General features: G+C 51.0%; 3 protein-coding genes across 3 annotated transcripts; 1 reads left to right on the top strand and 2 right to left on the bottom strand.

Moving 5' to 3' along the window:
* Positions 1–17320: 17320 nt before the first annotated feature.
* Positions 17321–28956, bottom strand: LOC119956279 (ATP-sensitive inward rectifier potassium channel 11-like). The gene is given in 5 exon segments (XM_038783356.1): positions 17321–18648; positions 18651–18800; positions 18803–18985; positions 18988–19451; positions 28424–28956. Coding segments are annotated over 4 exon segments (1236 nt in total). The 5' UTR covers positions 19427–19451; positions 28424–28956; the 3' UTR covers positions 17321–18184.
* A 5951-nt stretch (positions 28957–34907) lies between these two features.
* Positions 34908–72833, top strand: scaf1 (SR-related CTD-associated factor 1). Its single transcript, XM_038783352.1, is given in 13 exon segments — positions 34908–35030; positions 45111–45225; positions 50817–50941; positions 52744–52819; positions 54376–54503; positions 54918–55054; positions 57272–57405; positions 58810–60800; positions 60802–62911; positions 64849–64922; positions 68851–69114; positions 69745–69873; positions 72419–72833. Coding segments are annotated over 12 exon segments (5445 nt in total). The 5' UTR covers positions 34908–35030; positions 45111–45131; the 3' UTR covers positions 72602–72833.
* Positions 72834–80172: 7339 nt separating this feature from the next.
* On the bottom strand, positions 80173–96876 carry LOC119956274 (interferon regulatory factor 3-like). The gene is given in 10 exon segments (XM_038783347.1): positions 80173–80606; positions 81662–81783; positions 83202–83570; positions 84850–85086; positions 86126–86177; positions 87334–87425; positions 89353–89524; positions 92884–93002; positions 93005–93271; positions 96518–96876. Coding segments are annotated over 9 exon segments (1359 nt in total). The 5' UTR covers positions 93048–93271; positions 96518–96876; the 3' UTR covers positions 80173–80453.
* Between the last annotated feature and the right edge of the window lie 18932 nt (positions 96877–115808).

Below are 115808 nucleotides of genomic sequence, written 5' to 3' on the forward strand. Positions count from 1 at the left end.
TCGATTCCGGCTTGGGTCACTGTCTGTGCGGAGTCTGCACATCCTCCCCGTGTGTGCGTGGGTTTCCTCCGGGTGCTCCGGTTTCCTCCCACAGTCCAAAGATGTGCAGGTTAGGTGGATTGGCCGTGCTAAAATTGCCCTTAGTGTCCAAAATTGCCCTTAGTGTTGGGTGGGGTTACTGAGTTATGGGGAAAGGGTGGAGGTGTGGGCCTGGGTAGGGGGTAGGGTGCTCTTTCCAAGTGCAGACTCGATGGGCCGAATGGCCTCCTTCTGCACTGTAAATTCTATGATGATCTATGGTGAAGAGGTTTCTCCCTCGCTTTCCTCCATTTATACTCAACCCTGATTCTCAATTAATTTATTGCCGGTGTTTTTCCTCCTGTCCTCGCCGTGTTTGCAGAGAGAGCTAAGACCCTGAGGACAGCGACACACACTTGGGGAGTTGCTGCATTGTTGGCATTCCTGCGGTATGTGGATGAGGAAATGATTCACTGCCTTTCTGCCAATCAAACCCATGTTTAACAGAGTGGCTGGGACACTATCCACCTGGGGGGGGCGGTGGGGGAGGCGGTGGGGGGGTGATGAGTGAGTGGTGGGGGGGGTGATGAGTGAGCGGTGGGGGTGGGGGGGGGTGATGAGTGAGCGGTAGTGGTGGGGGTTGATAGTGAGCGGTGGGGGGGGATGATGAGTGAGCGGTGGGGGGGGTTGATGAGTGAGCGGTGGGGGGGATGATGAGTGAGCGGTGGGGGGGGTGATGAGTGAGCGGTTGGGGGGGTAATGAGTGAGCGGCGGGTAGAAGAGGGTGATGGGCAGGGCGGGGGGGGGGAGGGAGGCAGGTATGTTCCAGACACATGTCCTGCAGGAATGGGGCACCAGTTAAGAGCCTGTCTGTAAACGGACTCCAGGTTTAGGAGTTCATCGACTCTCTTAAAAAGACAACAGACCTTCACCGGCAGCTCAGGGTCCCCAGGCTGTCGAGTTAGCCAGCCATGACTCAGCGGGCTGCACTCTCTTTATTGAGTCACTCACTAAATCGGAAGGTCACGACTTGATAAAAGCCCCCACTCCAGCAACGTGGCCACAAGGTGCGGGCTGTTAGTTGCGCCAGTACAGAGCTGAGAGAGTGCCAACCCTGACAAGATCCAAGAGGAAGACCCAATTGATCTCTCCGTGGGGGGGGGGGGGGGTGGTGTTGTAGAAAACGAGCTCCCACATAAATGGACGGAGGCCCAACAGCTGGTGCTCGTGAACAAGGTACTTAAAAGCCGGCCTGGATTGGGACCGGCACGATCGGTAATAAATAATTTAGAGTACCCAATTTTTTTTTTTTCCAATTCGGGGACAATTTAGTGTGGCCAGTCCACCTAACCCACACATCTTTGGGTTGTGGGGGTGAGAATGTGCAAACTCCACACGGACAGTGACCCGGGGCCGGGATTCGAACATGGGTCCTCAGCACTGTAGTCCCAGTGCTAACCACTGTGCCACATGCCACCCCAGAGGCCTTTAAACCTCCCTGCCCAATTAAACCTCCCTTGCTTAACCTCGGGACTCCAGAAGACATTATCAGATGTTAAACAGTTGTTCCTCTTGATTTTACATAATAAGGTTCCAACGATACATTCCTGGAGGGGAGCTTTGCGAGTTTGAGGGGCTTGGAGGAGAAATTTGGTCTGGTAAGGGGAAACGATTTCAGGTACCTACAGTTGTGGGACTTTGTCCGTAGACAGGTCCCATCCTTCCCTCGCCTCCCGCCAATCGGGATCCTAGACAGAATAGTCACTAGAGGGGAAGAAGGGGAGGGTAAAGTTTCTGATATTTATAAGGTGCTCATGAAGGGGGAAGGGTCCCAGACGGAGGAACTGAAACTCAAATGGGAGGAGGAGCTAGGCGGGGAAAGGGAGGACGGGCTGTGGGCAGAGGCCCTGAGTAGGGTAAACTCGACCGCAACATGTGCCAGGCTCGGCCTGATTCAATTTAAGGTCGTTCACCGGGCCCACATGACGGTGGCTCGGATGAGCAAATTCTTTGGGATAGAGGACAAGTGCGCTAGGTGCGCAGGAGGACCAGCGAACCACGTACACATGTTTTGGACATGTCCAATGCCTAGTGGGTACTGGGAGGGATTTGTGGGGATCATGTCCCGGGTGCTAAAAACAAGGGTGGCGATGGGTCCAGGGGTGGCGATTTTTGGGGTTTCGGAAGACCCGGGAGTCCAGGGGGAGAAAGAGGCCGATGTTTTGGCCTTTGCTTCCCTGATAGCCCGGCGACGAATACTATTGGCGTGGAGGGACTCAAAGCCCCCGGAGACTGAGTTGTGGCTTTCGGACATGTCGAGTTTTCTGGGTATGGAAAAAATTAAGTTCGCCTTGAGGGGATCTGTACAGGGGTTCGCCCGGAGGTGGCAACCATTTATTGACTTCTTTGCGGGAGAGTGAGCGTCAGCAGAGGGTGGGGGGGGGGGGGGGGGGGGGGGAGAGTAGAGTAGGAGGGATAAATTGGCGGGTAGTGTCGATGGGAGAGGAGCGGGCTTATGCAGTATGGTACGATTGAAGTATTGATTCTACGTGGACGTTTGCACATTTTTGCCTTTTTTGCTTTCTTTTTGTTGATGTCTGTAACTGTTTACAATGCCGAAAAATTACCTCAATTAAATTGTTTATGAAAAAAATAATAAGATTCCAAGACATCAGTGAAAGAAGAGCAATGGCTGGGGGGGTTCTCCAAGGGGCCCCGGTCAATATTTATTCCTCACCCAACAACAATCACGAAAATAAGTTGTGGTTATGTGAACCCCCGTCGCTGGTGGGATCCTGCTGTGCACACGGCTCCCGTCGAAGGGTCGCCCGATCACACCTCTCAGGAAAATCCCCAAAAGCACTTCACGCGTATGAAATCCGACTTCTGGAATGAAAAGCGCCGTCGGGCAAAAGCAGCGGCTTTTTAATTAACCTGCACGCACACAGCAAGATCCCGCAGACAGCAAAACGAGATGGACGGCTGGTTAAGTCTATCTTTGGTGGTGCTGCCCAAGGGGAGACGCTTCGGCTGAGGTATTCCAAGAACTCCTAGTCCTTGTTTGAAAACTGGCATGTTCTCTCCCCCCCCCCCCCGCATCCACCCATTCCAATTGGAAACTTTTCTGATGAATCATGAAGAGTTGACACATCATGGCGCTGAATCATACAGGAAAATCCTGGCTTCAGTCACTGGCCAGTGTTGATATTACCAATTGCCTGCCAAGTTGCTGCAGCAGCCTTACAGTGTCCAGGGTTAGAGAGAGAGGAAGAGGAAAAAAATCTGACTCACCCACATTGCCCCAGTGAATCTCCAGGCCTATTTAAACAACGATATCTCAAATCAGCCATGATCTCACTGAATAGACTTGAGGGCCTCCTCCTATTCCAAGGAGGAAGGAAAAGATTCTGCTCCCATTTTCTTGTCCGTTCCTGCGGTATCGTTCCACCCGTCGCAGTTTTCTTTGATGGGGTGTCACATCAAACCTGGGCTCTGCGACCACACGTTTCGTTCCCTGCCCTAATCCTCTCCTTGCCTGGCCCAGTGTCAAACGTTGTTTAATTACTGTCCTGTCAAGCCACTTGGGACATTGTACTGTGTCACGGGCGCTATGTAAATCCAGGTTGTTGTTGTTGTTGTCATCTACCCTTGCTGGAATACCTTACCCCGCCCACCCAGCCACCAGACCTCCGCAACCTTCTGCAAAAATACGCTCACCTTTGCAAACCCGTGACCAGCCTCGCCTCGATGGACGAGGGCAGCAGGCGCAGTGGGGAACGGCGCCTCCTGCAGGTTCCTCCCCAAGCCGCGCACCGTCCCGACTGGGAAATATATCGGCCGTTCCTTCACTGCCGCTGGTCAAAAATCTCCCTCTCTAACAGCACCGTGGGTGTACCTGCACCACGCGGACTGCAGCGGTTCAAGCTGGGGTAGCACACCAGCGCCTTCTCGAGGGGCAATTAGGGAGGGGCCAGGCAGGCCGACCTGGCCAGCAACGCCCACATCCATGACTGAATTTTTGTAAAAGCCACGAGTGTCAGGAAACATGCTGACCTCTCAAACGGGGTTCAAAGTTTACGATCCTCAGACCAGACAACACGACAGAGTTTCAGAAAACGGGGGAAATGCGACAAAAGTGTCGATGTAATCTGGGCGACACAGAGGTTAGCACTGTTGCTTCACAGCGCCAGGTCCAGGGTTCGATTCCCGGCTTGGGTCACTGTCTGTGCGGAGTCTGCACGTTCTCCCCGTGACTGCGTGGGTTTCCTCCGGGTGCTCCGGTTTCCTCCCACAAGTCTCGAAAGACATGCTGTTGGGTGAATCGGACATTCTGAAATCTGAAAATGAAATGAAAATCGCTTATTGTCACGAGTAGGCTTCAATGAAGTTACTGTGAAAAGCCCCTAGTCGCCACATTCCGGCGCCTGTCCGGGGAGGCTGGTACGGGAATCGAACCGTGCTGCAGGCCTGCCTTGGTCTGCTTTAAAAGCCAGCGATTTAGCCCAGTGTGCTAAACCAGCCCCAAATCTCCCTCGGTGTACCCGAATAGGGGCTTTTCACAGTAACTTCATTGCAATGTTAATGTAAGCCTACTTGTGACAATAAAGATTATTATTATACTATTAATAGGTGGTGTGATGCAACCTTGGCTGCCATGTACCTTAATTATTATTAAAAAAAAATTTAGAGAACCCAATTATGTTTTTCCAATTAAGGGGCAATTTAGCCTGACCAATCCACCTACGCTGCACATCTTTGGGTTGTGGGGGTGAGACCCACGCAGACATGCGGAGAATGTGCAAACTCCATGATGTACCATCAATTGAATGCGAGACGAGTTGCTGTACAAAAGTATGGCTTTAATCAGCTAGATGTTAGCCCTGCGGTCGATTACAGTATAAGGACGACCGCTGGGAGTACTGGGTATTTATACCCCGCCCTGGAGGCGGGGTTAACTCAGCCTCTCGACCAATCGGGGAGCCGTCATATGACTGGCCTCAACCAATCGGTCGAGAGGCACATGGCCGACCAGGGCCAATGGTAAGCTGGTGTTCTACGCCAATGGCAGGCAGCTATGCTAATCATACCACCACACTCCACATGGACCCAGGGCCGGGATTCAAACCCGGGTCCTCAGCGCCATAGACAGGGCACTAAGCCACCACGCTGCCCCAACATATACCGTAATTAACCAATGTATTTTTACTGCTGCACGTGAATCCGATTGAAATTTAGGAATGATGGAAATTTTGGCAAAAAAAAAGTGAATGGCAAGTGAGGAGGTCAGAGCTGCACTTTGCACTGGCCACACACATCGCATTCAAGCGGCTATCGTGAGGAAGGAACTCAGAGGGGATCTCTCATCCCGCCCTCCCCTCGCCTGAGAGCTGTGGGTCGTCACTTTGGTCGCAGAGGCTGGGCTCGTAGCTCAGATCTTCTGATCTGTGCAATCCTGTTAAACACTGGCCTCGGTGACTAACGCGGAATGAACTTTGCAGCAGCAACGATCATCCCCCGGGGCTGTAAGTCATTCTTTGTTGCCTTATCTACACCGGAAGAGCTCCAGTCTCTGCCCGGGAGCAAGCAGTTTGGTCTCGGCAGTAGTGAAGCAGATGAGAGGATAACATTAATCAGTGTCGAGAATGGCTGCTGCAGATGTGACAATCGCCGCAGACAGAGATGCACAGGGCCGGCATCTCCTTGTACAAATCTGTACGACCTGTTACCCAACCCCCTCGGAGCTCCGACACCCACACTGGATGCCCCGCTGTATCTTAACCTTGACAAGCCGATCCATGTGTCCTTCTCTGGTTAAGATAACAAAAACACTGCGGGTGCCGGAATAGAAAAGAGAAAGTGCTGCGAATACTCAGCACGCCTGGCAGCGTCTGTGGAGACAGGAACAGAGTTACATCTCGGGTCCAATATGATTCTTCTTCGGAACGGTACGGCACGGTAGCAGCACAGTGGTTGGGACACCTCCAGGGTCCCAGGTTCGATTCCCCATTGCGGCGCTGTCTGTGCAGAGTCTGCACGTTCTCCCCGTGTCTGCGTGGGTTTCCTCGCGGGTGCTCCGGTTTCCCTCCCCACAGTCCCGAAAGACGTGCAGGTTAGGTGAATTGGACATTCTGAATTCTCCCTCATGTACCCAACAGGCGCGGAATGTGGCGACGAGGGCTTTTCACAGTAGTGTTAATGTAAGACGACGTGTGACAATAAAGACATTAAACTAGTTTAGGTTTCATTCACCAATCCTACTCTACATTAGGTAAATCGCAGCGGCAGAATGTTTCAGACTAACCACCTCACTGGGCTGTCCTCAGTGCAGCACGGCGGCGCAGTGGTTAGCACTGCTGCCTCATGGCGCCGAGGTCCCAGGTTCGATCCCGGTCTGGGTCACTGTCCGTGTGGAGTTTGCACATTCTCCCTGTGTCTGCGTGAGTTTCGCCCCCACAACCCAAAAGATGTGCAGAGTCGGTGGATTGGCCATGCTAAATTGCCCCTTAATTGAAAAAAAGATTTGCGTGGTTAGATGCTCAGACATGCGGTTGATCGCGGAGGGGGGGCCTCTAATTCTTGTGTCTGGCTTGTGTTCGCCATGGAGCTCGGCGCGGCCGCTGCAGGCCGCCACCATGCGCGTGCGCGGACTCCGAACCGGATGTGCAGGGGCCCGTATCCACAGCTAAAGCTGTGTGATTCACTCCAGGTCTCTGCTAGCCCCCTGCAGGGCATTGAATTCGCTGATCTTTTCTCCAGGAATCTCTGGAGTAAAACTCCAGCATTCTAACTCCGGCGTGGGGGCATAGTTCCATTTTGGGAGAATCCAGTCCTTCGTTTCAGAGACCGGATTCTCCGCTATCCGGTGGGGCGGGCTGTACCGGCACAAAGAGTGGCGTCAGCCACTCCGGCGTCGGGCCGCCCGGATGGTGCGGAATCCTCCACACCTTCAGGAGCTAGGCCGGAGGCAGAGGTGTTGGCGCTGTGCCAACCGGTGCCGAAGGGCCTCAGCCAGCCAGCGCGAGTTGGTGCATGCGCGGGAGCGCCAGTGTGTACCGGCATGATCACAACGCATGCGCGGGGGGGGGTTCTGCTCCGTGCCGGACATGGCGGACCGTTACAGCGGCCGGCGCGGAGGGAAAGAGTGCCCCCATGGCACAGGCCCGCCCGCAGCTCGGTGGGCCCTGATCACGGACCAGGCCACTGCAGGGCCCCACCCCCAGGACCAGATCTCCCCCGCGCCCCCCCCACGCCCGCACCCCGCACCCCCCCACCCCCGCACCCCACGCCCGCCCGCCCCACCCCCGCGCCAACCCACGCCCGCACCCCGCACCCCCCACCCCCGCCCCCCCGCCCCCCCCACCCCCGCGCCCCCGCGCCCCACGCCGCCCGTCCCCGCGCCCCCCACCCCCGCACCCCACGCCCGCACCCCCCCACCCCCGCACCCCACCGCCGCGCCTGCCCCTCCGCGCCCCCCACCTCCGCGCCCCACGCCCGCCCCCCCGCGCCCCCTCCCCCCCCCCCCCCCGCGCCCCCTCCCACCCCCGCCCCCCACGCCCGCCCCCCGCGCCCCCTCCACCCCCGCACCCCCCCACCCCCGCACCCCACCCCCGCCCCCCGTGCCCCCCCTCCCCCCCCGCCCCCCGCGCCCCCCACGCCCGCACCCCACCCCCGCACCCCCGCCCGCCCCTCCCCCCCCCCCACCCACGCACCCCACGCCCGCCCCCCCGCCCCTCCCCCCCCCCAACACCCCTCGAAGGACTCCGCAGGCCTGCAGAGCCAGGTCCCACTGGTAAGGACCTTGTTTGATTTACGCCGACGGGACTGGCCGAAAACTCAGCCCATCGCGGAGTGGAGAATCGCCGGGGGAGGCACTGGCAACGACCCCTGACCGGCACGACGCGATTCCCGCCCCCGCCAAAAACTGCCACCACAGTATCCGGCAGCCAGTGTTGGGGCGGCAGGGGGGGGGATTCACGCCGCGCACCCCCCCCCCCCCAGCCAGCGGCACAACAGTCAGCAAACGATGGCGATGTTGGCCACTTTCCGTACCCCTCCTCTCCCTCACCAGCCACGCGCCCTTTTCCCGGATTCCTCCTGATGGATGCAGAGCCAGTGGGAACAGAGAATCCCGAAGGCTGGAGAATAACGAGAACATTGGGGAAAAACCCTCCCTTCCCAGGATCGCTGGTAACCTTGGCCATTTGTGCGTAAGTGTTATGGGCGGGTTTCTCCCAGCCCTGGGCCGGGTCGGAGAATCCCCGCGACCGGGCCTCGCCACCCCGATGCCGGCACGCAATTCTCCGCGTCGCAGGCCGCTCTACGCGGCTGGCCCGCCGATTCTCCGGCCCGAATGGGCCAAGTGGCCGTGAGAAAAAACCGAGTCCCACCTGCGGTGTTCTAAACTATCCTGGGCCAACAGGACTCGGCATTGAAGGGTCGGGTGGCAGCCTGTGGGGGGGGGGGGGGGGGGGGGGAGGTTCCGACCCCGGGGGGGGGCCCTCCGATATGGCCTGGCCCGCGATCGGGGCCACCGATCAGCGGGCCGGCCTCTCCGGCTGGGGGCCTCCTTTCCTACGCGTCGGTCGCTGCCGGTGCATTGAAGGAGGTCATTGCACATGTGCGCGTTTGCGGCGGCGCATGCGCAGATCCCACGGCGCACAGTTAGCACCGGGATCGGCAGCTGGAGTGGCGTGAACTCTGCTGGCCCCCTGCAGGCAGCGCCGGCCCTAGGGTTGCTGGCGCCCCGGGCAAGCTGAACTTCGGCGCCCTTCGGGGGGGGTCGGGTCGGGTCGGAGGGAGGGGGGGGTCGGGTCGGGTCGGGGGGGGTCGGGTCGGGTCGGGTCGGGGGGGTTCGGGTCGGGGGGGGTCGGGTCGGGGGAGGTCGGGTCGGGAGGAGGGGGTCAGGTCGGGGGGGGGTCGGGTCGGGGGGGGTCGGGTCGGGGGGGTCGGGTCGGGGGGGGTCGGGTCAGGGGCGGGGGGGTCGGGTTGGGGGCGGGGGGTCGGGTCGGGCGGGGGGGTCGGGTCGGGGGCGGGGGGGGTCGGTTGGGGGCGGGGGGGGCGGGTCGGGGGTGGGGGGGGTAGGGTCGGGGGGGGGGGGTCGGGTCGGGGGCGGGGGGGTCGGGTCGGGGCAGGGGGGTCGGGTCGGGGGCGGGGGGTCGGGTTGGGGGCGGGGGGGTCGGGTCGGGGGCGGGGGGTCGGTCGGGGGCGGGGGGGTCGGGTTGGGGGCGGGGGGTCGGGTCGGGGGTGGGGGGGGTAGGGTCGGGGCGGGGGGTCGGGTCGGGGGCGGGGGGGGTCGGTCGGGGGCGGGGGGGTCGGGGGCGGGGGGTCGGGTCGGGGGGGGGTCGGGTCGGGGGGGGGGGGGGGTGGGCGGGGGGGTCGGGGGGGGGGGTGGGGGGGTGGGGGGGGGGGGGGGGGGGGGGGGGGGGGTCGGTCGGGGGGGGGGGTCGGGTCGGGGGGGGTCGGTCGGGGGGGGTCGGGTCGGGGGGGGCGGGTCGGGGCGGGGGGGGGGGGGGGGGGGGGGTCGGGTCGGGGGGGGGGGGGGGGGGGGGGTCGGGTGGGGGGGGGGGGGGGGGGGGGGCGGAGTGACCTGGTATATGATCGGGACTCACCGATCGGCGGGCCGGTCTCTCTGTCGGCAGGTCTCTGACGCGGTCACGCAATCGTGATGGAGCCCCTAGCACATGGCACCCGGGCGACTGCCCGAGTTGCCGGTACCTTGAGCGACGGCTGCCTGCAGGGGCCAGAATTAGTCCTGGCAGCGGCCCGTTCACGGCGGCATTACGATGGCGTGGACACTCTGCCGCGGGATGGGAGAATCCCGCCCTATATGATTCCCTTGCTGGTGGCAATTCGGAGGGGAATGAGTTAATTCAATCTCATAGCTGGACAACTATCACGGGTTCGAATTTGGTTTCACCCAGGCACGGTAACAGTTAATATTCAATCACCTTGAGATTAAGGGGTTACATTTGTCCGTAAAAGCGAGGAGAAAACGATTACACTCAATCGGAGAGTTGCTTTGTCTTACAGGCTTAAGCCTTGTGCCCGGAAATCTGACACACAGCTTGTGCATGTCTTTTGTAACTAAATGTAATTGACAGCCTTATTCGATTGTGAAAATTTGCCTCACTTTGACATAAAGAAGGCGTTGCCCCTTTAGCAGGTTCGCACTCCACCTGTTAGCTATTAATGGAACACTTTTGACATCTGAACTCACATATACCAATTACTTCCGAGACCCAAGTAAATGTTTAACAGAACAGAAGACAGTACAAACAACACAAGGGTTATTGTCCTGAAACACGGAATGCACATTGGAGCAAGGTTCAGTTCAAAGCTGTTGCATTGCTCTGCTTCTGCTTAATTTTATATCTGTATAAACCCAACTCATAATTGTAGCCTGAGAATTGCAACATGTCGGCGTAGCGTGTCAGGAAAGGTTGGAGTTGCTGCTGCCGACGAACATATCAGTGGTAGATGGGTTTATTATTAACCCAGATTACTTTGTGCATCAGTTGTGTTTTGGTTCATAGCAATGGCCCACCTGTGCTGATGGTTTACAAAAGGCATGGTAGATAGAGGCCGGTGTTCTGGCCTTGCGTCCCTAGTAGCCCGGCGGAGGATCTTGCTTCAACGGAAGATGCAGAGGCCCCAAGCGTGGAGGCCTGGATCAATGATATGGCGGGGTTCATTAAATTGGAGAGGGTGAAATTTTGAGGAGGATCAGTACAAGGGTTCTTTAGGCGGTGGCAGCCTTTCCTGGACTTCCTGGCGGAACGGTAGGGAAATAGGCCGGCAGCAGCAGCAACCCGGGGGGGGGGGAGGGAGGGGGGGTTTGGATGGTGGGAGGGAGAACCGTGTACATGGGTCTGTGGGATGTGGCGGGTGCTATTCTTTCCCTTTTGTTGTTTGGGTGCTCTTTGTTTTTTTTTCTTTTCCTTTGTTTGAAGTTGCTCTGAAGTTGGGGGGGGTATTGCTCTTGGGGTGTTACCGCGGTTGTTTGTTAATAGAGTTAAGATGTTTATATTTTGTAAAAATTTCAATAAAAAATATTTTTGAAAAAAAAAAGTCATAGTAAAATGTAATTGTAGCACATTAAATTGCAACACTTAACACGGACAAAACATATTGCAGTGTGCCCGTTCCAACAATAGTGGTCAACAGGGTTTGACAGAGTATAAAACCAAAAAATGGAAGCTAAAGAAATTCGGCCTGTCTGCATCAACTCTCACAGACTTCTACAGTGCCATAGAACATCCTATCCGGCTGCATCACAGCCTGGTATGGCAACTGCTCGGTCCAAGATCGCAAGAAACTGCAGAATGTGGTGAACTCAGCCCAAACATCACACAAGCTTGCCACCCTCCCATTGATTCTGTCTATACCTCCCACTGCCTCAGGAAGGCAGACACAGTGTCGGGACCCCTCCCACCCAGGCTTTGCCTTCTTCCAGACCCTTCCATCAGGCAGCAGGTACAAAAGTCTGAAGACCCGCACATCCAGACATAGGAACAGCTTCTTCACCACAGCTACCAAAACTCCTCGACGACTCCCCTCGGACTGATCTGTTCCCTGTAAGAACACTATTCACGACGCCCTATGCTGCTCTTGCTCATGTATTTGCTTTGTTTGGCCCCTTGTTCCGCACTGCAACCAATCACTGTTTGTCGATGTACCATTTGTCAATGTTCTTTGTCGATTATTCTTTTGTCTACTGTGTACGTACTGTGTGTTGGAACCAACAATTCTACGGACACGTGCTTGTAGGATTAGAATAGTGGTTTTAATATACTTACAACAGAGCCAGCCTGTTAACCGTTGAACTTTCGGTGAACTGGCTGGCTGACTCTGTGGCACGGATCTTTATACAGCAGCTCCAGGGGGAGGAGTTCTGGGCGGAGCCAAGGGAGGAGCCCAGTACAAACTCTCGAGTCCCAGAGCTACTCCCCCTGGTGGTCAGGTAGTGCATCTGCACCTACAATATTGATATATGTATCTACTTGGAACAGAGTGACATTGGTAACTATAATGCCGTGTGAATCCCATTCACCACACTGTGTACATTCCCTCGGCCGCAGAAAATGCTTTTCACTGTACTTCGGTACATGTGACAATAAATCAATCAATGAAGTCCTGTATGTGCTTCGTAGCCTATCACAGCTCTTTCCACACACAGGGTGAATTACGCAATGACAGTTACGTTGGTGAAAAACAGCAGTTACATTTACAGTTCAAGACACATCAAGAAAGGCGGAAGCATTGAGCACTCTGGAATGTCAGCTTCATCACACCTTCATGGCCCGGAATAAGACTTGAACCCAGAATTCCTCGGCTCAAAGCGAGGCGATTGGTACCCACCCAGAGACCCATAAGACCATAAGACATAGGAGCAGAATTAGGCCACTCGGCCCATCGAGTCTGCTCCGCCATTCAATCATGGCTGATATTTTTCTCATGCCCATTCCCTGCCTTCTCCCATAACCCCTGATCCCCTTAATAGTCAAGAACCTATCTATCTCTGCCCTAAAGACACTCAGTGATTTAGCCTCCACAGCCTTCTGCGGCAAAGAGTTCCACAGATTCACCACCCTCTGGCTGAAGAAATTCTCCTCATCTGTTTTAAAGTATTGTCCCTTTAGTCTGAGATGGGTCTTTTTCCAATGAAGGGGCAATTTAGCGTGGCCAGTCCACCTATCTTGCACATCTTTGTGTTAGAATCTGTAACCTGGAATCAAAGTTAACAGAACAATCATTGAACATAGAACAGAACAGCACAGAACAGGCCCTTCGGCCCTCGATGTTGTGCTGAGCCTTGTCCGAAACCAAGGTCAAGCTATCCCACTCCCTGTCATTCTGGTGTGCTCCATGTGCCTATCCAATAACCGCTGGAAGTTCCTAAAGTGTTCGACTCCACTATCACAGCAGGCAGTCCATTCCACACCCTAACCACTCTCTGAGTAAAGAACCTACCTCGGACATCCTCCTATATCTCCACCCTGAATCTTATAGTTATGCCCCTTGTAACAGACATCCACCCGGGGACATAGCCTCTGACGTCCACTCTATCTATCCCCCTCATCATCCTATAAACCTCTATTAAGTCTTCCTTCCTCCGCTCCAAGAAAAATAGCTCCCTCAACCTTTCCTCATAAGACCTATCCTGCAAACCAGGCAGCATCCTGGTAAATCTCCTTTGCACCCTTTCCAATGCTTCCACATCCTTCCTATAATGAGGTGACCAGAACTGCACAATACTCCAAATGTGGTCTCACCAGGGTCCTGTACAGTTGCAGCATAGCCCCGCAGCTCTTAAACTCAAGCCCCTGTTAATAAACACTAACACACTATAGGGCCTTCTTCACAGCTCTATCTACTTGAGTGGCAACCTTCAGAGATCTGTGGACATGAACCCCAAGATCTCTCTGTTCCTCCACATTCCTCAGAACCCTGGCCGTTGACCTGTAATCCGGGTTCAAATTTTTCCTACCAAAATGAATCACCTCGCACTTATTAGGGTTAAACTCCATCTGTTTTTCGGCCCAGCTCTGCATCCTATCAATGTCTCTTTGAAGCCTACAACAGCCCTCACCTCATCCACTATCCACCAATCTTGGTGTCATCAGCAAATTTACTGACCCACCCTTCAGCCCCCTCCTCCAAGTCATTGATAAAAATCAAATAGCAGAGGACCCAGCACTGACTGTGGTACACCGCTGGTAACTGGTCTCCAGTCTGAAAATTTTCCACCACCACCACTCTGTCTTCTATGTCAGGCATTGTCAAACCCGGGGGCGCGACCCACGGGTGGGTCGCGGCGGGGTGTCGGGAGGGTCGCGGAGCCACGATCGCGGCGCTCCCTATCGCGCAAATCTGCCGCAGCAGCCGGCTTTAACAATGCCGGCTGCAAGTGGCCTTCAAAATGGCCAGGAACAGATAAAAATATTTGCCCGCACTGCGTATGGGTGCCTGATCATTGGTGCGCATGCGCAGTACGGCCACATTTTTTTTTTTATATGGTCGCAGCCTTTTTTGTTCAAGTTCAGGAGGCCAGAGGGCCAAAGGGACCCAAACCATTTCCTCCATTTTGTCAGCAACAAACAAGGTAAGAAAAAATGGTGGGAGGCGAAGATCGGCCGGCGCGGGTCACGAAGGTTGGCCAGTTGGTAAAAATGGGACCCCGAAAAAAAGTTTGAAGAACACTGTTCTATGCGATAGCCAGTTACTTATCCAATTGGCCAAATGTCCCTCTATCCCAACCTCCTTACTTTCTTCATGAGCCGACCATGGGGAACCTTATCAAACACCTTCCTAAAACCCATGTATACGTCATCAACTGCTCTACCTCATCAACACACTTAGTTACCTCCTCAAAGAATTCAATCAAATTTGTAAGGCAAGACTTACCCTTCACAAATCCGTGTTGACTATCCCGGATTAAGCTGCATCTTTCCAAATGGTCATAAATCCTATCCTTCAGGACCTTTTCCATTAACTTACCGACCACCAAAGTAAGACTAACCGGCCTATACTTACCAGGGTCATTCCTATTCCCTTTCTTGAACACAGTAATAACATTTGCCACTCTCCAGTCCTCTGGCACTATCCCCGTGGACAGTGAGGACCCAAAGGTCAAAGCCAAAGGCTCTGCAATCTCATCCCTTGCCTCCCAAAGAATCCTAGGATATATCTCATCTGGCCCAGGGGACTTGTCAATCCGAAGGTTTTTCAAAATTGCTAATACATCCCTCCTCAGAACATCTACCTCCTCTAGCCTACCCGCCTGTATCACACTCTCATCCTCAAAAACATGGCCCCTCTCCTTGGTGAACACTGAAGAAAAGTATTGATTCAACGCCTCTCCTATCTCTTCTGACTCCATGCACAAATTCCCACTACTGTACTGTCCTTGACCGGCCCTAACCTCACCCTGGCCATTCTTTTATTTCTCACATCATAAATTGTGAAGAGTTCAGTCTGGAGACATAGGAGAAGAAATCAATTAAAGAATATTCCAGCACAACAAAAAGGCCATTCGGCCCCCTCCAGTCTACTCCTATCAAAATTGTATTGAAGCATCCCTGAGTGCAACATGATGTGAGTTGAAAATGTTAATATCATTGTACTTTCTGTGACGGCAATTTGTTTTTAAATAAATTTAGAGTGCCCAATTCCTCTGTTTCCACTTGAGGGGCAATTTAGCGTGGCCAATGTATCTATGCCACACACCTTTGGGTTGTGGGGGTACAGACACGGGGAGAATGTGCAAACTCCACGCGGACATGATGGCCAATGTTAAATGTTCGCAATGCTCTTGCAAAAGTATACTTTTGCAAGAAATCTAGCCTGTCTGTGGTCCGTGGTTCCTTCCATATGGATCGTCTCATCCAAATCTACCTCATATTTTTTTCAAATAACTATTTTCTCCCCTATTGAAAAAAATAATGGATTCGCCCACAAGAGTTTGCGTGAGAAAATATTTTTATCGGCCTTTGGATTCCTTTCCTGAACTTCTCCGTTTAGGGTTCTTATAATCATCTTAAATTTGCGTCCACTTGTTAAGGTCTTGCTACACCGCGGAAGCAACATATTGGGGGGGGAGGGAGGAACGGCGAGAGGGGTGGGGAGAATCCTGCGGGAGTCTCAAAAAGGCTTTTACGCCAGCGGGATTTCAAGAATTATGGAATCATAGAATCTGTACAGTGCAGAAGCAATTGAGCCCATCAAGTCTACGTCAACCCTCTGAATGAACACCCCACCCAGGCGCACCCCCCCCCCCCTCCCCGCACTATCACCATTACCCAAACTAAACTAACCTTTGGACTAAGGGGCAATTTTAGCGCAGCCAATCCGCTTAACCTGCACATCTTTAGACTTGTGGGAGGAAACCGGAGCACCCGGAGGAAACCCACACAGACACGGGGAGACACGGGCAGACTCCGCACAGTCACCCGAGGCCGGAATCGAGGTAGTGCCAGGGAACCATACCTGGGAAGTGCCAGAGGGCAGTGCCCAGGCTGTTCCAGAGGACATTACCAAGGGGCAGTGCCAAGGGGCAGATCTTGGGAAGTGCCAGGGGGCAGTGCCATAGGGGCATTCCTTGTGGGGCAGTGTTGCTTGGGCCGTGGGCAGGGGGAGGGGGGGGCTTCTATTTTTATTCTCTTCCATTGGGCGCCGTATCTTTTAAAAACTGAACTTGCTGGCGGGCTGTGCTCAATCAGTGCCCGCTGCGCCAGCGTTACGTCGTGGGGCCCACCCCTTACATTTTTATAGCTCATCAGTTTAAAAAATACAGTGAGAAGACCCACCCGCAAGCTACCCTCCACTGTTCCTGCCCGACATCACACTTTGCCAAAAAGGCTGTGAATTACGTTGGTGCCCAAAAATCTATCGATATCTGTCTTGAATAGACTCAGTGACTGAGAGTCGCTGCTCCCTCCTGTGGTGATATGCATCACTGTAAATACACAAGGGGTTAATGTGCAGACACTACAACTGAGTAAACACTAGAGGGAGCACCAGAGACATCATGACATGCAGACATACAGCTAATGAAAACATAGAATAGGACACGACCAATGGGCAGTCAAGAAACCAGAGGTGACACTACCTCAAGGGGGCATTACACAACCCATATAAAAGGACAGGGCACATGCTGTGTCTCTTTCCACAGGCGACACTTAGAGAGAAGGACAGGGGCAGATCAGAAGCATCACCCCCCACGTGGCTTAGAGCAGACTGGTTAGTTAGATTGAGTTACTATAGTAAGATTAGCAGGAGAGTCAAACTCAAATAGGAGAATTGTTAACTGTTCAATAAATGTGTTAAAGCTATCTCCAAGTCTGAACCTTCTTTGTCACAGCATACATCAAGGGAGCAGCTTATGCTACATGAAGAAGCAGAACACAAACTCCGGTGGAGAAGGGGGTGGGGTGCAGTTTCCAAAGATCCACAACTTTCTCAGTGAAGAATTTCCCCCGCATCTCAGCCCTAAATGGTTGTCTCTCATCTGGGGCTATGACCCCTTGTTCTAGACTTCCATCCAGGGGGGAAATAGTCTCTCAGCGTGTACCCTGACAAGCTCTCCCTCAGCACCACATATGTCTCAATGGGATCATCTTTCAAGGAATCATCCTATCTTCTATGAGCTGTGACTCCCCATCTCCTCCTCCTCCAGCTCGTCCTGTCTTCCACCCCTTCCCCAGGTTTACTGCAAGGAGTTAGACCATCCTCTGTTGGGTAAAGGGTGATATTAATGAGTCTCGCCCCTGCCCCCCACATCCCCCCCCCCCCCCCCCCGCAAACAAACACAGTGATTAGTTACACAGGCAAGAGTTGGCCAAGGTCACATTGGAACATTCCACTTGACATTTGTTGCTATGTGCTTTGAAACCTGGAGCCGTGCTTCATTTTGTAAAGTCAAAACGCATTGGGGTTTTGTTCCCGCACTGTCTTTTTGAACCATGTGCTTTGAGTGGTGAAGGTAGTGTTGGGGAATGGAAGGTCGCAACAACTCATACACATCTTGGCTCGGTGCGGAGAAATCTCCTACGCTGCCCCAACAACGTGCCTCAGCTCGGCCCAATCGCGCCATTTTCCACTCCCCCACCCGTTTTTTTTTTTGATCGTCCGACGTGAGATTTTCCATCCCCCGTGACCGTTGAGAGGTGGGCTGAGGCCACCTCATTTCGCGGAGAGCTCTCGCCCGACAGGACGCGGGAGTGGGACATTTTAACCAGCGCCCGCGGTGCTCCATCATCTGCTTCCTCCGCCATTTTGAAAAAGGCAAGGTGGAAGGTCAAGGCCTCTGGCAGATGTTGCCCAGAGTGGCAGCAAAAGATTGGGAAGTAATGGCTGCAATAGATAATATTTTTTTTAAAAAGGAAAGAGTGAGGGTAGTGAGCATTTTCACAGTTTTAAAAGGCCTGAGGAGGGATAGGAAATGGGAGCAGAACTAGGCCGCAAAGCCCTTGCGAACATCATCCACCATTCATCAAAGATCACGGTTGTTTCTTTTAGCTGAACTCTGTTAAGCCCACATCCCTTGATCCCTTTAATGTCCATGTGAGTTTGAGCCGACGAAGGGGCTGAGATTCATGGTTTAAACACAATGAGAAGATAAGTAGAGGAACAGCAGATTTTCAGCCAAGGCCATCCAGGGGAAGAAGATTCAGAGAAGCAATGCCCGTGACTCGATCACTTCTTGTGACTCCCAATCTGATAAACAATCTACGGACTGAAAACGTATGGATGATTTCATGCGCCCTCCAGGGGTATTGACGGTCTTGGAGAATTTCCTTTCACGTAGGTCGTTCATTTGCAGATTTGGGCCATTGTTTGTTAGGTTTTGGATTCTCTCCTGCGCCTCAAGTTCTCTGGCGCTGCAAAGCGGGGTTTTGGACCTAACCGTGTTGCCAAACTTGGAATAGTCAACGGAGTACCTCCCCTCCTCCTCGGTCACAATGGGCACAAACCTGTGGCCCCAAAAGATCTCATCCGGCAAATAAGATGTCCTCGCCTGGGTGGTGATGCCGGTGGTCTCCACCACGCCTTCAAGGATGACCACCACCTCGAGGTCCTCCTGTTGCAGCCCAGCGGCTGACACGTTGTAGAGCGGGCTCTTTTTATTGATGGGTGGCTAACGATCAGGGGAGAAACCAGGAAGATCGCATTGACCCCGACTGGGTTCTCCACCTGGATGTCAATCTGTGAATGGGGACTACCCCCTTCCTGGGTGGTGGTCTTCTTGACCAGTTGCATTTGGATGGTGGCGCTAATTATCATGCTTTTCTCAGGTCCCCTATCCGGAACATGAAGCACAACTTCCCATTCCTCTGAGCAATGACGGCATGCTTGCTGAAAATGATGGTCTCCGCCCTCCGGTTCGCCTGGGCGGTCTTCATGAAGATGCAGCCCAGCATGACCGCATTGACGATGAGGCCGAGACGGATGTTCTGGATGATCAGGACGGGATGGCTAAGGGGCACTCCTCGGTCACCATTCTGCTCCCAAACCCGATCGTCACCTGGACCTCAATGGAGAAGAGGAAAGCAGACGTGAAAGAGGTGATGCTGGTGATGCAGGGGACGATACTGTCCTGTCGGGAGTCCAGGTCACCGTGAGCAAAGGCTATGAGCCACCAAAGTATCGCAAAGAGCATCCAACTGCACAGGAACGACATGGTGAAGATCACAAGCATATAAGGCCACTTGAGGTCCACCAAGGTGGTGAAGACATCTTGAAGGAAGCGTCCTTGCTCTCGAATGTTCTTGTGGGCCACGTTGCAGCCTCCATTTTTGGTTACAAAGCGAGCTTTCCTGGTCTTGGCACGGTAGCGAGGATGTGAGAGGTCATTCTCCACCAGCCTGGTCACCAAGTACTCCTCTGGAATGATCCCCTTTCTTGCCAACATTGTTCTTTCACCTGGAGACGACTGCCTGTGGGGCCATAATGAAAATGGACAACATGAATGTGGTTAATCTCTTTGCTGCCTCACTGTGCATCAAGACTTGTTACTGGGCCGTAAGCTCGGGGTGTTGCTATGGGCACTTGTGCCCAGCAATATTTAGAACAGTACAGCACAGAACAGGCCCTTCGGCCCTCAATGTTGTGCCGAGCAATGATCACCCTACTCATTGTATATTGTAGGTGCCTCAACATTATTCTGCTGACTATACATTCAGTTTTTCGTTTACTATTGCTTCATCTTCCCCCTAATTGCCTCCCCTCCCCCCTGTCCGATGGTGTCCACCGCCTCACCCAAATCAGCCAAGGCAATGGGCGGTGTCAGGCTGATCAGCTGTGTGCTCCATCACAACAAGGCCCGTTTCCGGCCAGCTGGTCATCATGGAGAGCAGCCCAGGTCACCTCTGACCCCTCAGGGTAAAGCTAAAGCTGTACCACCGTCCAGGGTGGGGATCAACTCATTCGGAACACAGGGTGGGACCGGAGATACATTTCACCAGTACCACTCGGCAATACTCAGCCATGGGGACTTACTGACCCAGGCATCAACTCAAACAATACATCATCTCTCTGATATGGGAGGTAATGTTTTGGCCGAGGAAGGGAGAGAAAGGAACTTTCATTTATAGAGAGCCTTTCACAACCTCAGGATGCCTCCAAAGTGCTTTAGTACCAATTAATTTCATTTTCGGGACGTGGGCGTCGCACGGCTGGGCCAGCATTTATTGCCCATCGCTAAGTGCCCTCGAGAAGGTGGGGGCGAGTTGCCTCCTTGAACCACTGCAGTCCCTGGGGTGTAGGTACACCCACAGTGCTGTTAGGGAGGGGGTTCCGGGATTTTGACAGCGAGGGCGACGAGGCCGAGTTAGCCACTCCTGTTTCTGGTGCCCTGTTTCTGTGCGTAGAGGCCGGGTATAACGCAGCTTCTCATTCGGCCCATTTAATAACCTTTTATTGTCACAAGCTTGAAGTTACTGCGAAAAGCCCCTAGTGGCCACATTCCGGCTCCTGTTCGGGGAAGCTGATACGGTTATTGAACCCGCGCTGCTGGCCTTGTTCTGCATCACAAACCAGCCGTCTTGCCCACTGAGCTAAACCATTTCAGAGTGGTTTAGCACTGGGCTAAATCGCTGGCTTTGAAAGCAGACCAAGGCAGGCCAGCAGCACGGTTCAATTCCCGTACCAGCTCCCCAAACAGGCGCCAGAATGTGGCCACTAGGGGCTTTTCACAGTAACTTCATTTGAAGCCTACTCGCGACAATAAGCCATTTTCATTTCATTCATTTTTTTTTCCAGAGGGCATTTAAGAGTCGACCACGTCGCTGTGGGCCTGGAGTCACATGTCAGCCAGACCGGGTCAGGACGGCAGACTTCCTCCCCGTTTGTGAGGCTGATGGTCTTCTCCGACAATCGACAATGGTTTCGTGGTCATCGTTGGACTTTCAATCCCGGGCTTTATTGAATTCATCATTCCGCCGTGTGGGATTCGAACCCCGGGTCGCAAGGACCTTACCCCGGCTCTCTGGATTACTAGTCCAGGGGCAATACCACTACCCCCCGCCCACCCACCCCCACCCTGTTGTAATGCATCAAACACGGAAGCCAATTAGTGCACAGGAAGATCCACAAGCAGAGACGAGGTAAACGACCAGTTAATCGTGCTATTGGCCGATGACCTAGATGTCGGGGAGCAGGGCACTATTTCAGAATTTGCAGGTGACCCAAAACCTGGCAGTGTTGTTCACTGTGAGGAGGCTGGCGATTAAACCTCAGGCGGACTTGGCCAGATGGTGGAATGGGCAGGCATGCAGCCGATTAAATCTATCGGCGGGAAGTGTAAAGTGTCCCGCTTTACGGGCGGCGCGGTGGCTAGCACTGCTGACTCACGCCGCAGAGGACCCGGGTTCCATCCTGGCCCCGAGTCACTGTCTGTGCGGAGTCTGCACGTTCTCCCAGTGTCTGTGGGAGTTTCCTCCGGGTGCTCCGGTTTCCTCCCACAAGTCCCGAAAGACGTGCTTGTTAGGTAAAGTGGACATTCTGAATTATCCCTCTGTGTACCCAAACAGGCGCCGGAATATGGCGACTAGGGGATTTTCACAGTAACTTCATTGCAGTGTTAATGTAAGCCTACTTGTGGTACTAATAAAGATTATTATTATCCAATTGCCACTTAATTGGGGAAAAAAAAAATCGGGTACTTTAAATTTATTTTTAAAACAGTGTCCCACTTGGGTTGGAAGAACAGGGAGAGGCAATATAAAATACAGGGTAAAATTCGAAACTGGGTCCAGAAAAAAATCAAGAGACAGATTCCGGGGATGAGCAACCTCCGTTGCCTGGCTAGGTTGGAGAAGCTGGGACCGCTCACGGCGGAGAAGAGACGATTAATAGAAGATTTGACTGCGTTCTTCAAAATCATCGGGGTTGAAGGGCAGCACGGTGGCACAGTGGTTAGCACTGCTGCCTCACGGCACCGAGGTCCCAGGTTCGATCTCGGCTCTGGGTCACTGTCCGTGTGGAGTTCGCACATTCTCCCGTGTCTACGTGGGTTTCGCCCCCACAACCCAAAGATGTGCAGGGTAGGTGGATTGGCGAGGAAAAATTGCCCCTTAATTGGAAAAAATGAATAGGGTACTCTAAATTTTTTTTTTTTTTTAAATCATCGGGGTCAGGAGGGGTTCTAGACTGAGCAGACAAAGAAACACTGTTCCCATTGGTGGACGGATCGGGAAGTAGAGGACACAGGTTTGTGGCGGTGGGCTGAAGGAGCGGTGGCGACAGGGGGAGAAAGGTTTTCAGGCGGGAGTAGTTGGTGGGGGGGGGGGGGGGGGGGGAGCGTTGGACAGGAGTTCCAGAGGGATAAGACCTTCGAAAAAGGGTCATCTCGTCTCGAAACGTCAGCTCTTTTCTCTCCCTACAGATGCTGCCAGGCCCGCTGAGAATTTCCAGCATTTTCGCTTTTGGGAGATCTCGAGGGAATTGCAGGAAAAGCTTTTTCACCCAGAGGGCGGTGGGAGTTGGGAACTCGCTGCCTGAAAGGGTGGTGGAGGCAGGGGGCCCTCACAACATTTAAGAAGCGTTTAGGTGAGCGAGTGAAACGCCAGAGCGTACAAGGCTACGGATCAAGTGCTGGAAAATGGGAATGGAATAGATGGGCAGGACAGACATGGGCTGAAGGGACTTTCTGTGCTGTGAAACACTAATTCAAACTACCCCCACCATGCATAAATCTCCCGAGTTATGATCATTGGTCCTTTTACATCCACTTGAGGGGGCCGATGGGTTTTTTTAACATTTAGAGGACCCAATTCCTTTTTCCAATTAAGGGGCAATTTAGCGTGGCCAATCTACCTACCCTGCACATCTTTGGGTTGTGGGGGTGAAACCCACGCAAACACGGGGAGAATGTGCAAACTCCACACGGACAGTGACCCAGAGCCGGGATCGAACCTGGGACCTCGGTGCCGTGAGGCTGCAGGGCTAACCCACTGGGCCACCGTGCTGCCCCTGAGGGGGCAGATGCTTTAAGGCCTCAAAGGATGGCACCTCTGGCAATGCAGCACGCCCACAGTACTTGGGCTGAGTCCAAATATTGGGTTCCAGTCTCTGACGCGGGACCTGACACCGTAAGCTTCTGATTCAGAGGCAGGGCCGAGCTATTACCGGTCATGCCTGGAGAGTCAGTCGCACAAAAACGCATGGCAATAGTTTGAACTTTCAGCCAGGTTTTTGGACAGATACTATTCTTTTTTTTTTTAATAAACAATTTTATTGAGGTAGTTTTTGGCTTTATAAACAGTTACAGACATCATCAGAAAGGAAGCAAAAAAGGGCAAAAATGTGCAAACATCCACGTACTTTCAATACTTCCATCGTACCGTATTGCACAAGCCCGCTCCCCTCCCACCCGTACTACCCGCCATATTTTCCCTCCTACTCTACTCCCCCCTGCTGACGCTCACTCTCCCGCAAAGAAGTCAATAAATGGTTGCCACCTCCGGGTGAACCCTGCACAGATCCCCTCAAGGCGAACTTAATTTTTTCCATCCCCAGGAAACTTGACATGTCCGCAAGCCACCACTCAGTCTTCGGGGGCTTTGAGTCCCTCCACGCCAATAATATTCGTCGCCGGGCTATCAGGGAAGCAAAGGCCAGCACATCGGCCGCTTTCTCCCCTGGACGCCCGGGTCTTCCGAAACCCCAAAAATTGCCACCCCTGGATCATCACCACCCTTGTTTTTAGCACCTGGGACATGACCCCCGCAAATCCCTCCCAGTACCCCCTCAGCTCAGGACATGCCCAAAACATGTGCACATGGTTCGCTGGTCCTGCGCACCTAGCGCATTTGTCCTCTATCCCGAAAAATTTGCTCATCCGAGCCACCGTCATATGGGCCCGGTGAACGACCTAAATTGGATCAGCCGAGCCTTGCACATGTCGCGGTCGAGTTTACCCTACTCAGGGCCTCTGCCCACAGCCCTTCCTCCATTTCCCCGCCTAGCTCCTCCTCCCATTTAAGTTTCAGTTCCTCTGTCTGGGACCCTTCCTCCCTCATGAGCACCTTATAAATACCCGAGACTCTACCCTCCCCTTCGTCCCTCCCAGAGACTATTCTGTCTAGGATCCCCATTGGCGGGAGGCGCGGGAAAGATGGGACCTGTCTACGAACAAAGTCCCGCAGCTGTAGGTATCTAAAATCATTTCCCCTTACCAACCCAAATTTCTCCTCCAAGCTCCTCAAACTCGCGAAGCTCCTTCCAGGAACATATCACCCACCCTTCCCGCCCCTGCTGACAGACTATTCTAATGCTAATGGGCAATTGGCAATGGAGCAGTGTCAAACAGCCAGGAGTGCGATTTGAGCAATCCCTTCATTCCGGTCAATCCTTCAATGTAGATTTTGACACGTGCCTGACACACTCCAAGTGTGACAGAGCCACATCTGGAATTTGGTTGTGTCCAAAAAAAAAAGGAACCACAGTGAACGAACGGCAGTCGTCCAAAACAACAGTAAAGGCAGCGAGGGAGAAGGAAAGTTAGTCTAACGGCATGGAGGTTAGCACTGCTGCCTCACAGCGCCAGGGTCCCAGGTTCGATTCCCGGCTGGGTCACTGTCTGTGCGGAGTCTGCACGTTCTCCCCGCGTCTGGTGGGTTTCCTCCGGGTGCTCCGGTTTCCTCCCACAGTCCGAAGCTGTGCAGGTTAGGCGGGATTACGGGGATCGGGTGGGAGAGTAGGCCTAGATGGGTGCTCTTTCAGAGGGTCGGTGCAGACCGATGGGCCGAATGGCCTCCTTCTGCACTGTAGGGATTCTACGTCGAATCGCTAAAGTACGGTCGCCTGAGGCACACCTGACACGAGGGACACAACAGCGACTCATGGTCTGAAAGAGGCAACGCTAAATGTATATACCTCCACCTGGCAGGGGAACAATAATGCTTTGTATGTCACATGCCATAATGTCTGTTCTTTGAAACAAAAGGTGACTCCTTTGATCCCGCGTGACCAGAGCCACGGGACTTGTGATTAATGCATGAGAAAGAGAGCTGAGTTTATATTTTCACATCGCTGTTCATGATCTCATGCCCTCCAATGAAGTGCTTTATTTTTACATGTAGTTGTTTTTTTGCAACAAAGGAAATACAGCAAATTTCCAAAGACCAATTAAATTGATTTTTAAAAAACAAGCTTCCCTAATGGTGTTTATTTTTATTCATCGTAAGACGTGGGTGTTGCTGATAAGGCCCAGCATTGATTGCCCATCCCTAATTGTCCCTCCACAAGGTGGTGGTGAGCCGCCTTCTTGAACCGCTGGCCGTCCATGAGGTGTACGAGATATATTCAAGAGGGAGCTGGACGTGGCCCTTGCGGCTGAGGGGATCAGGAGTATGGAGAGAAAGCGGGGTTGGGATACTGAATTTGCATGATCAGCCATGATCACATTGAATGGCGGAGTAGGCTCGAGGGGCCGAATGGCCTCCCCCTGCACCTGTTTTCTATGTTTCTATGTAGGTACCCGCAGTGCTGTCGGGGAGGGAGTTCCAGGGTTTTGACCCAGCGACGGTGAAGGAGCGGCCGATATATTTCCAAGTCGGGGTGGTGAGTGGCTGAGAGGGGAACCTCCAGGTGGCGGTGCCCTCCACGTGTCTGCTGCCCCTGTGGAGGTGGTAGAGGCCGTGGGTTTGGAAGGCACTGTCTGAGGAGCCTTGGTGGGCTGCTGCAGTGCATGGTGTAGACGGTGCTGCCACTGTGCGTCGGTGGTGGAGGGAGTGAATGTTCAAGGTGGTGGATGGGGGCTACTTTGCTTGGGATGGAGTTGAGTTTCCTGACCGTTTTGAATATTCATAGAATTTGCAGTGCAGAAGGAGACCATTCGGCCCATAGAGTCTGCGTCGGCCCTTGGAAAGAGCACCCCACTTAAGCCCACGCCTCCACCGTAAGCCCATTGGATGAATGCTCAGTGTGATGCGGCACGGAGATCGAAGACGCCCCAGTTTGCAGTCAGCTGCTTGGTGTCGCTGGGGACAGTGTGGTGGTATGATTAGCATAGCTGCCTGCCATTGGTGCAGAACACCGGCTTAACATTGCCCCTGGTCGGTCATGTGCCTCTCGACGGTTGGTTGAGATCAGTCATGTGACGGCTCCCCGATTTGTCGAGAGGCTGAGTTAACCCGCCTCCAGGGGGGGTATAAATACCCAGTACGCCCGGCAGTCGTCCTTATACTGTAATCGACTGCAGGGCTTAACATCTAGTATATTAAAGCCATACTTCTGTTCAGCAACTCGTCTCGCGTTCAATTGATGGTACATCAGACAGTGGTTTGAGAGCCCTGATATCCCAAGAGGGTAAAATCCCCTCGTAAATCCACTGCTTATCATCTTCCAGCCACCCTGCCGAGGAAGCACACCTGGCCACCAGGTAATAACAGGATCAGGACACACAGCGATGCCCTACAGAGTTGAATAGCCTGAACAACACCGGTTGGAGTTCATATCGAAAGAATAGGCATTTAGGAGAGAGAGAGAGAGACCAGAAAGGGTCAATACCCCCATACCGGGACTCCAGGAAGGATCCATGCTGCGAGGTGAGGAATAGATGGGAGTATAGATCTTGAAAGTGCTGTCGCATTACAGTGCAAAATATTACACTCAGGGCACGCCACGGCAATAGTTTGTGTCAGTGTCTCTCCAAGTAGCGGCTTTAAACCTCGGTATACCAGAGCAAGATTAGAGACAAGAAACTTTCTGACGAGGCGACGGAGGGAGCGAATTCGGAATTGCTGCCTTGGCATAGAAACTGTGAACAGGTGAAGGACAAAAGAATGGGACGATCCTTCCTTAGGGTTGAGAAACGGTCCAGGATGGGGCACGAGGGGAGGGGGGGGGGGGGGGGGGGGGGGTAAACACCCAAAGTGCCTTGGCACAGCTGCTGACGGCCCTCTCCCCTCTAACTCAGCAAGTTGCCAATTCAATACCCACTCCGGGAGCTCGATCACGAAACCCGGGCTTCCAGTCCAGCACGGCACTGAAGGAGCGCTGCACCGTCTGGGGGCGTCTGTCTCTCAGGGGAGGCCCGCCTGCTGATGTAAATAATAACCGTGGCATCAGTTTGAAGGATGCGGGGCAGGGGTTTGGGTGGGGGTGGGGGGGGGGGGGGGGGGGAGTGAGCGAGTCCTCTCTGGTGCCCTGCTCAGTATATCGCCCATTAGTGGGCAGCACGGTAGCATTGTGGATAGCACAATCGCTTCACAGCTCCAGGGTCCCAGGTTCGATTCCCGGCTGGGTCGCTGTCTGTGCGGAGTCTGCACGTCCTCCCCCTGTTTGCGTGGGTTTCCTCCGGGTGCTCCGGTTTCCTCCCACAGTCCAAAGATGTGCGGGTTAGGTGGATTGGCCATTGCTAAATTGCCCGTAATGTCCTAAAAGTAAGGTTAAGGGGGGGTTTGTTGGTTACGGGTATAGGGTGGATACGTGGGTTTGAGTAGGGTGATCATGGCTCGGCACAACATTGAGGGCCGAAGGGCCTGTTCTGTGCTGTACTGTTCTATGTTCTATGTTCTAGTGTCCAAAATTGCCCTTAGGCTGGGTGGGGTTTTGGGTTATGGGGATGGGGTGGAGGTGTTGACCTTAGGTAGGGTGCTCTTTCCAGGAGCCGGTGCAGACTCGATGGCCGAATGGCCTCCTTCTGCACTGTAAATTCTATGAAATTACGCAGCGGTTAGAGCTCCTGCCTCTCGGCACCGAGGATCCGGGTTCGATCTCGGCCCTGGGCCACTGCCCATGTGGAGATTGCAGCTTCTCCCCGTGTCTGCCTGGACCTCACCCCCATAACCCAAAAAAGATGTGCAGGTTAGTTGGATTGACCAGGTTGAACTAATAATCTTTATTAGTGCCACAAGTAGGCTTACATTAACACTGCAATGTAGTTACTGTGAAAATCCCCTGAATTGGAAAAAAAAAGAATTGGACCTCAATTTTAAAAAGTATTTCTCGCTCATTTAACGCCATTGAAACAAATGATTTAGTCTTCAAACATTGCTGTTTGTGTGAACTGGCTGCCATACTCCCTGCACCACAACAGTGACTCCACCTCGAACGTACCACATTGACCATGAAGCACTTTGGGATGTCTGGAGAGGCGCTATATAAATTCAAGTCTTTCTTTCTTGCGCGGAATCAAAGTCGGGTGGCGTTTGAAATTTAAAGTCTGCATTTTAATGCGGGGCGACATCCAATTCTGTGTCCGCACGAGCCACATTCTTTATTCAGTCAGCGCTCCATCCACTCAATCTCACCTCCGTAAACAGGGGGGGCGCGGAGTAGAAAACCGGCAGGTTTGCAATTCCTTGCCACCTATTCCCGTGGACGGAAAAGGTCCGGGGAGCAGAACATTGACTGACCTTGGGTGCAAGAGGAGTCGGATTAAGAAACGGAATCCGCCCTGTACCTTTGTTGTCCGTCTGCTCTGTCTAGTTTGCTCAGTTGGAGCCTGGGAGTCACGGATTCAGCATCCCTCTCGTTCAAAGCCTCCTCCGATGGCCTCACCTGACGTAAGAGGTTATTTTCCTCCCGGCGTACGACAGGTACGAGGAGCACAGGGCTGTAGGACTGGAGAGAGAAGAGTCACAAAAGAAATCAGCTGATCCATCAATTCCCATGGAAACGAGTAATGGGATAGGACCCTTAAAGCGACGGCTTAACGACAGGCGGAGGGTTTTATTTGTGCCGAGTGTCCGCGGATTCCTCTTAAAGGGGAAGTACCTCACCAAAATTTTAGGTGAAGGGCTCCCTCATGGATTATCGGTCGCACATGATTTGCTTTGGAATGAATAATTCAAGGCTGTGAGGAGCTTCAGAGTCGCCTGGGGAGTCATCGTCTTCACAGCATTCCTGCAATGCTAGCATCGCTGTGTAATATGTGTCAGCGACTCATTCGAGGAGGAGGAGGAGGAGAGGTGGTGGAGAGTGTCACAACTTGGCTTTCTGTCTCCTGTATTAAAATCAAATCAAAGGACAATGCAGACATGAGTCAGCCAGGTGGGTTTTTTTACGACAGCCACTTTCACGGTCATCATCAGGCTTTTAATTCCAGATTTTTTTAGTGGAATTCAGATCCCACCTTCTGACGTGGTGGGATTCGAACCCGGGTTCCCAGAGCATTGCGGTGGGTCTCTGAGTTACCAAACTCAGGGGCAGTACCACGGCACCACCGCCTCCCGTACCTGCTACCACCCGCCTTTCAGACAGCGCATTCCAGGTTGTAACAACTGGCTGTGTTGAAAAAAAAAATTCTCCTCACACCCCCTCTGTTTACTAGCCTGAGGGGGGGGGATTCTCCCGTACCCGGGGGGGGCGGGAAGTCCCGGCGGACGGAATGGCGAGAACCACTCCGGCGTTGGGCTGCCCCAGAGGTGCGGAATCCTCCGCACCTTGAAGGGCTAGGCCGCGGGCGGAGTGGTTTGCGCCCGCCGGCTGGCGTGGAAGGCCTTTGGCGCCGAGGCCGAAGGGACTCTGCCGGCCGGCGTGGGTCCGCGCATGCGCAGCGGGGGGGGGGGGGGTTCGCCTACGCGGAGGCCATCGCGGAGGCTGACACGGTCACTGTGGGGCACCCCCTGGGGCCAGATCGCCCCGCGCCATCCCCCCCCCCCCCTCCCCAGGACCCCGGCGCCCACCTGCGCTGCCAGGTGTCGCCGGTAAGGGACCTACTCTAACCTACGCCAGTGGGACTGGCAAAGAACCAGCGGAACTTCGGCCCATCGTGGGTCGGTAATCGCCGGGGAGGCCGCTGCGAGCAGCCGCCGAACTGGCGCGGTTCCCGCCCCCGCCGAATCTCCGGTGCCGGAGAATCCGGCGGCCGGCGGGGGCAGGATTCACGCCGCCCCCTGGCGAATTCTCCGACCCGACCGGGGGGGGGGGGATGGGGCGGAGGTGTGGACCGAGGTGGGGTGATCTTTCGGGGGGGCCGGTGCAGACCCGATGGCCCGAATGGCCCCCCTTCTAGCGATTCTAGGATTGAGTCCGACAAGACTCTTGGAAAAGTTACTCGGAATCGAATCGTCAACTCCGTTTCTCAGTCCACACACGCTGCTGGGGCCTGCTGGAGTTTTCCAGCACTTTCTGTTTTCACCTTCAGATTTCGGCATCAGCATAACTTTCCCTTTATTTTTACCTCAAAACCACCTTTCTCCCTCTCTCTGATGTTCAAGTGTTTGTATCTTGGTGGTGGAGGAGGGCCGTGAAGGGACCAGACCACTGTGGCTGATTGCGATTCAGGTTCGATCCCGGCTCTGGGTCACTGTCCGTGTGGAGTTTTGCACATTCTCCCCGTGTTGTGTGGTTCTCACCCCCACAACCCAAAGATGTGTAGGGTAGGTGGATTGGCCGCGCTAAATTGCCCCTTAATTGGAAAAAAAAATGAATTGGGTACTCTAAATTTATTTTTTAAAAGATTTATACGATCTGACGAGAAACCAGAGTGTGCGATTAGCAGGACAGTGACCGAGGGCTGGGATTCGAACCTTGGCCCTCAGTGCCACAGTCCCAATGCTAACCACTGTGCCACACTGGTGTGCGCGCTCCTCACTTTGCTCGCGCTCCGTTTACGGGCGAATCATTTCAGCCATACCGGTAGGAAAAACAACCCGACATGGACGGAAATCAGCGGAATGCGGCGGCCCTGCGCGCGGGCAACGGTCAACGGAATTGGCCGCAATTGGGCCGTAGCCGGCCACCACTGCTGTGGAGTCTCTTCATTCACCCTGCTCCCTCTAACTTCCACAGCTGGGGCGGCACGGCGGCGCAGTGGGTTAGCCCTGCTGCCTCACGGCACCGAGGTCCCAGGTTCGATCCCGGCTCTGGGTCACTGTCCGTGTGGAGTTTGCACATTCTCCCTGTGTCTGCGTGGGTTTCGCCCCCACAACCCAAAGATGTGCATTGGTGGATTGGCCACGCTAAATTGCCCCTTAATTTAGAAAAAAGTGAACTGGGTACACTAATTAAAAAAAAAACTTCCACAGCTGATTCATTCAGGCACAGCCTGCGTTAACTCTATAAGTTTAGTGATTGAGTGTGAGAGCAATTTCCACATCGTGCCAACGTTGAAGACTCCAGTCATATAAGTCCTGGGTTCAGGCGCAACCCCAAGAACGGACGGTTTTAAAAGTGACAATTCCTCCGCCCCAGGCAGCTCCCCCGGTCCGCGGAAACTGCTGCAGGGTACACAACAACAACTTACATTTATACAGCGCCATTGTGCCCCAAGGTGATGGGGCACCTCCAGCTCAGGTGAAACCTGACACCGAGACGCACCAAAGAGAGATGAGGACACCTGGTCAAGGGGAGGGTTTTAAAAAAATTTTTTAAAGTACCAATTCATTTTTCCAATAAGGGGCAATTTAGCGTGGCCAATCCACCTACACCAACACATCTTTGGGTTGTGGGGGCGAAACCCACGCAGACATGGGGAGAATTGGCCACACTCCACACGGACAGTGACCAAGTGGTCGGGATTCGAACCCAGAGCCTCAGCACCGTAGGCAGCAATGCTAACCACTGTGCCACCGTGCTGCCCTCAAGGGAGGGTTTTAACGAGCGCCCCAAAGCAGAGAGAGAGGCCGAGAGGTTTAGAGAGGTAGTTGCGACACCTGGGGACTCGACAACCGAAGACTCGGCCCCCCGACCGTGGGGGCGATTCACACTGATTCACACTGGGAGGATGGTTTGGGGGTTAAATCCACCCTCTGTATTGGCTTCTGTACCTGCAATACCGTTTGAGACCCGGAGGGGGTGATAATGGGCTTCACTGCACCAGGCGCCACCTGCAAGAACAATGAGGTACTGCACCCCTGGACAGGCTGCACCCCAGGCAACATTTGCAACATCCCCCGACAAGAACAATTTGCAAATAAAAATGCACTTCTAGGAGAATTTCCTACAGCAGTCAATACGTAATAATATAGTTAAAAGGGAAATTTACCCATTCAAATTCTCCATTTATGGCATAATTGGAGATACATATACTTACTTAAAACTTTCAGTCAAGAAAGAGACCCATAGGAACAGGAAGTGTTACATAATTTAATTGATCTGCCTTCTAACTCCATATGTCCACCATTCCCTATGTCCTTGGTTAACAAAAATCTTTCAATCGGATTAAAAATTAATCTAGAATCAATCTGCAGAAGAGAATTTCTGCCATCATTTTTCTGTCGGTGCATTTCCTCATTTCACTCTGAAAAGATCGAGCTCAAACTTTTAGTTTCTCCCCCAGTCCAAGACTCTCTAACCAGGAGGAAGAATTTCCTTCCATCAGCCCCATCTGATCCCCTGAGAACTGCTGTGACATCACCTCTTTGAGCGCCAGGGAATACAACCCGAGCGTGGGTCTTCATAATCTAACCCTTGGAGTCCAGGTATCATCCTGGTGCCCCCCCATGCTGCATGCCCTCCTTCCTCAGACCTGATGCCCAGAACCGCTTCCAGTAATTCAGGTAAGATCAAGCAGGGGGTCTGTACAGCTGAAACATGACTTTTGCCCCTTTGTAGTCCCAGAGGACCAGAGGCTCCTTTCCCCTGAGAGAGAAAGAGAGAGGTTGAGAAGGTATCATAGAAGTTACAGTGCAGAAGGAGGCCATTCGGCCCATTGAGTCTGCACCGGCTCTTGGAAAGAGCACCCTACCCAAGGTCAACACCTCCACCCAAACCCCATAACCCAGTAACCCCACCCAACATAAGGGCAATTTTGGTCACTAAGGGCAATTATCATGGCCAAATCCACCTAACCTGCACATCTTTGGACTGTGGAGGAAACCGGAGCACCCGGAGGAAACCCACGCACACACTTGGGAGGATGTGCAGACTCCGCACAGACAGTGACCCAAGCTGGAATCGAACCTGGGACCCTGGAGCTGTGAAACAATTGCGCTATCCACAATGCTACCGTGCTGCATAGGGCCTTCATAGATAACTTTGGCCTGTAGGGGGATTCAACCTATGCTGTTGGCCTTGCATGCATCACGAACCACCTGTGGATATAGAGTAAAGTATTCCCTCAACCTATTTGTTCATGACTTTGAATTTTAAGTCATGAAGTTGTAATGATTCATGTACCTGGAACGCCCCTCAAAGTTTCTTTGTTTTGTAAGGGCAACGAAGAGTTCACACCGAGTACGTTGAAACAAAAACTTACTTTATTTTACAATTACCATTATGTACAGCTCCAGTAGATCCCCACTGGGTCTCCTCCAGTCGGCGCCTTACTGGCCGTCTCTATTTATACGAAGCCCAGTAATTGTTAAGGGCCCGCCCCCCCCGCCCCCTCATTGCGAGATCCCCACGGGGTAGTTAATCATCCCTCCCCGTAAAACCCGTGTGGGTTATAACACTTTAATAAAGCAAAATCGATGGGCAGCACGGTGGCACAGTGGTTAGCATTGCTGCCTACGGCGCTGAGGACCCGGGTTTGAATCCCGTCCCTGGGTCACTGTCCGTGTGGAGTTTTCACATTCACCCTGTGTCTGCGTGGGTTTCGCCCCCCACAACCCAAGATGTGCAGGTTAGGAGAATTGGCCATGCTAAATTGCCCCTTAATTGGAAAAAATAATTGGGTACTCTAAATTTATTTTAAAAATAAATTTTTTTTAAAATAAAGCAAAATCGTGCCGATGCTGGAAATCTGAAATGAAAGCAGAAGACGTTGGAAAGGCTCAGCGGGTCTGGTAGCATCTGTGGAGAACGTTTTAGAACCGCACTCTTTCCAGTTTTCTTTGTGCCATCGATGAAGATGGATTTTGGTGGAAATCTGAGCCTAGAACTAACCAGCGCTTCTGGCCACCAAAGTGGCAACAGGGTAAGAATAAATAAAAATAATAATAAATAATCTTTATTTTTTTTAAAAGAATTTAGTGTACACAATTAATTTTTTCCAATTAAGCGGCAATTTAGCGTGGCCAATCCACCTACCCTGCACACCCTGTGGGGGTGAAACCCACGCAGACACGGGGAGAATGTGCAAACTCTACACGGACAGTGACCCGGGATCGAACCTGGGACCTCAGCGCCGTGAGGCAGCAGGGCTAACCCACTGCGCCACCGTGCTGCCATAAATAACCGTTACTGTCACAAGTAGGCTTACATTAACACTGCAATGAAGTTACTGTGAAAAGTCCCTCGTCGCCACATTCCGGCGCCTGTTTGGGTACACGGAGGGAGAATTCTCAACTGCTACGGGAATTAAATCCGCGCTGCTGGCCTTGTTCTGCATCACAAACCAGCTGTCTAGCCAACTGAGCTAAACCAGCCCATATGAACATCGGTGCCAGTGGGCGGCACGGCAGCACAGGGGCTGGCACTGCCGCCGAGGGGGTTCGATCCCGGCCCCGGGTCACTGTCCGTGTGGAGTTTGCACATTCTCCCCGTGTCTGTGTGGGTCTCGCCCCCACAACCTAAAGATGTGCAGGGTAGGTGGATTGGTCGTGCTAAATTGCCCCTTAATTTGAAAAAAAAAGAATTGGGTACTCTAAATTTATTTTAAATATGCTTTTTAAAAAATTAATTAAATGAAAAAATACCTGTGCCTGCCCCTTTAAGAGGCAGGCGTCTGGGGGGGCTTCGTGTGTTTCCGCCAGTGCTCGGCAGGCGCCTCCCCGCCCCCTCTCCCTCCTTCGGCAACTGCCCCCCCCCCCCCACTCCCGACCCAGCACCCTAGCGCTCGGCCATTTCCGGCGCTCGCCGCCCTCCGCTCGCCCTTCCCCGCTTCCGCTTGTCCTCCCCCCCTCGTTCCTCCCCGCCGCGCCGTGCACCCTGGGCCTTGTAGTCCCAGCGCCCGCCCTCCCGGCTGGGCGGCGGCGGCCGGCGGACTCCAGCTCCCGGCGTGCCCGGGGGCAGGCGGCGGCCGCGCCTGCGCGCTGCGCGGAGTGATGGTGGGGGGGAGGGACGGGGACAGTGCATTGTGGTAAGATGGTGGCCGCTCCATTGTTCAGCTGTGTGTTTGCAAGAGGGAAAAATCCCCTGAAGGCGGCTGGCGCAGGAAACAAGGCCTGAAACCCCGGCCCGAGGTAACACTGGAGCCGCCTGTGCAAAAAAATAATCCGGATGTCTTGTTTTTTTTTAGGGGGTTTTGCCTTTTGACTGCAGTGGATTGGGGGATATATTAATCTCTGTGGGGGCACAGCACCAGGACATCTTTGGGGCATCTTCAGGCAGGAGGAGTAGGCTGCTGGAGCCCCCACCCACAGGAGCTGCTGATGCCAATCTCACCCCCCCCCCACCCCCCCTTCCTGCTTCCCCACTGGTTCATCCGCGATCCACAGTCGCCGAGACCCAACTTTGGAAAATTGTGCACCGTCTCCCACCCCTAGAGGGGCGCAGTGGGGTTGGGGGGGGGGGGGGGGGAGAGAGAGAGAAACCCGCAGGGCTCTCCTCCCCACCGTCACGCCGTTCCGGGGTGAGCGGAGCGACCCGGGAGAGTGCCTCCACCACCCCAGTCACCCCCCCCCCCCCCCCTCCACAACACGTGTCCGCCGCCCCCTCTCCGCAGAAATGTCCACTCGACCGTTTTATTTTCCAGGGGCGATTAGCACACTTGGGCTAAATCGCTGGCTTTGAAAGCAGACCGAGGCAGGCCAGCAGCACGGTTCAATTCCCGTACCGGCCTCCCCGAACAGGTGCCGGAATGTGGCGACTAGGGGCTTTTCACAGTAACTTCATTGAAGCCTACTCGTGACAATAAGCAATTTTCGTTTTCAATGCCACGGTGTGCCCATTTTTTGTTGTTGTTGTTGGGGGGGGAGTGGGGGGAATCATTGCCGCCTTTTCCTTTGGGGCAAATTTCGAATCGTCAGACGTCCCGAGTCGCCGCGGTATCGAAAATGATGAAGGGTGGGGGGGGGCTTGAAATTTGTGCCTCGGTTTGTGAAGTGCGCTTGGAAGTGTGGACCGCTGACGCTGGCGAGGGGTCTGAGCTAACATTTTGGGCTTTTCCCATTCGCGGTTGCTTTTTGTGCATTTTTCACTGGATGTCAGAGGCTGGGGAAACAGGAGTGTTTTTGTCTTTCAGGTACCCAAGCGCAAGCATCAAGCATGCCCTGCGTGGTTGGGTACAGAGTAAATAATTCCTCAGCCAAAGCTCAACGCGAGTATTCTTCACTGTGCATTCCTTAACGCAGCTATACTGCGGCCTTATTGAGTGACAGGGCCATTCGGCAGGTAGCATTGTGCTCCGGTACCATATCCATTAGGCAGTGGTTTAAACTCTCCAAAACTCATTTAAAGTATTTTGGCAGCCATCATCTTGTCGTTGTGCTGGTCTGGGATTGGAACTCCGAGACCCACAGACTCCAGAAGTGCTGTCTTTTAAAAAAAAGTGATTTAAAGAAATGTAGATGGCAATTTACCGCACGTTCTCTGCCACTCTAGGTGTTTGACTATTGCAGGCGTCGTTTGGGTGATTTTCGACTCCCTCCTGTTGCACTTTGCAATCGGATTATATCCACACTCCCCTCCTTCCTTGCTGTGCTGTTTCATGTCCATAGGTTAAGCTGTGGTTTTATTCACGCAGGGAGCAGTGGGAATGTTCTTTCTCCATCTTGCAGATCAACTCCCCCCATCCCCTTGACTGCTTTCTTGCTACAGCGTGAAGTTGCACCATAAGTATCGGTAGGCTAGCCCGGCCCTGTCAGTTTCACGAGATAGTGATTGGAAAGTGTGCGTGTGTCTTAACATTACTGTAACAGTTGACACCAGACCATCCACCTCAGTTCTTGAATCCTGATCCCATCCTGGCAAATTGTGAAATCGAAATAAATAAATCTTTGTGGACTGGTACAGAGAGAAAAATGAGATTGAAAGTTGGTGGATTGTCTTAAAGCTGTTACATTCTCTAATAATATCAAAGTAGTAAGTGGAATTGATGAGATAAATAGGGAGAATCTATTTCTGATGGTCGGTGATACATTGTGTAGCACTAATGCTTTTCCGATTTCAGGCGTGAAGTTGGGAGACACTTCCATATACAGGATGATGGCAATGTGCAACGCTCTTTCCACGAAAGGCAGTTGATGCTAGATCAGTGGTAAATTATTAATGTGTGATTGATAGATTTTTGTTATTCAAGACATATGGAGCAGCGACCAGTATATGGAGTTAGGGCACAGATCTGCCTTGATCTTATTGAATGGTAGAACAGGCTTGAGGGGCTGAATGGCCTCCTCCTGTTCCCCTGTTCAGGGATGGAAACCTGTCACGCCCGACCCCATCACCCAGCTTGTGGGAGGGGAGAAACCTAGGTGATCTGCCGCTCTGAGTCACTCTGCCCGTGTGAAAATGACCCAAACTGACCGAACTATGCTACGCAGCCAGAGAAGCCGAGGCGGTATGTCTCTCGTTAACCAGGAATGACCAGTTTTGCCAGCACGCAGAACCCGAACGACATGATGCAGAACTTGAATAAAAGTGCCTTTGGCTTTAACCAGGAGATTCAGCAATTTGATCCCCCCCCCAATGCCGAGTTAATTAACATCAGCTGGAGTTAAACGTTGATGTGAGCTGACGTTACAAACGTGACTACACTTCAGTACTTCATTGGCTGTGAAGTGCTTTGGCACATCCTGAGGTCGCCAGAGGCGCGATAGAAATGCAAGTCTCCCATTGTTTTTTCTGCAGAAGTTTGTCCCTTTCTTCTCTGTAATCTTCAGCGATACTAACCGTACTTGATGTTTTGATTTAGGATTTGTCCACTGATTGAATAGCCCTTTCCAAATAGTCTTGGCCCATTTGTAATAAAAAGACCACTTGCGCTAGATGACCAGTGGATGCGTGACGGCTATTAAACTATACCCTGCAACTACTTTTAAGGAGAGGAGGGAAGAAGGTTGACCTGGTGCTAAGGTGTTGTGGTCAAGAAGCTGATCAAGTCTGCTGGTCTGCTAAATCAGGGAATGTTTAACGAGCAGCTTGTATATAAAAGAAAGAAGCTTTCTTCCTTGGAGTTTCATTTGGATAAATGTGAGGTGATACATTTTGGTAGATCAAATCAGGGCAAGACATACTTGGTTAATGTTGGGGAAAGTTACAGAACAAAGAGATCTAGAGGTACAGGTTCATAGATCCTTGAATGTGGAGTCGCAGGTGGACAGGGTAGTGAAGAAGGCATTCAGCATGCTGGGTTTTATTGGTCAGAATATTGAATACAGGAGTTGGGACATCTTGTTGAAGTTGTACAAGACATTGGTAAGACCACACATGGAATACTGTGTTCAGTGCTGGTCACCCTATTATAGGAAGGATATTGTTAAACTAGACAGATTACAGAAGAGATTTACGAGGATGCTACCAGGACTTGATGGTCTGAGTTATAAGGAGAGGCTGGGACTTTTTCCCCTGGAGCGTAGGAGGCTTAGGGGTGATCTTGTAGAGGTCTATAAAATAATGAGCGTAAAATAATGAGGAGCGTAGATAAGGTAGACAGTCAATATATTTTGCCAAAGGTAGAGGAGTCTAGAACTAGAGGGCATAGGTTTAAGGTGAGAGGGGAGAGATACAAGAGACCAGAGGCGAAATGTCTTCACACAGAGGGTGGTGAGCATCTGGAACAGGATGCCAGAGTGGTAGAGGCGGGTACTATTTTGTCCTTTAAAAAGCAGTTAGACAGTTACATGGGCTCGGTGGGTATAGAGAGATATGGGCCGAAAGTGGGACCAGCTTAGTGATAGCAGCTGGGCCGATGGCCTGTTTCCATGCTGTAAACATCTGTGACTCTATGGTCATCGCAGAGATTGGAATTTGAAATGCTCATGAATCTGACTAACTCATTCCTCCAGAACTCTGGAATCCTTTTTTAAAACTAAGCAGAGGTTGGGGTGAATGCTGAATTCATTGCCAGGCAACTGAATTGAATATCTCCACCCTACCCGAGTGATGTTTGACACCTAACCATCCAGATTGTTACAGTTTCTTAAAGTGTGGAGAGGTCTGGAGCCCCTTCAAATTGATATGGCGTTGCAAGTTCCTGGGTCTTGGCCTATAATTACAGGTAGCCCTTCAGCATCTCATCCAAATAGCCATTCTAGTCTGTGTGAACCTAGATAATGAGTGTTGACAGGTCACCCCACTGCCAACAGCATCAGGAGGTGTGCCCCTATCTTGTTCTTGCCCAACCTCATGTGTGAATGCTTTTTTCAGACAGGCAGTCTAAGAGTGGGTTCTCTGACTGACCTTTAATGTCACACTATTGCTCATCCCTCTCTGATGCATAGGATCTCCAACTTTTTCCCATTTCAAATTGATCAGAATCTTTCCTCTGGTTCTTTTTTTAATATAAAGTTAGACTACCCAATTCATTTTTTCCAATTAAGGGGCAATTTAGCGTGGCCAATCCACCTATTCTGCACATCTTTGGGTTTTGGGGGCGAAACCCATGCAGACACGGGGAGAATGTGCAAACTCCAAACGGACAGTGACCCAGAGCCGGGATCGAACCTGGGACCTCGGCGCCGTGAGGCAGCAGTGCTAACCACTGTGCCACCGTGCTGCCGTTCCTCTGGTTCTTTTTAAGGTGCCTGGGTTTGCCTAAAATCCTTCCCCACGAACATCTATCCTTTTCAGTACATTTATCTTGCCATCGTATTGACCGTTGCTGCACTTCTCTCCCTGAGATCTATGGGATATGATGTCAGGTTGTACTTGAAAAGAGTTGGGGTGGATGGAATCTACCAGTTCATAACTGGGAGATGCTGAGGAATAACTGACCCACTTTGGAAATCATGCAAGCACTGTGACAGAGATCTGTGTCACCAGGGTATGTGTACTGCAGATGAGAGAGTTGTTTCTGCCCCCTTCATTTCCTCATTGCTGGAAGCTCTTGAATATCTTTCTCCAGAGATCCCAGACCCAAGAGCATCTGCTGACCATTCAACTGCAGGCTGTGGAGGCCAAATCACTGAGTGTCTTTAAGACAGATGTAGATAGGTTCTTGATCAATAAGGGGATCAGGGGTTATGAGGAGAAGGCAGGAGAATGGGAATGAGAAAAATATCAGCCATGATTGAAAGGCAGAGCAGACCCGATGGGCCAAGTGGCCTAATTCTGCTCCTATGTCTTATGGTCGTAACCATCACATTGGATAATATTGGGTTCCAACTCAGTCTACATCCAGTAGCCCTTCCAGCCAGTGTTACTAGAAAGCAGGTAGAAGTCTGCCTGATTCTCCCCTGTACCCTCCCCTGATTTGGCCGACTAGTCCGCCCAAGTAAGGCTAGTTAACTTGTGTCTCTCCTGATCTGCGTTGATCAGTAAAACACCAGAAGGGTGGAAGCTGGTGACGAGCCCTCATAGCTGCACTGATTGGCGGTGATGTTGCTGTTTCCTTTGAGTTGCATTCACCATTGATGGGTTTTTAACCCCAACAGAGCCTGGCCTATTCTGGGTTAGCCAGAGCATCGCTGTGCCGTGCCAAAGAGTGGTACCACCATTGCCCATCACTCTCAGTTCCCAATGTGAACTGCATCAGACACTTGCTGCCCTCAGGGCGCACTTGGAGACAAATGTGGCTGCAGGCACCTCCCTGTGCCAGGTGGAGTTTTGCACATGTCTTGGAGTGGGTTCCCCACAGGCCATACCCTCCCTTTTCTCCCCCATTCCCTGGAGTAATGTATTAACTCTGTGAAATGCATATGGGAGCAATTGCAACCAGCACACCAGGATTTGTAACGGTGAAAGACTGAGTCGTTCCAACATAGTCCAATTTCAGAATCTTGATGAGAGGCTGCTCTGTTAAGATGGGCATATTGACAAAGCAATGGACACGTGTGTAAAGACTGAGGTGCAAGGATAGTAACTAAGTAGTGAGATTTGATTGTGGATGTCTCTGGCTCCACTTGTAAGGGCAACCTGAACCAGGTGGCAATAAATGTACGGTAATCATGGATAAATTCAGTTAGGTATTCAGGAGAAACGTCTTTACCAAGAGAGTGGTGAGAATGTGGAACTCATTACCACAGGAAATAACTGAGATGAATCATCAATGCATTTCTGTATCTACCCATCAATCTCTGGGAAGACAGTGGCATTGTGGTATTGTCACAAGGCTAGTAACCCAGAGACCAGGGTAATGCTCTGGGGTCCCAAGTTCGAATCCCACCAGGGCAAATGGCGGAATTTGAATTCGGTAAAACTGTGGAATTATAAGTCTAATGATGACCATTTCCGATTGTTGCAAAAAGCCATCTGGGTCACTAATGTCCCTTTCTGGAAGGAAATCTGTCGTTCTTACCTGGTCTGGCCTACATGAGTGGCCTACAGACCCACACAGTGATGCCTCTGACTCTGAAATGTTCCAGCAAGACACTCAGTTCAAAGGCAATTTGGGGTGGCCCAGTCGGTAGTGACGCCCACATCTCAAGAATAAAATACAAATTTAAGGGGAATCCACATTCATGCCGACACCCCCCCCCCCCCCCTCCCCTTTTACCCCCTTGTTAATCAAGAATCTATCCAGCTCTGCCTTAAATTAGTAAAAACTCTGCTTCCACTGCCGTTTGAGGAAGAGGACGGCAGAGACTCCCAACCCTCTGAGGGAGAAGATATCTCTGTCTTAAATGATCTCAGCCAGCCCTAGTTTTAGATTCTCTCACAAGAGGACACATCCTCTCCACATCCACCCTGTCAATACCCCTCGGGATCTTATGTGTTTCAATCAAGACGCCTTTTTCTATGCTCTAAATACTTGTAATTCTCTGTTCCATTATTTGTAATTGTTTATGAGGTTTCTTTAAAATTCTTTTTTTTCCAATTAAGGGGCAATTTAGCGTGGCCAGTCCACTTAACCTGCACATCTTTGGGTTGTGGGGGTGAAACAAATGTGAAATAAATAAGTGTCGCGGGTATTAGGGGGTTGATGAAATATGGCTGTGTAGTCAATGTCACCGACGAGGAAGGTTTGACCATGTGTAACAGTCCCGGTGGTGGTGTCACATGGACCTTCTGGTGGCTGGTTGTGTATCGTGTGGTGTGTGTCTGTGGTGGGTGCAGATCTTATGTGAATTTTCCTTTTAAAAAAAAAACTTAGTGGTGCCGTTGTAACTTAAATTCCATAAAAGCTACAAAGAAGGTTTAAAAAAAAAGACTTGCATTTCTGTAACATCTTTTACATCCTCAGGACCTGCCAAAGCACTTTCCAATGTGTTGTGACGCAGTGATACCAATATAGTACAAAATAATCACATTTGAAAATTAGCAGGAAATTCTTGGTTATTAGGGACACCTTAGCTGTCCCAACTTTTGTTCAGGTCACACGTCAAGTACTGTGATCAAGTTCTGGTCACTAGGGGCGGAACAGTGGTTAGCACTGCTGCCTCACGGCGCTGAGGACCCGGGTTCAATCCCAGCCCCGGGTCACTGTCCGTGTGGAGTTTGCACATTCACCCCCGTGTCTGCGTGGGTCTCACCCCCACAACCCAAAGATGTGCAGGGTAGGTGGATTGGCCACGCTAAATTGCCCCTTAATTGGGGGAAAAAACATTGGGTACTCTAAATTTATTTTTTTAAAGTTCTGGTAACTGAGACGCCCAAGAAAGTATTCAGAGGTTCACGGTGATGGTGGTGGGGAGAACTTTATAGATCTGGGTGCTTTAATTTGGGATGAATCTGCCAACCAGTCAATCCCTTTCAAAACCTGCAACACTTTTTAACAGAAATTCAAGTGCAGAAGTCAGATGCTTAAATTGTTGGGAATGGGCAGCACAGCGGCACAGTGGTTAGCACTGCTGCCTCACGGCACTGAGGTCCCAGGATCGATCCTGGCTCTGGGTCACTGTGTGGAGTTTGCACATTCTCCCTGTGTTGGGTGGGTTTCGCCCCCACAACACACACATGTGCAGGGTAGGTGGATTGGTCACGCTAAATTGCCCCTTAATTGGAAAAAAAAGAATTGGGCACTCTAAATTTAAAAAAAAAGATAAATTCTGGGGCATGGCTAGAGAAATATGCCTATGGAAGTATAAGATCTGCAAATTATTACGTCTGCATGTTCTCCCCGTGCCTGCGTGGGTTTCCTCCGGGTGCTTCAGTTACCTCCCATAAATCCCGAAAGACGTGCTTATTAGGTGAATTGGACATTCTGAATTCTCCCTCCATGTACCCGAACAGGCGCCGGAGTGTGGCGACTAGGGGATTTTCACAGTAACTTCATTGCAGTGTTAATGTAAACCTACTTGTGACAATAAAGATTATTATTATAAAGAATGGTAAATTAAGGACTGGAATCAGGGAATTCTTCACATTAACTATGATTGGGTTTCCCATGGTATGGAAGCAGAGTCATGAAAGGTACAATAAAGGGGCAGTGAGCTTTTTCTACATGGCCACATGGCTTTCCGTACTGGCCTCGTACGTTAATGACACTGAACACAGGTTACTGGTGTGGCTCTTATGAAGTAAATGCTGTCCATTGATCTCCAGACCGATAGAAGGATGAGCATTTATCTTTATTTTATTTCGCTCTCACTAAGCTAAATTAACCAGCTGGTGCAGGACTTAGCAAATGGCTACCCTCTAAGTCCAGGCAACTCGGAACAGAAAAGTCTGCACCTCTGTAGCAACCCTCTCTTTGACATTTGTCAAAGTACTTTGCAACTCGGGGCAGCAGGGTGGCACAGTGGTTAGCACTGCTGCCTCATGGCACCGAGGTCCCAGGCTCTGGGTCACTGTCCGTGTGGAGTTTGCATTCTCCCCGTGTTTGCGTGGGTTTCTGCTCCCACAACCCAAAGGTGTGCAGGGTAGGTGGATTGGCCACGCTAAATTGCCCCTTAATTGGAAACAAATGAATTGGGTGCTCTAAATTTATTTTAAGAAAAAGTACTTTGCAACTAATAAAATGCAATTTGAAGCGGAGTCACAGTTACGGTGTACGGAAACACCAATTTGCACATCAAGGTGAGATACATCACAATTAAACTGCTCTTTGTGTTTGCAGAGGATAAATATTGTCCCGAACATCGGAGAGAGAGCTATCCTTGGAATAGTACCAAGGGGTCGTTTGCATCCACTTGAGAGAGCGGAAGGGACATCAGTTTAATTTTCCTCTAAAAGCCACACCTCTGGCAATGCAACACGCCCTCAGTACCACCCTGGAGTACTGAATCCCAATTGTCCTTCTATTTCAGTGACTGCACGTCAAAGGTGCGTCATTAATCGGCTGTTTAGCACACTGAGACACCCGATGGTTGTGAAAAGTGCTCTGTAATTACAAGTCCTTTTAAAAATGATGTTTGGGTTTGTCCCTGTCTGAATTTTGTCACTCTGGAGGTTTGGAAAGGGCTCAGTAGAAGATAAATCCTAAATCAGAGCACCAAGACCTGTTGGTGTTGGCAGCTTGGGTCAATACATATCACCGGGAACGTGGACTTGAACTTTATACGTGGCCAGCGCAAACAAAAAACTGGAACCCCCCGAAGGGGTTTTAATGTACACTGTTTTCTGGGAATCGCCAGTGGCAGGGGTCTCAACGCAGTGAAGTTATGCAATCGTACATGCCGTTTATCTATGCTTCAACAATGTCTGCAAGATTTCAATGAAGAGCAATGACTACTGTGTGAAAATTTTACCTTGTCTGAATGATGTGAGAGGACCAGCAGTACAGCTTTTGATTTTGTTCAACTAAAATTCAGTAGTTTGTGAAGAGAACAATTCAAACAGGTTTACTAACAAGCTTGAAGTACAAGTGGTGGTAATGTGGCGCAGAGTGGTAGCAGTTTTGTGGCAAGCAATTCTTGAGTAATCCACAAGAAGCAAATTAGTGCATCATTAACAGTTTATTAGATTAACTTTTCCTTCCCAGTAAATTACAAGATACAGTATTGATGATATATCGGAATCCTTTAAAAGTGTGGGGATTCCTGTTGTAATTTGTCACACTTCAGATATCATGTTTGGTGTACCCTCTGACTTGGAGATCAATGCCAATGAGATCTGATAACTCAAACTGAGCCTGTGTTTACTCAACAACAACTTTGCTGCCTTAAAGTCCTTGAGCAGCCCATTAATACCGTTAAGTTTCATTCAACAGCACTTTTATTCTAGTCAACCAGCATAACGTCCTTGCAACACCTTTGCTTATCAATTGTGTCTCATTTCTGTAACAGTTCCTCTCCTGATCTGGAATTATGGAAGATGATGAAAACCAGGATCCACAGCAGAACGAGACTTCAGGGGATGAATCGGGATTGGATCAGTGCACTGAATCACACAGGGAGAGAGGTATCATAAACAAACTCTGCATTTATTCCTGCTAATTCCACCAACGCCAGTATCACTCTGGTAACTTACCCAGATGGGAATACTGCATTTCTCAGTTAAGATGGTTATTGCTGTATAAACTCATGTTCCATGGATGTAAAAATAATAATCACTTACTGTTGCAAGTAGGCTTCAATGAAGTTACTGTGAAAAGCCCCTAGTCGCCATAGTCCGGCACCTGTTCGGGGAGGCTGGTACGGGCTGGCTGGGTGGAGAGATGGTGGCGGGACGGGTATAGTCTATTCAACACTCAAGTATGTTCAGCTATGGGTGGCATGGTGGCGCAGTGGTTAGCACTGCTGCCTCATGGTGCTGAGGTCCCAGGTTCAATCCCCGCCCTGGGTCACTGTCCGTGTGGAGTTTGCACATTCTCCCCCTGTTTGCATGGGTTTTGCCCCCACAACCCAAAGATGTGCAGGGTAGGCGGATTGGCCATGCTAAATTGCCCCTTAATTGGAAAAAGCAAATTGGGTACTCTAAATTTATTTTTAAAAAGATTATGAAGGTAGACTTGGAAAAGATTTAGTTCAATTCGATCATGGCTGATCTATATTTTATCTCCATCTACCCACTTTTGTTCTGCAACCCTATAATACCCTTACTGAACAACAATTGCAGTTACGACACTTTCAGCTGCTGCTCCATCCCTCCTGGCCCTTAAAGCCGTACAACTCTTTGGGAAAAATAGCTTCAGATTTCCACGACCCTTTGTGCTTCTTAACTTAAATAATGTAAGCTGGCGATCCTGCTCCTGGTTTGAAAAGAAAATGTTTTTTCTATTTCACTTGGGACATTGGGGATAGTCTCCGAGGGAGGGTGTGCAGTAGTGATTCAGAACCACACGGTGTCAGTGTTTGGTCACAGGGCCGTCCGTCCGTGTGAGCCTTAGTGGGTTTTCCGCGCTGTTGCAGGGTTCTATAGTAAGTTAGATGCTTGTTGGACCTGGTTTCAAATTTAGCCCAGAGCCTTGAGATGGAATGAATTGCCTCAGTACCTTGGCTGCAAAGTCAGGTTCTTGAGACCCCGTTTCAGGAAGCATTTTGCCCAGAGCGCCCAACTCAGCTGGCTCGCCACCTGTCCCTCACCAGCCTAGCCACCTGTTTCCTCCGCCTCCAGTATTGGCCCATCTTGACCTCCTTAACCAGACTGGAAGATTCACCCCCTCTTCGGTTTTGCTTTCTTGAAGGTCGCGTTTTATATATTTTTAAAATTACTTTCTAAAAAAAAATCCTCCAAAATCAGCAGAGTCCAAATCCATCGGAGACATGATTTTTAAATGATTTTTTATTCATTTCCGGGACGTGGGCGTCGTGGGTTAGGCCCAGCGTTTATTGCCCACCCCGGTTGCCCTTCAGAAGGTGGTGGTGAGCCACCTTCTTGAACTGCTGCAGTCCCTGAGGTGGAGGTACACCTGCTGTGCTGTTAGGGAGGGAGTTTCAGGATGTTGCCCCAGCGAAAGTGAAGGAATGGCCGATATATTTCCAAGTCAGGGTGGTGAGTGGTTTGGGAGGGGAACCTCCAGGTGGTGGGGTTCCCAGGTATCTGCTGCTCTTGTCCTTCTAGACGGTAGTGGTTGTGGGTTTGGAAGGTGCTGCCTAAGGAACCTTGGTGAGTTGCTGCATTTCATCTTGTAGATGGGACATACGGCTGCCACTGTGTGTCAGTGGTGGAGGGTTTGAATGTTTGGAAGGAGGAGCAATCAAGTCCAAAGATGTGCGGGTTAGGTGGATTGGCCATGCTAAATTGCCTGTAGTGTCCTAAAAAGTAAGGTTAGGGGGGGGGGGGGGGGGGGGGGGGGGGGGGGGGGGGGGATTGTTGGGTTACGGGTATAGGGTGGATACGTGGGTTTGAGTAGGGTGATCATTGCTCGGCACAACATCGAGGGCCGAAGGGCCTGTTCTGTGCTGTACTGTTCTATTCTATTCTAAGCGGGGCTGCTTTGTCCTGGATGGTGTTGGGCTTCTGGAGTGTTGGAGTTGCACTCATCCAGGCAAGTGGAGAGTATTTCATTACACTCTCGACTTGTGCCTTGTTGATGGTGGACAGTGGGGGGAGTCAGGAGGCGAGTTACTCGCTGTAGGATTTCCAGCCTCTGACCTGCCCTGGTACCCACAATATTAATATGGCTAATCCAGTTCAGTCTGATCAGTGGCCCCCCAAGATGTTGATTGTGGGGGATTCGGCGATGGTAAGTCCATTGAATATGATGGGGCAATGGTTAGATCCTCTCTTATTGGGGATGGTCATTGCCTGGCACTTGTGTGGCGCGAATGTAACTTGCCACTTGGCATCCCAAGCTTGGATATCGCATTTGGACATGGACTGCTGGACTGTAGAGATCTGATGAGAAGGTATTGACCTGAAACATTAACTCTTTATTTCTGTCTCTCTGCCTGATCGGCTGAGTGCTTCCAGCATTGTCTGTTCCTCTTTCAGATTTTTAACATTCCCACTGTCTTCCTTTTGTTTTATTAAATGCTCGAGAGGCTCTTTTAGCACCTTTTGGATTGTCTGGGGGTACCTAATCATAGAATCCCTCCAGTGCAAAAGGAGGCCATTCGGCCCATCAAATCTGCACCGCCCCTCTGAAAGAACATCCTACCTTGGCCCAATTCCCTGATGGGTGATTCCTGTTTCTACTCTACCTGTTCCTCCATTCCTTGTTCTCTTTTACCCCTGTCTCGTCTTTCTACTTTGTTCATGGTGGGTTGGTCGATCTGCTTTTGAACTTTCTGCTCTTCTAGTTGTCTCACTCCAAATGCTCTTCCTCCTGTATCCTCTGCACTGAAATGAAGACTTGTCAGTCCTCGATCTTCTTCTTTCCCAGAACAAAATGGAACTCCGCTTCTGTTGGTCTCCCAGTCATTCCGCAGTTTTCTTAAATCTTCAGTGCTTTTTCCAGTCTGTGCTTGTCATTAGATCGGACCGCAGTTTCCCGGTTTGCCTCGTCTCTTCTGCCCATTTTCAACATTGATGCTGCCCTGGCCTATCAAACGCGGTCCTTCAGCTCAGTTTTTCAATTGATAGGGACGAAATGAGCAGTCTGATTCGGAGGAGCCACGTTTATTTAGCGGCGTTAACAAATGGAAACACTCCCAGGGTGCTTCACAGCAAGACTAGTGAGAGAAAAGGGTGTACAGTATTGGATATTCCTCTGAGATTCAGGCAGGGTTAGTGGGAGTTTTCCCAGCACATCGAGCCATGCTATCACTGACCTGGGTAATGCCGAAAGTGTTTACTTGGCTAACACTAACGTCTCTTCTCTTGCTCAGACCACTAAACGACTTTTTTTTAAAACTTGACTGTGGCAAGAACACTCTTGCTGTGTAATCTCATGTGGACTGTGATTACTTTCCGTTTTCCCATGAAACTTATTGCGTGACTGAGAGGACAGAGGAGGTCCCCTGCTCGGAGGCATCTATTAATGCTGTTTGTGTGAGAGAGAGAGAGTTGCTGAAGCCTGTGTGAACTGGCGCACAGTCACAATTCTATCATCTTGCTCCCTGCTGAAGCTCATAGACCATACACCGTTCATGTGGAGCCACATATTAGCAGACCATGGGATGCTGCACCACTGGGCAATCTCCACTGGGATTATGCTTTAGATCCCAGGGAAACTGATGCTCTGAAAATAAGCACAATTATTACGGGGATATGGCTAATCAATCTTCAAGAACAGTTTTGAGTACTGTTGAACATTAATTATACAATGATGAAGATTGAAATATCATTTAAACATATACTGCCAGTGTTTGTTTGCCAGTATTATACTGGAAGGTAATATAATAGAAGTCTTCAAGATTATGAAGGTAGAGGCAGCACGGTGGCGCAGTGGGTTAGCACTGCGGCCTCACGGCGCTGAGGTCCCAGGTTCGATCCCGGCTCTGGGTCACTGTCCGTGTGGAGTTTGCACATTCTCCCCCTGTTTGCGTGGGTTTCGCCCCCACAACCCAAAAATGTGCACGCTAGGTAGATTGGCCACGCTAAATTGCCCCTTAATTGGAAAAATGATTGGGTAATCTAAGTTTATTTAAAAAAAGATTATGAAGGTAGACTTGGAAAAGATTTAGTTCCTCGAGCCTGTTCCACTGCCATTCAATAAAATGGTGGCGCCTTTTCCCTGTATCCTTTAATACCTTTGGCGAACAGAAATCTATCAGTCTCAAGATTTAAAATTAATAATTGCCCCAACCACTCTGGAAGAGGGTTTCAAACTTTATCATCCTTTCTGGTGTCGAAGTATTCCTAGCTTTGCTTCTGAATCATAGAATGTACAGTGCAGAAGGAGGCCATTCGGCCCATCCAGTCTGCACAGGCCCTTGGAAAGAGCACTCTACCCAAGCCCACACCTCCACCCTATCCCCACACCTCCACCCTGTCCCCGTAACCCCATCTAACCTTTTTTATTTTGGACACTAAGGGCAATTTAGCATAGTCAATCCACCTAACCTGCACAGCTTTGGACTCCGCACAGACAGTGACCCAAGCCACTGTGCTACCGTGCTGCCCATTTGGAATTTTTAGGATGTGTCCCCTAATCCCAGATTCCTAAACCAGCGGAAATAATTTCTCTCTATGACTACTCATCAGTTCTCACTAATATCTTCAAACTTTGGGTAGCACGGTGGTGAGCACTGTTACTTAACAGCGCCAGGGACCCGGTTTCGATTCCCAGCTTGGGTCACTGTCTGTGCGGAGTCTGCACGTTCTTCCCGTGTCTGCTTCGGTTTCTTCAGGGTGTTCTGGATTCCTCCCAGAAGTCCCAAAAGAGATGCTTGTTAGGTGAATTGGACATTCTGAATTCTCCCTCCGTGTAACCGAACGGGCGCCAGAGTGTGGTGACTAGGGGATTTTCACAGTAACTTCATTGCAGTGTTAATGTAAGCCTACTTGTGACACTATTATTATAATAATCTTTATTGTCACAAGTAGGCTTACATTAACACTGCAATGAAGTTACTGTGAAAATCCCCTAGTCGCCACACTCCGGCGCCTGTTCGGTTACACGGAGGGAGAATTCATAATGTCCAATTCACCTAACAGCATGTCTTTCGGCACTTGTGGGAGGAAACCGGAGCACCCGGAGGAAACCCACGCAGACACTGGGAGAACGTGCAGACTCCGCACAGACAGCGACCCAAGCCAGGAATTGAACCCGTGACCCTGGCGCTGTGAAGCAACAGTGCTAACCACTGTGTTACCATGCCACCCTGATAAAATAAATAAAGATTATTATTAATCTTCTAAATTTCAGTTTGTGTTAATCTCTTCTTGAAATTTGAACATCGAAGTTCAGCTATCATTCTAGTAAACACAGGCTGTATTCCCCCCAGAGCAATATGTCCTTCCTAGGGTGTGGTACCAGAACTGCCCACAGTACCTTTTGCTTCCCTATTTTCCTCTACGCACTAGAAATGTGTTCTTCAACCTGTTTTGAACAGAATCGAGAAAGCTGGGCCGTCTCTTTATTAGGTGTTGCAAGATAATCATTGCCGCGCTTCCGTTCTGCTGAATGTTGTTTTAAAATGCGGCCTTGTTTCCGTGTGCTGCAGGTGCTGAGCCGGTACGGCTGATCCTACAGCCATTGCGACGGAGCCCGCACAATAAATGGGCCGAGTGCAACACTTCAACGCAAGCTAACTGCAGCAGCAGCTCGCTGTGTGCACAGAAAGTCAAGGTAACATTTATCTCTGCCAGCGTTGTGCAGCAGGCTGAGGACCGAGACCCTCCTGCTATCTCGGTTGACCAGTTTAGGTCTGATATTCAATCTCCGATTTGAGCTCGGTTGAACCGTTCTCCGCTCAGGAGGTTAGCAGGTTAAATTGGGTCCCCTGTGGCATGACGTCAAAGAAATGTTGGGGATGTGCGTCCCAGGGTTCCAGCCAATGCTTTAACCTCAACTAACATCAGGGAAACAACTTATCTCAATGTTGTTTGTGGGACCTGCTTTGCCTTTCACAACCTCAATGTGCCAAACACTTTGCAGCCCGTGCAGTAACTTTCTTACACCGCAACAGTGGTGTAGGAAACACATCAGCCAATTTGAACGTAGCAAACTCCTTCAAATAGCAGTGTGACAGTGACCAGGTGATCTGTTTTGGGGGTTAATTGAAGGATGAATATCAAAATAATGCCATGGGGTATTTTAAATCCACTTAATAGGGCAGATGGAGGTCTAGTTTTCAAATCTCCCCTGAAAGACAGTACCTCTGACAGTGCGGCACTCCCTCAGTACTGACCCTCTGACAGTGCGGCACTCCCTCAGTACTGACCCTCTGACAGTGAGGCACTCCCTCAGTACTGACCCTCTTCTGACAGTGTGGCACTCCCTCAGTACTGACCCTCTTCTGACAGTGCGGCACTCCCCCAGTACTGACCCTCTGACAGTGCGGCACTCCCTCAGCACTGACCCTCTGACAGTGCGGCACTCCCTCAGCACTGACCCTCTGACAGTGCGGCACTCCCTCAGTACTGACCCTCTGACAGTGCGGCACTCCCTCAGTACTGACCCTCTGACAGTGCAGCACTCCCTCAGTACTGACCCTCTGACAGTGCGGCACTCCCTCAGTACTGACCCTCTGACAGTGCGGCACTCCCTCAGTACTGTCCCTCTGACAGTGCAGCACTCCCTCAGTACTGACCCTCTGACAGTGCAGCACTCCCTCAGTACTGACCCTCTGACAGTGCAGCACTCCCTCAGTACTGACCCTCTGACAGTGCAGCACTCCCTCAGTACTGACCCTCTGACAGTGCAGCACTCCCTCAGTACTGACCCTCTGACAGTGCAGCACTCCCTCAGTACTGACCCTCTGACAGTGCGGCACTCCCTCAGTACTGACCCTCTGGACAGTGCAGCACTCCCTCAGTACTGACCCTCTGGACAGTGCAGCACTCCCTCAGCACTGACTTGTCCGCCCACTAGACTTTGAGCTCAGGACCCCTGGAGAGGGATGGCTTTGTGGCTCAGGCGAGAGTGGGATTCAGTGAGCTATTGACGCCTGACATTGTAACCCAGTAACTAACGTAACATCTTGTGTTGCCAGCAATGGTAACATAGCTGTGTTTGAAGTAGCTATTATATTGTGAAGTGGTGTTGGGTTGTAGGTGAGAGGCCAGCAGAGTGCTGTCACAGAGTGTGGAATGCCACCTACTGAGTTCTAGTCAACTGCAAAACAGCTGATTCGCTTTAAAATAATTTTAAAGTACCGAATTATTATTTTTTTTCCAATTAAGGGGTAATTTAGCGTGGCCAATCCACCTACCCTGCACATCTTTGGATTGTGGAGGGTGGGACCCACGCAGACACGGGGAGAATGTGCAAACTGCACACGGACAGTGATCCGGGGCCGGGATCGAACCCAGGTCCTCAGCGCCGTGAGGGTGCAGTGCTAACCACTGTGCCACCGTGTGCCATAAAGCAGCTGATTCTATAACGCCCTCCTGCATTGAACAAAAGCTCTTGATTTGTTTGTTTCACAGAACACCCTGCAGCACTTAAAAGGTTTGAATGCATCCACTCGAGAACCGAACGACTGTGTGAAGACTTGTCAGCGTGGTACGTTTCACTTTTCATGGGCGAGCGGGGCGAAGGCAATTAAAATCCACACCTGTGACCAGATCTAGCGGGTTACCAGTATTTTAGTTATTTGAGCTGAGCCGTTCGGAGTGAAAACAGTCAGAGGGTGGCCGAAAGCTGGTATTCTGCCACACAGAAAACTGTGGATGATGGATCAATCGAAATTTTCAAACACTGGGATTTTTGTTACACGGGGGACACAAAAGGAAACGGAATTGACGTAGGGATCTGCCATGATCTGTTAAAATGGTGGGACGAGCTCGAGAGGCTGAACAGCCACTTCTTGCTCCTGTGTGAAGTTAGATTCCTGCAGTGTGTGTGTGTGAGTGAGGTGGCAGAATAAGTCGGGGACCTGCAGTTTACCGGAAGTTTTGTCTAGTGGGAGACACAGCTGACAGAGGTAAATAAAGCAGCAATAACAAAACTAATGCAATTCATTATCGATTGAGGTGGATGCCGACACCTGTGTGACGTCGGGGAAACCTGTATGTTTTAATTTATCGTCCACATTATGTGTAAATGCTTACTTGTCATCTCAGTTTGCACCTGCTGCTTTTCTCTTATTTGATAGCGAGACGGAACTGTTGCTAGCACGGCCAGCATTTATTATCTATCCCTAATTGCTCTGCCCGCACCAATGCCTGGGTTGTGCTCACTCCCACCTTGTTGGTATGAGAGGGCAATGTCTGCATTTGTACTGCTGGGTGCTGTCAAGTCAACATTGAATATGTCACACTCCGACCTTTATTCTCCAGTCAAGTCCAGGTAAAAGCAAAGCAGTGGTGTTGGTTCCCTAAAGGTCGACAGTGTCCACACTTGGCATAGAAGCGCGAGATATATCCACACGCGGTCAAGCTCCACCACGCAGGCCCACAGTTTACAGCAAAGCTTGTGTCCTGCAGCTGGAATAAAATCCGACGTCCCATTGGATGTTGCAGACCGAAATGTGAATCTTTATTGAGCAGTGCGGAGGTCATTTGAGAGATCGCCCTTGTGTATTTCATTGGTGGGGTATGATGACTTGAAAGGGTGGCCGAAGTGGATTTACTGATAACTTTTTCAAAAGAAGAGCTGAATTTCTGCCTGGAAAGGAACAATGTGTTGGGCTATGGCAAAAGAGCAGCTCTTGCCAGCACAGACTAAATGGGCAGAATGCCTTCCTACCTTGCTGTAAAATTTTATGTGGGCGGCACAGTAGCATAGTGGTTAGCACAGTTGCTTCGCAGCTCCAAGGACCCAGGTTCGTTTCCCGGCCTTGGGTCGCTGTCTGTACGGAGTCTGCACGTTCTCCCTGTGTCTGCATGGGTTTCCTCCGGGTGCTCCGGTATCCTCCCACAGTCCAAAGATGTGCGGGTTAGGTGGATTGGCCACGCTAAATTGCCCTTAGTGTCCAAAAAGGTTAAGTGGGGTTATAGGGATGGGGTGGAGGTGTGGACTTGGGTAGGGTGCTCTTTCCAAGGGCCATTGCAGACTCAATGGGCTGAATGTCCTCCTTCAGCACTGTAAATTCTGTGATTCTATCCTTCTTTCCCTAGACTCTAGAAAGCAGAAACAGATCAGGAGGAGGAAGGCGTGCGCACCAGCGGGTTCAAATGCCATCACCAGGAACTCACCAGACATAGCAGTGGCCAGTCTTCACGGTACAGCTGGAAGTGGGAATCCGGTAAGGTTTCTGAACAGACCGCTCGGTGATGAACCTCGCGTCACGTCCGAGAAACATAGGAATTGCTCGACCGAGTTCCCTCCCTTTTGCCTTTACTTATTCTGATTGTCACTTGTTACGGTGATAATGGAGTTATTGATTAATCACAGTGATTATCAGTGAGTCTAACAACAGACCCAGACATGAGGTGGGGAGCTTTGCTCACCACAGATCCAAGGTCACCTGTTCCTCCTGAGCTCCACTCCCCGTGCATCTTGTCTCAAGTTATTTACACGCTGGATCCCCCAAAAATGTAATTTCTAGGGATTGATATTTAATGCGTTTGAATGAATCATCGCTCTCTGTTCCACCATCGCTTGAGCCTGTTCCATAGAATGACCTCCTGTGCTCTTTATTGTTCTTGTTCCTTTGAAGGAGAAGGAAGTGGTGTCTGTTTTACTGTCCCATCTGACCAGCGTGCTGCAGCATATCGGATCCACGTATGGAGCCACTTTCCGAACACGATTAAATCCGGAGCCTGAACCGGTTGCGCATCTTGGGGCCTCTTACTTGTAAGGATAACTTTTCTTCTCTCTTTATTGCTGGGTTACATGCTGCTGCCCTCCCCTCCCCCTTCACTTGCACATCAATATATTTTAGGCTTAAATAACAGCAAAGTACTGCTGCTGCCGGAAATCTGAAATGAAAACAGAAAATGCTGGATAATCTCAGCGGACCTGGCAGCGTCTATGGAGAGAGAAACAGAGTTAACGCTTCGAGTTCGTATGGCTGAAGAGTCATACGGACTCACAAAGTTAACTCTGTTCTTCTCGCCACAGAAGCTGTTGACCTGCTTGAGTTTTCCCACCGTTCTGTGTCTTGGGCTCAGCGAAGGAAGGAAGAGCTTGAGTTCGCCGAGTGCCTCTCAGAACTTCAAGATGTTCCAAAGTATTTCATGGTCACAAAAGCACTTGTCGAGTGTCGTCATTGTTGTAATGAAGGGGGAGGGGTGGAATTGAAGGTAGACAGTTCATACAGTGCAAGGTCCCACAGACAGTTATGAGCTAAAGATCCGGCCATTCCTTCTGAATTTTCAGTTGGGAGGAATATCAAAATTGGCAGCTGTGTTGGCAGAGGTGGCCGGTGGGCCTGGGGCCCCTTTGTCCACCTGGAGGACCAATTTAATGTCCCTTGTGAAAACGGCAGTGCAGTACTCGCTCAGGACTGGGCTGGGCGAGTCGGCATTGATTTTGTGCTGAGGCCTCTCTCTCGAGTGAGGTCTTGAACCCACAATCTTCCGACTCGGAGGTGAGCGTGCTACCCAGTACGCTGCAGCCGTAGCTGCCTGCATTTGTACACAGCACCTTCAATATAGTAAAATGTCCCACCGAGCTCCATAAATAAATACTACGGCAGATGGAAGAGGTAGGTTTAAGATGCACCTTGGAGGAGGAGGAAAGAGAAGCAAAATGCTTTAAATAGGCAGCTGAAGGTACGGCTGCCAAATTGAGGACGCGTCAGAGGCCAGAATTAGAGAAGCATGGTTCCCTCATGGGTTGTTGGGCTGGAAAAAAGATTATAAAGATAATATGGGGGAACAATCCATGGAGGAATTGAACATGAAACATGCCCCTACTTCATGACAGGGACCCGTCCTTTGGATTAGCTAGTGAGAGAAATGAAAATATGTCGCTGCAATGTGTGCGATGGTTAGACCGTTGATAGGCTTAGATAGAGAGAAATTATTTCCTCTGGTGGGAGAACCCAGAACTAACTTTTAGAACTTTCAAATCGGTGCCATGCCGTTTGGGAATGATATCAGGAAGCACGTCTTCGTGCAAAAGGGCGGGGGGGGTGGAATCTGCCCCTTAAAGAGCTGTCGATGCTGTCAGTTGAAAACGTCAAAACTGGAATCGATCAAGTGTGTTGAGCTGTTTGGAACCTCGCTTGGTGGGTAGCATTAAAGTACAGATCAGTGGGCAGCGCGGTGGCGCAGCGGTTAGCATTACAGCCTCATGGCGCCAAGGTCCCAGGTTCGATCCCGGCTCTGGGTCACTGTCTGTGTAGAGTTTGCACATCCTCCCCATGTCTGCGTGGGTTTCGCCCCCAGAGCCCAGAGATGTGCTGGGCAGGTGGATTGGTCACGTTAAATTGCCCCTTCATTGGAAGAAAAATGAATTGGGTGCTCTAAATTTTTTTTTTTTAAATCCAGATCAGCGACGGTCTGGGGTGGCAGAGTATAGCTGAGGGACGGATCTGGGGTGGCAGAGTTTAGCTGAGGGACGGATCTGGGGTGGCAGAGCATAGCTGAGGGACGGATCTGGGGTGGCAGAGTATAGCTGAGGGACGGATCTGGGGTGGCAGAGTATAGCTGAGGGACGGATCTGGGGTGGCAGAGTTTAGCTGAGGGACGGATCTGGGGTGGCAGAGTATAGCTGAGGGACGGATCTGGGGTGGCAGAGTATAGCTGAGGGACGGATCTGGGGTGGCAGAGTATAGCTGAGGGACGGATCTGGGGTAGCAGAGTATAGCTGAGGGACGGAATGGCTTTCTCCCATCTCTATTGAAGTGCCCGGAACCTCTGTCCCATTCTGCAATGGATGCTGCCTAATCCGCTCCACCGTGAGGGAAATTACATCCATTGTTTTTCAGCAGACAACATGATGCTAGGAGCTCGTCCACTGTGGATGTATTTGATCAGATAAGTTGATGGTATTTGTTACGGTTTGGCTGCAATTGTTCAGTGAGTTCCGTTTCTTTAACCTCTCCGTCGCTGTCTTTCCAAGTAGCAGGTTGGAGCCAGAAAACTCAGAGGCCGCAAGCGACTTGCAAGAAGACGGCATCTCCAGTCTTGGCATCCGTGTTGTACGTCACCAGGGCTTTACTTTGAAGAAAGATCGAGCCTGGCGATACAAAAAGTCAGGTGGGGAAATACTTTGTTCCCTTCTTGACCACTGAAGGCGCCAACTCGGGAGGAGCGACGCCTGCCGTTTGTTTGGGTCACTCTTGAGTTGACGCACCGTGTTACCTTTCCGGTAGATCTGCCAGGCGTGCTGCGCCAATCATGCATTACTGTCAAGTTATGAATGCGGCTGTTAAGCATTTGGTGAATGAATTGCTGCACCGTAACACTGGCATGGGAGATGTTCAGAATTACAATATGTGGAACTAACAGCATACACCGTGCGGCCCAACTGGTCCAGGCTGATAATGTTCCTCACAGACCTCTTCCCCCCCCCCCCAGTCTATTTCACCTCAGACTAACATGTCTTCTAATCCTTTCTCCCTTATGTATTTGTCGAGCTTCCCCTTGAGGGCATCTGGTATTCGCCTGAGCCATGCCATGGTTCTCTCCGTCATTCCTCGACTCTCACCACACACAGTATTATCTTGTCAATTTTGGGTTTATATGCTGAAGACTACCCTCCGTAAATAAAAGGCTCCACAGAGCTATTATTGTCAGTGTATGTAAAGGCTAGTTTCTGTGCCAGGAGCATTCGAGCGAGCATATGGTTGTTGTGGGAAAATATATAAAAAGCAATGTATTTAATATTATTCCCCTTTCTAATAATATACCAGAAGTACTAATAATCTTTATTAGTGTCACAAGTAGGCTGACACTAACACTGCAATTAAGGTACTCTGGCAGTCCCCTAGTCGCCAAATTCCAGCGCCTGTTCGGGTACACTGAGGGAGAATTCAGAATGTCCAATTCGCCTCACAAGCACGTCTTTCGGGACTTGTGGGAGGAAACCGGAGCACCCAGAGGAAACCCACGCAGTCACTGGGAGAACGTGCAGACTCCGCACTGACAGTGACCCAAGCCGGGAATCGAGCCCGGGCCCTTGGTGCTGTGAAGCAACAGTGCTTACCACTATGCTACCGCGCCGCCCATAAGTCGGATCACCTTTGATGTTAAGCTGTACTCCTCCGGAAAGACCTCGTTCAATTCTCGGTCTCCGCAGAGTTGGGGCTGTTTTTAAGCCAAAGTGCACAATCAAAGTGTTTCAATTGGCTTCAAAGTCCCTGTGTTAGATAGGTTTCTCCCTTGTGAATCCAGGAGTATCACGTGAAGATAGAATTGCGCATGGCTCTAGTGCTCTCCATGGTCTAAAAGCTTTGTTAATGTTCATTGCTACGGTTCATGTATGAAGTCTTACCCCTTGGTTAAGGGACCGGACAGTAAATATGCAGTTGTAAACAAGTAGAAATCAGCCTCTTCAGGAGAGAATTAGAGGGGGGGGGGGGGGGATTGCACGTGAGTAATGATTTGACTTAATGTGAGCCACTTGTGATTTGGTATTACATTTTCTGTTTCCTCTTGCAGTGTCTGCTGGGCTTCCATCTTCACCTCAGAGGGTACCATTTCGCAGCATCTTGGGAGAAGCTTTACCTTACAGAGATCGCTTATGCAGTGGTGGACTGTCCAGCATAAGAGATAATGGAAACCAATCTGTGGCGTCCCGTGGCGTTAAAAAGACAAACCCTGGATTGAGTTTATTGGATCCATACCTGTTGTCACCAGTGACCTTGGACTGTTTGAGACGAGGCTTGCTGAGGAACATGGGCAATCTGGAGGGCACTGAAACACTGGGGGCCTCTAGAACGAGAAACACAGAGCTAAGGACAGAGATGGGTGGTCAGCCAGTGACTAAAGACTTCGGAGCACCAGTTTGCTCCCCAGACAGAGACTTGGCACTGCAGAGAAAACTGGATCCATTGGACGTGGAGCTCAACCGCCTCTCTCAGAGAGGCAACGGGCTTGGTGTAATTGTGAATCCACACACCGATCAGAGAGAGTCAGCAGATGCGCCCTTAAAAAGGCTAGTGGGCGATACACGGGGCTTGCATCCGCCTGAAGGAGCCAATTGGGGCGTGGTCCTAGGGAACGGCAGCGGTATCTCAAATGGTCAACAAAGACCATTGAACGGGGGTGGGTGCTCCAACTCAGGGAACCAGCCAAGTTCGTCAAGCGTGTCTCAGACGTGTCCAGAAAAGGCTGAATCCAGCTCTGTCTCCTGCCAGCAGAATGTTACAAATCGGATTACTTGTTCTGGCGGGCGACTGGGACCTGATACCTATGACCCATTCAGTCCCACCGACGAGGAGAACATCAATGGAGAGTTTATGGGTGGTGACCTTTCTCCAAAAGACAGGACTGAATTGGATGATGGTGAGGAGGAACCCGAGGAGGAGGAGGAGGACGAGGAGGAGAAATATGATCCTTTTGACCCCACTGGTTCTATTGCCAGCTCTAACAATTTGAGTCTATTGGGAGATGATTCAGAAGGGGAGCTGAAGATCGTTAGTGACGCGGGACTGACTGAGGAAGAGGATTGTATGAGCCCCGAGTACGAGGAAGATCAGTCACCGGAATCCGCAGCCTGTGTGTTGTCAGACATAGAATTGCAGATTGACTGTGCCAACATGGTCAAATCCAGCCTAGAACCTGACCTCTACAGCTCTCCAGAATACCGAGATTTGGAACCTGAATCCCAGACAGGCTTTGCACAAGGGTTAAGCTCCGCAATCGAAAATGAATTTGAAAGTGACTCTAAACTGCAGATCGATGTTCAGCTTGACTCAATCTCTCAACAGGGGACTGAATCCGTTGACTCGGAAACTGATAATCAATCCCAAAATGAACTGGCTAGAGAGGGAACTGCCGATGCAATACTTGAAGAGGAGGAGGAACCGGTATTATCACCAGCTGGGATCGATTTTGGCTTAATGCCCAGCCCGGATCGTAAGGTCCATATAGAGAGGGAGGCATTGAAGCTGTCATTAAAGTCTACTCAGAAAGAAGTCTTGCTCTGCTCCTTGCAGGAGGGAGACCGTTGGAAAAGTGAACGTGCAAAAGATCCTGGTCTGGACGCAAAGGTCATCTCCGGGCCCACGGAAACAACTAAACAAGAGACGGGTGCAAAGTTGCAAAGTGCAGCCCGGCATCAGAAGAACTCTGCAAGAACCATCTCTGAGCCGGTGGAAGCTCTGGAATCCCAAAGCCGGCTAAAGGCAAAGGCTAGTTCAAGTAGCCGCGTCATATTGAAGTCGACATCAAGGCAGCGGTCGAGAGCTGAAGCGGTTCGGAAAGACAAATCCGAAGCCAAAGTTCACTCCAAGGCAGAGCACAAAAGCAAGCCAACTTCAGCCTCCAGGTACCATCACAAATCCCACCGTACCGTGGAGAGAAAAGACAACCTCGTTTTCACGGTGAATGTTTCCAAGTGGCCCGAGGACGGGCGTAAATATGAAGATTCTGAAATTGAGGAAGGCGAGATCGTGCAGCAAGACGAAGAGAATTTCAGCCCCTGCTCGGACCTTTCGCAGCCGGGGCAGAATCTTCGAGCGTCTGCGAGGAATCGAGGGGGACGATTTTATCTCTCTCCACGCTGATTCCGACGAAGGAGCGCTGCAGATCGACTTGGGCGAGAACCCGACGGACGGGGGGCGGAAGAAAGTGGATCACAGAAGAAAGGTGCCGAACCAGCAGAGGGCGAAGTATGTGAAGCACTCCAGGTCACCCGCAGAGTCCAAGACCCAGTCTGGGTCACATTCAGAGTCCAGTTCCCGCAGCCGGAAAAAACGCAAGAGGGAGCACAAAAAGGCCCGGTCGAAAGAACGAAAACGATCCAGGTCCCAGTCGCGAGAGCATAAAAGATCCACGTCCAGAAGCCGATTGCGAATCCATCGCAAAAAGTCCAGGTCCAGGTCCAGATCCTGGGAGCGAAGGAGGTCGAGTTCCAGATCGCGCCATAAGGTATCTCGGTCCCGTACTCACTCCAGAGAGCACCGAAGATCTAGATCGTGGTCGCCATCCAACAGCACCAGCATATCTGCCATGGGGTCCATGAGAGCTTCTGCTGAGAGGTGGAAAAACCGGGCTCCCCAGGCAAAAGAGAGTGGGTCGTTCCGGCGTTCTCGGTCGAGCAGCAAGTCGAGGAAGGAAAGGCGCAAGAAGGAAAAACATCGGGAACTGGAAGCAGCGAAACGGCGAAGGCACTCTAGGTCGAGATCTAAAGAGCGGTCACAGAGGGAGAAGCGGCCACTCAGCCCGTCTCCCAGAAGGTCAAAGGAAGGTAACGAGAAAGAGAAGGACAAGAGTAGAGAGAGGAACCCTGTGAGCGAAAAGAAACATGAGAAGACTGTAAAAGGGAGACGGGACAGCAGGATCGTGGTTCCACCTTCGATTCAAGACCTGAATGATGACGATATCTTAATTAAAGCTCGCTCAATTACCAGAACCATTACTGTGAATCCAGGTGAGTCCTTGGAAGACCACGAAGATTCCATGGAGGTGGCCGCCCTATCTCCAAACCAGGAAGCCTTGTACGACTCTGACGAGTTGGGTTTTGAGAACAGCTTCTCTGACATAGAGCCTGGGGACCACATGCAGGAGGGCAGGGTTCCTGGGAAGGGCCAAGTGAGCAAGAACGAGAGGCGAAGCGGCCACGAGAAAAGCCACCGAGCAGGAGACCCTGGCTCGAAGCTGGTCAAAGTCAAGGACCGAAAGAGAGCTCACCCAGATGAGAAGTCCGGCAAGGAGAAACGAAGGAAAAAGTTGGCCGAGGGACCGAAGGGGGTGACGGGTGTGGATAGCTTGAAGGCAGAGAAGAAGGGAAAAGAGCATTTGCTCGGTGGCCAATCTGATAAAAAGGTCAAGTCGGTGCCCAAGGAGAGCAAGCAACAGGTGCCGAGGAAAGTCAAACTTCAGTCCAAGGTAGCAGTTCTAATCCGTGACGGAGTGAGCTGTGCTGCCTCCATGAAGGATGATCGTGGGAAAGGGGGAGGTCTGATTGGCGTGAAGTTTAGTCGCGATAGAGAGAGCAGGTCCCCATTCATGAAAACTGAGGACAAGATCCACGACTTAAAACCCAGCCGGCATCGAGCTGACAGCTCGGACACCAAAGCCATCCCACCACGGGCACCGAAGGGGAAGACCCTGCCGAAACCCCGCTCGGCAGCCAAGAAAGCTAAAGTGGTCGGCGGCAAGACGAAGGCCTCCGGGAAGAAGAAGAAGGAAACCAAGCCTAAACTGGCTCTAAAGAAAGTGGAGACCGACAGCGACAGCAGTAGCAGTAGCAGCAGCAGCAGCAGCAGCAAAGATTCCAGTCCGTTCAGGATCAAGGAAGAGCTGTCATGGTCTTCGTCGGAGAAGTCCGACGACAAGGGCAACCTCCCGAGCCCAGTAAAGGACGCGGTGGAGCAGGGGCTGTCCCCGCTCTCCCAGATCTCCGAGAGCGCCCCTCAGGCCCTGGAGGCTACCTTCGTGCCAAAGGAGCCCCCGCAGCACCAGCCCCCGCCCCCTCCACAGCAACAGAAGGACTATCACGAGCACAGCGACACTTCGAAGGTCAACGGAGACAAACCAAGAGTGGCGAGCAAACCATTGTCATGGGACCTCCAAACCGGGGGAGGAATGTTAGCACGTAAGTCGCATCCTGGCATCGTCTTGGTGAGGAGGCCCAATTGAGTTTTGTCTTTTGCCATGTATCACACAATACTGAGCTAAACAGTGGTTGGGAAATATCCCACTGATTAGATCGGTATGCAACTCTTCCTGGCTACATTCTACATTTCATTCTCCAAGTCAGTCCAGTGTTAGGAATGTGTTATGGTGAGAGTTTTTCCACCCCCGCCCCAAGATGATATTTCAGGGTCGGATGAGATTTGACAGCCAAAGGCAGCAGCAAAAGTCGCCACCTGAGTGGGTTTCCTTAGGTAGAGTTTCATTGGGGTACTCGAGCTGAATCCCGATCCTTGCCTGCAGGGAATAAGGACTTATTTCCTTATTCCCTGTAATAAAGGGCAGGGAGGTCAATCCGCACACTCCTGTGTGTCCCTCCTACCAAGATTTAGTTGAATGGGTGCGGTGAAGTCTCCACAGTCCCAGGTGACCACGGGCTGCTTTCCCCTTTTTGAGAGGGGGAGAGCCGACTGGAGGTGATATAACCGGAGGGTCACCGCACCTCAGGCGAGGGGCCTGGTTGAGAAGGCGGAGACTGAATCCCTGTTCCCCTTGCTCTGCATCACCAACCAGCTGTCTAACCAAGTGAGCTAAACTGCTCCGCTGGTTGAATATCATAGTTAGAGCTGTGTTTATTCACAGCCATTGCAGGGACTTTGAACAACATGTAACATGTTAGTTACACTTGGCAGTGAGGAGGGAAACGCCATCATTTGCACCTTGCCAACTATTGCACGCACGTTGTCATCTGAATGTCTGATTTCAATGGCAGTGCAAAACATTGAAAGCCGTACGTGAAAGGGCTCAAACAGTAGGCACGTGGCCAAGAGGCCATTGAGGTGGGCGCTGTGGCACTAGTACCAGCCTTGGCCAATACCTGTTGAGTGTTCTTGCCTATGCTGAATGACTCCCACCTGTACCTGGTCAGGTAGAGCTCTGGGCAGGAGCGGACTTCCCTTAATCGAAAGCTTGTTGACCTCAAGAGTTTGAAATTGGCTCTTGTCAATGGGGCGCCTCACTCCCCAAATCAGCTCATTCTGCCAATAGCTAATCTCACGTCACTTCTGGGTCATTGATGCCTATCTTTGCAGATCACCTGATGTTACCCATGACGAGGGTGAAACAATTCCATTGAACGCTCAAATTGTTTTTTTTTTAAAAAGAGCGCCCTTCCTATTTCAATATCCTATAGCTGGGGAGAGGGACAAATGGGGATAGATATTTCAACAAGACATCAGACACGATGGACCGAATGGTGGGCGCCTTGTGCTGCATCATTCAACGACACAAATTCAAGATTGAGTCCAGAGGAGAAAAGGACCCCTTTTGTTGGGGTGTGTGTGAAATGTGCGGAAATAAACCTCCTGATTTTGTAAAAGTCAAGGTGCGTTGGGCAAATCTGGAACGCACGCTGGCGCTTGTCCAGTTTGCGAGGCCCCATCCAACGCCCGCCGCTGCAGCATCTCGTCCTTCCAGCTGCCCCCCCCCCCCCCCCCCCCAAACACTGGAAAAAGTGTGGGCAATCTCCTCCTTATTTTTCAGAATATTAGTACGATACAGCTCAGGAGGCCATTCCACCCATCGTGTTTGTGCTGGCTGTTGGGTAGAATCATCCACTTGGTCCCGCTTCCCCTGCACTTTCCTCTAATTCCTTTTCCAAAATATTTCCATTGGGAACTCGAGGAAAAGGGGAGGGGAAAGGAAAAGGTGCTCGGGATATCTAAACCCCAGCGTTCTGCACCGAACAGCCATCAGACCGCTGACATTTTGTTGGTACAGTTGCAGATGGGCTCTTGCCTCTGTATATATCAGGGCACCTGCTGTGTGTGGAGCCCTGAGACTTGTGTTTATGCCGTGTGAATATAATTTTGAACATGTCTTTTATGTTTTGATTTTAAGTTACTGCACTGCTGTTCAAGATGGAGGAAGCCAACCGAGCAAAGGCCCAAGATTCTATTCAAGCGATCACTCAGGTATTGTAGCCAACGTCGACTCGTGGCTGAAATGAAATTTAGCTCCGAATTCTTATTGTCCGCCACCCAGTATAGTAGCAGTCAGTTCTTCTTTTATATAAATTTAGAGTATCCAATTCATTTTTTCCAATTAAGGGGCAATTTAGCGTGGCCAATCCACCTACCCTGCACATCTTTGGGTTGTGGGGGCGAAACCCACGTGGACACAGGGAGAATGTGCAAACTCCACACGGACAGTGACCCAGAGCCGGGATCAAACCTGGGACCTCGGCGCCGTGAGAGAACAGGGCTAACCCACTGCGCCACTGTGCTGCCCTGTAGCGGTTAGTTCTGTTAGCCCTTCCAGGTTGTCAGACGTCATAGAATTGTACAGTGCAGAAAAGCCCCTTCGGCCCATCGAGTCTGCACTGACGATAACTACCCCATATCTAACGCCAATCCCACTTTTCCATATCTGTGAATGTGTTGGCGTTTCACGAGTTCATCCAAGTGCTTTTTAAAGGTCGTGAGGTTTCCAGCCTCACTACCTTCCCAGGCTGTGTATTCCAGATTCTCACCACCCTCTGCGTGCAAAATCTCAAATCCCCGCAGAAACTCCCATCCCTCACCCTAAATCTATGCCCCCTTGTGATTGACTCCTCAGCCAAGGGGAACAGCCGCTTCCTTTTTATCCTGCCCAAGGCCCTCATAATCTTATACACCTCAATCTTATCCCCTTCTCTGCTCTAAGGAAAACAATCCCAGCCTATCCAGTCTCTCCTTAGAGCTCAGATGCTCCATCCCAGGCAACAGCCTGGTGAATCTCCTCTGCACCCCCTCCAGTGCAGTCCCTTCCTCTCGTGGGGTGACCAGAACTGCACACAGTACTCAAGCTGTGGCCTAACCAGCATTCTGTACAGCTCCAACATAACCTCCCTGCTCTTATATTCTATGCCACGACTGATAAAAGCAAGTGACCCATAGGCCTTCTTAACTACCCTATTCACCATCTTCAGGGATCTGTGAACAAGTACCCCAAGATCCATCTGTTCCTTGAGCCTCCTAGTGTCCAGCCATTCATTACATCCTCCCTTGTCCTGTTTCTTCTTCCAGTTCCTGCACTTATCAGGATTAAACAACATCTGCCACTGCTCTGCCCATCTGACCAACCCATCCATATCTTCCTGTAATCTACCACTGTTTTCTTCAATATATATATGTATATATAAAATATTATATATCTGGTACGCCACTGGACACTGGCATCCAGTTACTCAAACAGCCTTCTACAACCACCCTTTGTGTCCTATTAATAATAATAATCACTTATTGTCACAAGTAGGCTTCAATGAAGTTACTGTGAAAAGCCCCTAGTCGCCACATTCCGGCGCCTGTTCGGGGAGGCTGGTACGGGAATTGAATCTGCGATGCTGGCATTACATTGCAAGCCAGCTATTTAGCCAACTGTGCTAAACCAGCCCTTGATCTTAACCCTGCCTTTCCCATTACTGAGCCAGTTTGGGAGCCATCTCGGCAAGTCTCCTTGAATTCCACGTGCTTCAACCTTTTCAGTCCCCCATGTTGGACCGTGTCAAAGACTTTGCTAAAATTCATATAAACTGCACGTCCTTCATCCACCCACTCGGCCACTTTATGAAAAAAGTCTATCAGACTTGTTCGACATGACCTCCCTCTGACAAAGCCTTGCTGACTATCCCTAATCAACCCATGCCTTTCCAAATGGAAATTAATTCTGTCCTTCAAAATCTTCTCCAATAGTTTCCCTACCACACTGAGGTGAGACTCGCTGGCCTGTAATTCCCTGGTTTATCTCTACCGTCGTTCTCAACAAATGGAGCAATATTCGCTGTTCTCCAGTCCTCTGGTACTTCCCCCGTGGCCAGAGAGGAATTAAGAACTTGGGTCCGAGCCCCTGCAATTTCCTGCCTCGTCCCCCCCGCAGCAGCCTGGGATTCAGTTCATCCGGGCCTGGGGATTTGTCTATTTTTAAGCCCGTCAAAGCCTCCAATACCACCTCAGTTCCTCTGTCAAGTTGCTCAAGGTCCTCACAGCCCCATTTCCCGAATTCGGTACCTACGCCCTCCTGGGTGAAGACCGATGATAAGTATTCATTCAACACCCTAGCAATGTCTTGCAGCTTCACGCACAGACCCCTTGGTCTCTTTTTTTAAATAAATTTAGAGTACCCAATTATTTTTTCCAATGAAGGGGCAATTTAGCGTGGCCAATCTACCTAACCACGCAAACACGGGGCGAATGTGCAAACTCCATACCGACAGTGACCTAGAGCCGGGATCGAACCCGGGTCCTCAGCGCCATGAGTCAGCAGTGCTAACCACTGCACCGCCGTACCCCCTTGGTCTTTAATGGACCTACTCTTTCCCTGGTTAACCTCTTTCCCCTTAATGTATTTCTAGAATATCTTGGGCTTCTCCCTAATCTTATTCGCAATTCCTTTTCCATGCCCCTATGTTGTACTTCTAATTGCTTTTTTAAAAAAATATATGTTTTTTTTATTGGGTTTTTGAACAAAGTATATTTACAGTTATGTACACAGAATAAAATATATATAGAAGGGGGGGGAAACTGGTAGGATATTGTGCACTAGCTCAACAACAGCAACTCTATACAGTTAGCAATATTATTTTTAACATAAGTATGCACCTGTTTGTGCGGAGGGAGAGAGGGGTAGGGCAATACGAGAATGGACCTGGTGTTGTTACTGCTCTAATTGCTTTCTTAAATTCCCTCTTACACTTCCTATATTCCTCCAGGCCGCGGTTGAATTTCTCCCTTTGGACTTCCTGACTCCCCTGAACTTGTTGCTCCTACATTCCCCCCCTGTAGGGAACATGTTGGACCTGTGCTCTCCCCGTTTCCTTTCTGAATGCCCTGCGCTGTAGATTTTCCCGCAAGAAGCTGTTGCCAGTCAACTTTGGCCGGATCCTGCCTTATTTGAGTAAAATCTGCCTTGCCCCAATCCAAAACACCGTCATTTGCAGGTCACCTTTTTCCTTGTCCATCACAGACTCGAACTGTACCGTGTTGCGGGTATTCTGGGTGTTGGTGTCTGACTTTCTGTATGTGTGCCTCATTTCAGTGCATCTAATGATGCAGAGCGACATCAGACGGGGCAGCACAGTAGCACAGTTGCTCCACAGCTCCAGGGTCCCAGGTTCGATTCCCGGCTTGGCTGACTGTCTGTGCGGAGTCTGCACGTTCTCCCCGTGTCTGCGTGGGTTTTCTCCGGGTGCTCTGGTTTCCTCCCACAGTCCAAAGATGTGCAGGTTAGGTAAATTGGACATGCTAAATTGCCCTCTGTATCCAAAAAAGGTAAGGTAGGGTTACTGGGATTAGGGTGGAGGTGTGGGCTTAGGTGGTGCGCTCTTTCCAAGGGCCGGTGCAGACTCGATGGGCCGATTGGCCTCCTGCACTGTAAATTCTATGATGTATTAAGAGCGTCACGCAAGCAGTATAGTTACACGGCTTTGAAACACATTGATGTGAAATTTTAGTTTCTGTATTGATAAGTTAAATTTATGGGGAAAGAGCACGGCTGGGTGGGGCTAATTGGATAGAACATAGAACATAGAATACAGAAGGAGGCCATTCAGCCCATCAAGTCTGCACCGATGTAAGCCCTCACTTCAATCTTATCCCCTTAACCCTTAATCCCTCCTAACTTTTTTGTTTTGGACACTAAGGGCGATTTAGCATGGCCAATCCACCTAACCGGCACGTCTTTGGATACTACATTGAAAGGCAGCACAAAGTGGGCTCAATGGCCTCCTGTGCTGTGTGATTCTATAACCTGTTTCGTGAAGGCACCGAATGTTGTGGTATTGCAATCTGATTTCTCACGTTGAAGAAACGTTAATAAAATACAAAGCACTCGCCAATGTTTGATAACTGATCTGTTACCCTACAGATTCTCAGCCAGACTAAGCCCCCAGCACCGCCAGTGACGGCTAGTCTCTCTGCCCACCTCCCTGCCAGCCAGCCCGCGCCCAAGTTTCTCCGCCAGGGCTCCTTGTCAATGTTGGGCTGCTCAGCAGGACCGCCCGCGCTGTCAGGATCCAACCTCCTGCCCCCAGCCACCAGCTCCGGGAAGCTGTACAGCATGTTGGATAACACGGAGACTGCCAAGATGGAAGGGGCCACCAGCACCGATGGCAATATGGACAGCGACAGGGTAAGCCTCTCGAATGACCTCTCAGCCAAATGCCCCATGTTCATCGCTCACTGGGAGAACCCTATCTAAACCCTTGTTTTGATCCACACGTACACAAAGAAGGGAGAGGGGAGATGGTCGATGCTCATCCCATCTCCTAGACAACCCCATACATTCAACTCCAGGTACTGCTCACACCCAAAGAGATTGGGAGTACAACAAAAATGATTTGTGCCCAATTTCGCCTTCACCAGGCGCACTGAAATACCCCTCACATATGTGCGCTATTACCAGCACCGCGTGAGCCAACAGTTCATAAGAGCATATGAATAGCAACAGGGGTAGGTTGTGTCTCTCGAGCTATTCCACTATTAAATATAATTGGCTGATTATCAGCTTCAACTCTTTTATCGCATCCCATCCCGATTTCTCTTGATTTCCAGTCTTGAGTATTCTCGAGTACTGAGCGTCCTCGATCCGGGGGCTGAAGAGTGTAGAAATATATGTATTACAGACGTCAAATGCTCAACCGGCCTGTGCTCAAGCCCAGAGGGTTCCCCAATTTGGGCCGAGCTTTTTGGGGGAACCAGGCAGGGTGTTCCATTGCGAGAGGGTGTACGCTGATCCTGTTGGTTGGCTCTTTGCTCGCAGTACTTGAAGAAGCTGCACACACAGGAGCGCGCAGTGGAGGAAGTGAAACTGGCCATCAAACCCTTCTATCAGAGAAAGGAGATCAACAAGGACGATTACAAAGATATTCTCCGCAAAGCTGTGCACAAGGTAAGCGCTTTACACCTTTCACAAGTTAACTGTTTTGTGGGGCAATGCAAAGTTGCGCGGGACATGACAACTTTCCCCGGCTGAATCCAAAATGTGTCATTCGCGTTCATTATCATTCTCCCGGTTGAAGTGCTGGAATTGAAGTTGTCATTTGGCCGTACAAAACTTGGGTATTGGTGAAAGTAGAAACATGCCAAAGCGTTTTGTCTTGCACCCATTAGGACACATCGCGAGAGTGCACTCTCTTCTCATTCAGTATGAATTGTTGTTCTCCCTTTATATTGATATTCTTGCAAAGTGTCCTGATGAAAATGAAAAATGAAAATCGCTTATTGTCACCAGTAGGCTTCAATGAAGTTACTGTCAAAAGCCCCTAGTCGCCACATTCCGGCGCCTGTCCGGGGAGGCTGGTACGGGAATCGAACCATGCTGTTGGTCTGCTTTCAAAGCCAGCGATTTAGCTGAGTGAGCTAAATCAGCCCCTGATGGGTGCAAGACAAATGCCAAATGCTTTTCTCGAAATTAAAGTAGTTGGTTTGTCAGACTCTAGTTTTTTTTAAAAGCGGTAATTTAACGTGGCCAGTCCACCTCTGCAGCATATTATTTATTGTCACATGTACCGAAATACAGTGAAAAGTATTTTTCTGCGGCCAAGAGAACGTACAGAGTATTTACATAGAACATACAGTGCAGAAGGAGGCCATTTGGCCCATCAAGTCTGCACCGACCCACTTAAAACCTTACTTTCACCCTATCCCCATAACCCAATAACCCCTCCTAACCTTTTTTGGTCACTTATGGGCAATTTAGCGCGGCCAATCCACCTAACCTGCACGTCTTTGGACTGTGGGAGGAAACCGGAGCACCCGGAGGAAACCCACGCAGACACTGGGAGAACGTGCAGACTCTGCACAGACAGTAACCCAGCAGGGAATCAAACCTGGGACCCTGGCTCTGTGAAGCCACAGTGCTATCCACTGTGCTACAGAGTTGACAAAAGAATAATTGACAAAGTACATCAACAAATAGTGATTGGTTACAGTGCGGAACAAGGGCCAAACAAACAATACAGGAGCAAAAGCAGCATTGGGCGTTGTGAATAGTGTTCTTACAGGGAACAGATCAGTCCGAGGGGGAGTCGTTGAGTCCAGTAGCTGTGGGGAAGAAGTTGTTCCTATGTCTGGATGAGCGGGTCTTCGGACTTCTGTATCTTCTGCCTGATGGAAGGGTCTGGGCGACAGCAAAGCCTGGGTGGGAGGGGTCTCTGATAATGCTGTCTGCCTTCCTGAGGCAGCGGGAGGTGTAGTCAGAAGCAATGGGAGGATGCGTTAGGCTGAGTTCACCACACTCCGCATCTTTGGTTTGTGGGAGTGAGACCCACGCAGACACTGGGAGAACGCAAACCCCACACGGACAGTGACACAGGACCGGGATCGAAACCCGGGTCCGCGGCGTCCTGAGACAGCAGTGCTAACCACTGCCCCACCGTGCCACAGTCGGACTCTAGTTTCTAATGGGGCGCTTGTCTTGCTGTCTGTTTACTCGGGTCAAGAAAGGGGCTGCCTGTTGCTGGGGTTCAGTTCCGCGGACTCCGGGATCTCTTCAATACACAAAATCCACATTTGGCTGCAAATGGCTGTTGAGTGAGGGTCACAAGGCCTCTTCAACTCCTTCAAGCATCACAGAGCCACATGTACAGTAGTACAGTGGGTAGCACTGTCTCTTCACAAATCCAGGGTCGATTCCCAGCTTGGGCCACTGTCTGTGTGGAGTTTGCGCGCTCTCTCCGTATCTGCGTGGGTTTCCTCCGGGTGCTCCGGTTTCCTCCCACTGTCCAAAGACGTGCAGGTTAGGTAGATTAGCCATTCTAAATTGCCCTTAGTGTGCAAAAAAGGTTAGGTGAGGTTACAGGGATAGGGTGGAGGTGAGGGCTTAAGTGGGGTGCTCTTTCCAAGAGGGCCGGTGCAGACTCGATGGACCGAGTGGCCTCCTGCACTGTAAATTCTATGATTCACGTCCAGTGCTTGTCAAGTGTGCAGTTTCTCAAAGGATCCAGCAGGAATCAAGCTGACTGTTCTCTCCTTTGCTTAACCCCAGGGACTAAAACCACTTGTGATCACTTACAACTGTCCCAGCTAACATAACACTGGCTGCAAATCAAGGCGAGAGATTCTTGCTCTTTGTGACTCAGTTGTGCAACTGGGAGCCCTTGGCGCGATGGATTGAGAAGAATACACAAGTGCCTTGATACAAATTTGAAACCTTTTACCCCGAGTGTAATTTTCCTCTTAACCTCCACGGTGCGTTGACTCTAATGTACTGGTGATACCATTTTATGTGGAACAGTTTAGCTGAATTATTTACCATCACTGAATCCCTCTCTATCAGACGTCCTTTTGGAAGGGGGGGGTGGGGTTACCACTGACCAGGTACTGAACTGGAGGGTGGCCCGAATATTACTTGCCACCTATCAGCCCAAGTCTGAGTGTTGGACAGGTCTTGCTGCATACCTGACCCAAACTCTTGTCACCTCTCTCCTCCACAGATCTGCCACAGCAAAAGCGGCGAAATCAACCCTGTCAAAGTTGCCAACCTGGTGAAAGCTTACGTGGAGAAATACAAGTACGCGCGGCGGCACGGCAAGAAACCGGAGGAAGGCGGCCGCCAGAGCAACGGGAAGGAGGCCGGGAAGTTAGAAAAACACGGAAAAGCGTCGGCACAGACGTAAACGGGAAATGAGAGACAGTTTTTATCATTTACCAGAGTTCAATAATTTTGCGCACCTCTCCTTTTAATTTCATTTTAATAAGTGTGAAGACTTTTTTTTTTAAAAAAGAAAACTTTAGACAGTCATTCTGACGTTCCTGGGGTTTATCTCTCATTGTGGCAGTGCCGGATGATCCTGAAGTAGATGCAAGAAACCTGGGACACTTTTAATGAAATGCTGAGGGGTGGGGAGAGAGAGGGAGGGGGGGGTTGGGGGAACGGAATATTCTTGGAAAGTAATGGGGGGGGGGGGAAGAACCTTTTAAAATCTGTTTACTGTATCTCCTGATTGCTGTATATAAGATAGGAGCCACTGGCAAAGCTTTCTCATTTCCTCTCGTGTCCTGTTGATTTTTGTTTGTTTTTTTTTTTCTCTCTTCCTCCTTCCTTCCTTCCCTCCCTCCCATTTTCTTCATGCATGGAGTTTTTATTTTGTAGGTCCGTGAATTCCGTACAGCTGCACTGTCTTTTAAATGGTAATAAACGATATTACACGGTCGCCCGTTCTGAGAGAAGGCAATGTGTCAGAGAGAGGAATGATTTTTCCTATCAATGTCTATGCTGTTCTTTACTCTTTTAAAAAAAAAAATATATATATATATATGTGTGTATAGTTCAACATTGGGGGGGGAAAAAGGGCAGAGGAGAGTCGATTTTAAGTATTTTAATTTGCGCATTTTAATTAGGGACGGGATAGGGATTGTACTGATGGCCTGTGTCCCAAGATTTCCGCCACTGGGCATGTTCTCCTTTTTATATCAATGTTTCACCATCCACCTGATGGCTCTCGATGCCAAACACCCACCCACTGCAAATCAATGTTGTAAAGTTAGTGCTGGCTCCTCAGAGAAGGAAAGGGCTGTTTTATTCTATATTGCGAGTCGGGACCTCCTAATCACACATGTGTACTTTGTTATAGCACCCTGCCTCACCCCTTTCCCTTCTACGCCACCCATCTCTCTGCAACCCCTGCCTCACGCTCGTTTTCTCTCCTCTCTCTCCTCCCCCCCCCCCCCCCCCCCCCCCCCCCCCCCACTCTCGCAGAACCATTCATGAGCGTCAAGTGCACAAGGCCTCGAAGGGACTGTTGAGACTTGCTTAGAGACTCTGTCGAGTTCTGTGCCCCAAAGCAACCACAATGGTATTGGGGGGTCACTTTTGAAAAATCGTGAAAGAATGCCTTCGATTTTCTCTGTTCCTGGAACCTGTTTTTCCAACAAAACTTTATTTTTCAAGTTTGCTCCCCCGCATCAGATGTTTTATTGTAAGTTCAGGCAGTCGGTTGGGGGGTAAAAGCCTCCTCTCCTATTTTTTTTGGGGGGGGAGGGGAATCAGACAATGTTTTCTGCTGTTTTAATTTTGTGCTTTCTAGTCAGTAACCACGTATCATCGACTGCCCAGTCCCACCTCCCAGCCCCCTCGAACCGCTGTCAATCATGTTATCGAATGCTTGACTAACTCGGGCAACTTGCCTGTTGTGCCCCCCAAATCAGTTGCGCTCCCCCCCCCCCCCCCCCTCCCATGGCCGAATTCCCACATCTGACTCCCGTTTGTTGCTGTCATATGCTTCAGTTTGTGCACAGGAAGAGTCTCTAGCTCAATGGAACAAAGAAGTACAGTTGTCTTGTATGTGTGACCTGCTTTATGCCATTACTGGCGTCGTGATAGGGGGCTGGGTTTAAGATTTAAGCTGGGGGGGGGGGAGGGGGGGGATGTGTCTTGTACGTACTGTCATTCAAGGAGGGGAGTGGGGGGGGATGAGAGTCTCGGTGTGATGAGAGCACCGTGTTCCCAGCCTCGTGACAGTTGTTTGATGTTGTCTATATTTCTGGATGGATTTGCCAGTGTGTATGCATTGAAAGATGTTTATTTGATGGATGCGAGTGTGTGTGTGGAGCCAAGGCAGGTTTCACTGACCCAAGAAGTATATATATATTGATATTTGGGGTTTTGCTGGCCTTTTTAAAAACTAGATAATAAAGAATGCACATTTTAAAGGAGGCGATAGGGTCCCTCTTGTCAAATTACAGTATCTCATTTAAAAACAATTTTTAAGTTTAAAAAAAAAGAAAATGAGCTCACTGCCTCAAGAAAATTGGACAACTGTTTTGTAAAACAACTAATTTATCTGGGCTGTTTATATTCGCAGTTGAGGTCCCCGCCCTAGTGTTCCTGCACCTCCCACCCTGAATAAAAAGCAAACTGTTAACAGTATTAGCACAGCTGAGATGAGGAGGAACACACCGCTGTTAGAATTTGCTGAGCGAGAGGAGATAGATTTGTATGCTGAGTTTTGAACTGTTGCACTTCCTGTGTGTCCCACTGAATCCTCCCACCAACGCGACCGACCACCTCAGAAAATCGCAACATCCTGCCGAAGTTCAATCACCAGGGGAACGGGGCTGGGGAAAAGCAGCAATGGTGCTGATTTCGTCCAACCGGGCACCGAAACAGAGGTCAGTTGCCAAGAAAAGGAAACCAAGGTTTTGAAAAGAGCGACGCCCTGCGAGGGACATGGCTCACGTTGAAATCAAAGTGAAATCATTGTGGTAGTTTGCATCCCTGTCCAAAAGTGGAGTGAATCCCAATTGTACAGTCCTGCCCGCCCAGAACGGAAATGTCAACGGGCCTGTTATCACTGGGTTGGGATTGGGGGGGGGGGGGGGGGGGGAGAGGGGGGTCAGTTTATGTGACTAGCCCCCTGTGCTCCATCAGCCGTGCTAATATTGTATTTATCTGCCTGTTATTGAGAATATTGTACAAATAAAAATCCGATTGTTACAGAGCGGAAGTTCTTGTCTCTTTCGAAGAAAAGCGGGACAGGAGGCAGGTGACGGCATCCGTCTTGTTTTTGGTTCCCCCCTAAGGTGGGGGATGTGAGGACAGGGGTTTACTACCTTTATCCATTGTCCACCTGCTGAAAGGTGTGCGTCGATGCAGGACGGGCTGCAACCCCCCGCCCCCTCCCCCGCCAGAGTCATGAAGCCCTTTGTCCAGACCCACCCAGCGACTACCTGGTGGCCACGTGAAGAGGTGCCGCTGTCTGGGGAGTCAGCCGAAGGAGACGGTCTCGTGGGCTTTCAGGTGAGTCACCCCAGCGCACCAGAAGGACACGAGGCTCAGCAGGTGAGCTCTCTGAGGAGCAGGCCAGTAAGTCCCATGCCCCCCCGTTCTATCCCCGAAACCCTGCAGCGTTACCTCATCCAATCTCCTTTCCAAATCATCGACCCTTACTTCTTCCACTGCCCTCGTGAGCAACGCGTTCCAGGTTATTGCACCCCGGTGTGTAAAAGCCGGTTTTCTTCATGTCTCTCTTTTCCCCCAAAACCTTAAATCTGTCTCCCCGAGTCCATGCACCAGCCTTTAATGTGGCACATTGTCAAAGAGGGAGGGAGAGCTTCATACCTCGTCATTGAGTGTGTGTAGCACTTGGTCTGGGGTGGAAAGGATTCCTCCGCGTCATCTAGGAATTTTAAAACTTGAATTTCCCTCGTATCCTCTTTAGTGTCACCTGTCTACCTCTGTAGCATTCCTATAGACGCGTGTGCACACAATCGTCGCTGGCTGGGCCAGCGTTTATTGCCCATCCCTAATTGCCCTTGCTACGGTGGTGGTGAGCCGACTCCTTGATCCGCTGCAGTCCATGTGGTGTAGGTGCATCCATAGTCAGCTGATGGAAGCCATTCCCTACAGTTCTGCTGTAAGGAATGGCTTCTATCAGCTGACTGACTACCTGGTAATTCACCTTTTAAAAGAGAACAGGATAGGAAAAGAACACCTGGTTTGCAAACAAGGAAACCAAAGCAGCCTCCGAACACAAGGTAGGGACAGCTGCCCAGGTCACTTCTCTCAGAGGAGGAACTACAGCCACATGAAGAGACAGGACCTCAGGAGCCTGTAGCAACGAGAACGAAACTGGGTTTTATTTGATAAATGGAAACCAATGGCTTTGACCTCTTGCCCAGCACGAGTTAATGCTCCGTCCACATCCTGTTACCGGGACAGCGGCATGGGGTTCGCACTGCTGCCGACGGCGGCACAGTGGGTTAGCACTGCTGCCTACGGTGCTGAGGGCCCGGGTTCGATCCCGGTCCTGGGTCACTGTCCCCCTGTCTGCAGGGGTCTCACCCCCACAACCCAAAGATGTGCAGGGCAGGTGGATTGGCCACGCTAAACTGCCCCTTAATTGGGGAAAAAATGAAAAAGCAGTGCTGCCTCACAGCGCCAGGGACCCGGGTTCAATCCCGGCCTTGGGTGATTGCGGAGTCTAAACGTTCTCCCCGTATCTGCGTGTGTTTCCTCCGGGTGCTCCGGTTTCCCTCCCACAGTCCAAAAACGTGCAGGTTAGGTGGATTGCCCATGATAAATTGCTCCTTCGTGTTCAACAGTTAAGCAGGATAGGACTGGGGAGTGGGCCTAGGGAGGGTACTCTTTTGGAGGGTCTTTGCAGACTCGATGGGCTGAATGGCCACCTTCTGCACCGTATGGGACGATGGATCCTGGTGGGCGATTGTGTTGAGGGCCTGTGGAACAAATCCACCCTTGTGGGTGGAAGTGGCAATGTCGGAGGTGAGAAAAGCACGGCTGATTGCCCACTATGGCGTGAGAGATTCGAAGGAAGGCCCAGAGACAGGCAGGCAGGCAGAGCTGTAAGAGGACCTTCGATACGGCTGCTGTGTGACCTTCTGTTGGTGTTCGAGTGACACAAATTTGTATTGTTTTGCCTCACCACTTACCACCCCCACCTCTGAGAGAAATGTACTGTACAAAGCTACAATTTCAATCAGTTTAGTAGAATCTTCGAAACCTACAGGAGGCCAATCAGCCCATTATACTTGGTGTTGGCTCTTCGGAAGAGCTGCTTAGCTTAGTCCCGCACTCCAGTCTGTCACCCTTGTTAACTCCTCATCCTCCGCTTCCCGTCTTCACTCCCTTTGAAAATTAGAGCATCAGCTTCCACCACCTTTTCAGGTACCATGTTCTAGATGATCTCATTTCTCGATCTTTTTTCCCAATGAATTAAAATCTACGTTTATTTATTGACGCACTGGCCAGAAGGAATCGATCAAAACCCCAAGGAGAACATTTCTAACTTTTCCAACCTCCTAGTTTCAAACGACTTTGCAACTTAAAATAAAATTAAAGAAAAGGTGATCGGGCATTTCTAGCGGAATGGAATTGCACTTGAAGCACCGTCACATTCAAAGGAACAAGTACTGGTAATTGGATTGGTTTGGTGGTTTCGCTTGGCAAAGTACTGCAGTGGTTTGCCGTTACCTGCTACAGTCTGGCTGGCCAGATAACCCTTCCACTCTTGCCACATCAGAAGGATATACAGGTTGATATTCAACCTGTTGGCCACGTTATGAATTGCATGAACATCGAGTCCTGAAGTGGGATTCGAACTTATGGCCCAGTGGTCGGGACACTACCGACCTTGCTGCAAGACCCCTCTCGTAGTCCAAAGTTAGTATATATGAAAGTCACTCATAAATGGGAGAGGCGGCGGCATTGTGCCTGGACTAGTAAACCAGAGACCCAGAGTAATAACCTGGGGGCAATTTGGGTTCAAATCCCGCCACTGCAGATGGTGAAATTTGAATTCAATAAAACAAAGGTGGAATTAAAAGTCTAATGATAACCATTGTCGTAGAAACCCATCTGGTTCACTAATGTCGTTTAGGGAAGGAAATCTGCTGTCCTTACCTGGTCTGGCCTACACGTGACTCCAGATCCACAGCAATGTGGTTGACTCTTACCTGCTCCCACAAGGGCAAGTAGGGATGGGCAATAAATGGTGGCACATACCGAATTTTAAAAAAAAATCAATTTGGAACTCAAGTCGCTTGTTTGCGGAGAGAGTGGCGAGGATATGAAACTCTTCCGCAGAGAGTGGTTGGAAGTAAATAGCGTAGAGTTAGTTAAACAAGTGGAGGTGACTCGGAACAAGCCAAGTCATCATAGAACATAGAAAAATACAGCGCAGAACAGGCCCTTCGACCCACGATGTTGTGCCGAACTGTTGTCCTAGATTAAGAACAAATTAATCTACACCCCATCATTCTACCGTAATCCATGTACCTATCCAATAGCCGCTTGAAGGTCCCTAATTTTTCCGAAAGTCGGAGGATCTGTCTGCAGTCCCACTGCTGACCAGACCAGTGAAATTTAGCCGTGTTTAAACCAACATCCACGGGGGGGGGGCAATCAAATTGTTGGAAGGGGTGCAGAGAGATCAATTGAGTAGCACAGTGGTTAGCACAGTTGCTTCACAGCTCCAGGGTCCCACGTTCGATTCCCCGCTGGGTCACTGTCTGTGCGGAGTCTGCACGTTCTCCCCGTGTCTGCGTGGGTTTCCTCCGGGTGCTCCGGTTTCCTCCGACAGTCCAAAGACGTGCAGGTTAGGTGGATTGACCGTGATAAATTGCCCTTCGTGTCCAAAAACGGTTAAGTAGGGGTTACTGTGTTACGGGGATAGGGTAGATACTTGGGCTTGAGTAAGGGCTGGTGCAGACTCGATGGGCCGAATGGCCTCCTGCACTGTAAATAAATTCTATGAATCAAAATTCATGAATACATCAGCAGATCACTGGTAGTGTTGCTCCTGAGTCAGAGCTGAGACCGCAGTGCTAACCACTACGCCACCGTGGTGCAGTGGTTAACACTGCTGTACCACCTCCAGGGCCCCGGGTTCGATTCCTGGTTTGGGTCACTGTCTGTGTGGAGTTTGCACGTTCTCCCTGTGTCTGCGTGGGTTTCCTCCAGGTGCTCCGGTGTCCTCCCACAGTCCAAAGAGGTGCAGGTTAGGTGGGTTGGCCACGCTAAATTGTCCCTTAGTGTCGAAAAAGTTAGGTGGGGTTACTGGGTTGTGAGGATAGGGTGGAGGCCTGGGCTTAAGTGAAGTGTTCTTTTGGAGGATTGGTGCAGACTTGATGGGCCGAATGGCCTCCTGCTGCACTGTAGATTCTATGACCGTATAACCTGTGGGGGTGGGGGGGGGGGGGGGGGGGGGGGGGGGGGTGGTTGGGGGGGGGGGGGGGGGGGGGTGGTTGAGGGGGGGGGGGGGTCCCTAGTGCAGGGCGGCCCTTCATCATGACACCAACAGTGGGAGCAGACTAGCTTCAAAACTTTCAACGTGGATTATGTCGGCACAGCAATGCAACACGTGAAAACTTTTTTGCCGCAGTTAATTTTCCAAATTGAAACAACACCCGCAGAACAAAAGATAAAAGCAAATTACTGCAGATGCTGGAATCTGAGACAAAAACAGAAAATGCCGGACGATATCAGCAGGTCTGGCGGGGGTCTGTGGAGAGAGAGAGAGACGGAGCTACGGTTTCGAGCCTGTGAACCACTTAACAGACTTAACAGTTCAACGGTGAACGAGGGAATGATCCTAAATGCATCCCACCACAGTCAGAATCGAAAGCTACCTGGCCCGGCAGGTTCACACCTTAATGCGCGTCTCCAGGCGCTGAGCAGAACCGAATTCCAAGCAGGATCCGCCCCCCCCCCCCCACAAAAAGGCAGGCATAATAATAATAATCTTTATTACTGTCACAAATAGGCTTACATTAACAGCTCTCTGGATCGCATTGATTGCCCGAAGTCAATGGGTTTTTCCACTGTCGGTGTCACGCCCGGGGCGGTTTTACATCGGGTGGGGGGGGGAGAATCCAGCCCATTGTCCACTCCGTCAGCGGTCAATATCGGTCAGCGGTCAGTATCGGTCAGTATCGGTCAGCGATTAGTATCCTGTCACTGGTCAGTATCGGTCACCGTTAGCCGGCTGCTGGAGAGTGGCGGTGCTTTGCCTAATTGACATCCATGTACTGCTCCAAAATGGAGAGGAAGCTGGAGGAGGAGAGAGTGTCGGAGACCTGGAGATCGACATTCTCACTCTGCAGCGAGGATGCTCCCACGCCGTGCGCCAGTTCGTGTAATAATTTGAAGATCACAGGCGTCACCTAAACAAGGGGGGGGGGGGAGGGGATAAAATTCATCAGTACAGAAGCTGGAAACGGGGTGGGGGGGGGGGGTTATACATACATGAACTTAAAGACGGCAGGTCTCAGTAATCGCTGCATTCACAAAGCACCTCGTCGCACCTTTCAAACATCCCACGTCACTTCAAATACCCTTCTCAAACAAAACTAGCTCGCGAGGGATATTTAAAAAAATCTAATTTTAGAGAATCCAATTCTTCATTTCCAATTAAGGGGCAAGTTAGCGTGGTCAATCCACTTGACCTGCACATCTTTGGGTTGTGGGGGTGAAACCCACGCAGACACGGGAAGAATGTGCAAGCTCCACACGGACAGTGACACGGGGCCTGGATCGAACACAGGTCCTCGACGCCGTGAGTGCAGCAGTGCTAGCCACTGCGCCACCAGGCTGAATGGCCTCCTTCTGTTGCTAATCTCAATTATGTAGTTAGACCAAGAAAGGAAATGAATATTGTGTGGAGGTTTTCAGTGGTGATAATAATAACAATAATCTTTATTATTGTCACAAGTAGGCTTACATTAACACTGCAATGAAGTTACTGTGAAAATCCCCTAGTCGCCACATTATTCGGGTGTGTACCGAGGGAGACTCTGAGATTGGCGTTGAGAAGAGGCGAGAGAGCACCAGGGTGGGTGCGTAGCACAAGTGGCTAGCACTGTGGCTTCACAGCGCCAGGGCCCCAGGTTCGATTCCCCGCTGGGTCACTGCCTGTGCGGAGTCTGCACGTCCTCCCCGTGTCTCCGTGGGTTTCCTCCCACAGTCCAAAGACGTGCAAGTTGGGTGGATTGGCCATGGTAAATCACCCTTAGGTGACCAAAAAGGTTAGGAGGGGTTATTGGGTTTTCGGAGATGGGGTGGAAGTGGAGGCTTGAGTGGGTCGGTGCAGCCTCGATGGGCCGAATGGCCTCCTTCTGCACTGTATGATCCATATTCATTAGTGGGGACAGTGGGGCGAGGATGAAGTTAAGAGGTGAGTTGTTTGCCTCACTGTGATATTACCACAAGTTGGCCTTACCTGGACCATGATCATCTTTTTATTCCAGGGTTTATGGTCAGGGTCGGGCCAGAGTTCCCCGAAGCAAAGCCAAATGGAGTAGTTTGGAGAGCAAGCCGAGGTTTCCAGAAATGCCTGTATTTCTGTGGAGGAAGGTTTAGAATATTTACTGTACTCTTATCAGCTCTGCCATCTCAGTGAGGTCATTGGCGATCTGCAGCATCCTTTAAACAGCCTCTAACAATCGGCACTTATACCAGCGGCCGGCTCGAGGACTCGACGTGGGTTCCTCGAGACTTCCCCCTTGTACGTTGTCTGTGCGCTCTGATCTCCCCACGGCCCTGGGAACTGTGGGCAGCATTCTCTCAGCCCAGGGTCAGGCCGGAGAATCCACGTGACCGGCGCAAATCGGAGAATTGGCACCGGCGTGGTTGGCGAGGTGTCGGTCAGGGGCCGCTCTACGCGCCCCCCCCCCCCCCCCCCTCCTCCCCCCCACACCACCACCACCACCCTCCACCACCAATTCACGGCCCAGGTTGGGCTGAGCTGCCGTCGTAAAATACCCCAGGGGAGGGGATCCAACCCCGGGGGGGGGGCTCCATCGTGGCCTGGCCCGATCGGGGCCCACCGATCGGCAGGTCAGCCTCTCTGGCTGGGGGCCCTCCTTTCTTCCACGCCGGCCCCTGTAGCCCTGCGCCATGTTGCGTCGGGGCCGGCGCGTTGAAGGCAGCCACTGCGCGTGCCCGCGTTGGCGCCGGTGCCATTGCGCACGCGCGGATCCCGCGGCGCCCAGTCCACGCCAGGTTCAGCAGCTGGAGCGCCGTGGATCGCTCCAGCGCCGTGCCGGCCCCCCTGTAGGGGCCGGAATTGCTGGTCCTGAGGCCGTGGCGACGCCGTCGAGAAACACGACGCCGTTTCCGACGGCATCAACACTGAGCCTCAGGATCACAGAATCCCGCCCTGGATTCTTTCAAACTGAGGCAACTTTTAAAGGGTTATTTCATGAGAAGTGGGCGTCGCTGGGCATTTGTTGCCCATCCCGAATTGCCCCTTGAACTGAGAGTCTCGCTCGGCCATTTCAGAGGGGGGGGCAGTTAAGGGTCACCCACATGTCTGTGGGTCTGGAGTCACATGTAGGCCAGACCGGGTAAGGACGGCAGATTTCCCTCCCTGAAGGGACATTAGTGAACCAGGTGGGTCTTTCCGATAATTGATGATTACTGAGACTAGCTTTTATATTCTTGAGTTCAAAAAAATTTGATAAAACTGATCCCAATTGTGCCCCACCCTGACTTGACAAACTCTTTGAATCATACGGTGGGATTCTCCGTTTTCTGGTGTGACGCTCCCCCACTGGCAGAGGGACTCTGCGTCCCAGCGGGGGATTCCCATTGTGGGCACTCCCCAACGCCGTGGGGAAATCCCCGGGGTGAATGCGCCACCGGCAAAGCGGAGGATCCTGCTCCAGGATGTCTAAAGTGTGACTTGAACGATGTGACTTGTTGTCCAGCAGATGTCTCAACGTAACTACGAGTTGAATTTTATCATCCCCGGCACTCACCGTTAACAAATGTCTGCAGATCGTACAGGACCGTGAAGTCCCTGTTGGAGATCTGCTGAGGTTCACAACTGTCGGGATATTCCGTCATTGTCCAGAAGCCTCTGCAGCCCCCAAGCCTCCGCCCGCAGATCTGAGTGTTCTGTACCTCCAGTATCAGCCCTTGGTCCATGCGATCCAGCAGTCTTTCCGTGTACTTGATTTGTCGCTGGTCACTAACCGGTACGGCCGCGGGCGCCGGGAACTGGACATCCTGCAGGTGGGGGAAGGTAGATGCCGAGCTGTAGAAAAGGCGGAAGCCGTTGGGGTTTTTCACAACTTGCTCCTGGACCTTCTTCCCGCGATAGAAGACTTTCACCTCAAAGTCGGTAACTGTGGGGGCACAAGTTTGCGTGAATACTTAACCCACCCGCACATCGTATTAACTGCAATCTTGGACTGATGTGCCTCATTTCAGCTCCAATGGCCACCCTCACACCTTGTAAAGCATTAATCATACCGCAGCGTAGAGCCTGTTCAAACTCAACACCTTTTCATCCATCAATTTACGGTTACTCCTTCCATGGTCAGCCCAGGAGAATGATACCTGCACTCCCAAGGGTTAAGTTACGAGGAGAGGTTATGTAAACTAGCGTTGTGCACCCTGGAAGCAGAGGGTTAAAGGATAACGTGAGTGATGTCTTCACAGCACAGTGGTTAGCACTGTTGCTTCACAGCGCCGGGGTCCCACGTTCGATTCCCTGCTTGGGTCACTGTGTGCGCGGGGTCTGCACGTTCTCCCCGTGTCTGCGTGGGTTTCCTCCGGGTGCTCCGGTTTCCTCCCACAAGTCCCGAAAGACGTGCTTGTTGGGTGAATTGGACATTCTGAATTCTCCCTCCGTGTACCCGAACAGGTGCCTGAATATGGCAACTAGGGGATTTGCACAGTAACTTCGTTGCAGTGTTAATGTAAACCTACTTGTGACATTAATAAAGATTATTATTATTAATATTAAGATAGTTTCAAGAATTGACAGGGTCGATAGAGAGACACTAAGTTGGGGAGTCTGCAACTAGGGAGAAGAGTCTAAAGATTAGACCTTACAGGAGTGAAATTGGGAAACATTTTTACACATCGAAGATTGAAATTCAGTCCCTCAAGTGGACATTAGACCAACTGTTAATTCGAAATCTGAGATTTCTAGATTTTTGTTAACTAAAGGGAAACGGGGTGAAGGCAGCTCTCTGGAGTTAGGTCGCAGGCCAGCCCGGTTCTCGTTGAATGGTGAAAGGGGCTGAATGGCCTACTGCTGCTGTATTGCTAAGCTGTGTTTGTGCTCCGGGCTGTTACTCTTTTCTCCCTGTGAAGCAAAATTTTTAAAAATGTTTAGCTAGCACCGATTCAGTTTACAGGATGTTGCGAACTTCGTTACAGTCGACTTTTGAAATGTCCCCAGTGCCTTCAAGCCGCCAGTGAGCACGCAGTGAGATCGGCGGACAGCAGCGAGATGGGACAGGCTGTTTTTGACAACATTGGCTGAGGACACTGTACTGACCAAGGACACTGAATGCGCCCCTCTTCCACATTGTCCCAAGAATATTTCACTGAGAGAGTGGGCAGGGAATTAACCGAGCCACCCACCACCAAAAGGTCAGAACAGTTCAAACTAACCAAGTGCGCCATTTGAAATGAATTCCTTCATCTGCGTTTCAAAGTCGCCAATGTTTGGGATCACGATGTTGGGGTATCCGAATGGAGACGGCATCGCGCACGCGGCCCCTTCACCCACGCCGGGGTACGTGAGATCTGCTTGGCTCATATCTCTTGGCGACGTAGTGTAGTCTGGAGAATAGTGGAGGGGACTGAAAGACATGTCTGCCTCCATCAGGGAGCCTTGTCCATCGTACTCTAAAATGAGAAAGAGATGACGTTAGATCAACCTGCAGGATTTCCCCCCCGCCTGTCACTCTCTCACCCGGTGTGAGGCGACTGGGGGAAGAGTTCAACGGCTGCTCCCAAATCCAGAGGACCCCCCCCCCCCCCTCTCTGTGGTAGAACTATAATGCACCAATTGGGCACCATGATCGGTCCATTTCCAAATTCACTGACTCCTGAGAAATTCAGTCAGACTGGAGCAGGGCTCAGACTAATTCAGTCACTCTAATCCGTTAGAGGCGGAACGTGCAGTGCTGCAGTTTTCAAACGGAAGAGTCCTTCTTCTCCGCAGACGCTCTTCTTCCCATCCTCACCAAGACCCTGGGCGGAATGTCCCCTCTCGCCGGCCGGTCAATGGGGTTTCCCATTGTGGGGGCAGCCCCACTCCATCGGGAAACCCCCCCCCGGGCAGCCGGTAAAACGGAGAATCCCAACGGCAGAGAATCCCGGCCCCTGTATTTCACCTCCGCCCTCCTCGGGCACTGCATTGGGCGGAAGGCAACAGTTTAAAATCCCACGCATACGCACCCTCCTCACTCATGGTCCTCCGGATTGACCAATCGTACTGTCCCTTGATCGTGCTCAAGCAACTAGAGTGGGAACTGACCCACGACCTTCTGAGCCCGAATCTAGAGGGTTAGCCACTGAGTGGGAAAGGGCCATCCGTAACCAATAGGGGAAAAGCAGACCAATTGTTCCTGATGGATGTGGACAACCTGCCCAACTCCCTTGTGGTCTAGCGTGACTTGCCAAGTGCACTGTCTGGTAGGTCTCGTGTTAGATTCTGGCATTTCTGGCCGGGGACTTAGCTCTTGAGGTGTGGGGAAATGATAGGGAGGGGTGCTCAAACTGACCGCAGTCCCCCCCTTAAACTGCGACGGTAATAATCCATGGTTGAGCCACCCTTTTATTGGGGGTGCGTTTTGCGAAGAGAGGCCTGACCAAGGCTTCAGTGCCCTCACGGAATAAAAGCCTGAAATAGGAAGGGAGCAAAGAAAACACCATCGTGTACCTGGTGGTTGGTCAAATATTGTCATGTCGCTCAAGCTGTCTTCGAGGATTTCCTGATGGAAGATGCAAGAAGATTATTCCACAGGCACGCAAGACAGAACACAACCCTGATTTCAACAGTGATTTCATTGACCGCATTCCTTCGCCCTCAAATCTACCCACTGGCGAATGGGAAGGGAACGTCTAGGGCCGGTTGATTACCGCGACATTTTACGATCTACCCTACTGGAAGGAGTGCCACACTCCCAGAAGGACGTGGAGGCTTTAGAGAGGGCGCAGAAGAGATTTACCAGGATGCTGCCTGGTGTGGAGGGCGTTAGCTATGAGGAGCGGTTGAATAAACTCGGTTTGTTCTCACTGGAACGACGGAGGTTGAGGGGCGACCTGATAGAGGTCTACAAAAATATGAGGGGCATAGACAGAGTGGATAGTCAGTGACTTTTTCCCAGGGTAGAGGGGTCAATTACTAGGGGGCATAGGTTTAAGGTGCGAGGGGCAAGATTTAGAGGAGATGTACGAGGCAAGTTTTTTTACACAGAGGGTAGTGGGTGCCTGGAACTCGCTGCCGGAGGAGGTGGTGGAAGTAGGGACCATAGTGACGTTTAAAGGGCATCTTGACAAATACATGAATAGGATGGGAATAGAGGGATACGGACCCCGGAAGTGTAGAAGATTTTAGTTTAGACAGGCAGCATGGTCGGCACAGGCTTGGAGGGCCGAAGGGCCTGTTCCTGTGCTGTACTTTTCTTTGTTCTTTGTTTGAATCGGCAGCCTGGGGCTCTATCATCCAGAACGTTGAGGCGACCGAGTGACCTCTCTAAATTTCTGAAAGGGTTCGACGGGCACGGAGAAAACGTTTCCGCCCGTGGGCAAGGCTGGAAGGTCATCGATATAAAATTGTCACTAACGAATCCAACCGGGGCTTCATTAGAGAGCTCTTTACCAGAGAGTGGGGAGAATGTGAAACTCACTACTCCCAGAATTGGATTTGAGCGGAAGGTGGATATGAACTCATGAGGGGGGAAAGAATGGGAGGACGTGTTGGTGGGGTTTTGATAAAGAGTGCAGGTTGGGGGAGGGGGGCGGGGGGGGGGGGGGGGGGGGTGGAGCAGGACGGTCTGGGTCGGTGTTGTGAAGTTCGATGTGAGATAAGGAACGTTCCAGGACACGGCGCTACATCAGTTAAATTGTGACATGGACTTGCGGTACCAGGTTTGGAGGTGTACTGGCAGGGAGACCAGGGCTGGTGTTGCCAATCGCTGGGCTGATTTCCTCACTCTCCTCAGCACTGGCCCCCGGGCCTACAGAGACAGAAAATTCAACAGAATTAACTTTATAAATAGGGACAATTCGTAGGTTTCCTGTTTGTTCCATGTCAGCAGTAATGGAACGTTTAGGTTTCGACCATAAGCCGTCAGAGCAGAAGCAGGCCATTCGGCCCATCGAGTCTGCTCTGCCATTCAATGAGATCCTGACTGATCTGATGTGATAATCTTCAACTCCACTTCCCGCCATATCCCCTCAACCCTTGATTCCCTTACTAATTAAAAATCTGCCTATCTCAGCCTTGAACATACTTAACGCCCCAGCCTCTACAGCTCTCTGCGGTACAGAATTCCACAGATTCACTCCCCTCTGAGAGAAGAAATTCCTCCTCATCTCTGTCTGAAATGGGTGACCCCCCCCCCCTCACTCTGAGATGATGCCCTCTGGTCCCAGACTCTCCCACAAGAGGAAACATCCTCTCAGCATCGTCCCTGTCAAACCCCCTGAGAATCCGATACGTCTCAATAAGGTCGCCTCTCATTTTTCTAAACTCCAGTGAGCACAGGCCCAACCTACTCAACCTCTCCTCGTAAGAAAGTTCCTACACACCCGGGAGCGACCGAGTGAATCTTTGTTTGCCCTTTGTTATATCTGAGGTGTGGATTCAGGTCGATAACGAATCCTGACAGATCCCATGAGGGGTTATCGAGCTGAACAAAGAACAAACTAGCATAGGAACAGGCCCTTCGGCCCTCCAAGCCTGTACCGGACATGATACCAACCTTGGCCAAAACCTTCAGCACTTCCTTGTGCCGTATCCCTCTACACCCATCCTATCTATGTGTTTGTTAAGATGCCTTTTGAACGCCGTTAATGTATCTGCTTCCACAACCTCCCCTGGTAACGAGTTCCAGGCACTCACCTCCCTCTGTGTAAAAATCCTGCCTCACACATCTCCTCTAAACTTTGCCCCATGGACTTTCAACCTATGCCCCCTGGTGACTGACCCCTCCACCCTGAGAAAGAGTGTCTGCCCATCCACTCTATCCATGCCCCTCATAATCTTGTAGACCTTTATCAGGTCACCCCTCAACACCTGTCATTCTAACTAAAATAGTCCGTGTCTATTCAGCTTCTCCGCATAGCTAACACCCTCCAGACCAGGCAACATCCCGGTAAACCTCCTCTGCACCCTCTCCAAAGCCTCTGCACCCTCTCCAAAGCCTCCACGTCCTGTGTGGCGACCAGAATTGTGCGCAATATTCCAAGTGTGGCCGTACCACGGTTCTATACAACTGGAGCATGACTTGCCAGTTTTAATACTCAATGCCCCGGCCAATGAAGGCAAGCATTCCGTATGCTTTCTTGACTACCTTGTCCACTTGTATTGCCACTTTCAAAGATCTGTGGACCTGCACGCCCAGATCTCTCTGACTTTACATATTCCTAAGAGTTTTGCCATATATAGTATATTTTCCCTCTATGTTAGATCTTCCAAAATACATGACTCGTTTATCTCTTTCTCTCTCTTTGCGGATTCTGTCTGATGTGAGTGTTCCCAGCATTCTCTCTAACCATTCCCCCAACAAACATCTGCAATGACTCGGATATCTGGGTCTGAAGGTCATAGCTCCCAGTTCCATTCTACATAGTGAGAAGTCTGACAACACCAGGTTAGAGACTTAATTATCTGCAAAGACTCGCATTCGAAATATTGTCTTGCGTTTTTGACTTTGTCTATATATATACATGTTTCTGGAACCCAGCTCTTCATTCACCTGAGGAAGGAGCAGTGCTCCGAAAGCTAGTGATTCGAAACAAACCTGTTGGACTTTAACCTGGTGTTGTAAGACTTCTTGCTGTGCCCACCCCAGTCCAACGCCGGCATCTCCACACCACTCTGCATAGTCAGTGCAGCTGTGAGGGAGCACTAATGCTGGATCTGGGACTCTCACTACTCACCAATACTCTGGATCTGATAAATCAGATGTGGGTTCTCTGAGGCATTCCTATTGTCCACCAATCTGCATAATTGCCTCTTCCGATTTAAAGCACTTCGAAAGTTTCTTTTCCATATGGCCGGGTCAGCAGAATTTATCCCTGGTTGGTACCTTCCACTTGCTATTGCCCAAGCCTGCAGAACATACAAAATGTATTCATCCTCACCCTGCTGAATAAACAGTGACTCTGTACAGTTACACAGTGAGTGATCCTCACCCTGCTGAATAAACAGTGACTCTGTACAGTTACACAGTGAGTGATCCTCACCCTGAATAAACACTGACTCTGTACAGTTACACAGTGAGTGATTCTCACCATGCTGAATAAACAGTGACTCTGTACAATTACACAGTGAGTGATCCTCACTCTGCTGAATAAACAGTGACCCTGTACAGTTACACAGTGAGTGATCTTCACCCTGCTGAATAAACACTGACTCTGTACAGTTACACAGTCAGTGATCCTCATCCTGCTGAATAAACACTGACTCTGTACAGTTACACAGTGAGTGATCCTCACCCTGCTGAATAAACAGTGACTCTGGACAGTTACACAGTGAGTGATCCTCACCCTGCTGAATAAACACTGACTCTGTACAGTTACACAGTCAGTGATCCTCACCCTGAATAAACAGTGACTCTGTACAGTTACACAGTGAGTGACCCTCACCCTGCTGAATAAACAGTGACTCTGTACAGTTACACAGTGAGTGATCCTCACCCTGCTGAATAAACAGTGACTCTGTACAATTACACAGTGAGTAATCCTCACCCTGCTGAATAAACACTGACTGCACAGTTACATAGTGAGTGATCCTCACCCTGCTGAATAAACACTGACTCTGTACAGTTACACAGTGAGTGATCCTCACCCTGCTGAATAAACACTGACTCTGTACAGTAACACAGTGAGTGATCCTCACCCTGAATAAACAGTGACTCTGTACAGTTACAAAGTGAGTGATCCTCACCCTGAATAAACAGTGACTCTGTACAGTTATGATGTGGAGATGCCGGCGTTGGACTGGGGTGAGCACAGTAAGAAGTCTTACAACACCAGGTTAAAGTCCAACAGGTTTGTTTCAAACACGAGCTTTCGGAGCACGGCTCCTTCTTCACCTGAAGAAGGAGCCGTGCTCCGAAAGCTCGTGTTTGAAACAAACCTGTTGGACTTTAACCTGGTGTTGTAAGACTTCTTACTCTGTACAGTTACACAGTGAGTGATCCACACCCTGCTGAATAAACAGTGACTCTGTACAGTTACACAGTGAGTGATCCTCACCCTGCTGAATAAACAGTGACTCTGTACAGTTACACAGTGAGTGATCCTCACCCTGAATAAACAGTGACGCTGTACAGTTACACAGTGAGTGATCCTCACCCTGCTGAATAAACAGTGACTCTGTACAGTTACACAGTGAGTGATCCACACCCTGAATAAACAGTGACTCTGTATAGTTACACAGTGAGTGACCCTCACCCTGCTGAATAAACAGTGACTCTGTACAGTTACACAGTGAGTAATCCTCACCCTGCTGAATAAACAGTGACTCTGTACAGTTACACAGTGAGTGATCCTCACCCTGCTGAATAAACAGTGACTCTGTACAGTTACACAGTGAGTGATCCTCACCCTGCTGAATAAACAGTGACTCTGTACAGTTACACAGTGAGTGATCCTCACCCTGCTGAATAAACACTGACTCTGTACAGTTACACAGTGAGTGATCCTCACCCTGCTGAATAAACAGTGACTCTGAACAGTTACACAGTGAGTGATCCTCACCCTGCTGAATAAACAGTGACTCTGTACAGTTACACAGTGTGTGATCCACACCCTGAATAAACAGTGACACTGTACAGTTACACAGTGAGTGATCCTCACTCTGCTGAATAAACAGTGACTCTGTACAGTTACACAGTGAGTGATCCTCACCCTGAATAAACAGTGACTCTGTACAGTTACACAGTGAGTGATCCTCACCCTGAATAAACACTGACTCTGTACAGTTGCATAATGAGTGATCCTCACTCTGCTGAATAAACAGTGACGCTGTACAGTTACACAGTGAGTGATCCTCACCCTGCTGAATAAACAGTGACTCTGTACAGTTACACAGTGAGTGATCCTCACCCTGAATAAACAGTGACTCTGTACAGTTACACAGTGAGTCATCCTCACCCTGAATAAACAGTGACTCTGTACAGTTACACAGTGAGTAATCCTCACCCTGCTGAATAAACAGTGACTCTGTACAGTTACACAGTGAGTCATCCTCACCCTGAATAAACAGTGACGCTGTATAGTTACACAGTGAGTGATCCTCACCCTGCTGAATAAACAGTGACTCTGTACAGTTACACAGTGAGTGATTCTCACCCTGAATAAACAGTGACGCTGTACAGTTACACAGTGAGTGATCCTCACCCTGCTGAATAAACAGTGACTCTGTACAGTTACACAGTGAGTGATCCACACCCTGAATAAACAGTGACTCTGTACAGTTACACAGTGAGTAATCCTCACCCTGCTGAATAAACAGTGACTCTGTACAGTTACACAGTGAGTGATCCTCACCCTGCTGAATAAACATTGACTCTGTACAGTTACACAGTGAGTGATCCACACCCTGAATAAACAGTGACGCTGTACAGTTACACAGTGAGTGATCCTCACTCTGCTGAATAAACAGTGACTCTGTACAGTTACACAGTGAGTGATCCTCACCCTGAATAAACAGTGACGCTGTACAGTTACACAGTGAGTGATCCTCATCCTGAATAAACAGTGACGCTGTACAGTTACACAGTGAGTGATCCTCACCCTGAATAAACACTGACTGTACAGTTGCATAATGAGTGATCCTCACTCTGCTGAATAAACAGTGACGCTGTACAGTTACACAGTGAGTGATCCTCACTCTGCTGAATAAAGAGTGCCTCTGTACAGTTACACTGTGAGTGATCCTCACCCTGCTGAATAAACAGTGACTCTGTACAGTTACACAGTGAGTGATCCTCACCCTGCTGAATAAAGTGACTCTGCACAGTTACACAGTGAGTGATCCACACCCTGCTGAATAAACAGTGACTCTGTACAGTTACACAGTGAGTGATCCTCACTCTGCTGAATAAACAGTGACTCTGTACAGTTACACAGTGAGTGATCCTCACTCTGCTGAATCAATGGATATGTTTTTTTTCCAAAAAAATGAATCATTTTTAGAATAACTTTAGAGTACCCAATTAATTTTTTCTAATTCAGGATCAATTTAGCGTGGTCAATGCACCTACCCTGCACATCTTTGGGTTGTGGGGGCGAAACCCATGCAGACACGGAGAGAATGTGCGAACTCCACACGGACAGTGACCCGGGGCCGAGATCGAACCTGGGACCTCGGCGCCGTGAGGCAGCAATGCTAACCACTGCGCCACCGTGCCGCCCAGAAAATTAAATCGTAAACATTTTGGAGAAATAGCAAATTGACGTTACCTCAAATATCTTGGTATCTTCTGCAGAAATGTCCTGCCTCGATCCGTGTTTCCAAGGAATCCTGAACTGTGTTTTCTCTGCGTCTACCCAGTGGAGACCAGGGTAAAGCCCGCTGTTTATTGCTGGATGAGCCAATCACATATCAACGGCTTCTGGGAACCCATTCTGTTGGGAACAAGGCAAAACGTAGGATTTGTTCCCGGGATGGAGACTGGAAGCAAAAAGCAACAAGGAGCAGTCAGGGGAAAAGAGGTGGCATCCCTCAGCCAACCATCTGTAAAAGCCGATTATCCGGTCGTTGTGGGATCTTGCTGTGCCCAATTCGGCTGCCGCCTTTCCTGAATCGCAAATCGACTACACGTCATTGGCTGTAAGCTCTTTGAGATCCCTGGTGGCCGTGAAGGGGGAAGACAGGCAATCAGGTGTCTTGACTTTGACCAATTTAATATTTTACTGTTGGGCAGCCAATATTAGGGAGGTAATAATAATAATAATAATCTTTATTAGTGTCACAAGTAGGCTCACATTGACACTGCAATGAAGGTACTGTGAAACGCCCCCTAGTCGCCACATTCCGGCACCTGTTTGGGTACTTAGGGAGAAGGTGGGGGTGGTTCAGTTCATGGAAGCAGGAGGAGGGCCATTTGGCCCCTCAAGTCTGCTCCGCCATTCATTATGATCATGGCTGATCATCGAGTTCAATACCCTAACCCCGCCTTCCCCCCCATATCCCTCGACCCCTTTACCCCCAAGAGCTGGATCTAATTCCTTCTTGAAATTACACAACGTTTTGACGCCAACTACTTTCTGTACCACAGATTCACCACTCTCTGGGTGAAGAAATGTCTCTTCATCTCAGTCCTAAAAGGTTTACCCCTTATCCTCAAACTATGGTGTCCTAGGTCTGGACGCCCCCACTATTGGGAATATTCTATCGGAATAAGACCATAAGACGTAGGAGCAGAATTAGGCCACTTGGCCCATCGAGTCTGCTCCACCATTCAATCATGGCTGATATTTTCTCATCCCCATTCTCCTGCCTTCTCCCCATAACCCCTGATCCCCTTATTAATCAAGAACCTATCTATCTCTGTCTTAAAGACACTCAGTGATTTGGCCTCCACAGCCTTCTGCGGCAAAGAGTTCCACAGATTCACCAACCTCTGGCTGAAGAAATTCCTCCTCACATGGTTTAAAGGATCGTCCCTTTAGTCTGAGATTGTGTCCTCTGGTTCTAGTTGTTCCTACAAGTGGAAACATCCTCTCCACGTCCACTCTATCCAGACCTCGCAGTATTCTGTAAGTTTCAATAAGATCCCTTCCCTCATCCTTCTAAACTCCAACGAGTACAGCCCCAGTCCTCAACCGTTCCGAATCTACCTTGTCTAATCCTGTTAGAATTTTATGGACGCGATTCACTGCTCCCCACGCCGGGTGGGAGAATCGCGGGAGGGCCGGGCGACTCACGACACGTCCCCCTGGCACCCCCCGCGATTCTCCCACCCCCCGCTCGGAGAATCGCCGCTCGCCGTTTTTCACGGCGAGCGGCGATTCTCCGGCCCGGAGCGGCCTGACGTTCCCGACCTGTTCACGCCGGCGGCAACCACACCTGGTCGCTGCCGTCGTGAACATGGTGCCAAAGCTTCATTTGTGGCTTGTGGGGGGCGGAGAGGGGATTGAGCACCACGGCCGTGCTCGGGAGGGGACTGGCCCGCGATCGGTGCCCACCGATCATCGGGCCGGCGTCTCCAAGCGACGCACTCTTTCCCCTCCGCCGCCCCGCAAGATAAAGCCGCCACGTCTTGCGGGGCAGCGGAGGGGAAGACGGCAACCGCCCATGCGTGGGTTGGAGCCGGCCAACCTGCGCATGCGCGGCTGACGTCACTTAGGCGCCGCCGTCACGTCATTCTCGGCGTAAGCTTCAAGGCCCGGCGGCCGAGATTTACGGAACGCCGCTCCTAGCCCCCTGGGAGGGGGGTGGGAATAGGGTGCGAGGAGCGGCCTCCGAGGCCGCCGTGAAACTCGGCCGAGTTCACGACGGCCTTCCCGATGCCGTGCGGGAGCGGAGAATCGTGCCCAATGTTTTTAATGAGATTCCCCCGTCACTCTTCTAAACTCCAATGAATAAAATCCAAACCCGAATTAGTCTCTGCACATGAGTCTCGCCATCCCAGGAATCAGCCTGAGCAAACCTTCGCTGCACTCCCTCCCTTAACGGAGTCGGTCGAGGGGGTTCTGTGTAAGATGGCAGCTACTCATTTCCTTTTTGAAAAGAGTTCATCGCCGTCAGTTGTTGGGAGGTACAGTTTGGTTTGGGGGGGGGGGGGTTAAGTTAATTTGTGCTTCTGAATGTTTGTGGTGTTCTTTGTTATTGTAACTTGAATGAATTGTTTTGTATAATTTTCGTTTATAATGATCATTTTCAATAAACTTTTTTTTTAAGTTGAGAGAGAGGGACCTCAGAGGGCTGGGGAGGGGGGGGGGGGGTTTATTGGCCTCAGGCGCTTAGCGACTGTCTCCAACCTCCAACATGGTGGGCCGAAGGGCCTGTTCTGTGCTGTATTTCTCTATCTATCCAACCGTGCTGCCAGCAAGGCCACCATCAGTTTGACAATCGGCCAGTGGCGCGATTCTTGTTAACGCTGATCGTTGTACTGAAAGATACTGATTGTCTGACGCTCAACTTGATCCTTGTACTTGTACCTGGCTGCGTGCAGGTACATGCAACAAACACCTTTTGCTTTTTTAACAAAAAAATAGAGTTCCCAATTATTTATATTGCAGTTTAGCGCAGCCAATCCACCTAACCTGCGCATCTTTGGACTGTGGGAGGAAACCGCTTCTTCAGGAGCAGAGTTGCGAGAAGTTGGGTGCTTAATAGAAGCACAGAAACGGAAAGAAATAGGAGCCGGAGGAGGCCATTCGGCCCTTCACTTTTGGTCTACCATTCAATATGATTGAGGCTGAGCTTCTATCTCAATACCATAGCTTTAGCTGAGGATACGGTCCCCCGCACTTCCGGTTTGGAGTCCGCGCATGCGCACGGTGGCACAGTGGTTAGCACTGCTACCTCACAGCTCCAGGGACCCAGGTTCGATTCCGGCCTCTGGTGACTGTCTGTGCAGAGTTCTCCCCGTGTCTGCGTGGGTTTCCTCCGGGTGCTCCGGTTTCCTCCCGCAGTCCAAAGATGGGTAGGTTAGGTGGATTGAGCGTGCTAAATTGCCCTTAGTGTCCAAAGATGGGCAGGTTAGGTGGGGTTACGAGGATAGGGCGGGGGAGTGGGCCCAGGTAAGGTGCTCTTTCAGAGGGTTGGTGCAGAATCAATGGGCCAAATGGTTTAGCTCAAGGGGCTGGTTTAGCTCACCAGGCTAAATCGCTGGCTTTTAAAGCAGACCAAGCAGGCCAGCAGCACAGTTCGATTCCCGTACCAGCCTCCCCGGACAGGCGCCGGAATGTGGTGACTAGGGGCTTTTCACAGTAACTTCATTGAAGCCTACTCGTGACAATAAGCGATTTTCATTTCATTTCATAATCCTAAACCTGACAATCTGTGTAAGAAGGTTACAACCAGGAAGTCTCTTTTTAAGAGGGTGTTATTGGAGGGGGGGGGGGAGTGAATGAAAACGTCTCTTACCTTGTGTTGTATTCTCAATCTGTCCTATTTTTGGTTCTAAAATGTCTGCTCCTAATTTGCAGCAGCCCCTCAAATGTCTGTGAGAGGGAACATCAGATTTCTCGCCTCTACCGAGGCCATTTAGTTTCAATTCAGAGGTTCCTCCCTGAGAACCAATTGCATCGAAAAGCCATGCCACGTCCCTCCTCCTGCATGACATCAGTTCCACTTCTTCCCTGTGGGAACATTTAAAGAGAAATTCTCCCGGCATTGAAAATACAAAAAGTTGCGATTGTTTTGCCAGCACCTGTTGCCACAGAGACAGACGTTGCCAGAAGGATTCCCTTGACGTTGAAAAGAAACCAGCCACTCCTTAATTTTAGTTAACCGCGTGTGTGTGTGTGAGGCAGCACGGTGGCCTAGTGGTTAGCCCTGTTCTCTCACGGCGCCGAGGTCCCAGGTTCGATCCCGGCTCTGGGTCACTGTCCGTGCGGAGTTTGCACATTCTCCCCGTGTCTGCGTGGGTTTAGCCCCCCACAACCCAAAGATGTGCAGGGGAGGTGGATTGGCCACGCTAAATTGCCCCTTAATTGGAATAAAAAGAATTGGGGTACTCTAAATTTATAATTTTTTAAAAAAGTAATCCATTCAAGCAGAGTTGGAAACCCGTACGCCCCCCCCCCCCCCCCACCATCTGGAAGGACAAGGGCAGCTGGTACCACACACACACGGTAAAACCGGCACCTGTTTGGGGGCTATATTTCGGAGGACCCAGGACCAAGTGTTAGAAACTAGAAGGAGAGTAAGTATAATGAACCAAAAAGACTGGATATGTGGCAACGACAACCCCTCTCCACTGGGGCTAAGAACCCAGTGTTGCTGTACATGGGGCAGGTCAGGCCCACTCCTCACAGCGGTACGCCCGAGCCATTTTCCAATTCGCAGTGTTCGCAGGAACTCGATGGATAAAGGGGGGAAAAAACATGCCCAACGTTGCCCTAATCCTGATGGGCCACTGTCATGACCCCAATGGAGGTCCAGGGGTCAGGACCATATGATTTCCCATGACCACCCCAGAATATGAGCTTCCCCTCTAAGGGGGCGGGGCTTCCTCTTAAAGGGGCGCGGTTCCTCCTTAGCAAGGCGAGTATAAAAACCCCGGCCTGTTTGTAGGCTGTGGAAGGAGACCCTTCGGGGGAGTGGAGGAAGATTGAAATAGACCTCGCTCGTAGAGTTCTACTATCGTCTATGCGTCCTGCTTACTGCGGTTTCAACACTGGCGATGAGGATTCAGTGGATGACACAGGTTGACACGCGCCCGGTCCACCTCGCCTAGGCTTCGGGAGGCCCCACTACTAACCGCCGAAATGCCGCACATCGGAAAGCTGGAACCTCTTAACGCAGGTAAAGACGATTGGGGGCAATGTGTGGATCGCATGGACTATTTCTTTCGAACAAATGCGATTATTGGCGATGAGAGACAAACTGATATTACGAATGGCTTGCGGAGGGCCCACCTATAGAGCCTGACTCACCCCGACCTCCCCCCCCCCCCCCCCCCCCCCCCCCGGCCCGGATACCTGATCATTTGCGAGCCTGGTGGGGGAGCATTTTGACCTGAAACAGCCTTTCATCGTGCGCCGTGTCCGGCTCCACACAGCAGCACAGGCCCAGGCCGAGTCGGTGAGTGACTTCCTGGCCCACCTCTAAAGACTGGCTGAGACTCACGGATTTGGAGTGACACTGAATGAGACGCTCCGGGACCGTTTGGTGTGTGGACTCCGCGACATAACCACGCAACGCAACGGAAATTACAAGCTGAGGTCCACCTGGACCTGAAACGCGCGGTGGCGATAGCCATCTCCAGAGGAAGCACCGAACAAGGGGTTCCAGGGACTGGCGGTGCTCCGTCTGGGATGCCAAAGCAATCGCCCCATCCCCTCCGCTTACTACATGGGAGATGTGGACAGCAATACCAGCAGTTACACTGCGCCAGGAGTGACGACCATCTGGATCTCCCTGTGGATTAATGGACACCCAATCTGCATGGAGCCCGACACTGGGGCAGCACTGTCTGCAGTCAGTCGCCGTACGTTAGGCCGCAGTCGGTCTGATAGTCTATCGCTGACCCTGTCGGACACCAGCGCGAGGCTGGCCACTTCTACCGGTCAACCGTCAACCAGTGGCAAGATCGGGCACTTCCACTGACCCAGTCGAGTATGGTCAATGCTCCGCAAACCTTCCTCTGGTCCACAGGAAAGGTCTGAGATCGCTGGGACGCGACTGGTTACACCACCTGCGGTTAGATGGGGTAGCAGGTTTGCAGCATGCACCCACATGGCCCCAAGGGAATTCTGTCCAGGTTTCCATCTGTATTCCAGGTCGGCTTCGGCACCATAAAAGGAGCCGTGGCGCGAACAAGCGTGGACCCAATGGCTCGATCTGTCCCATACACCTTACGACCCAAGGTGAATTGCGCCGGACGTCCTGGTCATCAAACTGCACAGATCAGTGCGTTTGTGTGCTGACTATAAGATGACGGTCAACCGTGTGTCTCAATTGGACAGTTATCCAGTTCCCCGGATGGAGGATCTTTACGTGAAGCTCAGCGGAGGGCGCACGATTATGAAACTCGGCGTGAGTCATGTTTACCTTTCGTTGGTCCTGACCCCCCAAGTCCAGATGCTTCATCATCGTGAACACACACAGGGGGCTGTATGGATACACCCGCCTGACCTTTGGAGTGCCCTCCTCATGTGCAATATTCCAGCGAGGTAATTGAGAATATCCTGCGAGGCTTCCCCCACGTGGCCGTCTATCTGGACGACGTCCTGATCACAGCCTCGTACGGCGAGGAGCGCTGACCAAAACTGGCCGAGGTGCTGAGGCGGTTTGAGGATTCCATCATCCAGCACCGGCGGGAGAAATGTGTATTCAATACCGCTGAAGTAGCAAAATCCTGCTACCGCGTAGACCGCCAAGGCTCGCACCCGGTGGTTGAAAAGGTGCGAGCAATTCGGCAGGATCCCGTTCCGGGTGGTCCGACAGAACTCCGATCATTCCTGGGACTGGTGAATTACTACGGCAGGTTCCTCCCAAACCTGGTCACCAGTTAAGCCGCCCTCCACCATCCTGTTGGAGAAGGGGCAACGCTGGGAGTGGGCCCGGGAGCTTTCGTCACGTGCAACAATAACTCTACTCATCCAGACTGCTGACCCACTCCGCCCCCTACCTGGGAAGCTGGTACTACACCAGTCCCACGGGGAGGGCAATAATGGATTCCCCCCCTGTCCTCATCGGGGTGATGACCCCCTCGCCCACAAAGTCCGAAAGCTCCCCTTCAGCCGCCAATCGCAGGACCCGCCTGCGTCACTTCGCCCGAGACTGTGCTTCAGCTGACGGTGGTTCTGGGTTGCCCAGTGTGGGGTTGGCCAGTGTGGGGTTGGCCAGTGTGGGGTTGGCCAGTGTGGGGATGGCCAGTGTGGGTTGGCCATTGTGGGTTGGCCAGTGTGGGGATGGCCAGTGTGGGTTGGCCATTGTGGGTTGGCCAGTGTGGGGTTGGCCAGTGTGGGGTTGGCCAGTGTGGGGTTGGCCAGTGTGGGGTTGGCCAGTGTGGGGTTGGCCAGTGTGGGGTTGGCCAGTGTGGGATGGCCAGTGTGGGATGGCCAGTGTGGGATGGCCAGTGTGGGGTTGGCCAGTGTGGGTTGGCCAGTGTGGGGTTGGCCAGTATGGGTTGGCCAGTATGGGTTGGCCAGTGTGGGGTTGGCCGGTGTGAGTTGGCCAGTGTGGGTTGGCCAGTGTGAGTTGGCCATTGTGGGATGGCCAGTGTGAGTTGGCCAGTGTGGGTTGGCCAGTGTGGGGTTGGCCAGTGTGGGTTGGCCAGTGTGAGTTGGCCAGTGTGGGATGGCCAGTGTGGGATGGCCAGTGTGGGGTTGGCCAGTGTGGGTTGGCCAGTGTGGGTTGGCCAGTGTGGGTTGGCCAGTGTGGGGTTGGCCAGTGTGGGTTGGCCAGTGTGGGTTGGCCAGTGTGGGTTGGCCAGTGTGGGTTGGCCAGTGTGGGTTGGCCAGTGTGGGGATGGCCAGTGTGGGGATGGCCAGTGTGAGTTGGCCAGTGTGGGTTTGCCAGTGTGAGTTGGCCAGTGTGAGTTGGCCATTGTGGGTTGGCCAGTGTGGGGATGGCCAGTGTGGGGATGGCCAGTGTGGGGATGGCCAGTGTGGGTTGGCCAGTCTGCGTTGGCCAGTGTGGGTTGGCCATTGTGAGTTGGCCAGTGTGGGGTTGGCCAGTGTGCGATGGCCAGTGTGGGTTGGCCAGTGTGAGTTGGCCAGTGTGGGTTGTCCAGTGTGCGATGGCCAGCGTGGGTTGGCCAGTGTGAGTTGGCCAGTGTGGGTTGTCCAGTGTGCGATGGCCAGTGTGGGGTTGGCCAGTGTGGGGTGGCCAGTGTGGGGATGGCCAGTGTGGGTTGGCCAGTGTGGGGTTGGCCAGTGTGAGTTGGCCAGTGTGGGTTGGCCAGTGTGGGTTGGCCAGCGTAGGGTTGGCCAGTGTGGGGTTGGCCAGTGTGGGGTTGGCCAGTGTGGAGTTGGCCAGTGTGGGTTGGCCAGTGTGGGATGGCCAGTGTGGGTTGGCCAGTGTGGGTTGGCCAGTGTTTGTCAGTTCATCGACTGCCTCTTCCCGTCCGACCTTCGAAATATCATTGCCGGGACCTCGGTCCCACACACGACATCGTCCGTCTCCACGAATATTTCTGTGGGCTCTGGGATGTATGTAACAGGGCCCCCTGGTGGAGGGGCAGTTCTCGGCACATAGGGGCCAGCAAGGCCACCGTTTGGGCATCGTGTACTGCGGACTGCCGCTTCTCAAGGTGGGCCAAATGTTTCTGCTGAACTTCCCCCTGAACTTTAACCTTGCGTAGAAGACTGGTCCTGTTCTCTCCAGCGTGACACCTGGGAGCCAAAGTGCCCATCGCCATAGCTGCAGCATAGCCCACGTTCCCTGAGTGTAACCATCGCCCCGGTGTCCTCTGGTCATGGTGCCGTTTCTGTGCCTCCTGCTGAACATTAGCCTCCCTGCCGAGGTTTCGAAACGTGAGCCTCAATCGAGTTCTAAACTTTCGGCCCAGGAGCAGTTCTTCAGGAGCTGCCCCCATCGTCACGTGTGGCATTGTGCGGTAGCTAAAAGTGAACCGCGCCAGTCGCGTGTCCCGTGGAGTCTGTGGTTTGCTTTTTTTATGCCTCTTTTTGAAAGTTTGGACCACCCTTTCTGCCGGACCGTTACAGAGAGATCCTACGCAGCGGTTCTGATGCCATTTCATTTACCAAAAGTGGCAAACTCCTCACTTGTGAAGGGAGTCCCATTGTCCGATACCGGGACCTCAGAATTCCATGGGTGCTGAATGATCAGCTGGGGTTTTCGGGGCACTGGACGTTCCATACCCACACATTTCCCGATGGCGTGGGGGTGGCCCACAATGAGAAACCCCTTTGGGTGGCTGCAGGTATGGAGAATTCCGGTCCCCCCCGGGCGCACTAAAGCTCGGGGCAGTCGCAGTGGGGCAATGGAGGAAGGTCGCTGACGAAGATCTCTCAGCCATTGTGAACTGAAGGATGGGGAATTCTATAAACCCCATCAGGCTCACATTGAATGTATACAATGAATATTACAGGTATCACCATTGTATTGAAGCAGAACCATCTATGTAAATAACTTTGCACAGGGCAGCACGGTGGCGCAGTGGGTTAGCCGGCCCTTAACTTGGCCATTGTTGACAATATTCAGTGAATGAGAATTCCGAGAACTCTCCCTCCAGACATTTCTGAACAGACCCAACCCGTGTCTCCCAAACACCGCACTTATCAGTGAAATGTCTGCCTGAATTCCTTCCCCTCAGTTCGTGTGTTGGTTGGATCACCTCGCATTCCTGCACATTGTTCGTTTTTAATCTCTTGCGGTTTGTTTGTCTCCTCCAGTTCCCTCTCGTCGCCCCCCCCCCCCCCCCCCCCCCCCCAGAGGTCACTGTCACTGACCCCTGCGGCTGCATAATGCCACACGGCCAGACATTCAACAGCAGCCGTTCTTCACCCCGTGAGCTGACAACTACAGCATTGCATTTATATAGCATCCTGAACTTATAGGCCGGAGTTCCCCGGCCGTGGTATTCTCTGGTGCCGCCGGCAGCGCGCCCCCCCCCCGCCCAGCGGGTTTCCCGGCAGGGTAGGGCGGCTTCAATGGGAATTTCCAACGACGGCAACGGGAGCAGATAATCCTGCCGCCTTCGAGTGGCACTCCACCTCCCGGCACCGGGAAACACGCGGCTGGGAGGTCGGAGCGTCGCGCCCAAGGTTAAACATCCCATGGCACAGCACAGGAACGATTATCAAAACGATGCACCCCGCGCCCCAGGAGAAGACATTCGGACAGGTGACCAAAAGCTTGGCCAAGGCGGCTGGTTTTAACTTAAAGCAGGAGGGAGAGGTGGAGAATTGGAGATTGGCGGCACGGTGGCACAGTGGTTAGCACTGCTGCCTCACAGTGCCAGGGACCCGGGTTCAATTCCCGGCTTGGGTCACTGTCTGTGTGGAGTCTGCACTTCCTCCCCGTGTCTGCGTGGGTTTCCTCCGGGTGTTGTGGTTTCCTCCCACAGTCCAAAGACGTGCCGGTTGTCATAATATCCACTCATGTATATAATGAGATGCAGACAGGCAGTGATTGACACACAGGATGACCAGTGAACACACAGCTCAGAGCAGCCAATCACCAGACAGGACACTGCCACTATAAAGCCAGAGGGACGAGGTTTCCCGCTCTCTCGGGACCCAGCTACTGAGACAGTCAGAGTCCACTAGCTAGCAAGTGCAAACACCACGCGGTAGTTAGTAAGTCTGGTCAGGCTAGTACAAGGTCTCCAGTCAGATCAGTATAGTGTCGACCCACAGCTGAATATGTATATCAGTTCTATAGTTGAATAAAACAGTGTTGGATCTTCTCCAGTGTTAAGACGTCTGTTTCTAACTTCCCTGCATCGAGTGCAGTCCACATCGAACCAACCTGCCTGACACATCACCGGCTAGGTGGGGTTACCAGGACAGGCCGGGGGTGTGGGCCTAGGTAGGGTGTTCCTTCAGAGGGTCGGTGCAGACTCGATGGGCCGAATGGTCTCCTTCTGCTGTATGGGGAATCTGTGGGCATGCGAAGACTGAAGATCCACACCATTCTGTGTGAGAGAATCACTCATATTTCGCAGCACTTGTGAAGAAATATTTTCCTCACCTCGATTGTAAATCTGCGCACCTGTCTATTCTGAAACTGTGAAGCATAACTCTAGATTCTTCAGCCGAGGGAAGCAGCCTCGAAGCATCTATCCTGTCACAGTTTCATCTGTCTCAATAGGATCGCTTTTCATTCTTCCAACTTCCAGAATACATGGGGCCATTTCAACCCAACCTCTCTTCAGAGAACAGTTTTCTTCTCATCCCCAGTAATCAGTCTAGTGACCTCGGTGGTGGCAAGGCCGTCATCCTATCTTCCTCCTTTACTTTGAATTAGAGCGCACACTGTACTTCGGCCTAGCAGGTCCTTGCCAGTGTTTAACCTCCACACGAACTGCCTCCCCCTTCATCTCACAGTGGTTAGCACAGTTGCTTCACAGCACTAGAGTCCCAGGTTCGATTCCCGACTCGGGTCACTGCCTGTGCGGAGTCTGCACGTTCTCCCCGTGTCTGCGTGGGTTTCCTCCGGGTGCTCCGGTTTCCTCCCACAGTCCAAAGATGTGCGGGTTAGGTGGATTGGCCGCGCTAAATTGCCCCTTAGTGTCCAAAAAGTCCCGAAAGACGTGCTTGTGAGGCGAATTGGACATTCTGGCTGGTTTAGCACACTGGGCTAAAGAGCTGGCTTTTAAATCAGACCAAGCAGGCCAGCAGCACGGTTCGATTCCCGTACCAGCCTCCCCGGACAGGCGCCGGAATGTGGCGACTAGGGGCTTTTCACAGTAACTTCATTGAAGCCTACCCGTGACAATAAGCGATTTTCATTTTTTCATTTCATTCCCTCCGTGTACCCGAACAGGCGCCGGAGTGTGGCGACTAGGGGCTTTTCACAGTAACTTCATTGCAGTGTTAACGTAAGCCTACTTGTGGCAATAAAGATTATTATTATTAAAAGATTCTTTTTTTTTTTAATGAATGATTTTTATTGGATTTTTGAACAAAGTATATTTGCCGTTATGTACACGATGTACACAAAGGGAGAGGCGAAAAGAACAAAAAAACAGTAGCAACACGAGAGAAGTACAAAATCAAATAGTGTAACTGGTAGGGTATAATGCACCTGCCCAGCCACAGCAACTCTGTACACTTGGCAAAATTATTTACACACTTAAGTAGGCATGGGGGGGGGGGGGGGGGGGGGGGGGAGTAGATAGACATTTGGGTGCCAGAGAGACAATTCCGGAGGATAACCCTCGAATGGGTCTGGTGCTGGTGTTGCCCCCTTGCTCCTGGACGTATTTCGCTGCTGTTGTTGTCTCGTGCTCGCTACCGCTTCAGCTGGCCCTCCCGTCTTCCGCCTGATTTCTCCTGTGGATTAAAAGATTATTATTATCCTTCCATTCCTCTCCCCAGCTGCCCCCTTAAATGTATCTCCCGTTATTCGCCTCAACCACTCCATATTCTCACCGCTCTCTGGGTAAAGACGTTTCTCCTGAATTCCCGATTGGATTTACTTACGACTGCTTTATATTTGTGAGTCTTGTGGTTTCTGTTTCTACATAGAAATATTTCATAGAATGTTCATAGAATTTACAGTGCAGAAGGAGGCCATTCGGCCCATCGAGTCTGCACCGGCCCTTGGAAAGAGCACCCTACCCAAGGTCAACACCTCCACCCTATCCCCATAACCCAGTAACCCCACCCAACACTAAGGGCAATTTTGGACACCAAGGGCAATTTATCATGGCCAATCCACCTAACCTGCACATCTTTGGACTGTGGGAGGAAACCGGAGCACCCGGAGGAAACCCACGCACACACGGGGAGGATGTGCAGACTCCGCACAGACAGTGACCCAAGCCGGAATCGAACCTGGGACCCTGGAGCTGTGAAGCAATTGTGCTGTCCACAATGCTACCGTGCTGCCTCGATTGAAGCCTTTCATGGTCTTAGAGATCTGTCGGCACGCTCTGCCTTCTATTCCTGGGGAACGGAGCCCCGCACTGTTCAGCCTTTCCCGACACAATGCACTGTCTTTCCAAACTCCCACATGAGAAGAGGATGGGAGGAGCAATGGGGAAATGTTAATGGGACTTAAGCCGCAGAAAGAAGATTATAGCGATCTCCTCAAGGTGAATAAAATGCTAACTGATGCGGATGATGCAAGCACAGGAGATTACTTCAAGTTGAAAGAGGAAAGTGAAAAGAGACGATGCAACGCCGATTCAGACAGACGTTAGATCATGGATCATAGAATTTACAGTGCAGAAGGAGGCCATTTGGCCCTTTGAGTCTGCACTGGCCCTTGGAAAGAGCACCCTATCCAAGCCCATCACTCTATCCCCGTACCCCAGTAACCCCAACCAACATTTTTGGAGACTAAGGGCAATTTAGCGCGGCCAATCCACCTAACCTGCACACCTTCGGGTTGTGGGAGGAAACCGGAGCACCCGGAGGAAACCCACGCACACACGGGGAGAACGTGCAGACTCCGCACAGACAGTGACCCAAGCCGGGAATCGAACCTGGGATCCTGGAGCTGTGAAGCAACAGTGCTAACCACCGTGCTGCCCGCAGGAAGATCTAATTTACTGGGAGCGTTATCTTTGGTGTTGGACTGAGGGCAGATGTTATCTCCAGTCCCACACTCACCAGGGAAGCGTAGCCGAGGTGGTTTTCCATTGCCTTGCTTGTTGGTGGTTTAATACCACATCGCATAATAAGACCATAAGACATAGAAGCAGAATTAGGCCACTTGGCCCATCGAGTCTGCTCCGCCATCCAATCATGACTGATACTTTTCTCATCCCCATTCTCCTGCCGTCTCCCCAGAACCTCTGATCCCCTTATTAATCAAGAACCTATCTATCTCCGTCTTAAAGACACTCAGTGATTTGGCCTCCACAGTCTTCTGCGGCAAAGAGTTCCACAGATTCACCACCCTCTGGCTGAAGAAATTCTTCCTCATCTCTGTTTTAAAGGATCGTCCCTTTAGTCTGAGGTTGTGCCTCGGGTTCTAGTTTTTCCTACAAGTGGAAACATCTTCTCCACGTCCGCTCTATCCAGGCCTCGCAGTATCCTGTAAGTTTCAATGAGATCCCCCCTCATCCTTCTAAACTCCCAACGAGTACAGACCCAGAGTCCTCAACCGTTCCTCATACGACAAGCTCTTCATTCCAGGGATCATTCTTGTGAACCTCCTCTGGGTCCTTTCCAAGGCCCCAGCACATCCTTCCTTAGATACGAGGCCCGAAAACTGCTCACAATACCCCAAGTGAGGGCTGACCAGAGCCTTGTACAGCCTCAGAAGTACATCCCTGCTCTTGTATTCCAGCCCTCTCGACATGAATGCTAACATTGCATTTGCCTTCCTAACTGCCGACTGAATCTGCACATTAACCTCAAGAGCTCGCTGATAGTCCGGAGGGGAGCTCTGCCGGGATGGAGAGCATCCATTCCTCTGTGTCCCGGCCTGGTTGGGTTACCTTTGGAGTTTGCATACCTGGAGGCGGTCAAGAACACCAATAGGGGGCGGCACGGTGGCACAGTGGTTAGCATTGCTGCCTACGGCGCTGAGGACCTGGGTTCGAATCCCGGCCCTGGGTCACTGTCCGTGTGGAGTTTGCACATTCTCCCCGTGTCTGCGTGGGTTTCACCCCCACAACCCAAAGATGTGCAGGATAGGTGGATTGGCTATGCTAAATTGCCCCTTAATTGGAAAAAATTATTGGGTACTCTAAATTTATTTTTAAAAAAAAGAACACCAATAGGGAATCGGTGGAAGGGTTCTACCTGAGATGGTGGCATTTATCTTATACTTAGTTACGATCAGCTGTTGGGGGAGGGGGGGGGGAGAAGGGTGTAGTCGTGGGGCTGGGGGGGGGTTAATGAGTGCTGCTTTTATTTTGTGTTATTAATGCCATAAATGTATCCTGTATCAGCCGTTGTTTGAGCTGGGTGGAAGGTGAGGTCGTGTTTGTTATCTATGGGGGTAGCACGGCGGCGCAGTGGTTAGCACTGCTGCCTCACGGCGCCGAGGTCCCAGGTTCCATCCCAGCCCCGGGTCACTGTCCGTGTGGAGTTTGCACATTCTCCCCGTGTCTGCGTGGGTCTCACCCCCACAACACAAAGATATGGGGCAGCACGGGTAGCATTGTGGATAGCACAATTGCTTCACAGCTCCGGGGTCCCAGGTTTGATTCCGGCTTGGGTCACTGTCTGTGTGGAGTTTGCACATTCTCCCCGTGTCTGAGTGGGTCTCACCCCCACAACCCAAAAATGTGAATGCTAGGTGAATTTTCACAAAATGTGTGGGGCTTTTCACAGTAACTTCATTGAAGCCAATAACGATTATTCTTCTTCTTATTATTATTATTATTATTAATTGGCCATGCTAAATTGTCCCTTAAGCGGAAGAGAAAGCCTATGAAGAATCTTAAACAAAATATTTTTTTTTTTTAAAAGGGAGTAGAGAGGCGGCGAGGTTGACGGAGGGAATGCGGAGTTTCGGGGTGAGATTCTCTGGCGTACGCGTGGCGCGATTCTCGGTCAATGCGATCTTCTGTCCCACCGCTGACGATGCGGTTTCCTATCGTATCCACCGCAGCCGTCGGCAGACCCACGGCGAGGGAAGATTCCCCCGCCTGAAGATCTCACCCTGGGATTCAGGCAGCTGAAGACCCGGGAATGGTGGAGACAATTAAATTTAGAGGTATTGCCCCGAAATTACCTCAGGCCCTTGCATCCTCACGTTACAACCCGCTGTAGAAGCCAACTGTTTTCTAATAGGTAAAAGATAGCTAAATATTAAGCCCCAGTTTTACACATTTTAAATTAAGGATTTCAGCACTCTCATAACTTCAGATCGTCTCAAAACATACACCTTACAAAACAGCATGACACCGCATAATTCACTTTACTAAGCTCCATTATTCTAGCAAGAGAGTGCAGCATAAAAACACATACTTCAACAGAAACACAGAAGAACCTGATACACGCAAAAGCAGTAAAGATTAAAAGAAACATTTTGACTGAACTAATAAATATATTTTCCAAGACCGTGTCCAAGGACAGGGCAGACTCCATAGCAACAGCATAGCAACGGCACAGTAGCTTGAAGGCGCTATTGTTATAACAGTTAAGTCAGCAAGAGACGCGTTCAAGCTGGTCGGGATAACAGCACTGTATCGCATTCCTTAACATATACAAGTAGGCAGACCCGAAACAATTAAAACTAATGTTGCACATACAAGACAGACAGCTAACCATCAAATCAAACTCAGTGATTTTAACCCAAACCAATTAGGATTACATAGGGGTGTAGATAGATGGCTAAAGGCTGATATGATTTAGTATAACCGTGATAGTCCGTACGGCCATCTTTATCCTGGATAATTCTATACTTTGATCTAAACTATTCTCTATCTCTATATTTTCACTTTTCCACTCTAACTCTTGAAGTAAATGTAAGCTGTTTGCTGTAAGTAAGAAAATCATTTCTGTACCATTTGAAAGTTAAATTGTGTTCGAATTACTTCTCTTTGAGTCCTTTTGATTGCCGGACTTATTACAGAATAAGATTGAAGTGATTGTCAATTGTGATCAAATAGAAGACAATAAACGATTCTTATTTGCACCCGAGAAGTGTTAATTCAAATTTCTACTGAGTTTTAGTGTTCGCGAGTGCCACTAGATCCGCATGGTAGATCGCTACACCCGCACGGGTCTTACGGAGTTGGGATGATTAACTACCCCGCGGAATATGAGCACTTCTGATAGGGACCGTTAACAATCTCTGGATGTGTCAATAGAGACGGCCAGTGTGGTGAATGTGATTCACACCGGATTATAATCTGTATATACATGTGTCTATATTGTAAGTGCAGTTGCACCACCTGACCACCAGGGGGAGTAGCTCTGGGAATGCTCGAGTTGTACGGGGCTTCTCCCTTGGCTCTGCCCAGGACTCCTCCCCCTGGAGCTGCTGTATAAAGATCAGTGCCACATGACAGCCGGCCAGTTCACCGAAAGTTCAATGGCTAACAGGCTGGCTCTGTTGTGAGTATATTAAAACCGCTATTCTAATCCTACAAGCACGTGTCCGTAGAATTGTTGGTTCCAACAGCCAGTAAGGCACTGACTGGAGAAGACCCAGTGGGGAACCACTGGAGCTGTACATAATAGTAATTGTAAAGTAAGGTCAGCTTTTGTTCCGGCCTATTCCGTGTGGGCTCTTTGTTGCTGATGTACCATCGATTGTACGCGAGGCGAGTGATTTACCAAAGTCTGGCTTTAATTGACTAGAACACAGCTCTGCGATCGTCTACAGTGGAAAGGGACGATCGTCAGGCGTCTGAGCATTTATACCTCGTTAATAGAGGCGTGGTTAACTCAGCCTCTCGGCCAATCGGGCGAGAGGCACATGACCGACCAGGGCCAATGGTAAGCCGCCGTTCTGGCCCAATGGCAGACGAGTATGCAGATCATATCACCACAGTTGCCCTGACAAAACCTGAAGTAAAGAGCGAAAAACACCCTGACTCACCCAACCCTGATATTTGTGATCTTTGATCTGTTTTGCACCATTACTCAGAGAAGGCAATCTTTATCCCACAGTCTGAGACTGGAATATTTGACCATGTTTATCGTTATTTATATGAGTCTGATATGAAGAAAGGAAGAAACTAAGATGTCCAGTTCTGAGTGTTCGGGAAGTCGAACGTGATTGGTGGGGTGCGAGGTAGTCACCGAGCTAATCCAAACGCTTGTTTCTCAGGGTATTTGCCGCTTCTGACAAACCCCCACCGCCTCGCTGACCGTTTAGCGTGAAATCAATGGGATGATTTACCCGCTGCTGACCACACCGCCCCGGGACACGGGATACCAGCCTTCTGCACAAAGGGTCCAGTCAGGACCATTCAGCAGCTGGTGAACCCAGCCAAAGTGAGCCGGAGTTCTCCGGAAGTTGGGATTCTCCAATCCCGCCAGCAGCGCATTCCCGCCCACGGGTATCCCGGCGACGTGGTGTAGCGTCAATGGGAAATGCCAACAACGCGCAGCTGGCGAACACACGGCAGCGTAGGCAGAGAATCCAGCCCGTGATATTCTATTATCCTGCTGTGTACTACGATAAGAGACCATCCCTGTCTGGATAATGGGGGGAGAGGGGGGTGGGATCCGAGCGTGTTGGTCATGTCATCTCAAGTTCATATTTGTAGGACTGGTGCCTCTCAGTCCTCTCTCTCTCTCAGGGAGATATCTGTACATTGACTGGTGTCTCTCAGTCCCCTCTCTCAGGGAGATATCTGTACACTGACTGGTGTCTCTCAGTCCCCTCTCTCTCTCAGGGAGATATCTGTACATTGACTGGTGTCTCTCAGTCCCCTCTCTCTCTCAGGGAGATATCTGTACACTGACTGGTGTCTCTCAGTCCGATCTCTCTCTCTCAGGGAGATATCTGTACACTGACTGGTGTCTCTCAGTCCCCTCTCTCTCAGGGAGATATCTGTACACTGACTGGTGTCTCTCAGTCCCCTCTCTCTCTCAGGGAGATATCTGTACACTGACTGGTGTCTCTCAGTCCCCCTCTCTCTCAGGGAGATATCTGTACACTGACTGGTGTCTCTCAGTCCCCTCTCTCTCTCAGGGAGATATCTGTACACTGACTGGTGTCTCTCAGTCCCCTCTCTCTCTCAGGGAGATATCTGTGCACTGACTGGTGTCTCTCAGTCCCCTCTCTCTCAGGGAGATATCTGTACACTGACTGGTGTCTCTCAGTCCCCTCTCTGTCTCAGGGAGATATCTGTACACTGACTGGTGTCTCTCAGTCCCCTCTCTCTCAGGGAGATATCTGTACACTGACTGGTGTCTCTCAGTCCCCTCTCTCAGGGAGATATCTGTACACTGACTGGTGTCTCTCAGTTCCCTCTCTCTCTCTCTCTCTCTCAGGGAGATATCTGTACACTGACTGGTGTCTCTCAGTCCCCTCTCTCTCTCAGGAAGATATCTGTACACTGACTGGTGTCTCTCAGTCCCTCTCTCTCACAGGGATATATCTGTAAACTGACTTGTGTATCTCAGTCCCCTCTCTTTCTCTTTCTCTCAGGGAGATATCTGTACACTGACTAATGTCGCTCAGTCCCCTCTCTCTCAGGGAGATATCTGTACACTGACTTGTGTCTCTCAGTCCCCTCTCTCTCTCAGGGAGATATCTGTACACTGACTGGTGTCTCTCAGTCCCCTCTCTCTCTCAGGGAGATATCTGTACACTGACTTGTGTCTCTCAGTCCCCTCTCTCTCTCAGGGAGATATCTGTACACTGACTGGTGTCTCTCAGTCCCCTCTCTCTCTCAGGGAGATATCTGTACACTGACTGGTGTCTCTCAGTCCCCTCTCTCTCTCAGGAAGATATCTGTACACTGACTGGTGTCTCTCAGTCCCTCTCTCTCTCAGGGATATATCTGTAAACTGACTTGTGTATCTCAGTCCCCTCTCTTTCTCTTTATCTCAGGGAGATATCTGTACACTGACTAATGTCGCTCAGTCCCCTCTCTCTCAGGAAGATATCTGTACACTGACTGGTGTCTCTCAGTCCCTCTCTCTCTCAGGGATATATCTGTAAACTGACTTGTGTATCTCAGTCCCCTCTCTTTCTCTTTCTCTCAGGGAGATATCTGTACACTGACTAATGTCGCTCAGTCCCCTCTCTCTCAGGATGATATCTGTACACTGACTGGTGTCTCTCAGTCCCCTCTCTCTCAGGGGGATATCTGTACACTGACTGGTGTCTCTCATCCCGTTTCTCTCTCAGGGGGATATCTGTCCACTGACTGGTGTCTCTCAGTCCCCTCTCTCTCAAGGAGTTATCTGTACACTGACTGGTGTCTCTCAGTCCCCTCTCTCTCAGGAATATATCTGTACACTGACTGGTGTCTCTCAGTCCTCTCTCTGTGAGGGATATATCTGTAAACTGACTTGTGTATCTCAGTCCCCTCTCTTTCTCTTTCTCTCAGGGAGATATCTGTAAACTGACTAGTGTCTCTCAGTCCCCCCTCTTTCAGGGAGATGTCTGTGCACTGACTGGTGTATCTCAGTCCCCCCTCTCTCTCTCAGGGAGATATCTGTACACTGACTGGTGTCTCTCAGTCCCCTCTCTCTCAGGGAGATATCTGTACACTGACTGGTGTCTCTCAGTCCCCTCTCTCTCTCAGGGAGATATCTGTACACTGACTGTTGTCTCTCAGTCCCCTCTCTCTCTCAGGGAGATATCTGTACACTGACTGGTGTCCCTCAGTCCCCTCTCTCTCACAGGGAGATATCTGTACACTGACTGGTGTCTCTCAGTCCCCTCTCTCTCTCTCAGGGAGATATCTGTACACTGACTGTTGTCTCTCAGTCCCCTCTCTCTCTCAGGGAGATATCTGTTCACTGACTGGTGTCTCTCAGTCCCCTCTCTCTCACAGGGAGATATCTGTACACTGACTGGCGTCTCTCAGTCCCCCCCTCTCTCTCAGGGAGATATCTGTACACTGACTGGTGTCTCTCAGTCCCTTCTCTCTCTCAGGGAGATATCTGTGCACTGACTGGTGTCTCTCAGTCCCGTCTCTTTCTCAGGGAGATATCTGTACACTGACTGGTGTCTCAGTCCCCTCTCTCTCAGGGAGATATCTGTACACTGACTGGTGTCTCTCAGTCCCCTCTCTCTCAGGGAGATACCTGTACACTGACTGGTGTCTCTCAGTCCCTTCTCTCTGTAACCTCCTCCATCCCCTACAACCCTCCCTATCTCTGTAACCACCTCCAACCCCAACAACGCTCCCTATCTCTGTAACCTCCTCCAGTGCCTACAACCCTCCCTATCTCTGTAACCTCCTCCATCCCCTACAACCCTCCCTATCTCTGGAACCTCCTCCATCCGCTATAACCCTCCCTATCTCTGAAACCTCCTCCATCCCCTACAACCCTCCCTATCTCTGTAACCTCCTCCTGCCCCTACACCCCTTCCCTATCTCTGTAACCCCCTCCATCCCCTACAACCCTCCCTAGTTCTGTAACCTCCTCCATCCCCTACAACGCCCTATCTCTGTAACCTCCTCCATCCCCTACAACCCTCCCTATCTCTGTAACCTCCTCCATCCCCTACAACTCTCCCTATCTCTGTAACCTCATCCAGCTCATACAACCCTTCCCTATCTCTGTAACCTCCTCCATCCCCTACAACCCTCCCTATCTCTGTAACCTCCTCCATCCCCTACAACCCTCCCTATCTCAGTAACCTCCTCCAGCCCCTACACCCCTTCCCTATCTCTGTAACCTCCTCCATCCCCTACAACCCTCCCTATCTCTGTAACCTCCTCCATCCCCTACAACCCTCCCTATCTCTGTAACCTCCTCCAGCCCCTACAACCCTCCCTTTCTCTGTAACCTCCTCCAGCCACCAACAACCCTCCCTATCTCTGTAATCTCCTCCAGCCCCAACAACCCTCCCTATCTCTGTAACCTCCTCCAGCCCCTACAACCCTCCCTATCTCTGTAACCTCCAGCCCCCGACAACCCGCCCTATCTCTGTAACCTCCACCATCCCCAACAACCCACCCTCTCTCTGTAACCTCCTCCAGCCCCTACAACCCTCCCTATCTCTGTAACCTCCAGCCCCCGACAACCCTCCCTATCTCTGTAACCTCCACCAGCCCCTACAACCCTCCCTATCTCTGTAACCCCCTCCATCCCCTACAACCCTCCCTATCTCTGTAACCCCCTCCAGCCCCCAACAACCCTCCCTATCTCTGTAACCTCCTCCAGCCCCTACAACCCTCCCTATCTCTGTAACCCCCTCCAGCCCCCAACAACCCTCCCTATCTCTGTAACCCCCTCCAGCCCCCAACAACCTTCCCTATCTCTGTAACCTCCTCCATCCCCTACAACCCTCCCTATCTCTGTAACCTCCTCCATCCCCTACAACCCTCCCTATCTCTGTAACCTCCTCCATCCCCTACAACCCTCCCTATCTCTGTAACCCCCTCCATCCCCTACAACCCTCCCTATCTCTGTAACCTCCTCCAGCCCCCGACAACGCTTTGAGATCCCGGAGTTCCTCTGGTATATTCCTGATTTCCATGTCTCCACCCTTGGTGACCATGTCGTCAGTTGTCTGGGCCCCAGTATCTGACATTTCCAGAATAGCCGCATAAGCAGACGCAGCATCAACACCTCCAGACAGAAACAATGTACAGGACTTATCAGTGACGAGATAAACATTCACAACCCAAGTATTTATTGGGATAATGTTCTCCTGTTTGCCCACCAACCGGGAGATAAGGCCAGTGCATTTGTGCATTTTTCAAATAGTCTTTGGTGATAATATTTGATTTTTGTGTTTTTCACCTGTTTTGTTTACATTCCCTCTCCCGCTTCCACCATCACCCCCTCCTCCCTCCCCTCCGAGTACGGCAGCCTCATCCACACTGTACTCAATCCAATTTTGGATCTTGCTGCTCGCATTCTCCATCCAGCCCCCCCCCCCCATCCCTCTCTCTCCCCTCTCTTGCCTGTTCCCCCCCGTCCCCGGGAGAGATTTCCTCTCGCTGCTCACTGTGCAGGCTGGGAACCCCCAGACAAATGAGGTTGGCTGGTGATTTGGGTTGTCTGGGTCTTGAGGTTGCGTCTCACACCTCACTTGGCATTCAAAGCAAACTGGCGCAGTGGTTAGCACTGCTGCCTCGCGGCGCTGAGGTTCGATACCGGCTCCGGGTCACTGTCCGTGTGGAGTTTGCACATTCTCCCCGTGTTTGCGTGGGTCTCGCCCCCATAAACCCAAAGATGTGCTGGTTAGGTGGATTGGCCGTGCTAAATTGCCCCATTTGTTGGAAAAATTTAATTAGGTACACTAAATTTATTTTAAAAAACATTCAAAGCAAATGTCCACCCCGTCGAGTTTAGCTATCGGATCTTCTGAATGGTGACCAAACACCAGACTCAACCCACAATTTATCTCCTTTGTCCAGAAGAACATGCTTGGCTTCGTTTGTGTCCCTTAACAACTAGAACACTGAAATTCAGATTCGATTGGTGGCGAAAGCCGATATGTACGAGGGCCGCGATGCTACCTTTGAATG

This window comes from Scyliorhinus canicula, chromosome 23 (assembly GCF_902713615.1).
Source record: "Scyliorhinus canicula chromosome 23, sScyCan1.1, whole genome shotgun sequence".
Lineage (NCBI taxonomy): Eukaryota > Metazoa > Chordata > Chondrichthyes > Carcharhiniformes > Scyliorhinidae > Scyliorhinus > Scyliorhinus canicula.